This window comes from Triturus cristatus, chromosome 7 (genome assembly GCF_964204655.1).
Source record: "Triturus cristatus chromosome 7, aTriCri1.1, whole genome shotgun sequence".
Lineage (NCBI taxonomy): Eukaryota > Metazoa > Chordata > Amphibia > Caudata > Salamandridae > Triturus > Triturus cristatus.
The window spans coordinates 1,085,183,128-1,085,327,306 of record NC_140590.1 but is presented as its reverse complement, the minus strand read 5'-3'; positions in this window follow the sequence as shown (position 1 = coordinate 1,085,327,306).

Below are 144,179 nucleotides of genomic sequence, written 5' to 3'. Positions count from 1 at the left end.
TAGAATCCCTATGCTATCCAGTGCTTTCCCAACTGTTTTACTATCTGGAGTGGGAATAGTAATTTTTACCCCTACGCTATCCAGCGCTTTTCCTACTGTTGCACTCTCTGGAGTTGGAATAGTAATTTTTACCCCTACGCTATCCAGCCCTTTCCCTACTGTTTCACTTACTGGAGTGGGAATAGTAATTTGTACCCCTACGCTATTCAGCGTTTTCACTACTGTTGCACTCTCTGGAGTTGGAATAGTAATTTGTACCCCTACGCTATCCAACACTTTCCCTACTGTTGCACTCTCTGGAGTTGGAATAGTAATTTGTACCCCTACGCTATCCAACACTTTCCCTACTGTTGCACTCTCTGGAGTTGGAATAGTAATTTTTACCCTTACGCTATCCAACACTTTCCCTACTGTTGCACTCTTTGGAGTTGGAATAGTAATTTTTACCCCTACGCTATCCAACGCTTTCCCTACTGTTGGACTCACTGGAGTGGGAATAGTAATTTTTACCCCTACGCTATCCAGCGTTTTCACTACTGTTGCACTCTCTGGAGTGGGAATAGTAATGTTTACCCCAACGCTATGCAACGCTTTCCCTACTATTGCACTCTCTGGAGTTGGAATAGTAATTTTTACCCCTACTCTATCGAACGCTTTCCCTACTGTTGCACTCTTTGGAGTTGGAATAGTAATTTGTACCCCTACGCTATCCAGCGTTTTCACTGCTGTTGCACTCTCTGGAGTGGGAATAGTAATTTTTACCCCTACGCTATCCAACGCTTTCCCTACAATTGCACTCTCTGGAGTTGGAATAGTAATTTTTACCCCTACGCTATCCAACGCTTTCCCTACTGTTGCACTCTTTGGAGTTGGAATAGTAATTTTTACCCCTACGCTATCCAGCGCTTTCCCTACTGTTTCACTTACTGGAGTGGGAATAGTAATTTGTACCCCTACGCTATCCAGCGTTTTCACTGCTGTTGCACTCTCTGGTGTGGGAATAGTAATTTTTACCCCTACGCTATGCAATGTTTTCCCTACTGTTGCACTCATTGGAGTGGGAATAGTAATTTTTACTCCTAAGCTATCCAGCGTTTTCACTACTGTTGCACTCTCTGGAGAGGGAATAGTAATTTTTACCCCTACGCTATCCAACGCTTTCCCTACTGTTGGACTCACTGGAGTGGGAATAGTAATTTTTACCACTATGCTATCCAGTGGTTTCCCTACTGTTGCATTCTCTGTAGTTGGAATAGTAATTTTTTTCCCTACGCTATCCAACACTTTCCCTACTGTTGCACTCTCTGGAGTTGGAATAGTAATTTTTACCCCTACGCTATCCAACGCTTTCCCTACTAATGCACTCTCTGGAGTTGGAATAGTATTTTTTACCCTTACGCTATCCAACGCTTTCCCTACTATTGCACTCTCTGGAGTTGGAATAGTAATTTTTACCCCTACGCTATCCAACGCTTTCCCTACTGTTGCACTCTTTGGAGTTGGAATAGTAATTTTTACCCCTACGCTATCCAACGTTTTCCCTACTGTTGCACTCTCTGGAGTGGGAATAGTAATTTTTACCCTTACGCTATCCAACACTTTCCCTACTATTGCACTCTCTGGAGTTGGAATAGTAATTTTAATCCTACGCTATCCAACGCTTTCCCTACTGTTGCACTCTTTGGAGTTGGAATAGTAATTTTTACCCCTACGCTATCCAACATTTTCCTTACTGTTGTTTTTGTTGGAGTTGGACTAGTAGTTTTATTGTGTCGGATATTTAATATGTTTTGTATTATTTTAGCTATTGTAATATATCATTAATAATAAAAATTATTCACATTAAAAATATTGATTATTATTTGCTATATGTAATTATTAAATATTTATTAATGTTATTGTTTTATGTATATAGATGTATTGGTAATTTTTTAAAACATTTAATAATTTATACGTTACAGAAATTATTATTAAAATTAATTATTAGGTAAGTATATATATTATATATTATATGTACATGTTTAATTAAAATTGTATTACATTATATATATTAATTATACATTTTAAATACTATACAATATATTTAATTATTTTTATTTAATTTCTAAGTATAATTTGGTTTATTTTACATATAGTTTTAAAGTAAAAGAAAAACGATATTTTTAATAACGATATTTTTGACATCGATATTTAATTTTCGATATTTTTGTACTTACCATGTTGTAGATAGGATGTCGATATTCTTGACATCGATATTTTTGTTGCGATATATTTGTAGGTCGATTTTCTGTCTGTCGAAATTATGTCATACAACCATTGCACTACCTACTCTAGTGTGGCCTACTAAACTCTCTTGAGTCGTAGAAAGGGTGTGCTAGCCCTTAACACACAACTCGTAAGTTCAGTCAAAATTAGTGTATTCTAAAGCTTGTATTATATGTACCCAGGGTACCTTTAGTGGTTTTCACTTAGTTACTCAATTGAGATTATCTGGTAAAACAATAGCAAGCTGGAATCCCACACGCTGCACACCAATGTGAGAAGTTGGCCTGATATATGCTGTCTACTAGTTATAGTGGGCACCTTGTATCAGTCCAAACAACGCCTTATTGGTTATAGGTTAAAGACAACCTTTATTGAAAGCTATCCTAGTGGTAGCTATGGAGAGCAGCCTTCAGACTAAGTCTTGAAGGAATGTAAATCAGCTTGTTGTACCAGTCTATAATCTAATGAGTTCCTAAATGAAAGATATCCACACCAGGTATATATAAAATATATTTATGTATTACTAAACACACCCTCCTAGTCTCTTCATGAGACTAGAGGTCAAAACACATAAGTTACACTTCAATAATCACAGTAAAATAGCACAAATACACATCAGGCCCTAGGGGCGAGCCAAACCATATACTAAAATAGTGGTATAAGAACCACGACTTAACTAGACACAAGGCCGAGAGCCTGTTGAATTGCTGGAACCCCAAGGAACCACCCAAGGTAGTGACACAGGGGACCCACAGGCGCCTTGTGCAGTGTGTGAACACAGCCGCAAGCTCCCGTTAGCTTCTATGGGGAAAGATTAGGGACACTTAGAAATGAGTCAGGACCAAACGCTTTTGGACTTAGGAAGTTCTAGGGCTAGCACCCACGGGAGCATTGGAGTACTCGTGTTACCTCACCCAGGGAAGCCGGGTGCATAGGTGCCTTTTGGTGTTGGGTCGCATCATCGATTTAAATGGGAACTGGCAAAGAAGTGCTGCTGCCATGAAGATGCGAAGTGTCCTAAGAGATCCAAGCCTGGATCAAAGATGAGAAGAACCTGAAAGCAGAGAGGACAGAGTCTGGGTCACTAGCCAGTGACCAGGAAGGCTATGAGCAGATGCCCACCTATATCGGGTGATTTCAGGTGAAAGAGGTGAAGCTTAACTCTTCAGCCACGAGGACCAGGAGGTGTTGAGGACAACCAGGAGCTGGATTCTAGCTGTCCCACAAAAAATGTCGAGTGCTGCAGTGTCGGTGCCCAGATTGGACAAAACAAGCCTTGGCAACAGCAAACCATGCAGAAACAGGAAAGATGCTTCGGTGCAGTTCAGCAAGGTCTGTGGGACTCACCACTTGGTAGAGCGTCAGGGCACATCTGAAGCAACTAGAGAAGCCAAAGAAAATTCAAAGTTACCCCCTCAGGGACCCACCAGTCAACAGACCAGGGACCGCAAAGGGACCTCAAGACAAAACACAAAATGGCAGCCCACGGGTCACTCGGAATGACCAGGCAGACAATCTTCAGTGGATTCAGTGCAGGAGGTAGGGGCTACAAGTCAGCCAAAGCACAACTTCAAGAGATGTCGAGAAGTTAATGTACTTGCAGAAATGCATGGTGACCAGGAGTTCCAGTTCCACGCTACTCACAAGGGCTGTGGGTCTCAGCTTTGCTGGGGACTCGGGTCGGCCTCTGAGCTGTCTGGAAATTCTCTTCCTGGGATTCAAATACTTCGGAGTCCAGGAAGAGCTTCAATATTGCAGACTGGCAAATTGCTTTGTTGGTGCCTGCCAAGCAGGGGAGTCACTACTTGACCCCAAGTGAGATTTCTTCTGTCCTCTGGTCTTGAGCAGAGCGTCAAAGGTCCAGGATTTGGCTTCAGAATTTCATCCAGGGTAATCTAAAGTTCTGGTTACAGAGGTTCCTTACTTATACCTAAGGAAGGGGTTGGACTAGTTCTGGGGACCCACCTATGGGAGGGTTTGGAAAGAGGGGTGGCTACACCCATTTCCTTTGTCCAGTTTCACACCAGAGCAGGGGCTGGAAGCCCCTGAACCGATCTGAGCTGGACTATGCACAGGGACACCAAATGTGCCCCCAGTGTAGGACTTCAAAATACTCAGAGAGTGCTCCCACCCAGCCCCAATACACATAAGAGTGTCTGTGATGTGGTTACACCTCCATATGACAGGAAACCTATTGTCCAGGTCTCCCCTGCCGGAGTTTCGGTCAGCAGCAGGAGACCAGACCCGTGTCTGTGGCTGCAGCATCCATTTTGTGATGCCAGGGCTCTATTAAGTTTCTACCGGGTATACCAGTTGTTAGAAATGGGGGTCTCTAGTTGGCAATGGTTGGCCACTGTCCAAGTAGGAAACCTTCTTCCTATGTCAGAGTAAGCGGGCTACACCCTTTGATAACCCTTGCTCAACCCTGTGGTAACGTAGCACAAGCAGCCAAGCTTATCTCAGAGGCAGTGTGTGAAGCATTTATGACCATACACAGTAACACAGTGAGGAACACTACAAAGGGACACCACACAAGGAGTCATAAAAATAAGTATCTTTATATATAGACTTAACACAAGACCAATAACAGTAAAAATTGACAATACTAGGAAAATAGGGTTACTCTTAAAAAGCTTCAAAAATAGTTCAAAGTGTGCAAAGAGGAGTTCAGTTCAAGGCAGTGGTCTCTGCGACCCTTTTACTCACAAACTACCTGGATTCTGTAGCAAAGCAACCAAAATGTCGCTAATGAGTTGTAGTGATAATTTTCCTCACGCGTGACCAGCGATGCGTTGAATCCTTGCCGCAAGGGAGGATGATGCGCCGAGCCTGTTGCGTGTGCGATCTTGTTGCGATGAAAAGAAATTGCGCCCCGCGAGGGAGCTACGATCCTGATGCGATGCGATGCGATGAAAATGGGGAAATGTCGTGAAGTGATGAACTTGATGCGATGATCTTTGGTTAGCGAGCACTTGGAAGCCCGCAAACATGCGATGCGATAATCTTCGGGTTAGCGAGCATTTGACAGCCCGCAAACGTGTGATGCGATGGTCTCCGGCAGCGAGCACTCAGCGGCAGCAGCGCGATGATTTTCCTTATGCTCTTCAGCTGCTGCGGCTCACTAATGGGTGTTAGGGATGATTTTGCCCTAGAACTCACAGGAGCCTCACCTGCAGATAGAAATCCTCACTGGGGGGAAACAGGAGGCTGGTGGTGGAGTCTGATGTGCCTGAGACTCCAGCAGGAGGCTAGCTCTCTTCTAGCCCTTGGGTGATTGCTGTAGCAAGATAAAATAAAAGTTCCTTCAAAGTCCTTTTCCTCTTCTTCCAAGTCCAGTAGTAACCACTGCAGGCCAGTCCAAGAAACAGCACACAAGCACAAGGACAGTCCTCTCCTGCAGATTCCTTCAGTTACACGCACAGAGGTTCTTCTTGTTGTCCAGGAGCAATACAAATTGTAGGGGTTTCAGCACAGATATTTACACACCAAAAGTCTTTGTTCTAAAGAGTCACAAGTCACTGAATCCAGCCAGAACCAGTTCTGCCCAGCCCTGGAGCACTTTGTTTACCAGGCTGCATCCTTCCTTTCAGAAAGAGGGGGTCTGCCATCAGACGCACAGTGGGAGGTTGAGCCAGCATTCACCTTGCCAGGCACAGCCCTATTCAGGTCCAGGAGCAACCCCTCCCCATACTCCAATGCAGATCTCTCTATTCAACTCAGGTCTGACTCAGCCTGCCCTGTCCCTCCAAAACCAGACAGCCAATACACATAACAGCAGAGCACACTTGAAGGCTTAGGCAAGGAAATACCTAGTTTCTAAAAGTGGTATTTTCAAACACAGAATATAAAAATAAACTTCACTAAAAGATGTATTTTAATATTCTGAGCTCAGACATACTAAATTCGTTTTTCTACCAAGTTCTTTGGGTCAGTTAGGACTATAGAATTGCCGCTATGCTTCATAGCGTGGGGCTTGATGATAGGAGAAATGTCACTTAGCGACATTTCTCCAGTCATGTCAGGTCAGGAACGCCCACTTTGCATCTCATTAGAGATGCAAAGCTGGGCGTTAAGAATCTGGGCGCTAATGCAAGGTTTCACATGATAGTGCGACCTTGCTAATTAGGCAATAAAATTATCGCCGCTTTTTGCCTGAAAACGGACACAAAAGCGGCGATAATAATATATCGCCCCATTGCTGATATGCCCCTAAATCTATCTAAATAGGAGCTGTAATGCTTCTAGAAATAACTTCTTTACAATTACATTTAGATCATCTCGTAGGGTTGACACCTAAACATTTACCTTTACTATGTTCAAGCTTTCAATGCTGATCCAGGAGGATCCTTGTGAACGCGATTGTTGAGCCGCTGACATTCCGGCCTCCATTCGAGCAACATTGAAGGTTTTTTACACTAATTCCTTTCTTGGTTTGATGACTGAAGGATCGGGGAACTTTTTCTTTTCTCCGGTCTTCTCTGCTTCTCCTCTGTTTTCACTGATCTTTACTTTACATGCCTTTTTCACGTTTATTCTTCCTTTAGTGCACCTCTGTATGATTCATTGTGCAAGTTTGCTTTCATTGTCATTTGTCACATTTGATATATTGTGGGTTTAGACCTGGGCAGTATTTTCTTTTATTTTTCACTGGGTGACAACACGTTTTTTAATCATGGAATATCTGGTTTTTATCTTTTACCACCACACTGTCTGTATGTATATAGAAATGTTGTGGTCTAACAAATGCTGATAAATATACCTTTTTGATTCATGATTACTTTTACAGCCTTGAGAAAGTCACGGTGTTGACAAAACGCGCGCTGGCTGTTTTCGATGTTCTTCACAACAAGGACTGGGCCATCATGCATACCATAGAAAAATCAGTTGTATGAATGTACCAACAAATGATTATGTGTCAGTCCTTGCGATTCTGTGTTACTATAAAATAAATCAATTGATGAACGATTAACTGAACTCTTCTTCGGTGTTTCCTGAAATAGGAGGAATCTCTTTTCATCTTTGTGTTTCTTTGCTTGATGGACAGTTTACTATATTTAATTGAATGTGAAACTTTGGGAGTGCCGTTTTTTTTTTAATAAAACTACCATATTTTCATCAGCAACAGCACAGTTTGGGGCATATTAGCAAAGGCTGGCGATATAATTATCGCCGTTTTAGCGTCGATTTTTGGCCGATAAGCGCCGATAATTATATTGCAATACCATCAAGGACACGCAAGCACGTGTTTCTTTGATGTAGAGCCCGTTTTTTCACAGCCTCGCATCGCTAATGAGATGCAAAGAAGGCGTGGCTGTGAAAACAACACATGAAAATATCGCGAAGGCAGCTTCGCGATATTAACAAGGAGGTGCAGCGATAAAAAAAATCACGTTACCTCGTCCTTAACGCTGTAATTTAATGTCTGTTAAATTCCAGACTAAGGCATACTAATAATGGTAGGTGGATTATGCTGATACGACCACAGGGTTGTATCCGCAATGTTATCGCTGTTTTTCATGGAACGTCGCTGGAAAATCAGCGATGTTCCATGGTAAACACCGCTATCGCTGAAATATTATCGCCATAGCGCTATGTATATAGTGTTATCATGGCGATAATTTTCAGCGATAATATTTCCACCCCTATGTGGGGCCAGCGATAATAATTGCTGGCCCTTGTTAATATGCCCCTTTGTTCGCTTGCTACACACATCTCACAGGTTCCAATCGCTCAACACATAAAATGAGGCCGGTTTAAAGCTTCCTACCGCAAAATGATAGAAAAACAATTTGTAGATTGTTTGAGCACTACTTCAATAAGTAGATTGATTTTGGACTGTGGCGCCATGCAATCTTTCTTTCACTGTTAATATTTCAACGCCGTTTTAGCAGAGAAAGCATTGCGTATTTCCACTCAATCAGGCTTGGTAATTGCAGAGAGTGCCTGGTGCATACTCCAGGAGGTAAATGAGGCAAGGTGTCTAAGCGTCACAATATTCATGAAACAGTCACATCTGCGGTTCAAAACCAGTCTATCTCACTTTCGAGCAAGGTCTGTTTATTTATTAAACTTCCCCTTAAACAAAGCAATCTGGAGAGACTGTGCATGCCATCCAATGCTCAATGCCCTAAAACATATTTTCGCTCATTGCACGCTATGCAGAAACGCGGAAGGTGCACTGTGTTCTCACGTCAGATTGCTCACTTCTGACACCATGGACGGGTGTCCCCCTAAGCCAAACCTGTCAACACCGGGCGCACTGGTCTAATTATCAGTTACGGGCGCTCTCCGGTAATGGGCCACACTGAAGCCTTTGGAATTTTTGTAGTAAAGCAAGGACAGGAGCATAGGGAAAAATAAAACTTATCTTTGTGCTTTGCAACAGTTTCTCTGTTCAAACGTTGCCTTAGTTACTGTTGCCAAAACTGCTTCTGAGGTGCCCAAGGAAGAAAAAAAGTGGGCAGCCGGTTGTATTGCTGGCTCAAGAGACACGCACACGTCACTGTTTACTAGTAAAAATAATTTTCAAAAATAATGTTCAGAAAAGCTTCGAGCATCAGGTATATTTACTCTTATGTTGTTATGAAAAATGTTATTAAAAGAAAATCGTAGGTAGGAATACTTTACGCAAATGACTTGACAACTCACCAGTCTACTGGGTATTCACATATAAACACTCCATATTGTGTAAATGAAATTGTCCTAACGACTGAATTAGTATGCGCCGATCAGTATAATAACAAGCATTAAAAATGCAATAGGTCTCCCATTTGTTGCATTTGGAGTTATTGACATTATAAATGCTAACGTTTTTTACCTACCCATGTTGCACGGTGCGGTACCATATGTGACCCTGCAGCCTGCAAAGTCGGAGTTAATGACATAAGAAATGCCAGTGTTTTGAAGTTAAGCCCGGGCAGCGCAAGCGCTGCTCTACGAGGCATGCTGTATTCAGGTAGGGACTTGAAGCTCCGCACACTCTCCACCCATATTTTTCATTGGCTTGTGTTATTGTCCACTGTAAATTGTGGCTGTTCATTGGTCAATATTCTTAGTAGTCCCTCCTTAGCACTGCCTTGTCTCATTTTGTAACCACCCACGGCGACAGCCCCTGTTACATGTGTTGTTACTTGGTAGGCTTTAATTACAGCCTCTGAGCAGCAGGTAGGACAAGCTCTCTCCTAACGCTTTAAAAAATGTATAGCACAATGCATTTGCAATGCAATAGGTCTCGCATTTGCGAGAGTTTAAGGAATTGTCATTGTAAATGACAATGCCTTTTATTTATCTGTCTTAAAAACAACACATAAATAAAAGGCAATGCCATTTGCAATACCAATAGCTCAAACTCTCGTAAATGTGAGACCCATTGCATTGCAAATGCTTGTTTGCTTTTTAAGAGGGAGTGATAATGGTATTTTTATGAGAATGGGATGAGAAGTGGCTCTTTTTTTATATTGGGGCTGGCTTGGAAAGGGTATTTTAGACGGTATTGTGTAGGGGTGGCAGGATGCCAAGCATATTGAGTGAATGGGAGGAGGGAATTAATACGAGGTCAGTGGGGATGGGAAGCAGACGGCAGACAGGGCTGAAGTAGGTGAAGCATTCTTGTATATGACTTTACTATGAATCCTCCTGCCTGGCTGAGCTCATTCACAGGTTCAGCTACATGGGGGGGAGAGAATTATGGTTCATACATAACAGATGACTCTCAATAAAGTAGGGGTGTTTTCTATCTGACATCCCCTGGAAATATTCTGTGGAAAACAATCCTATTACTGACATTTACTTATCTCTATTTCAATACATACAAGTGGCACTGTGACGTTATCAGAATCTGAATGTTCAAAATGTTACAGGACCCCTTGCTAATATAGTGGAAGGCCACAAACTGTCCATTGTATCACACGCTGACGATACTCAGCTTATCGTCATACTATCGCAAAACCCAGAACATAATGCACATCAATGTTCCCAATGTATGGAGGAAGTAACAGCATGGATGGCAGACCACTGCTTAAAACTTAATGGCAGTAAGACATTCAGTTTGGTGGCCGGAAGCACTTGGCCAGCTCCCAACCCCTAAAACCAAAGTAAAAAAACTTGGAGTATGGCTTGACCTCAACTTGACATATGAAAATCAAATCCGAAAAATAACAGACAAATGTTTTGGAACACTGAAAACCCTACGGAAAGTAATTGACCTACTACCAGTTCAAGCCAGAAAAACTATAATACATGCAGTGGTCACCTCTCAGATTGACTACGGCAATGTTCTATACCTAGGCGTAGCTAAAAAAAGGCTGATGAAGCTGCAATCAGTCTAAAACGCCGCTGTCCGGCTAGTGCTGAATCTACCTAGGAGATCGTCCATCACAAAGGCCCTGACCAAATTGCATTGGTTGCCTCTGGGCAAGAGGATACTGTTCAAGGGAATTTGCTTCTGCCATCGTATCCTAGCAAATAAAGGCCCAAGTTATCTACAAGACATGATTACACCTTGCACCCCCAGTAGAAGCCTAACATCTGAAGGAAAATCAGTGGTAATAGTACCCAGATTTAGGAAGGCCAGGCTAGGAGTCTGCTCTTTCAAACACCAGGCTGCATAACATTGGAATTCACTACCAATGGATTTGAGGAAAGAGCCATGGGAAGCTGCCTTTAGGAAAAGGCTGAAAACATGGCTTTTTCCCACCTTCAAACCAGAATAGACCTTGAAACATGACAGCTAGGGCTCACCTACCGATCTCGTTTCATTTCTGAGATTCTGCTCAGCGCGGGGACAGGCCATTGGTGTAACCAGGCGTTCTACAAATGCTGATGATAATGATGATGAGAATGTTTGCCAACTCAGAAGAAGTGAGTTGAATGCAATAATCAGCATTATAGTTGAAGGAACTTCTTCCTCCGGCCCAATCCAGCTCCCCGCTCCCACCTCCCAAGTGTCCAGCCCTCCACGACCCCTAATTAATAGCGGTTACTGTGTGGCCGCGCAGTGACTGCGTGGCCGGCGTGCCAAAGGCAAGCCCGTCTGTGCCCGTCCACCACCCGACTGAGACAAGCACCAGGAACCCTGGATCTCTGCACCGCCAACGCTATGACCCAGCGGCACTCCACGCTCTCAACCCAGGCTGCAACAACAACTGCATGCTAGCATCACAAGACGACACCCATGGACCCTTCAGCTGTCACCGCTGCCAGCACACCTGCAGCACCAACAAGACCACGGACCCAGCGCAACCCGCCCGCAAGAACACAATCCAACCGAAGACCTTGCAATGCATCCTCCTCAACGTCCAATCCCTCCACAAACACGCCATCGAAATCTGGGACCTCCTCGACAGCACCACCCCGGACGTAGCATTCTTTACCGAAACCTGCACCAACACCACCTCGGGACTGGACATCGCCATCGCCAAGGATACAAGATCTACAGGAAGGAAGTCCCCCCCGCCGATGAGGAGGAACCGCCATCGTCCACAAATCCACCCTCCGTCTGAGCACACTCCCCGACGAGCCCACAGACCTGATGAAACACCTTCACTTCAAGATGCTGGCGAGCCCTACCTCCACCCTCCGAGGAACCCTCATCTACCGACCCCCTGGACCCCTCAGACTTTTCACCAACTCCATTACGGACATCATCTCCCCGCATGCCATCGTGTCTACCAACTATACCCTAGTGGGAGACCTCAAATTCCACCTCGACAACCAACTGGACCCCAGCACCACATTCCTCCTGGACAACCTCCACAACATTTGACTCCGCCAGATCATGACCGAACCCACATACTCAGCAGGACACACACTCGACACCCTCTTCACAACAGGAAACTCCATCACCTTCAGCCACACCACCGAACTACCATGGACTGACCATCGATGCGTCCACTTCACCTTTAGAACACACACCATCCACAGACACCAGCACCTGCTCCCACAAAGAAACTGGACCAGAATCACCGATGACCAGCTAACCTCATCACTCAGCAACTCCACCCCAACCTTCGCGGAAAACGACGACCCTAACACCGCAGACTGAACCCTGCACAGATTGATCTCCGACAGCGCCATCACCATAGCCCCCCTCAAGAAAAACAAAAACACCCACGCCAAGAAAGCTAGATTGTTCACCACCAAACTTTGAGAGTCCAGACGCACTTGCCGCCGCCTCGAAAAGGTCTGCAGGAACACCAAATCCACAGAAGCCCACGACAGCTTCAGAGCTGCCACCAATGCCCATCACCAACTCATCAGAAAAACGAGGAAAAAAGCGATTGAAGACAGAATCTCCACTCATACGATATGTGAATTAGTCACCCCGATTGGCAAGGCCTTTAACCCCCTTATAAATCCCTGGTAAGTGTAAGTAAGTAAGTAAGTAAAGATTTATTGTTTTTGATTATTTAAAACCATTACAAAAATACACACAGATAAAAAAAATTGATTGGTTAAGCCTTTTCAACAAGCACTCGAATAAAAGTCTTGTGTGTTTAGAAATACAAATATGTTTCTAAAAATTGAAGATTGAAGAGTTCCGATGTTTACTTCGTATGCTAGGTCTCCAGAGTCTGTACGAATGTTACAACTGTGAGGAGTCTTTTGTTGTTTTTACATTTCCTCATAGTGCCACTGGGCCTTGCTTAGATGTTACTAATAACAGGAACTTAACTAGCTTTCCGTTTAGTTGCGGGTCCTTTATATTGAAGCAGGCAAGTACTGCCTGTCTCTGTGTTCGTATGCCTTGTTCGTTAAAATGGGTTTTTAAGAGACCAACCCTTTCCTCTTTTAGTTTTGTGCAGGAACAAATTAGGTGTTCTATGTCCTCAGTCCCCGCCCCGCAAAGCCTGCAAGATTTCCCACATTTCTCTCTCAGCCAATGTGGAAGGTGCGTATGGCTGGGAGAATCCCTAACCTATATTTTAAAAACAATTCTTTGGACTTCCTTGAGTACCCCAGATTAAAATATACCTGCGGCCCAGGTGATTTGTAGCTGCTCAGTGTCATCCATGCATGGCTCCTACGTGCAAAGGAAGCTTTGTCTTCTGTAAGAGAACGTTTCTTAATGACCTTATTTACAATATGTTTAAAGTGCGAGTGTGTTGGAGTTTTCCATAGGTCCGCTGGTAAGTGGTTCCAGTGGTATCCAGGACATGGGAGTTAAATGGGTCACCAGGGCTGGAAGCACTGATTGTGCCATCCTGAGTGACCCAAGTAAACAGATATCAGCGGTCCTGCCATTGCAGAATGCATAAGCAGTGAAAACTGCTCAAGCTCAACTTTTCCCTCACCATGAGTGGCAAAGTATAATAATTATTTTAATATATGTAAGAAAATGGGTCATTAGTTGTGTGGACTCCATATCTCTCTCAGGTAACCGAAGCAGAGCAGTCCAACGCCTTCTCAAGGGTGTGGGCTAGTAATCACCATTCGCTGGCACCCAGTATTAACACTCAATAAATGATTGTCCAGTCTGTGCTTTTTCTTTTTAAAAAGGCAAAGTACATTTAATAACAACCCATCCCACACAATACTACACAGTCATTTAAAAATACACATAAGACTGATGAAAATACTTTTTGATGACTTTGTGTAATCACCTCTGGCCACCTAATGGGGTCCAGCCCAACAAACCACAAGTCAGAAAATCATCAATTTAGGAGAAATTGCAATAATCAAAAATAATCATGTGTAAATGCACTTATCACTGTTAATAAAGCATATATCTTTTGATCAATAATCACTCACAACATTATTCTTTCCATAAAGCGTTTAAAAGTGATAATAAAATGTATACCTTTTGATCAGTAATTACTGTCCACATGATTATTTCAATAAAGCATCTACATAAAAAATAGATAAGCATTTATCATTGGTCTGTGTGCTTTTTATGTACTTGAAACATTGAAAACACAAATAGTACCTAAAGTGCATCACATTTTGGTAACAATCGCATGTAACCCTAAACTTCACCCCAGAGAGCGCAATACCGCATGAACATTTCTTTCACCACCTTTCGACCATAGTAATTTCACCCCTAGAGGGTGCTGCACTCCCAGCTAAAGAGCACCTGCTCCAGCTTTGAAAGTGCTTGAAACTTGAATGAAATCCTGAGGTAGTCATCCTTTCTGTGACCCTTCCAACGCAGGGTTGGTACTTTTAAAAACACTTCCTTGGGCCCATGTGGAGAGCTGCAACGCCTCTGCAGCTCCACTGCACTCTTTTTGGTTTTATTGATGCTGGACCAGCCATCTTGGGACCACCACAAGTGGAATAATGGTGCTAAATGAACAAGACCCACAGAGCATTATAGGGTGCTCCTCCTGGACCAGTGAATAATTGATGGCTGGGTCTCCCGCTACTTTGGGGAGAGCAGTTGCCTTTCTTTCTTTTTCTTTTTTAGTTTCGAGGCTTCGCGCCAGGCAGCTAATTTCCTTTTTAAAGGCGTGCCCACTCCAACCTGGGCACCCCCAACTCTTCTTATGTTGGGGACAACCCTGGGAGCCCACCCCTGGTAGACCCCGCTGGCTCCTCCTGTGCAGCACTCCTTTGTGCTGCCCTGGGTCCAGGCAGGTTTCTTCTGTCCTGCCCACTTCTGTGGGCAAGGCGCTGTGACTCGTGCCAGGCTCTCACTTCCCCTAGTTACGGAGAGTGGAGAGTGCCAGCAACATCTGTGGGAGAGTGGTGGCATTCCCACTGCCTTCTTTTTATCCTAGGGATGGGGCTCTTTGCCCCACCCTTCACTCTCCATATGCGGGAGAAGCATGACTTTGCTTCCCCATGTTTGCCTGGGCCACCCGAACATGAAACAGGCCTGCGTGATCGGGTCCCCAGGCCTACGGGAATGCTGGGGTGGGGGTCTCACGCTTCACCCCTCCCAGCATCAAAGTCGGGCATCCTCCTTTCAACAACCCCCAGCCCCTGGCCCACCCTGGGGGATTAAATCAGCTAGGCAGCAGATCTTCACACACACTGGGATGACGCAGGGTGGTCAAAGGTCAAAATCTTTCTCAGACTGATATCCTGGGCCCCATTGGGCCATTTTGAGTAGTCTTAGCCACCTGGAGCACTTCTTTAGGCATCATGGCCACAAAGTTGGCAAACTTTGCAGGGAGCTGGTTTCAACTTTCCCCCAACTAGTCCACAGCAGGTGAAAGGGGACTAGCTTCCCTGGTCCTGGGGAATGCCCCACTGGTCTGGGGTCAATTGAAGTTAGAGTCCTTTATCCAGAGGGCATCAAGGGGTTCTTCCTTCCAATTGTCCATAGCTGCAGCCTCCAGTCCCAGTGTCCAGCAGAAAGTTCCAACCTAGAGAAAGCTCTCCCCCTTCCGTAAAACCTTTTAAATGAGGGTGGGGGTTTCAGCAGGGAGGCACCTCTGGCCTATCCTGGGCTGCCACATTACCTCTCTGCCCCTGACCCAACCTTCCTGCTAGGACATTTTAAAATGGTGTCACCTAGGATTCACTTGCCACATCTGCTCTTGGGGCCTCAGCTCTACCCCTTACTGTCATCAATGCAAGGGCCTTCCCCAGAAAATCTTCAAAGGAAGCCCACTCCTTAGTTGGATGCAGAGGTCTGGGCTCCTTCCTTTGTTTGGTGGGCTTGGGCACACCCATTCCAGGCACAGTGTGACAGCTAGTTAATTGATGCAGAGTATTCAGCCCCTCCCCTTTCCTCCTCAGGAGCTGAGTAAAGCATTGTTAATTGCTCCCTTTGTGTGGAGAGGTCTTTGCTCCGGCCACCAGAGAGAAATGTAATTAGCTTAGCACAGCTGGATGACAAAATGTCTGTGCTCTGATCCTAAGCTGAGCCAGAGAAATTTGACTTTCCTGGATGACCCATAAACTGTACAGATATCACTGTGGAACTTGCAGAATTGATTTTACCATACAGGTTACACCTTAATTTGATATGTCTCTGGTCTCTATAGGCCAAAGGTAAGTGAAGCCGCACTCTGATGGTAGTCCTCCTCATAGATGTATAATGGAGTGCCACTGCAGAAAAAATTGTAAACAACACTGAATTTCACTATGAGTGTACACTAACATTATGAGGCCTACCCCAGCTCAATACCCAAATTATGCAGAGTTCCTTCTGTGCCAGGCTACCCACATGTGCATGCCTGTTCATGTATCACCAACCAATTCTCTCTTAACTTTGCTGCATCGCAGTGCCCTTATCTTAAAAGTTGGACACTGGCAGTAAACTTGCGCAGTTCAGTTACAAGGAAAAAACTATGGGTGAGTCTCAGGTAATGAGGCTCCCGCACAATAAAATATTGAAAACCAGGTGATGAAAGAGCAAAACATTCAGGTGGATTAGGTGGGCCGAACTCACCGTCTTACATGATATGTCAGGAGCAAACAACAAATTGGTACAAAAGGAAGAGATAAGAAAATAACTTTGGTCAAGAGCACGCTAATTGACTCTATATCTAGTTTATTAATCTAGACAGATTTTGTCAAAATATTTGGACTTTCCTGCATCAAAAATGACCACGGACCTTGATGGAAGCAACAAAGCAAAAAATACAACAATACAATCTCACTTCCTCTCACCCATGGCTAAAAACCCGTCAGCAAACATGAAAGCTAAATGCTATTACTACGTGTCTCTCAGGAGTAAACAAACATATGGCACTCACAGTGGTAGGGTGGCCCGATGGACGCTCCTACGTGCGGGTCATCCGGGTCCCCAGATACCCAACCCTGACGGGTTTTTAGCCATGGGTGAGAGAAAGTGAGATTGGGTTTCCTCGAGGTTCTTGCACTCTTTGTGGTGTGGGCACCAACTGCTATGGTGGACTGTGCACTGGGTCTGTGTTGTGACATTATTTCCGCCAGTCTGAGAGATTGACACGCTGGTGGTCATATAATTATAGTCCCTTTGGTAAGAATATACAGATTTTCCTTGTATATCTTTTTCTGGTGTAAGTCCCCGGTTCACCCCTGTGCCCCTTGGTGACGGTCACCGACTACAGGCTCCCCGCTGGGCGGCATGGTGAACTGCTACGACTATGCTTGTGATTAAGTTCATGTGTAGGCAAGATGATTTATGTTGATATTTGTATATTTATACGTGTATATACTTCTTTTTTGTAGTGTGTGTACATTCCTTGTATTAACCCTGTCCTGAGGAGGCCGAGGAAAATATATGGCCGAAACGCAATTGCGTAGACCCGGTTTTGAAGGAGGAGTCCTTGAAAATAAGTACAGTGTGGTTACTCACTGTTGAGTGTGCTGAGAAAGTCCGACAATAATTTGTTGAGTCGCAGCGCGCTCTGTGGACTTCCTTCCAGTGGTCCGTCCTGAAATTATTAGGAGGACACTAACAGAAAATTATATGTTTGTTTAGGGGTTAACTCTTTTGTGTGTATTAGTCTTTCCATGTTTGTGACGTTCTGCACATGTTCAATTTATGTATATTTGTATTGTTGTATTTTTTGCTTTGTTGCTTCCATCAAGGTCCGTGGTCATTTTTGATGCAGGAAAGTCCAAATATTTTGACAAAATCTGTCTAGATTAATAAACTAGATATAGAGTCAATTAGCGTGCTCTTGACCAAAGTTATTTTCTTATCTCTTCCTTTTGTACCAATTTGTTGTTTGCTCTTTATTGTTCCTTACCCAGGTATTAAAAGGGTCAATTGGGTATTACCCTGTTGTTTACATGATATGTCAGTCACCTCTAAGGTAGGCCTCCAAATCCCAGGAGGCAGGGTTCATTATATTAAAGATAATATAAGTGCAAGCTTATATGTCCGTATAGAAGCCTCTTTCCATTGAGGGCTACTATAAGTGTTCACAGGGCCAAAGGAAAACATGGGCTTGTACTTAAGCACCCATTGAGCCAGCTCCAATATAGTCCCACTGAAAACAGTCGTATTTACTACCAAACAATTTGTCTCATTAAATCCGACTTTTTCCCAAAGATAGGTTTAATGTGACATGCACCCAGGTGGATACCTTAGAGGCTGCCCACCTGGTTGCCGCAGCCTTTCCTGTGCCTTGGCCTACAGCTGCTGCCACCAGGACAGGAATCTGACCCCCAGCTAGCTTCCATGAGTCAGAAACAGAGGCCTGCCTGGGAAGGAGGTGACACCTCCCTCCCTGACAAGATGTCTAGTGAAGTGGCACATCAAGGCAGTGACCTTCAAAGCTTATTTACCTCCGACAGGCAGCCAGGCTGCCTCGGAGAGGAGGAAATAGCCAACCCCTTCCCCGAGGCACATGTGACTGGGCAGGTGGTAAAATTACGTAGTCAGGAGGTGGACACTCCAGAAGGCTATACACTTCTCTAGGGTGGGCTGCCTGGTCAGGACAGCCAAAGAAGGGTACTGCTATTTTTAAAAATCGCAGTGTACAGGGTTCTGGGATGAAAAGGTGGCACGCACCCCCAGATGTGGTCACCTCAGGGGCAGAGTCGCTGTTGGGGCCAGCAGCCCCTTGGATACGTGCACCCACACGCCTAACTCCACTAAATCTAGGATGGATTTCAGGGGTACGCCGGGTAACAGTCCCTTGGATCTGAATTGACTTGCAGCCAAGGACAAAGAAAGAGAGTCGAGTCTGCAAATTCAGGACCTGCACAAAGCAAAGGAGTGATACTCTGCACTTATGGCAAAAACTCTGCAGCTGCAAGGTTAAAACTTAGCCCAGACCAGAGAACGGTTCCACAGGAAAGAAGAACCCCTCTGAGAGACAAAACCAACTCCCTTGAACTAGAGATACTAGTCCCCTGCAGCCCATTGCCAATCGCAGACCAAGAACCAAAGAATCACTGTTCATCGGGCCTACCAAGGGATCGCCCAAAAGTAAATGGTCTAGTGCATTTTGGGAAATGTAGTCCTGAACTCCAGCAAGTTTTCAGACTCCAGTACAACGAAGTAACCTAATGCTATGTTTGCTACTACCAATGCTTGTTGGTGACCAATCCGGATACTACTACCTTTATTCAACACTGCACCTCGAGGGAACTCTGTAAAACCTTCAACCCAATGCCCTAATGACCCTTTATTGAGTTCGTGTTTGCACCCTCTTTCCTCCAGCACCGGCCAAGCAGCAAAATCAGCACTCACGGCTCCTGCATTCATCACCAGAGACAGCCATCACAACTCTGCACCTGGGCCCTATGTGCCAGGTAAAATTCAGCCGACTACTGTGCCCTGGTCCTGGGACTTGCATCACCTCACCCCACCATCCCCAGTAGTTTCCACTGGACTCAAACTACAAGTGACCAATTGTCACTAGTGCTTTTCCCCATTGACTGCAATGTTAAAGTTTTGCGGTAGTGAATTGCACTAATTTATTTTTCCTTTTAAAATCCAGGACTCTCATTGTTCTCATTTGATTGTCTCTGTTTTGGTGTTTAAATTTATATAAAACCTGCTTTATTTTTATAAATTGGTGTCAGATTTCTTTCCAGTCGTGCCAATTGCTTATCATCCATGTTGATATTCTGAAATGCTTAACATATATTTCTCTAGTACAGCCTGACTGCTCTGTGCCACACTACCAGGACTCAGCTGAGGATTTATTAGTGTGAATCCAAAAGGACCTATTTGGGGCATTGTGAGAGTATTGCACAGTGAACCATAATCAGCCCCACTACAAAATACTCCACTTTCCGAACCACAACACACAATGGTCAGGTGATTTGCCTATCTTGGGAATTAAAATTATTTGTGTTCTTCTGTAGAGTAAATAACCGTTCAAGTCTCAAAGAATGACTTGAACAATGTAGTTGGTGAACCTGCTAGTAAACCTGGGTATTTTTTTTTTTTTTTTAACTTTTGATTGATTTTTCACTTCCATGCGACCCCGCAGTTTTTGTAAAAGGATTTCATGAGGTCATTAGGCCTCCGAGCTGTGCTAGAATTGGGGCCACATGTAGTTGAAGTAGTGCCCCTACATAAATACGTATAACATCCATTTTAGTGTTTGGGCCTCAGGGAGCTAATGTGACCTCCCAATCCTCCTGTTCTCTTGAATGCCTTTTTGCTCTACCGCATAAAACAGAGTGAACTTTTCAAATTCTTTTCCTTTCTCCCTCTCTGTCTGGGCTGTCACACTTGAGGCAGACTTAATTTTAGCAATAAATCCATTCACCCTCTTGGATCTAAATCTGTAAGCCTGTAGCATGTTAGAACTATTTGCCTTTTCACAAGAGTTGTTTCAACTGGATTAATGCTCCCCTAGAGCCTTCAGGTAGTAGAATGTCTAGTTAGTCTGTTAGTAGAATCCCTAGTTAGTCTGTCACTGTGCTGTTTTGCCTTCAAGACTGCAATGACTCTGATTGTTCATGGCTGGATATCGTTGCTCTTAGGACCCTTTCAAGTCTAGTATTAGCTGAAGTCAGATTCAGCAGTCAATAACTGAAAAAGCCAAGTATCACATTTGTATCACTCCTTTGGTCCATCCATCTACCAGTTCCCCTTCATCAGTAATATGAAAGTATGTTTCAACCTATTCCCCGATTTCCCTTTTAAGCACCTTGGGCCTTATGTATAAAGGCATTTTGCATTTCCTAATGTTGCGAATCGCAAATGCAGGCCATTAGGAGATGCAGAATGCCATTTCGGAATGTATGAAAGGCATTTTCGGTAGTGCAAAATGCAATTTATTTCCAGTAGAAATCACATTTTGTATATCGCTAATTAGGAAATCCCAAATAGGGATTTTCAAAGAGCGATTCGCAGACACCATGTACAAAGGATTTCCTATTTGTGAATAGTCGCAAAATGACCATTTAGGAAATATTTTTACCATCAATCTGTATCAGGTGATAAGCAGGTACAAATGATAAAATTGAATTATTCCGCCCTAAGAAATAGTCAAGCACTTCTCACTATGGGCACCATACCTTTAAAGTAATAGGAATAATATGTTTAATAAATATTGCTACACCTTTATGGCTAATAACAACAGTTAATGGAATATATTTATTGGAAAATGTAAATATTTTAGCAGGCTCCTGTGCTTTTCTTGAAATGCACCTACACTTCCTAACTTTGCTGTCATACCTTTAATTCTACTCTGCCAACACTTTCCTGCAGTCAGCCATAATTTTCATGGGAAAAGTTATCCGGAACAATGACTTTTTCGTTTACATTGGGCAGCACTAATGCTCCTCAATAGGGGTGACCATTAATTTTCTGGGCCATCTTGGACTATCACTTCACAGCTGCTCACAGACAGCATTAGTGTGAATCTCTGGTTCTAAATCTGGATATTCATTGCTATGATATAGCAGGAGTTTTCCAGTGTCACCAATAGAAGCACTTGATTTCTCTGTATTTCTCTATTCGGCCGAGGTCATCAGACTCTCACGGAAAGCAGCAGCAGGGCGGGGGATGATATGTCTCACCAGCCTAATCTCCGCCCATATTTCTCATTGGCTTGTGTCCTTGTCCACTGTAAACTGTGGCTGTTCATTGGTGATAAGGCTTAGTAGTCCCTCCTTCGTACCGCCTTGTCTCATTTTGTAACCACCCATGGCCACACCCCCTGTTACATGTGTTGTTACTTGGTAGGCCTTAATTACAGCCTCTGAGCAGCAGGCAGGGCAAGCTCTCTCCTAATGCTTTTTTTAAATGTTTATTGTACGAATGCATTTGCAATGCAATAGGTCTCACATTTTAAGTTATAGTTTAAGCTATTGTCATTGTGAATGACAATGCCTTTTATTTATCTGTTTTCAAAACAACACATAAATAAAAGGCAATGCCATTTACAACGCCAGTAGCTCAAACTCTCGTAAATGTGAGACCTATTTCATTGCAAATGCTTGTTTACTTTTTGAGAGTGAGTGAAAATGGTATTTTTATGAGAATGGGATGAGAAGTGGCCCTTTTTCTATATTGGGGCTGGCTTGGAAAGGGTATTTTAGACAATATTGTGTAGGGGTGGCAGGATGCCAAGCATATTCAGTGTCTGGGAGGAGGTAATTAATACGAGGTCAGTGGGATGGGAAGCAGACGGCAGACAGGGCTGAAGTAGGTGAATCAATCTTGTGTATGACTTTACTATGAATCCTCCTGCCTGGCAGAGCTCATTCACAAGGTTCAGCTACATGGAGGGGGAGAATTATGGGTCAAACATAACAGGTTGCTCTCAATAAAGTGGGGGTGTTTTCTATTTGACATCTCCTGTCAAATACACTGTGGAAAACAATCCTATTATTGACGTTTACTTATCTCTATTTCAATACATACAAGGGGCAAAGTGACATTATCAGAATCTGAATGTTCATAATGTTTTCACAACCACCCCCCAAACACATACAAGGAGATGCAAGAAGGACATTTCCAAAATCTTCACCTCGAGTCCTACTGCGAAGAGCCAAAAGTGCACACTCTATCAATATTATGCTATATTTTTAACATGATATTTGAATGTAGAACATTTCCTAACTCAGAAGAGGTGAGTTGAATGCAATAATCAGTATTATTGCCCCCCTGTTTTCTTCAAGGTTAGTATACTCTACTACACAACTCCTTACCCTACGCCCAATCAGAAGTGTGGATTGCATTCAATTGGCTGTTGACAATGCAGCTACTCATACCTGCTCGGGCGTTAACTGTTCTTTTGCTCTGCCCCAGTCTTACTTGTCTTTGGATAATGAACGTAGACCTATTACGATGTTAGAGAATTCCCCCCTTCTAAGTTTCATTTTTTTAGTTTAAATTGTCGTTCACTTCCTCAGCACAAAAGATTTATTTTTGATCTCCTCCTTGATGAGTTACCGGATGCTTTCTTTCTCACCGAGACCTGACTTCATGAAAGTTCTGGCCCGATATTGCTACTGCCCTTCCATCTAATTATGCCATTGTCCGAATGGATAGAGCCATTGGGAAAGGTGGGGGGATTGCTATTATTTTTAACAACATTTTCAGTGCAAATTGGACTCTGTAAACCTTCCAAATTGCGAAGCTGCGCTTTTTAAACTTACACTTACCCCTAAATTTACTTTCTCTGGCTTACTGGTTTATAGTCCTCCAGGCCCTTCTTCTTCGTGGTCTGCCACCTTGCCTGGTTTGCTATCCCCTTTACTTTTGAGTTCCACTAATTTTTCATTAATTGGTGATCTGAATTTACATTTGGAGGACGTTTCAAATCCTACATGTACTAATTTCATTGCAGATCTTTTGGCCATGAATATTACTCTTTGCAACTCTGACACCTTCTTGATCCTATCTTTTCTAACCTTTCCTCCATTCAATGTGAACCAGCAACACCTATTCTTTGGTCGGATCATTTCTTATTGAAGTTTATAATTTCTGTTCCTGTAAGTCTGACATCTGTATTTCCTCTGTCCATGTTTTTTAAAAGGGACTCAAAATAAATTGACATTACTATCCTGAACAATTTGCTTAACGAAAATACTACCACCGTTGATTCTCAGGTCAATGTATTTGCTAAAAACATTCAAAACTGGCTGTCCCATGCTGTTGAAGAATGCCTTCCTCTGACTAAGAAAAAATTGTTTCACCATCGCCCCCCAGCTCCATGGTACAATGATACCCTTAAAACCGAAAAATCTAAATGCAAAGCACTAGAAAGGAAATGGTGTAGAAACTATGCCCCTGATTTGAAAGCAGTCTATAAAAAATCCCCAAAAATTTATCATGATTTATATAAATCCACAAGAGCTGCGTACATCTTTAAAACTATCACTACTGCTACAAACTGTCCCTAGACACTCTTTAGTTTAGTAAAAAATCTTACTGGTTCTGAAACTATAGCTAAGTCACTGCCATTAGATAAGAACCAGTGTGAGGATCTTGCTCTTTTTTTTCATGTAAAATAGATAAAATTCACTCTGAAATAATTAACTCCTCTCTATTTTGTTCTTCTCAACAACAATTGTCCACCATGACTTGCATGATGTCGTCTTCAATTTCTGCTAGCATTGCTATGGAACATCTTAATGACCCTTCTTTGTTAGCCTCCTGGCCTCTTTTGGATCTGGCCTCGCTAAGTCCAATTCTTGATACTATTAAATCTGGTTCCCCCAACGATCCCCTGCCCATTTCCATTATAAAGCAACACGATCCCCTTCATCTTCAGGTTATTCTGAAAGCCCTTAATTCTTCTCTACAAGAGTCCTGAGTTCCGTCTGCCTGGAAACACTCAATGGTTGTCCCGTTGCTAAAGAAGCCTACTGCGGACCCTAAAGTTCTTGCTAACTTTCGTCCCATTTCCCTTCTTCCTATTTTTTCTAAGATTTTGGAAAGACATATTCACTTATACCTTTCCAAGTTTGTTGAAACAAACAAAATACTTCATTCCTCACAATCTGGTTTTCGAGCTGGTTTCTCGACTGAGACCACTCTCTTAGGGGTCACAGAAAGATTACGTCTTCATTTCGATGCTGGAGACACAGTCGTGCTCATATTATTGGATTTGAGCGCGGCGTTTGACACTATCTCCCACCCTATATTAATTAATACACTGAAATCTTTTGGCATCTGCGGTTCTGCTCTGGATTGGTTGACTTCTTTCCTAGCTGACCGCACTTTTCAGGTCTTTTCTGCCTCTGACAGCTCTAATGTTTTTCCATCGCCTTTTGGAGTTCCTCAGGGCTCTATTTTGAGTCCTTTGCTTTTTAATCTTTATGTCAGGCCTCTAGCAGACATTGCTGACAATGTCGGACTGACCCTTTTTACATATGCTGATGATTCCCAGATCCTCTTCTCGCTTTCCAATTCTGACCCTTGCTCCATCGCTGGCCTCCAGTTGGGCTTACGCCAAATTGCTATTTGGATGAGCCAAAACTATTTGAAACTCAATGCCAATAAAACCGAGGTCCTTATTTTATGTAAACAGAAAGATCTTTGGGGCTTCTCTCATTGGCCGGATGAGATGGGTGCTCTTCTGCGGCCAGTTGATCATGTCCGCAACCTGAGTTTTTATATTGATGTCTCTTTGAAAATGCATCACCAAGCAGTTAAGGTTGCTGCTACATGTTTTACTATTTTAAAATGGCTGCACAAAATCCTCTGGATTTTGCCCAACGCTACCCAGAAAACCGTAGTCCATGCTCCTATTACATCACGGCTGGACTACGGGAATGTTCTTTTTCTGGGTGCAAATAAGGCTGTGTCCCGCAGATTGCAACTTGTCCAAAACTCCACTGCAAGACTCCTCTGTGGGGCACCCAGATTTTCTTCTGTCTCTGGACATCTTCGGGATCTACATTTATGTTTAAAATCAAATGGGGTTTAGCAACTGACTATTTACATACCCTTGCCTGCCCCTATGTTCCCACCCGTCATCTTTGCTCTGCTTCACTTGAAAAATTTCTAGTTCCTAGATTTAAACTATCCAGAATGGGTGGTAGATCTTTTTCGGTTCTAGGACCCATTCTTTGGAACTCCATTCCTCTTGCCTTACGCAAGGAAACTTTGTACTCCCAGTTTCGTCGTTCACTAAAAACCTGGCTATTTAACCAATAATTTTTCATAATCCAGCACTGTCCAGGCACCGGGAAACCCTAGTTGGGTAGCTGTTGCTCCTTATAAATTAAATAAATAAATAATAAATAAAATAAATTATAGATGAAGGAACTTCCTTCTACTCAATACTTTCAACATTAACTAAATTACACTACTCAGAGACATATTAACCATTATTTCACTTTCATGTCACATTGAGTAATGGTCTTAAAATTCTAACACATGCTGAGTGGAGCACATAACATTAAAATGACATCTAACTCTAATTAGGGTAGCAAGGAAAGTGAATTTATTTTCTCTGTTGTTGTGACAGTCAGGGTAATGCCTAACCTCAGTTCCCATGTCCACCACACCAGCCATACATTATGCCCTCATAGGTATTAACCTATCAAATACCTCCTATATTTTCAGGTGGGACACTCCTATTTAACACAAACATAATTCCACCCACTGTACTCATTTCCTTTTTATTTTATTTTCCAGGACCCTGAGTCTACAGTTTTTTTCCATATACAATCTACTAAGTACACACTAAAACAATAATATGGTCTTTGGAGTTCTACATTTTAAAACAATACAATGGTTTCCAGACCAGCTAGTTTCAGAATATCTGTATTTGGGCCCATGATTACAAGGCTTTTGTTTTTATTAAAGATTTAACAGTAAAGAATTCCACCGAATGTGTCCTAAACATAACACTGAAACTGTGTTACTATCAGTCATTGACGACCTTGGGAAGGAAGACTTAAATTTGGACCATGTCTCGGCCTTAATCCTACTCGATTTGTCTGCAGCCTTTGACCCGGTGGACCATAATATCTTTCTCCACAGTGCAAGAGCTGATTGCATTTCTGAGATGTCTCATGAATGGTTAGCTTCCTTTTTAGGTCTCGCCTGGCGTAAGACTGCGCAGACATGCGCAGTCTCGCTGGCGAGATTCAATGATTTAAAGTAGATTTCTCTAGTAGGCTTTAAGCCCCGCCCCTCTTTTCCATTGGCTGGCGTCACCGTTTATGCAAAACGGTGGCCAGCCATTGGAAAAGATCGTCTAGTGATGTACACTTATCTCTTTTAGAGCCGTCCCAGTTGGACTGGCTCGGTTCCTTTACGTTTGTCGTGAAAGCTTTTCTTATCTTTATTGGTCCATGTGTTTCAAACATATGGCCCCATAAAGACAAGAAAGCCTTGCGAAGGATGAAAGTGAAAGCCGACCGTGACTTAGCTCAGCCAGGCGTGGTGAGATTCCACCCCTCTGCCATGCCAATCCCGCACACACGTTCGCGGCTCCTGACATGCTCTCCGAGGGAGCCATGGTGTGCTGCACATTTCTGTGAGTTTTGTGCTGTTTTGCTGTACACTTGTTTTATATATTGAGGTGTTTTCCTTCCCATGTCACAATTAAAAGTTCTGCATTAGAAGTTGTCTTATTTTAACTGCTGCTAAATCCGCTTTCGTAAACATCCCCGGATTGCGCTTCTCTTTTCTCGCAAGAGGTCCTCTGAGCTATGTGAATTCTCTGGGTGGAAGTTCTTTGTCTTTCCGGCCGTGGATCTTCATCCCTGCTTCTTCACACTCTGTATCCCAATTCCTAGGTACGCTGCGGCGAACCAAGGACTACCCGGCATGGCGAGCACCCTGCCCCAACGGATCCGCGGCAGACACGGACAAGGCAGCCCTCCCCGGAGCCCCCATGTGAGTCGCTATTGTGTGCTCGTGGGCGGAGGAGGGATGGGGAGGCGCCAAGACCCATTTCTTTACACCAAGGGTCTGTGGACCCCAGGACAACGAAGACATCCTACCTGCCAGAGAGAGAGGGAGGGTGCACAGTGGCCACTTCCCCTTTATTACAGTGGCCTGCGGAGGCCGGGGCACCGGTGCCTGTACAGGGGTGCACAGCCCACTTTAGGGGTCTCAAACTCCTAATCAGTGCAGGGCTCAAAGGAGCCAAGGACGTCCACATCAGCTGGGGGTAGAGATCCCAGTGCCCCCTCCACTCCCTCCACAGGTGTGAGAAGATGGAGGCGTCCATACTGGCAAGGAGAGGGTGTGCAACGCCACAGCCCTCCACTCCTTCCCCAGGCGTGAGAAGATGGAGGCGTCCATATTGGCCAAGTAGAGGGTGGGCTACTCAACAGCCCTCTCACATCAAAGGTCTGAGCTGCTCAGAGCACCCCAACTTCTTGTGGGGCCTGAGGGGCAGGGCTCCTCCATTTTTAGTAAAACGGCCCGAGGAGCCGAGGGTGCCCACACCTCATCAGGAAGGGAACAACATACCCTTCTCTGCCTCACTCCATCGGTAAAAGGAGTTCAGGGCTCTCTAACCTGCTGGGGAGAGAGGAGAGCCCCACCCTGCATTACAGGGGCCTGCTGTTCCTAGGGCACCCACAAGCCACAACTGAGGGGGTACAGGATGAGATGCCCCTTTCGCTTATTCCAAGGGGGGAAGAGTGCCCGCAGTGTCCGCCATCCCACACAGCAGAACTGCCCAGAGATCGCGTGCAATGCCACTCATCCCAGACGACTGATGTGCCTAGGGCATCTGGGACTGCCCATTGAGTTAGGCGTGCCCTGCCTAGGTATGTTACTTCCATGTAGCACTGGCTCCCCAGCAGTGCCCTCTTTCATACATTCATAGCTGCTCTGATATGTGGAAACCTGAAAAGAGCAGCCTGTGCCAAGTGCGGCGAACACTCTGCCCCTTCACTGCGGTCCAGCAGGCACAGCACCGAACAACCTGCCTGGAACGATAGCCCGAAGCTGTCTATATTGTACGTGCTGCCACCCCCGGGACGCATGGAATTGGCCCGGATGTCGCACATGAGTTGCACCAGTACTTCTGCAGACAACAACAGCCCATTGTCATCTGTGTCTGATAATTAAAGGAAGACAGGCTGGCGAGCACAAGAGCACACCTGCCCCCTAAAACCCACCAGCACTGCAGAGGCACCTCCGAGAACAAGAGCCCTATTCTCATCCACCCCTGTGCCTGCCAGACCCCAGTAGTGCCACAAAAGCCTGGCACAAACCCTGGATTCCAGTCTTCCTGCCAGGAGACATGGTGTGGAAACGGCAAAGAGGGCGGCAGGCATGGCACAAGCAAAGTGGGGGGTAACGAGTGTGGCACAGGGAGCTGCGAAGCGCAGTGAATTTGCTGGAGCCTGCAGGCAGACCCTGCCATTTTGGGTCAGATAAAGCGCCACAGTAAACAGGCCTGGAAAGAAGGGCCCAGCCAGCAGGCACACCTATGGAGAGGGACACAGTCCGCAAATCTCGCGAGAGTGGAGCACACCAGACTGGCTGAGCGGTGGAAGTGGCACAGCAGTGAGCAGGCACAGAAGAAAGGCCGAGCAAGCATGGCACGAGTGTTTCATAGGGCCAATAAATGTTGACCGGTAGAAAAGCAGAACCTGCGAGAGTAGCAAAGCAGGCAGACCTAGAGAGCGGGGCTCCTCCACTGGCAGGTATATTGAATGTGCCAAGGTGAGGAACAGTGAGCATGGCACACTTAAGAGGGGCACACCTAGTGAGTGTAGCACAGTGGGAGAAGATGCAGTAAATAACAAGCATTGAAAATGTAATAGGCCTCGCCTTTGATTAAGTTAAAGCCATTTGCTTTGCTATATAATACCATTAGCAAAGCAAATGGCTTAAACTTAATCAAAGGCGAGGCCTATTGCATTTTCAATGCTTGTTAAATACTAGAACCCAGGCAGTCCTTTTGACCTCATTTAGAGCAGCAGAAGTTAACATAGATTATGGGATTCTACTAGGCTTGGCCCTCTTGCCCCATCTGTTCAGTAATTACATTCAACCTCTAGTAAAGGAACTGAATAATTGAGTGTGTCTGATTTTTCATTATGCTGATCACTGTCAGATTTGAATATGCCTGCTTGGCCAAGCTGCGTCCCAGTCCCTATTTCAAGATATCAGTGGCTGGATGAGGAGTTATTATTTAAAGTTAAATGTGCAGAAAAGCAAAGTAATGGATTTTAAGGACAACCCCACCTCTTGATCCACACTTTACTGTCCCAGTGAAATGGGCCCATTACCCAAGCCAGCAGCAGGGAGCTTGGAAATAGTAGTTTAGTAGTTGACCAACAGCTTTCTGTTAGGCCACAAGTTAGTGTTGTAGTCTCAAATTGTGTTTTTCTTTCTACTCACCATCAAGAAACTACAACCGTTTTTTCTGTTGTAGATTAGATTGGGTAAATAACCTTTAACTTTCACTTCCCATACTGCAATATTTTAAGGTCACAACTGCTTCAGAATGAAGCGGCAAGACTGGTATTCAAGGCCCCTTCTTACCTCTTCTGCAATTGCACCATTGGTAACCTGTTCAGTTTAAAACTTGTGGCTTAATTTTAATGCTTTGCATAGGTTGGGACAGGTTTCTTTTTTGTTTTTTACTTTTTTTTATTGAAACCAAGCTTATCACAGACATGTTTCCATCAGGACATGACGAATATCTCAGTACAAACATGGCGTGTGGATAATGGAAACATCTCCAAGCAGAACATTAATCACTATTGTGGCCCTGATTTCTTAACCACTCGAGTGGTAAGACACACTCCGTAGAGGGAACTCTGCTCTTCTCCTGCTAATATCCTGTTGGTGTAGAGATTCTGCAAATCAAGAGTCTGAGGTCGCAGGGTCTTGGTGCTAGCCCCAACAACATGGAACAACCTCTAAACTGTACATTCCATCTCTTACTGTATAGGAAACATTCAGAACTGCTTTAAAAACCTGCCTCTTTAAGAAAGCTTGAAACTGCAGAGCACACACGCTGCGGGCCACCAAGCCATTGCTGATAATGCCTACTACATAAAAGTCTTCGGAAATTTGGACTTTCTGATATTTGGTTGAAATCTACAACGTCCTTTTGAATACGCATTTTTGACATTCTACAAAGCCCTGAAGAAGTCTCTTTGTGAGACGAAACGCGTCGGCTATGGTCTTCTGTTTTTACGAAAAATAACGCAATAAAGAGAAATCCTTTTAAGAAATCAACACCTGGATCTGGACATCTTCTTGTGTGTTCACTGCCTCCTGAATACTGATATTGGATGATACAATTTGTTGAATAGTGCTGAACCCTTTTGTGTATAATGTTGTCATATGATTCTGTTCCTAGTTAAGGGGCATAGAGGGGAGTGCTCCTTGGTTCTTTGCACTACTGTGATACATTAAGTCACTTTTCATTGTCATGTGTGGACTCCTATAGCCTCTACCCTCAAATCAATTGTATTTACCTCTTTAAGAAAGTATTTGAGTTGCATTCCTAAGGTTGGCCTCACTCTCTAGTATATTTATCTCTCCCATATTAGCATCAGGATGTCTTCAAGGGAACAAGAGCTTTATAAATATTGGATAAGCTAACCTAACCTAACATAACATAACATAACATAACACGGGGACGCTTAGAAGGCTCTTATATTGCCTTGCCTTTTGGATAGAGAAGGCGTTGTCCCACTTTCAATTCTAGTTTCTGAATAACTAGAAGGCCAATCCCAAAACGGCTGGAGGACAGATAAACGCAGACCATTTAGCAGCTCTTGTCTCAAGTGGTGGGATAATATGATTCAGTCATTGGCTGAATGGAAGCATCGAGACCCATTCTACAGTCCTTGCTATATCCTAACAAGGTGCTTGCAGGCTGGCGTTTACGTTGAAAGGAGACAGCGTATGAAAAAGAGTTTATTAGTCTAAGTAGAAAGAACACTTTTTTACTGTGTCCCCTAGCCCGAGAAACGTGAATAGTACATCATCAAACAGAACCCAAAATTCTTTTTTTTTTTAACTTGTATTTACAAAATGAAATAAGGCACTAGGGGGCCATATGTAATAACATTAGTGTTTGCGATTATGAAATAGCAAATTGTTGCGAATCACTATTTGGTAATCGCAAACACTAATGTACTAAAGTGTGTTTTACAAATTTTGCGGGTCCCAGTGGGTCGCCAATAGACCTACCCCATGAATATGAATGAGGTCTCAGTTTGCGGCCACTGGGTATCACAAAAAATCACAGTGATGGTGGCTGCTGGGGTCAGCAGACCACCATTTCAGTGATTGCTTTTAAGTAAGGAAGGAGTGCTGAAACCTTTCACTCAACTCAAGTCACAGATCGGGATCAGTTCAGACCCAGCCATATGCAAATCAGTCTTGACCCTGGTCCTCATGGGAACAGTCTAGCTGAACTGCCAAGCAAGGTCTTCCCTGGACCATAAATACGAATTCTGGGACCGGTTTCAGGGTAACACCCCTCATCGCATGAAGTATTGTTAACTCCCACTGAATGAATATATTGGTATTTACACGCAGTTCATTACTAGACTCTGTCCAGGTCGGTTTTCGCTCTTATTATGGTAAATAAAATGCATTTGTTGCAGTTTTAAATAACTTACCTTGGATACCGGATCAAGGTGGAGCTGCTGACGTTTGTGCAGTTTTTCACACTGTATGTTACAAGAGGCTATTAACTAAACCTGCTGGAATGGGTATTACTGTTAGAAATAGAGGTCTCTAGCTGGTAGAGGTAGGTGCCTTGTCCAAGTAGGGACCCATCCTTCTAGTCAGGATAAGGAAGTTGCAGTCCTAAAATAATGCCTGCTCACTCCATTGGTAGCTTGGCACGAGCAGTCAGGCTTATCTTAGAGGCAGTGTGTAAAGCATTTGCACATAACCAACAGTTACACAGTGTAAGCACTGCAAAAGGACACCACACCAGTTTAGAAAAATATTCAATACTTTTATATACTTAAGACAAGACCAAAAATGATACAAATCCACAATACAGTACTTAGAAATCTTCAGTTATCAAAATAACCTTGAAATACAGTTCCTTGAAGTCAATAGCTCCATGCGGGGCTATCACGGCGTTGTGAACAAAAAAATTCAACCAGTGCTGGCTGACCGCGGCGTCACAGGCCAGCTATGGTGTCGAGAAGACCCGCAAAACAGTATCTTTAGAAAGGCACTCCCTCGTTGAGCTCCAAAAGCTCAGCATTTGCAGGCGTCGGTTCCGGAGGTCGGTGCGGAGTCTTCAGGCCCTTGAAGTCACATGCGTTGCATATCAAACTCATCGTGGTTCAAGTCAGGAGCGTTGGTGTAGGCAGGCATCGGGTGCTGCGGTGTGAAGTGCAGAGGTGCAGCATACGATGCCCTCAAGTCATGGTGCGAGCAGCGGCTCGGTGGCGATGTCAGATGGCATTGTCGGTGAGACCAGGGTCGCGGTGCGAAGTGATGCTGTACTCGCCATGGTGCTGGCAGGTCACGGTGCAAGCAGAGGCGTCGTCGTTGCTGAAGCGCTGTCGTCGGCTGACGAACTGGAGTCAATGGCGCCGGCGTCGGTAGGCGTAGGCTGCAATGCGGGAGGAAGGCGGTGCGTCGTGTAACTTTAAGAGCGGTGCCCTCGAACCACGGTGCAAGCAGCAGCGTCAATTTCGGCGTGGTGAGGCATCGTCAGGAATACCAAGGCGGCATCATAAAGCAAGGCAAAGTGAAGTGCAGTGCCCACAGGTCGCGGTGCGAGCAGCGGCTCAGTGGCGGCATCAGATGGCGTAGTCGGTGAAACCAGGGTCATGGTGCGACGTTGTGGCGGTGCCCGCTGCGGTGTCTTCAGGACACGGAGTCGGTAACAGCGTTGTAGATGGCATTGGGTTGCTCTTCTTCTGTTGCAGCACCAAACACGCAGTGCCCACTGCTGATGGCAGAAGAGCTTGAAGTCTTTGTTGTTCCTCAAACTTTTTGAACAGGGGGAAAGCTTTATCACAAGCCCTTGGAGATACTCAAAGAAAGAAGTTGCAGAAAGTTCAGTCCAGTCCTTTCACTGCCCAAGACAGAAGCAGCCACTGCAGGCCAACACAGCAAAGCACACAGCAAAGTGGTAGTTCTTCCTCACAGCTTCTCCAGCTCTTCTTCTTGGCAGTCTATTTGGTACAAAAGAGTTCTAAAGTTCAAGGGTTTGGTGACCACTTTTTATAGCCCAAAATCCTTTGTCCTTTCAGGCAGAGAGTGTCTGTGCCTAACCAGAACTAGTTCTGTCCTCTCTGGTGTAGCTTCCTGGCAGGAGGTGGAGACAGCATTGTTAGAGGCACACCATGGCCATTCAGGTGAAAGGAAATCTCGTCTCCCTACTCTAAATGCAGCCCAGGTCTATTCAGCCCTTTGCTGACCCATCTAGACTCTCTGGAGCCACTGCTCCTCTCCAGCTCCTGTCATCCAAAACCCAGACAGTCAATCCACAAACCCAGCAGAGGCCTACTGGATGACTGAGCAATAAAATACCTACTTTCTAGAAGTGGCATTTTCCTTCACTAAAAGATGCATATTTAAATTCTGAGTTCAGGCATACTAAACGTTATTTTTCTACCTTGTTCCCAATGACAGTTATGTTTATAAGATGTTATAAGCAAACTCCCCATTCCGTCCTATGGGAACATGTAGCCTTGCAATAGTGAAAAACTAAATTGCCAGTAATTCACTATCAGGATATGCCACACACACCGGGGCATGTCCTACCTTTCACATACACTACACCCTGCCTCTGCCTTGGGCCTACCTTAGGGGTAACTGACATGTAAGAAAAGGGAAGGTTAGGGCCTGGCAAGTGGGTAAACTTGCCAAGTCGACATGGCAGTCCCAGACTGCACACAGGCTCTGCAATTGGCAGACCAGAGTTACATTTACAGGCTGCTTGTGTGGTTGGCACCATCCAGTGTCACAGCCCACTAGCAGCATTTGATTTACAGGTTCAGGCACACTCAGTGCACTTTCACTGACAAGTAAATCAAACATGCCAATCATGGAAACACCAATCCATAATAACAATTTACAATAGGAGTACTTGCACTTTAGCACTGATCAGCAGTGAGAAAGTGAGCAGAGACACTAAACCAGCAAAAAGAGAGTCAAAACGAGGAGGTCAGAAAACAAAAACTCAGGGAAAACAAACCAAAAGATGCCAAGTCTAACAATCATTTAGCAGGGACTATCCTGGTTCCATTTTTCGTATTGCAGCCAGCTGGTTTTCAAATTCCCTTTTTGTTCATCTTGTTATGTTATTTTATTTTATGTTATGTGAGTTTATAAAGTGCATCATCGCGCACCAGGGTATTCTGGGGCTGATCAGATGTGTTTCTAGCCTTGCATATGGTAGAGTGGTTAATTGAAAATCCAGGTCTTCACTTCTTGCGGAATTCAATAAAAGAGGAGGAAGCTCTGATGTGGAGTGGGAGGTTGTTCCTCACATTAGGAGCTATCTAAGAGCATGCCTGTCCTTCTGATCTGGTTCTTTGTATGGGCAAATTATTCTCACCAGCTTTATTCTAGAGTTCCTCCGGGCTCCTCCCTCAGCTCCATTTTATATAATCATTAATTGACTCAATTAGCAGTGCTAATTAAGAGGTGCCGTTTTTTATGCATGTGTTATATGGACAATATCCAAATCATCCTAAAATTGAACGATGCAGCAGGGTTGACTGAGTATGAGTTTCATTCAGGATTAAAAGCGGCTTCAGATTGGTGGTCTCATTTGTAAGCCCTTGCTACACTTTTGCGCCCCAGTGCGCCACCTTTTGTGACCCTCTGGTGGTGTGAAAAATATGCCATCTAGGCAGATGCGTCACTTTGTAAACCCTGTGCTATATTATACCAACGTCAGGTATAATATATGCAGGGTGGGCTTTCCCCCGCATCCCAGCCTCATAGAGGTGGCACAGTAAAATCTATCAGATTTCACTGCGCCACTTCAAGGAGACTACTGCATCAATATCTTATGCCTGCCTTACAGCAGGTGTAAGACTGATGCAGGCCCTTTCACATTGGGTTTTCCCATGTGAAAGGACACATTGCTGGATTTGCATCTGTTTTTAGACACCCCCCAGCAATGTGTCAGTTTTGCGTCGACAGATACATCAGTAATACTGATGTATCTGTCATTCCTTGCGACATGATGCGTCATACAGTAAATATGACGCATCCATCATGTCACAAGGAGGGTGCACTGAGAAGTGACACACCTATGTTTTCACGCAGAGATGTGTCACTTCTCATAAATAAGGCCCTGGATGACTTGCGGCTGCTTGAAACTAAGCACTCATAAAACTGAGGTATTCATCCTTCCAAATTCTACCTCATCCTAGTCTTGAGTTTGGTGGCTAAAATCCCTGGGTCCACCACCTGTTCTAGTCAAGACTAGGCCTGGGCGAAGCACTACGCTACGCTCGCGTAGTTTGCGAAGTTCGCGCTACTTCGCACTACGCGAACTGCACGTAGCACAGTGCGAACACGCGTAGCGTAGTGTTGCGTAGTGCTGCGGTCATTTTTTGCTTGCTCGCGGTCCTCAACGTCAAGTTGGCGACCGCGAGCAAGCAAAATGACATCCTGGCGAGACTTTTTCCTTGTTCGCGATCGCGAGCATGGAAAATAAACCTCCCGGCGAGATTCCCAACGCGAGAAGGTCAGGTTTCTCATTGCGAGGGGTCGCGTATGCTCGCGACCGCTCGCGATGAGAAACTACCAGTTCGCGTTGAGAAAGCTGCAGCTCGAGGAAAAATCTACTCGAGCAGCAGAAAACTACAGCTCGCACTGTGCAAGATGCCATTTTCAATGATTGCACAGTGCCGGTTGCTTGTCCGCACTGTGCAATCATTGAAAAAAACATCTTGCACAGTGCGAACATGTTACTTCGCAGTTCGCGAAGTGCTACGCGTAGCTCGCGTAGTGCGAACTTCACTTTGCGTAGCTTCGCGAAGTGCTACTTCGCGAACTACGCCCACCCTTAGTCATGACGGTGAGAAATGTTGGGGTCATTATTAATATCTCTCTCTTTTCAAACTCACGTCAGCAGACTTACTTCTTCTTGTTTCCAACAGCTTAAGCTCTTAACTTTTCGATCATAAAAACTGTAATCCAGGCTTGTCTGTATTATTGTAATTCCCCACATTTTGGTCTTCCTGCCTACGATATGCAGCGTTTCCAAACATTACTAAATGTGCTGCTATGGTGAGGAAATGTTGAGGAGAAACATAAAGCTTATAACGAGAAGAAGTGAGTTTTCGAAGATTTATGAAACTGCATGACATTGGATTCTATATGAAAGTAAGGCTGTTCCAGGCCTGAGCCATGCAGATGATAATGGAGATGCTCATATACCAAACCTGCCCAGAGGCCACCTTTGACCTCATATAAGGCCATTTTTGAAGAATGAGAAAAGTGTCCCAAGATCTCCAAGAAGTGCTTCAATTTGCAGATGGAAAAAGCCTTATGAAAAGATCAGGTTATATAGTGTAAAGTTGATAGACAGTAATGCTGAATGAAAAACAGTAGTCTCCTGCCTAAACTGGTAGGGCATTGTGCTGCTGTTAGGGGGTTAAGATTAGTGCAGGCTGTTTTAGGTTATATTACACTTAAGGTACACAATCCCAGTTTGCACCATAGAAATTCTGTAATGAGTTGCGTCAGGATTAGACAGGGACCCTGCTGCATATACTGTGCTACCCTCACAGCAGCCACAAACTCATGGATTCCCAGAGGACTAAGCATTAGTGAAGATGGTGTGCACTGCATTAGAGAAGATGGAGTGCCATGCATTAGAGAGGATGGAGCACCTGTTTGACCCAGCTGCTCCCTCTGTCAAAGTGCAGGGGGCACCCGACCTGCGAATAGAAGAGGGGATAGAGATACCCCTAGAGGTGGGTGCAGTGAGGGACTTCCCTCACCTAAAGGGGAGTGTCTGGGGGTTCTGAGGGTTCCCTGTATGGTGTACTGACATTGTGCCATCTCATTTGCTTGAACAGTCAGTGCGCCTCATGATGGTCCCTTTGCCGCTGCACCCATGTCAATAATATGGCACGCGTGCAGAGGAAAAGTGTTTCCCTCATTAGCATGGGGCCTCATGTAGCTCTCCATGCTAATGAGTTAGCACCTGTCAAATATAGCACCATCTCTATCTGTATCACAGAAGGCTCAACACAAGTGTCTGCAGCCCACTTCTGCAATTCTTCAGCCCAAGATCTCATTGATCGCTACTTTAATTCTATGTCAATCATCATGGATACCATAGCCTCTAAACAGGTAAAAAGAATCCCGTACAATCGATTCAACTTTTGGTTCAATGAAAGAGCATGATGGCACCCTCCCTCCTTGGCTTACCTCATACTAAGCCATGACTACAATCGGCAGATTAGGAACTCTATAGCAGGGATCTTTCAAAATCAAATTGACACTGCTGCTAATAGACCTAACAAACTGTTTGAAATCATCCGAAATCAATACACCTTCAAAAGTGATCCTACTTCCTCAAATAACAAGCACCCCCAAGGTTAAAACTTCTTCCTACTTTTTCGTGGAGAAAATGTCATTCACCAACAACTTCAAGACCGCCATTAGTCTTCTACCTCCGCAACCCCTCCAGCTCACCACCACAATGGATCAGAAAGCTCCCCCATGTAACCGCCTCTCTAAGCCCAAAAATGATGCCTCCTGGTCTATCTTCATAACCCTTTATGAGATTGGCATTCTGAATCTTCTGACCTCCTTCAAATATTCTAAACACTTCATTGATCTCCTCCCCTCTAACTCCTAAATGAGTCAATTCACCTCCTACTCCCACTGTGGACTAAGACAATCAATGCCTCTCTCTCCCAGGAATATCTACCCAACTCCCTCAGGATGCCCCAATCCCAAAAAAACAAACTCCGATCAGTCCAACCCCAACACCCCTACTCTGGCCAAACTACTACAACAATGTGTGCACTTACAGATACACAATCACACTGAACAATTCCAACTCTTTTACCAGTGGCAATCTGGCATCCGATCTGGTCACAGCACTGGAACAACCATGCTCCATATTGCCAACGGTTCTCTACCCTCGCTTGACCAGAATGAATCTTGCCTCCTGATCCTATTGGATCTGTCAGCAGCCTTTGACACCATCAACCATGCTATCCTGCTCGACAATCTAGAACTGAGGATGGACCTTCCTGGTAATGTGCTAAACTGGTTCACCTCTTTTCTACAAAATAAATCACAGCACTTCCTGATTAATCACACCTTATCCAAGCAGGCCCCACTATCGCTGGGCGTCCTCCATGGGCCTATCCTCTCCCCGACACTGTTCAACATCTACATGGAGCCCCTAACTGATATCCTCAAATGCTCCAGCATCTCCTACCATATGTATTCTGATGACATCCAACTCTATGTAAGAACAATTTCCATTGAGAACATCCACACCCTCAATAACACCCTAAAATTAACACAACAATGGTTGACTCGCAATCACCTCCCTTAAAACGGAATTCTTACTGATCGCCCACCCACTTCAACCTCTAACGTCAAAGAATTGTTGCCCCTGCTCGCTGACTTAAACTACACCACACACATCGTTGACTCATGCAAATCCCTAAGTACCACCCTAGATGAAGACCTCTCTATGCATAAACACATCAGTGCCATCACCAAAGGAGCCAATCATCTGTTGCATATCCATAGGAAACTAAAACTTTCCTCCCTATGGCTGACCTCATTCCTGCGAATAATGCACTTGTGCGTCTGAAATTGGACTACGGTAGCACTACCCTTGTGGACCTCCTGAAAACCTCACTTGGTCCTTTTAAGGCTATTCTTAATGCAGCATCCAGGTCCAACACAGGATCTAATAAAAGTGTTCACATCACTCCTGACCTTCGTGCGCTGAATTGGCTGCCACTTTAGGCCAGGATGCATCTCAAAATTGCTTGCATAACTTATAAAACTTTCCACCACAACATCCCTTCCTATCTGGTCCAGAAACTGACCGCTTTGGGTGGGAACAGACCCTGTAGAAGTACAAGCTCCTTACTGCTCAAGCTACAGAAATTCAAGAAAAAGAAACCTCTTCCGTTCATTCTCTGGAATGGATCCTAATATCTGGAACTATCTTCCCACGTAATCAGATGTAAATCATCCACATCCTTTTTCAAGAAAGAAGCAGCAAAAGTTCCTGTCCACTAAATTTCTCTCTCGCGGAAGATTTGGCCACACCCCACTCCCATTTTGACCTCGCCCTCTATTTTGCCCACTGCCTTCCCTCATTCTGTAACTTGCCCTAGTCTTGGACCTATGTCTCACTTCACTCCCCTCGCATCACTACTTCAGGGATAACTGTGCCTCTAGTCCCTCATCCTGCATCCTCCCTCCTTAACTACCCCAGTACTTTACGTGACTATACGGAGGTTTGACCATTGTCACCATTTATAAAACAGGTTTCTGAATACGGACTGTCGGAATTTGGAACTGAGTTGGGGAGTTCCAAGTCCATATGCAGTTAATTGGATCCACAAGTTGCCCTGATGAAGTTCCCCATTGGGGATGGAACGCGTTGGCTGATGTTTTCGTGTTGTTAATTTATGTTTTTGTAATAAAGCATTGTTTTTCCACTTCTGTTGACTACTGGACTTCGTGACCTGGCGCACACCCATTTCAGTAACTACAATCTTGCATCTGTCTGAAGAACAGAGGCGCCAGGCAACGGCTGAGGTTGGGGTTGGTTTCGCAGGAACACTACGAATTGGGACTAGCGTGTGGTGCAGGTACAGGGGGCTGACATTGCTTTGGTGGACATGCATCCAAGACATGTGTGAGGAAGTTTGATAGGGCTTGCTGCGAGACTCCTCCGGCTCTGGCAGTTGTTGGTTGGAAGGTACCAGAGGCCAACAAGTGCAGCACAGCCAGCAGCTTTGTCTGCGAAGGAATGTTGGTTGTCCGCTGTTTTGGCACCATCAGCCTGTGGGCAATGTGGGTCAGGATGCAACCGAAGGTCCGCTGTCTTGTTCTGCGCTGCCTTGGTGGTAGTCCGGGGGGGGGGGGTCCTGGGGTGGGGGTGGCCCTGGGGGTGGTGGCGGTGGGTGTTGGGGACCTCTTGGGTCTCCGAGATACATGATCAGTGTCTCCATGACATGTGTTGGTCTTCAGATGTTGCTCTGGGCTGGGCTCCCTTTCATACTGTAGGTAGTCATCCTGCTTTACACCAACAAAAGGTAGGTGTTAAATCCCTGCTGCTAATGCGCCTTATCGTCTGTTTTTGCATTGCATCGCAGATCTGGCTGGTCGTTGAGAATATCGCAAAATGGTGTTTTCGTGTGTTTTTGCACGGGAACGCCTACTCTGCATATCATTAGCGTTAGCTGTCGCTCTCCTCCGTGGCAATGTTTTTTGCGGAAGCTATTGCTGGAAAACTGGCGATATCGGCAGTTTGCACCAGCTTGAGAATGGGGCGATAATTCTTTCGCCACTTTTGCTGTGCTAAAGTGTTGATAACGCGGCGATAAGTCCTTGAGAATATGCCCCTATATATTTGTATTTTCTGCCTCTGTGTCTCGTGTTATTGATATTGTTCCTACTTTGTAAAGCACTATGTTGCTTTGAACACTAGTGCTAAGATGCCATGTGCCTTCACTACCACGGGTGAATCTATACATCTACTCTCTTTTCCCTGGCAGCTCCCTTTCATATTTACCTCAGGACTTTCTGCGCTCATGTATACTACTGTCTTTCTGACTCTTATTTTATACAATTGTTGCTGTGTATTTTTATTGGTACCGTTTTAATTTTTACCATTACGATATATATTTTCATGTACCCTTTATGTACCACATGTTATTATTGTTGTGCTTCTTTTTTCCATGACTATATATATCTAATGTTATTGTTGTGTTCACTATGTAAAGCGCGCGGATGCCTTCGGGTCAAGTTTGCACTATATAAAACTCACAAATAAATAAAGTACCCCAGGGGTTGCAAAATACATGGACATGCCCATTTTGCCCCAGGACCATATATATTATAACACCTGGTGTGTATGTATGTTGTGCATGGCTATAAAATCTCAGTAAGTTGGCGAGCAGCCGTGGTGAATGAGATTGCCGGATATGTATTCCAAGAGAAAGACTGCTGTCTACTGACTCAAAGTATGAGCTTTGTGGGGATCTCTTTATCCCTTTCCCAACCAATCTAAGAATATTACTACTTATTATACATGACCGAAAATCTACTTGGAATGGACAGTATGACAAAATGAAAGTAGGTGGAAAGTGAAAATTAAGAAAGATGCTCTTACATCTTTTGTGAAGAAACCAGGATATGTCAAATTCTGCTCTTAGAATATTTGTTTTTGGTGTAAAACGGAGGACTTTTTAGTCAATTTGGCTTAGTGTTGCCACCTGTCTTTACGACGTTTTTTAATGGGGGATCTCCCAATAAAATTGGGCATTCAAGAGGATTGGACTCTCAAGCATGTGATCAAAGAGTATGACAAAAGAGTACTTTATGAACAAGGTGGCAAATTTTCAGGTCGGAGCCAGAGAAAACCTTTTGTCTTTACTAAAATTATATGTGCATATTATGCTTACTTAAAGGAGCTTTCAGCCACCTCTCTTCATCTACTGGTTACTGCAAACTGCCATTTCACAAGGTACACAAGAAAGCTGTCCCCTTCAGTGCCAGGGAGTACTTTGGTAATGTGTGCTTTTCAGAGAAATTAGATTACCTTTAGTCAATGTTTTTTTGAATTGACAAGTGCCTGGCAGCTTCCCGAACGATAAGGTTTTGCAAAACCCACAATAAAACTAAACAAGAAATGTCAAAAGGCTGGCAGCCAACGTCAGACCTAGTAGGTTTGTTATTGCTTGGAAGAAATTGTCTCCTACTTGACTTCAGAGAGCGTAAGAGTTGTTGTTTTGGTCTACCCCTCCAGTAATATGTCAGTTCAAACTATATAAAACCCCCTTGGGTTGTGTGTTCCTTACCGATACGTTAAAAGCAAAAAATAATTAAACTACCGAGCAGTGAACCAATGCAGAGCTAGTTTGATCGTTAAAAACAATTAGAAATGATCAATTTGTAAGAATGCTGCTCTCTGGTGGCCAGTAACAGAACATGTCCCAAGTCGTTTTAGAAAGCCTAGGGCCAATATTGGGTTAATTTTATTAGGTCTCGCCTCCGCAGCGCCAATGCGTTGCATAGGAGGAGACCTTTAGTAATCTATTCCCTTTTTCTGCCAAAAACGTGCAAGCTTTGAATTGCTTTCAATGGCAATGCGTGCACGTTTGGCAATTCCCTTGCGGGAGCGAGCTTTGAATCCATCTGTTTGTAATTAACAGATAGTTCCTGCTCGCTCCTGCAAGGGAAACAGGCGCAGGCCTCCTCCTCTCTCCCCTCCAACTGCTGCAAGTTCCAGCTCAGCGCATCTCGGACGCACTCAAACTAGCTGAAGACTCCTCTTTAATCCACACTGCCCTGCATTGGGGCCACAATCGCAATGTCTGGGGGAACTGGGGGCGTCTGTCTGGATCTTGTTGCTTGTTTTCCGGCTACAGATGCACACTGCCAGACTGCGAAGAGGAGGGCAGGTTGCGCAAGGCAGGGTAAAGTTGGTTTTGGGTATTTAGTAGCCTGCCGATTCCACAAGCAGGTTGGTATTGCGAGGGATAGCCACGCTAATGTTCTGGCGGCAGTGATGGCTGCTGCTGCGCATAAGATGTATGTGTCGTGCCCATGCTACCTTGCATGAAGAGAGTTGCTTGTTTATCCCCAGGTGCTGACGCAGTCGCGAAACGCTTTGTAATGGATGGTTTTGTGCGGGCCACAATACCTGCTCTCAAATGAGGCCGGCTACTTGACCGAGCATTGGTTTAATCTCAAGCACGTGGGAAATCAAGCGGTTACAGTGTGGCACTCTATGTTTATTACTCACTGATCATGTGCAAACCGTTTCATCCATTTGCTTGCATACGCAGAAATAACTTAGTTTCTACGACGCAGATGGTGTTGGATAACCAACGGCAGGCGAATGTAATATTTTAAGTGCGTATTTCATTATACGAAGGATGATTGCCATCTTATGTATGTCTATTGCTCGCTGAGTTTGATTTCACACAGATTTAGTAGTGTTGTTTCCTGAATGTGTTTGGTTACAGTATGGCACAAGAAACACTAGCGTATAGGGCGATCCACAAGCGAGGACAGTTATGGCCGCCTAGCATAGTAGGGCGCGCGTGGCCAACTGCGAAGGTTCCCGCACATCGGAGCACCTTTCAGTAAAGTGTGCACTTCGTTTAAGGGGCATTCATTTTGGAATTATTTGGCCACCAGGTGGCACTGCTACACTGTTACTAGTAAGGAACGATGCATTACAATGTACCACAGCTTCAGAGAAAAGAGCAGCTTGTGCTCTCTCTTGCTCTCACAGCGTAGGCCGTCTGTGGAGTGGTCTCCGCCTCAGCTGTTTTTGCTCTCCAGGTTCAAACAGTCCCTGAAGCTATGTCTCCACTGTATACCCCGTCCAAGACGAGGAATTGTCTCCTCCATCCCAGCTGCAGGAAGGTCTTCAGTACTCTTTCTCTCGGCTCAACCGGTGTAGACGTCTCTGGAACTTTCTCCGGGTCAGGGATGTCTCTCTGCTGTTCTGGCTGAATAGATCTCTGAAGCGCTCTGTTTCTCTTTCTCCGTGTCCACGCTGCCCGGATCAGCACTTCAGCGGCTCTTTCTACCTGAGATGCCTCTGGTCTCCAAGCTCTGACTGGGCACTCTGCCTTTCATCTCTCTCCTTTTTCCCAGCTGAAACAGTCTCTTGCGCTATCTCTCACAGTAATGTCTGTCAGATCTCTCAGCTGAAGCTGTTTTCCGAGATCTCCAAAACAGATGGTTCGGCTCATTGGTTGATAGTCACTTGAACTATGTCTTTCACTTATCTATAGGTTTAGTGTTATCCTCTCTCTCTCTGGCCAGTTGCCTCTGCTCTCAGCTGAGGTACTGACTTGGACTCTCGCATGCAACTGCTTGGCACACCTGATGAAGCAGTCCCTCAAGCTCTCTTATCTCTTTTCATTTTCTAAGCTTAAACTGTCTCTTGAGCTATGACTTTGCCTCAGCTGTCTCTGCTGTCCCACTTGAAGCAGTCTTCAACTATACCGTTTACGTGGACTCTTGAGCTCTCTCTCTTGCTTTCTCTTTGGCCTGGCTGTCTCTATTCTCTCGGCTGAAGCAGTTTTTTGAGCTCCTTCTCTGGCACAGCTGTCTCTCCTTCCCTGTTGAATCAGCCTCTCGAGTACTCTCCTGCGGCTGGAGCTTCCCTTCAGGCACACGGTGCTCGGGACAAGGGCAACCCTCCCTGCGCCTCAGCCCTCCACCCTTCACGCCCCTCCCACTCCCACACCGCTACCATATCTTGTCCTCATCTCTGAGAGCCAAGTCCCTTGAGAAGGCAGAAATGAGACTGCAGGCAGACCTCTGCAGTGTCAGAGCAGCCCCCATGACTCTACAGATGTAGTAAGCGCTATATAAATGCAATTACAATTCAATTTGAAAAATGTTTGGTTATGGTGATTTATTTAAAAAATACACTCTTGGTAGTAAGGTAGGATTAACTTTTATGAGCATTCATTTTATTTCAAAAATAGATTTCAGAGCAGCAATTTCACAAGCACAGTAGTTTTTAGCTCGCCTTTCGAACAGCACAAAAGCAGAAACACAAAAGATTTTCATTTACACACTATTGTTTGTGGCCTCTTGGTTCGATTCAATCAACGTAAGTGAACCGGAACTGTCCGCAGTTCCCAGAATGCACAATGTTATTCAAAGAAAATCCAGGACTGAAGAACTGCAGCCTTCGTGACACAGAGCTATCTGGGAACCATATAATATTGGCAAAGCTACTGCATACTGGGGGGGAAACGGCCATTACAAAGCAGATGTTACCACACATAGCCTGTACCAGTGGCAAGTAACTTACTTATATATATTTCTAAATCAGACTACTTGAACTAGTGTGTAGCAGTTGTATAGCTCTTCAATTCCTGGCTGCACAACACCCAGGAAAATGTGCTGTATGGCTAAACACTTATAAGGTCCCAAAGGCGAGACCTATTGGCTATGCCAATGCTTGTTGTTCTTTGTTCTGAATTTGTAGTAGAGGGGAGACAATGTAATCTCGGAGCACCACTCAACGCATTTCAATGAAGGTGCTATTCAAGTAATCTAGTCCTCTTGCAGTATAGATCATTTGCTGTCCATTTCCTGCTCATTTAAATTAAGGTGACTTTCTTCCAACTTCAACGTTTACATCTTGGATGTCCATTTATTAACTCTAGCTGCATTAATAGAGTTACCTTCACTCCCTCACCCCAGCATGTGCTGTGGCTTATTTATGACATCACCCCTTACGATATTTATTATATTTCAGATTCATAGAGACACAAGACCGGGCATAATGTGTGTGAACAGAAGATTTTATAACGTTCTTGTTTCCACTAAAATGTTGTCTGTTTTTACAGAGGGTGCATTCAAGGATAGGTACTTCAAAAGAACATGCATGGAGCAAAGTTAATGTAAGGAACGGTATTAAGAATACTGTAGGATGAATCTATAAAGAATATACCCTCACTCTTATAAATGCGAAAAGAAACGCAGCAAGGATATTTGGTTTACTTTATAACAGTGTCAATTATTTTATTGTTCAGTGTCTAGCTTTGGTATCAGAGGACTAGGGCGCCTGATTCAAGTGCAAGTTAAATGGCAAACACATAAAACATTCCTTTTCCTAGTAAATATACATAGGCCCAGACTTATTCATGACATTTACATCTTATTATGGCATCTGGCCAGACGTCATAAAGTCCTCTTCTCTGTCATATGTGTGTGTGTATGTGTGTGTATATATATATATATATGTATGCATGAATGAAATGTACGTATGTGTGTGTATATATATAGATATATATGTGAAGTCTAAATAGTAGCACCTCTATATATGCAGTTCATGAACATAACCACTGTTACCTTGCTTGAAGGTGGAACTGGGTTGAGGGCTACAGGATTTAGATGCCTGGAATACCCGGGCAATCTTTGGATGTTATCCATATTTAATTCTGGAGTCGGATGCAAGTCTAAGTGGTTGTGGTGCACTCCTGGATGTACAGTAATCTGGTGGATTGTGGTCAAACACAGAGAGGTTACATCATATAAAATATTTGGATTTAACAGCGGGTCTTTATGCTCTCATGAGTTTCAAGCATTGCTTAGAAGGCAGAGCAGTATTATTGAAAATGGACAATGTTTCGGCGGTGGGCTATATAAATCACTTAGGAGGAACAAGATCCTTGATCTATCACATTTAGGCAAGAAGCTTTGGTTATTGTTTTGCTTAGAACACATATCCAGTTTCAGGGTGGAGTATTTGCCTGGAAGAGAAAATTCAACTATGGACTGGAATTTAAGGTAATTAAACTATTTTAGCGACTGAAGAAGTTTTGCAGTTGGATGCCGAATCTGAGACCCCAGCTGGGAATGCATTTCTTCAGGGTTGGAAGCAAGTGAAGGTGATTGAAGGCTTGCACATTTCCCTCCCCCTTTGCAATCATTCAGAGGATTCTTCATAAAGTGAGGCAGAGGTGGTCTCTTGTACTGATAAACCCATTCTGAGTCTCACAAACGGGGTTGCCAATGATTTTGGAACTCGCTTGCGAAATTCTTTTTTATCGTCCTGCTATTGAGTGTCTACTGAGAGACATAGATAGATAGGAACATCCTCTGGTACGGATAGGGACTTTGAAGCTTCTTGTATGGAAAGTATCAGGAGATCTTCAGACATGTCAAGCTTTTCAGGAAGGGCTAAAAAATTGCTAAAGTAATCTTGGGTTCCAAGAAGCCGGTTCAGGTATTAGGGAATTTGGAAAACGTTTGTGCATTGGTGCAAGGGAAGGAATATGGATCCTGTGGAGGCTCCTATAGTTGAGGTGGCTAACTTCCTGGTGAAATAGTTCAATAGGAGCCATAATTATAGAACTATTGACTGCTGAAGATCAGCAGTCTCTGTGAGTCACCACCTGATCAATGGCAAGAATGTTGGTAAAAACAATTTGGTTTGCAGAGTTCTTAAAAGCATCAGACTAAGGAGGCCTTCAGGACCAAGATAGGAAACCTTGTGGAATGCCAATTTGGTACTTACTGTTTTCTACATGGCCAGGTAATAGATATTAAGATATGAAAAGTCTAACTATGAAAAACTAGCCTCCTTAATGTGCCTAATGTCTTGTCATAGATCGTTGGACATTAAGGTATTGGAGGTAAGTAACAGGTTCTATGACCACTTTGGGGTAAAATTTGATATTTACTAAGAGAACTAAGACAATGTACACAGAAGATTTGATGCGTGCAAGAAATTGTATGTAGTAGATTGCATGAGAGAATATGATTGCCCAATGAATTTCATCCTAATGGAGTTAATTAATTATTGATTTATTTTGTAAAACCCTTTAAAGCGGTTACCACAGTCTCTATTGCAAGATGGGTGAAATGTTCAGTGCAACAGGTTGGTGTCAATTCGCAAAAATTGCATGCACACTCTATGAGAGGTGCTATGGCTAGTCAAGCCTTTTGGAAAGTTGGGAAATTGGAAGATATTATGAGAGAAGCAAATTTGTCAAATACTTCTGCCTTTGCTAAACATTATTGTAAAAAATTGAACACATGTTTCAAGTGGTACTAGAGGGCTACCAACATGCATAATGATAGCCTCCGGTCTTGTAATAAAATAGTGATTCTCCAAATTGAATGCAAAGAGAATCTGAATTTCATTTAAGACACTGACGCTAACATTAACCCACCCTCCCAACCCAGTCTTGTTGGATGTTTTCCTAATGATGCAACAAAAAAAAAAAAAAGAAAGAAAAATAATAAATAACGATATAAAAGGTTAAGAATAATATTAAGGTAGTAAATAGAGAATATAGAGGTTGATGTAATTATTTACTGATGTAGGTGATTGTCCTTTGTTCTCCAATTCCTGTTGAATTTGGTCTTTAATAAATTCTTATTCTTTTCAGATAATAATCAGTAGTTCAGTTCTTGTGGAGAGTTACACAGTTGTTGTTTCTTAAATCCTCATACATCCAAGAAAGGAGAGTTCAAGTTTCGCGTTTTAAAGAGGAAGAATATACTGTGCGAGGACTACTTATATATTGCCAATGTTCTATTCTAGATTGCTTTTTGTTTATGATGTAATTTTCTTTCAAGTACTGCGTGGAGTGCCATTAAAGAATAAATGCATAATATTAGCCTCCGTATCTTTAATGGAATTCAGATTCTCTTGCCCTTTAATTTGTAGTGTAGCTATTTATGATTAAAGCTTACAGTTTTCCTTTTTTACTGATTGTTACAGATTAATACAGACAAAATTACAATCTATTTCCTGTCTGTATTTATTTTTAAAAGCAGAAAAATACAGAATTCTGTGCTTCTTTTGAGTGACTCTTCTTCCTCGTGACCTTCATGAATTTCAGACCAACTGCTAAGCAGATAGACAGCATAGGGATTTGAAAAGAGATGAGATTCCCTTAAATACAGGCATATGTTAACATGTGCTTGTATATAATGCTGATATTTATCTGTCTGAGTTCTGTTCTAAGTGGCTGCTTAATTTGCTAAAATGCGACAGGCATCAAAGCATGATGATCAGTTAAAAAAATGTGGAAATATATTATTTTCCTTCTCATTTTATTCTCAAAGCATAAAATAAATATGGATAAATTCCAATAAAATGGCCCAAAAATAAATATGGATAAATACAGACGGAAATGTTTTAAAAATTAATACCATAAAACCTGGAGCCAAATTTATGATCCAAGGTTCTGAATTGCAGCACTTTCTAATCTCTACCTAACATACACATTTGTCAAAAAAATAAAACAAGCCCATTGAATGGTTGTTAGACTTGACTTTTTAGTCAGGTTTACCCCCAGACTTTTGGATTTATGGCCTCCTATTTTTCACCCTATTTTTTTGGTTTTAGGGCTCTGGCACATTACTACTGCTTATCAGTGCTAAAGTGCATATTCTCTCCATTTAAATTTTTATGGAGTGGTGTTTCCGTGATTGATTTACCTTTACGTCCCTAGTAAAGTGCACAGAGATGAAGTACTCCAATTTTTGAGACTCCAGAGGTGCTAGGGGTAGCACCCTATGACTTTGAGTACTTCCTGATGTGGTATTATAAAATTCTGCATATCTTGATAATATCACAAAGAACTTGGCAACAGAAGCTGAAATATGAAAAGACATCTTTATTATACTCAAATGAGTGAGACTACGTCGCACAGAAGCCTTAGCAACTGAATGAGGCAGTCTCCAGAACAAAAACCAGTGTTCTCTTTTATAATGCATATTACGCTCTGGGCAACACCGCCCTTCTCTTGCAGTTGGTCATTCACATATTTTACTTCAAAGAACAAGCAGAGTCATGATTGCAATCTCACATTTCAGTTCAGCCAGCCCGCAATTATTTACCCAGCAAGGCTCAGATCCCACATCTGACCCCAATAAACATGAGCATCTCCTGTTTTGAGAAACAGGCCATAAAGCAGGAACAAGCAGGTGCGAAAGTGATTAGCCGGAGGCTTGTGTGCGATGAAAGGACTTTATTGTGTGTCAAGCCCTGATGCTAATCACAGGTGGCGGGAGGAAGGGGAGCTCGTGAGACCGGACTGACCTGGGGCAGCGGAGACCAGCTGCCCAGGTCATGGAGAAGTCAAGCAGAAAGTACATGTATTCTAAAGGCCCGTACTTGCTTATAATGTGTTTGTCTATGTGAGGGCAACTTATAAGATGGCCACCACTCCAAGATGGAACCCACGGAGTCAATGTATAATAACGTATACATAGTGCATTTGGCAATGGGACGTTATGCAAAGCGCTTGTAAATACCGCATTGACCAATCGCGGTTTGCTAATACATGAATAAACAGGGGTAGGGCCCTGTCTCCTACGGGGTCCCAAATACCAAAGTACGACAGACCCTCCTTTTGCCCTTACATAGGCAATCACTATACTCATACTGATCTTAGTCCAGGTCTATATTCACCAGATCATCAAGATGTTGCTGATGGAGCAAAATCCTAGTACTTGGACTCTCTCTCTGGACAGGTCTCCTTGAACACGAAGAAGCACAAAGGCCACATATGGCAGGACAAAATAAGGAATACCTCTATCTAGGTGGCATAAGATCACACCCCAACAATTAGTGATGTTCACTACTAACTAGTGTCGATGCAGGAGCTGTATAGAAGAATCGCTTACGAATTCTAATCTTTTAACCTGCTCATGTTCAGGAAAAGGGTGAAAAGAGTGAAAAAAGACATAGGTTGGGAAGCAGGTGCAGAAGTCAATTGGGTAGAGAAAAACAATCCCACCCATAAATGACAAAGTCATGTTTAAAACCCACTAGAAAACACGTTATTAAGAATATTTAAACAACGGGAGAAAGTAGCGACCACTATTACAAATGAAATATTTAGTAACATTTTAGGGCTCCTATACATTTTTTTATGTTCAGGTGAAACAGTGGTGACCCTCATCAATGCTCTGAGGTGAAAAGGGGGCACCTTTCCACAGAAAATGGATTTTATTCTGCTTATACTAGACAATGCCAGCAAAACAAACAGTCTTCTGACACCTAGTCTATACAATCACACGGAAACCTCTTGTGAAACCACCTATGCTCAGAGTCCGTTCAAAAAGCCTCTCTGACAGGCTTCTATTGTCCATCAAATCTTCTTCTGTTGTTTTCTTTTGCATGGGCCTCTTCATTCAAGCCTCACATGAGAAAAGAAAGTACTGCTTAGTTGGAGTGCCCTCATAGCTCACTCGAGAGTCTCAATGTTTCAAGGCAGTGCGCCAGTATCTTTCCTTTGCGGCAGGCACTACAGGTAGTGTGCTCTCCATTGATCAAAGGCACAGGTCATCTCGTGCAGATTCGGGACCATTCTCAGACTCCAACACTCGTCATTCAGTGTCAGAGGACGCTCAGGCTGCTCTTCCATGGGCACTGGAATGTAGTGCCTTCTGTCAATCTTGGATCCGCCGGTGCAATGCACTTCCATTGAAGCAAAGGAAAAGAGGGGGTGTGTGTGGCCAAAAACTCAGGCCAAGGGGCTCAAGGGACTGCACACTGTCAGAGGTTACCAGCACATGACAGGCGCTCTTTTGTACTGAAATTCTGGTTCTTGGCAAAACCAGCTCCTTCTTCCTTTCTGATGTTGAACGCCTTCTGATGAAGCAAGTGCGATGCTTTAAACAGTTCGTTGTATAACAAGGGGACTGTAAACAGGTGGCCTGCGGTCCTTCAAGGGAGTGGCCACACGCCATGGGACAATTTTGGTCCAGAATACACTGTCTTTCTCAGGAAGCAGTACAAATATAAAAAAAAAAAGGCAGTAGGCAAAACAGTGCCTCTAAGCTTTTCAATTGGGTTTCCGTGTGAGAGCCTCCATCATCTAAGGGTAGATTACTACACGAGAATTCTATCTAAAATGGATGTCTTCACATATGGTGGCATTGTCTAATAGGGCAAACACATTTTTTTTTCCTGAATGATTACATATAAGTGTTTCTAAATTCCTTATCTAGGACATTTCAATAGAGAAATCACATGATACAGATTATCATAGGCATGTAGAAACCTTTCACATCAGGTGCACTAGGCAGTACACAGGCTAATAGTCAGATATAAAAACAAAAGACAAGAACTAGAGGGTCCTGATATTTGCATGATTAGAAACTTCTGATCCCACCGAAAATTAAAGCAGCAGGAACAAAAGGATAAAAGCTACATTAAAAATAGACATTGAAAATTCGTCATGTTCAAAAGGGTAAACGTAAGATATCTCTTATTGGTATGGAAAACTTGTCTTACTATAATATTGAGTCAGTTAGCCAGTCTATCGCTATCCTGACAGTCAGGCTGGAAAACATTGCAGCAGGCCTAAGGAAAATTCTTGGAAACCAGTCTGGTCATACAAAAGGGAATTGTACATAATATGGGGGTTCTTGGTGCATCACTGCAGTCTGGAAGTATGTACCTGAACAATACACCTACAATAATAAATGGGTTGACTGATGAAAGGAATACGGAAAAGGGAATTGGAACTAGACACAACTAAAATCCCCAATCACTAAGCATAATGCGACATTGGGCAGGGAAGAAACAAAAGCAATAAAAAATAAAAATCTATAGGAAGGACAAGAATTTACTTGGGTGGTAGTCAGGCATGTAACATCACCAAGAGTACGGGTGATACACAAAAGGCCAAAGTCACTTACGTTTTAACTCTACCGCTGGCGACTACACCATATACGGTAATCTTAGCTAATGTTCCAGTTCCTTCTGCAGGGAAAAATGAAAACCTAGTTTCCTTTTAAGAAGCAAAGGCCATATGCTACTTAGGAGACAGGACACCATTACCTAATGTAATATAGAAATTAAGCCACCTTGAGTCACAGATCTATAATTTCATCCTTAGGTCCAATCAAGGATACATAAATGTAGGGCTGCCTGTTCCTTTAAGGGAAGGGCAGTATAACGTGACAGGTGACAGGTGACAGGTGACACACTTTGATCCTGTAGATCTCTTTTAGTTTTCTGTAATACCATTATAGCCAATTTAGACATGCACTGGTGAAGTGTTGCCTCTCATGTTCACAGCATGAAATATCATTAGCTGTGGAATTTAGTAACCAGAACAAGTCCAACCAACTGTTGCGTAGCGATGGGCATCGTCATGACCATCCCCTTCACAACACAGGTAAACTTGTAATAGTATAAAAAGCAGCAACAAAAACAACGAAAACATGCAAAAAATAATAAAAACGCACAAAACATCAAGCCATCAGATATACTTGCTGTATATCAAGCACAAAAAGCATAGACAAAACAATAGCATATGTAATAAGCGGTGACACACAACACCATGTCATGTACTTTAGCCATCAGTACATCAAGCCATCAGATATACTTGCTGTATATCAAGCACAAAAAGCATAGACAAAACAATAGCATATGTAATAAGCGGTGACACACAACACCATGTCATGTACTTTATGCACTGTAAAACTGCAGCCCAAAACCCAATATTTGGGCCTGTTTAATTTGTCAGGTTTAAAATACTTACCCTCCTTTTTGACAGTAGATCACCAGGCAATGGAAATCTGCTGTCAAACATAACTCTACTGTTTCTCTTCTAACATACAGGACCAGCAAGAACAATTCATGATAGAACCAAATACACAAAAATAAATTGCATTACTTAACTGTTACCCTCTTGTCAGTCCTTTCAACATCCAGCCACTTAAGTTTTACATTTCTAGAAATAAAAAATCGTTACACTGACACTCCATAGTAATTTGGCACCTACAATTTCCACTGTGAAAAAGAAGTCTTAATTGGCAATGCATTCTCACGTAGGCATGTAGCCTTAAAATTCTTTAGTTTTAGTGATGCTATGGAGAAACCAGAAACCCCACCTTTAGAGGCCCGTGTAGCAAGGGCATTCTGCATTCCACAGAGGCAAGGCCCTAATTTAAAAGGTCATAAATGTCAACTCCATTGTTTACGGGAAAGATAGCATCTCAGCAGCGTGACCAAGCCAGCCTCTGCAGGTCTCCCATCCCCCAGCTTCTAGCACTCTGAATTCGTCAAAGCCAGAAGGCCTTCCTAATCCCTCCTAACTTGCAATAATTCGCTCTATGTTGAAAAATAATTTCTCCTTTTTAGGCGCTAAAAAATTATCCCTATTCCCAGATTGTTAAACTACATGTACTGTGAAAAATTCACAAGACTTAATAACACACATACCAGTTTTTAGAATAAATGCTTGTTGCAATCCTATGCAATGGTATACATTTCATCAACCTTAAGTGAATTGTATTCACAATGAGTTTTGATATTTTCTTCATCATTTAGTCATTTGCCTTTATTCAAGCTCTGTTCGTCCCTTTCATATTAGCATATGAAACTCAGTGCCTCCCGCCAGGTAATTACAATATTTTCACCCCTACTGCTAGAACTTGCAATCTCATCTTTCCCCTCCTACTTACTCAAACCGGTACCACATTCCTCTTTATTCCCTTCGTCAATACAACCTTCCTCACGCTACTCTTCATGTCTTTATTACTCCCCTTCATCATCTCTCTTTCCTCCACGGCATTGTATTTTCCCAATTGTTCCTCTCCTTCCTACGTATTACCCAGTTCCTATAACCGTAGTTCTACATTTCTCCATCCCTCTATCATTACTGACTTCATCACGTACCTGCTCACAAACATCCTCTTTTTCCTTCATCAAAAAACAATTCTCCATTTCTCTTTCTCTATGTGGGTGCTAACTCCATTAAGGCCGTTTTTTATTAACATCAAATAGTTGCGGGTTGCGACACCATATTTTATTTAATTTCCCCAAGTTTTTAAAAAGGTCTTGTTTGTCATAGCGTGTTCAGTAGTATCGTGACAGACACAGCTAAAGTTAGAACCTTCAACCCTGATATTGAAACAAGCCTTTGTACTGGCACATTGACTCATTGAATCATAAGAAGGCACAACCTGTAAATATATATCAAAACCTAAACGTATGCATTTACTGAAGCCTGGGACACTTTAAACAGTACTCTGAATGAAAGAAAATGCAATTGAAACAGTCTTTTTTACCCAAATTCGACTTTGATATTATAAGCATTAAAAAATGAATATCCTACAATTTTCTTGCGTAATATGCATTACCAGAATGTCTATTACATAACCCATGAGTCAGGCATTGGAAATAATAACTTATACTGTATAAAAATGAGCTTGTTTGCGCCTGCGCCAAGGGAAAATTGTATGCGCGAATGCTTGTCATTTTAGTGATGCAACACAAGTTAAATCAAATTTTAATGCTAGGAGGTCATAGTATGAGTATTAAGCTTTATAAATATCAAAAAACGATTTTGAAAAGCACTTATTTTTTTAAAATAATTTTTCCTATGATTAATAATTTTCTTTTAAAAAATCCCAATTATTCGTTTTTGTGATAATCCCATGTATAAAAAAAAACAAGCTGCATCCCTTGCCTATCATTTTGGACACATTTAACTCACAAGCCTAAGCGCATAAGCCCAATTTGAAACGCGTCACATTTTTGCGCCACTTTCATTTAAAAGGACGGTCCTGCAAAATTCCACCCGTGTTTAACTGGGAAAGTGCTGGCTGAATGTACATTCCTATCAAATATACTGCAGCTGAAAAGTTTGCCTGTGAACACCTAATATAATGCATCTAAGGAAAATGCTGTAAATTTATTTACTTTTGCAAAAATAGATAATTTCGTTTTTGGGGCCTGATTTATATCTATCAAATGTGTTTCTAATTTTATCCTTTAAGCATTTAACGGCAGTTTTGTATATGTGCACAATTGCTCATTCTATAAATTAAAGAGCACCATATAGCTATTGTAGCACATCACATTGTTCATTTCTGGATTTTTGTTTTAAGTTTCTACTTGATATTAATTAACCAGCAAACTACTTAACAGACTAGAAACATCAGAAGACCCACAAACACATATTGAGCTCATTTCAGACATAAACAGAAAGGGGTTAAACAGACAATATAGCGCGCTTTAGCCATTTTTCATAAATAGCGCCGTCGCAATTTACTTACAGAAGTTGCACTAATGATAAAAAACCACAGACATTTAAACACACAGTTGACTTACAAATCAATACGCATGACAGAAAGAAAGAACAGCTCACAGACTATACTTGAAACAAACCATTTGCAAATACTGTTGTAGGTCATATTTACAAGCAACGCTTTTCAATAGTGTTCCAAAAGGCTGCATGAACAGCCCCACAGACAGATGCATGTCCAAGAAGTAGTGAATGCGCTCAATTCACTAGCTCTGCCTAGCAGAACACCACACAAAATCGTTGTGCATATCTTCATTCGTGAAACTGCGCAGAACGAAGGATCCTTGTTTTGTATTATGTCATATTTTAATTCCCTGGGGATACAAAATCACCAAGGAAGAAATATGTTTTTAAATCTAACCTATTTAGATATTTCCCACACTATGGTACCTTTCAAAACAAAAAGCAACACATTTTTCCATGTGAGCTTACAAACAGGCATGTCAAAAATGCTGCGGAAAACGCAAGTATTATAATCAAAACCAAATGGAGAAATATCTCCTCATTACCTGCCTACGCAAATTGCAATTCGCATATCCAAACTTATACAAACCAAAAGCTACATTTCCAAATTTGCTAAGATCAGGCATCTTGTAGCTCACTAATCTAGCTTCAAACTTCAAGGGTTTATCTCTACCAATAAACTCGCAAATATGCGAAACCCTCGGTTTTGGTAATTGCAATGACCAAATCAGAAACCAAGAAACCAACCCCTCGGCTTTGGTAATTGCGATAACCAAATTAAAGACCCAAAGAACCAAAGGACTGGAAGCGACCCACTTATACTTAATTCTTATTCTTAATAATCAAAAGGTTATCCAAATTCTAATTGTCAAGTTCTACATGCCCAAACGTCTTTTATAATACTCACGCCAAAAGGGTTCTTTTTCTCACCTTTTGAGTGACATCATGTGGAGGATCAGAATCAGGAAGAGCAGAAATATACCGGACTACATAATCAAAGAATCTCCAGAATCCCTGTGCACAGAGTACCTTCTTGGTAGAATCCCGTTCTGTCCTTCCAGTAGATTTCAGTCTCCTGACCAGATCACTCCCACAGAAAGTCACTTCTTTGATGAGGTCCCACGTTGGGCGCCAAACTGAAGTACTCCAATTTTTGAGACTCCAGAGGTGCTAGGGGTAGCACCCTATGACTTCGAGTACTTCCTGATGTGGTACTATAAAATTCTGCATATCTTGATAATATCACAAAGAACTTGGCAACAGAAGCTGAAATATGAAAAGACATCTTTATTATACTCAAATGAGTGAGACTACGTCGCACAGAAGCCTTAGCAACTGAATGAGGCAGTCTCCAGAACAAAAACCAGTGTTCTCTTTTATAATGCATATTACGCTCTGGGCAACACCGCCCTTCTCTTGCAGTTGGTCATTCACATATTTTACTTCAAAGAACAAGCAGAGTCATGATTGCAATCTCACATTTCAGTTCAGCCAGCCCGCAATTATTTACCCAGCAAGGCTCAGATCCCACATCTGACCCCAATAAACATGAGCATCTCCTGTTTTGAGAAACAGGCCATAAAGCAGGAACAAGCAGGTGCGAAAGTGATTAGCCGGAGGCTTGTGTGCGATGAAAGGACTTTATGGTGTGTCAAGCCCTGATGCTAATCACAGGTGGCCGGAGGAAGGGGAGCTCGTGAGACCGGACTGACCTGGGGCAGCGGAGACCAGCTGCCCAGGTCATGGAGAAGTCAAGCAGAAAGTACATGTATTCTAAAGGCCTGTACTTGCTTATAATGTGTACTTATACGATGGCCACCACTCCAAGATGCAACCCATGGAGTCAATGTATAATAACGTATACATAGTGCATTTGGCAATGGGACGTTATGCAAAGCGCTTGTAAATACCGCATTGACCAATCGCGGTTTCCTAATACATGAATAAACAGGGGTAGGGCCCTGTCTCCTACGGGGTCCCAAATACCAAAGTACGACAGAGAGTGCCAAGGCCTGTACATCAAATGCTGCTAGTGGGCCTGAAGCACTAACTGTGCCACCCACACGTGTCACCTTTCAAAGGGTTCTCAGACCTGCTCCTGCAGTGTCTGCACACAGCTTTAAGTGCCACATCGACCTGGCAAGTGCATAACAAAACACTGAGTGAAAATCACATGATGGGAGAACAAAATCGCAACCCGTTCTTTAATAAAGTTGGAACTTTTTGAAATAAACTAGCTTAAAACTTTAAAAAACTACAATACCCATAATCCCTAACAATATAACGCAAACACATCCCGACAGCCCCGCAGTCCTCCGAGAAACGATGTGTGGAATAGGCGTAGCAGCGGTGGCGGTACCTTGACGAAGTAAGTCAGAACTGTATTCTATATTTGATCTCTAATGTAAATTAAGTCACGTACAAGATTGAACAAGGGGAATTGCAACGGGCGCTCGATGTGAGCACTGACGACTGGGTTTTGTAACAGTTTGGCGCGTTTACCGGAGTGATGGTGTCTGGGTGGCCCCATTAGCCTTGCAAAATGTACAGGGTTGAGATAGACAGAATAACATTGAATGTTGGAACAAACCTTGTAAATATATAGAATCAATTGCGCAATTATCGGATCTTCCGGGTATGGAAACATCCTGCGTTTAAACGTGAGACTGGGGTTTTTAAACAATCGAAAATAGAGCGGTAAGAGCATATATTCTACATTGGATGATGGTCAGTAGAACAGATGTGAACCTTTTTCCCCCTCCTCTCTCTCACCCCTTTGTTTACTGTAGAAGGGATTTTGGCAACACAACAGAACCACATCCGGGTTTTAAATAAACGAAATTACAGTCCTTAGACACACATATAAACAGGATGTATTAGATACGTCTCTGTTAGTAACAAAACAACTTTTGTCTCATCTAGTGTGTGACTACAGGACGCCACCTTTGACACACGTCTCCTGCATGATGCTTAGTAGCATCCACCAGTAGGTGAGAAAATTTACGAACTAGTGTGTCTACAAAATAAAGCTGTATTAACAAAAAAGTTAAAAGAGCACAAAGATCAGCGTTAGAGTGTTTGTTTAAGAGCACAAACATTTAGATAAAGAATTTTCCAGTTCTATATGAAGTCCAATTGGGTTTGATGTACATCGATTTTTATTGAAAGGGTGGACAATCGTCATGATTCCCAAACAACCAAGAAGCCCCCTTTAAGCACAAAGGAAATGGAGTTAAATATCACTGTAGGTGGTGAAAGTCATTTTTGAGTGGGCCAGCACAATTGAAATGGCATGTGTATATATAAAAAATACGAAAAAAATCGTCTCACAAGCAATTTAATAGTGAGCACTGAGTCGGGTGGCATTGAGACACTCAATAGCATTGTAATGATTAAGAGCACGTTATATGCACAGAAGATATGTAGCAGATAACTAGAGATTGGAGTGTATATTCTTGTTTTTTACTTCCTATAGAAATTCTACTGGAGCTCGAATACAAGAAGTACAGGTGAGTGCATTAGGCCTCACTTCTGGTGTGCATGAAATACATGTGTTAAGCCCCAGCAGGGACTCAAAAGTAGGCTTTAAAAACACCACGCCCTGACGAAGGCCCCAGACCCGATTGGGCTATTTAGGGAGGGCCGAAACATGTTGGCATCTAGCAGAGGGTAAATTTGAACACACTAATGTTCAAAAAAAAAACAACGTATGGCTTTTAATGATATCACAAGTGCCTCAGAATAAAGGATCAAGATGAGGTACACTTGTAGGTATTTTTAGTGTATATATCAATAATCTGGTTCGCCTGCTTAACCAGTGACCTACTTATATAAGAACTCCCAGCATATCAGTGGTCGAGTCCGCCCAGATAGTATCATCTCATATGGGTGTGGAGGTAACGCCTATGATGAAGCATGTCACTATTATGTGAGTGAGGCGTTTCCTTCAATATCTTTGATATTCCATCTGACAAAAAATACCGTAGGAACGTCTCGAAGAAGGAACTGTAACCCCTGAGGGGAACACAGTCACAGGCAACAGTTGCCTTTAGTGATAAAAAGTTGGTTTGGGAGAACGCAACTGTCCGATTCATTCTCTCACTCTCCTTACATGAAAAAGAGTATTGAGGGGCCTCCACAGCCCTGAGAGCCAAAAATACGATCCCGAAGAAAAGGGTAGGGTACCCGCGCAAAAAAATCTTTTGTCTATGGGAATCCCTGTAGTAATATCCTAGGCAGCCCCCATATATATATCCGCAAAAGGGTTTTGAATATGGCAGAAGGACTAGCCTACGATGAGGATGAAATATCATCTATTTTAGCGTTACCATCATTAATTTCTGACACCACACTCACACAGGTAATCCAAAACAATGGGGATTGGGATTCACTAACTGAATTAAAAAGGACCCAATTGAAAACCTTACTACACGGAGCGATTATGACCGAGTATTTGAGGGGCAATATAGCTCCAAATGGTCTAATCGTAGCAAACTCTCCACGCATCTTCCTAAATGACCCTGAATTTAGACGCAGTTGGGCATTGATCGCATTGAAATGTACCAGAGATTGGCTGGTTTTAATTATTAAAACAGCGAAGAGACTCTCTGACGCTCTTCTCATAGAAATAAAAACACTGGAAAATGGATTGAAAACTCAAATAACGATTGCACAATTCAAAAAGAAACTGGAAGAGAATAACAAAACTATTAATGAATACAAAGAATACCTAACCCAGGCAAAAATTACAAAATTTCAAAAAGATCTAAAAAGGTTCCAATTTGAGAAAACTTTTCCGTACTCTAAGGAAGACTATAATCCCACAGATAAAGATAGATCAGACTTCTCAGACACAGATAGCACAGGATCCGGAAAATATTCCAGTGATTCGTCCCTCGAAGATCGAAAAGGGAAAAATTGGAGAAGGGGAAATAAATCCAGAAGAAGTCGGGGAGTATACCAACAAATGGGCCCGTATCAACAACCACCTCCGTTCGGATGGAATCCATTCATGCAACCACCTTTCCAACCTCCACAATTTGGATACAATTGGCAACCCTACCAACAACCTTTTTTAGGGAGAGGCCGCGGACGAGGCGGAAACAACCGGAGAGGACCAAGGGTACAGTGGGAAACAAACAGGGACGACTCGACACTACAGGAACCCAGACCCAGCACGAGCAAGACCACTCGGGAGTATTAAATCTCAGTACCAGAGTGCTCACAAAAACCCAAGAGAATGTGTTAAATAAAGGACTTGGCTTTGTTCCAACCAATAGATCAAACATCTTCAATGTAAGGATTGAAGTGGCGGAATTTTTCCGAAGACTACGACTATCGGTCTTTTTTGAACAAACGGAAGAACTAAAAGAAAATGAGGTTGAAGAGAAAAATACGGGTCTGAAGAAAAAATCAAGATTTACTCCACCAAATCACACGATGCCACCCGCCTTACTAGCATTCGAAACAGCAGTGACACGGGAAATCGACCTGTTAAGAAACAACGATACAAGAGTATTTAACAACCTCTCATCCATGGAACGAAAAACTCTGTCTGAATTCGATAAGATGCAGGATGTGATTATAAAACCCGCGGACAAAGGGGGAGCAACGGTGATTTTACCCATTGAAGTTTATAGAGATGAATGTCTGAAACTCTTGAACGAACCCCGAAATTACTTAAGGTTGCAAAGAGACCCTACTGAGAACTTGAAAAAAGAAATACACGAGATGGTAACAAAAGCAGGCGAGGAGGGATGGATTACTAAAACAGAGGAAAACTTCTTAAAAGAAATAGATCCAAAGATTCCTTATTTTTATATCCTCCCAAAGGTTCATAAAAACAAAAATCCACCACCAGGAAGACCAATCGTCTCCGGCATTGGTTCTATTTTAGAACCACTCTCCAAGTTCACAGATTACTTTTTGAGACAGTTGGTACAAAAAATGCCATCCTACTTAAAAGACACCCAGGACATCCTTCGAAAACTTCAATCATTGAGGTTTGAACCAGCAACAGATCTCTTAATCACATTAGATGTGGAAGCGCTGTATACCAGCATTCCACAAGAGGCTTCCCTTAGAGTGATTGAGAAATTACTAAAACAGGAAACTTGGTCTGCAATAACACCAATCAAGTTCGTGGTGGACTGTGCAAGATTAGCCCTAACCAAAAACTATTTTGAATTTGAGGGTGAATATTTCCTACAAACCCACGGAACTTCCATGGGCATGACCTGTGCCCCCAGTATCGCCTGCCTGTATGTCCACGATTTTGAGACTACGTTCATTTACAATGAGACAAATCCATACCAGATGAATCTGAGCGTTTGGAAAAGATTCATAGACGACATCTTCATAATTTGGAGAGGAGATGAAAATGAAGCACAAGATTTCCTAACATGGCTGAACACCAGGGATGAATATCTGAAATTCACCATGACCCTGAAAAAAGACTCAATAACGTTTTTGGATTTAAAAATCTGGGCAAGCGAAGGGATATTGGAAACCGAAGTATTTTACAAACCAACGGATGTAAATAATTTACTAAGGTATGACAGTTTCCATCCTACGGCTCTCAAAGACAATCTGCCGGTGTGACAGTTTTTACGATTAAGGAGAAACTGCTCATACAAAGCTAGATATGAAATTCATGCAAAACAACTATCTGAGAAGTTAAAGACAAAAACATACCCTAAGAGACTCATAAAACAAGCCTACAAAAGGGCAAAAAACAACAACCGAGAAGGACTTTTGGAACCCTCAGAAAAACCTGAACAAAAAAGAATTGTGTGCGTTACCACGTTTGGAACAGAATCAAACAAAATAAAAAGAATTGTCTTACGACATTGGAAAACCTTGAACTCAGGAGGCCTAAAGTTGGAAAAACCGTTGTTTGCATTTAGAAGAGGGAAATCGATCAAAGACTCTGTTGTCCATACTCGCCCGAAGCAACTAACAAAGCGAGGACAACAAAATACATTATGGAATCTACCAGAGGTGGTAGGACATTTCCAATGCGGATCGTGTAATGTATGCCGGTTAACAAAAACCAGTAAGACGATCGATGTGGGTTTACAAACCCCCTGGGAACAACGCACCTTTAGTAATTGTAACAGCAAGAATGTGGTGTACTTGATGACCTGCATCTGTAATCAGATGTATATAGGAATGACCACTCGTAAGGTAAAAGTCCGAATTAATGAACATCGGAGCACATTCAGGTGCGGAAAAACAATCACGAAAATGATGCGTCACTTCCAAACAAACAACCACAGTGAAAATGATTTTACATGGACAGTGATTGAAAAACTACCAAATAATAGCACTGAAAAACAACTATTCAAATTGGAACAACGATGGATCTATCGCCTTTCTAGTACAACACAAGGGTTGAATGAAGAGATACCTTGGATAACTTTGACGTAGTTTCAAACTATCATAATCTAAAGTTAGACTCTTGTGGTCCAGTGGTTTTATAAACATAAAATTGTAAATAAAGCAACGAATAACATACTGTGGGCCCATATTCGAGTACTCTGAGTGAAACAAAAGTGGGGCGCATTGAGTTAGGCAAGTAGAGTGGAGTATAATTTATAACAACTCAACCAGTGGAGAATGAAATCTAACCTTTTTTATGCCAATGGGGTTTTAATTATAAAACTCGACGATGTAATGACACGATCCTTTTCGGTCACTAGTCAAATATAAAATCCGGATGATTTAATTAAAAAATGTAGGCGTATTGTAGCATGTCATGAAACATCAGAGTGAATTAAGAATGGCCAGTCATATCTACGGGGTCCTACATAACAAAACACTGAGTGAAAATCACATGATGGGAGAACAAAATCGCAACCCGTTCTTTAATAAAGTTGGAACTTTTTGAAATAAACTAGCTTAAAACTTTAAAAAACTACAATACCCATAATCCCTAACAATATAATGCAAACACATCCCGACAGCCCCGCAGTCCTCCGAGAAACGATAGAGGAAAGACGCGATGGGATAGATTTACCGAGCAACCAATCGGTAGACCAGTATTTAATACGCCTAGTAAAACCCTTCAGCATTCGACGGCAGGCGATGTGTGGAATAGGCGTAGCAGCGGTGGCGGTACCTTGACGAAGTAAGTCAGAACTGTATTCTATATTGGATCTCTAATGTAAATTAAGTCACGTACAAGATTGAACAAGGGGCATTGCAACGGGCGCTCGATGTGAGCACTGACGACTGGGTTTTGTAACGGTTTGGCGCGTTTACCGGAGTGATGGCGTCTGGGTGGCCCCATTAGCCTTGCAAAATGTACAGGGTTGAGATAGACAGAATAACATTGAATGTTGGAACAAACCTTGTAAATATATAGAATCAATTGCGCAATTATCGGATCTTCCGGGTATGGAAACATCCTGCGTTTAAACGTGAGACTGGGGTTTTTAAACAATCGAAAATAGAGCGGTAAGAGCATATATTCTACATTGGATGATGGTCAGTAGAACAGATGTGAACCTTTTTCCCCCTCCTCTCTCTCACCCCTTTGTTTACTGTAGAAGGGATTTTGGCAACACAACAGAACCACATCCGGGTTTTAAATAAACGAAATTACAGTCCTTAGACACACATATGAACAGGATGTATTAGATACGTCTCTGTTAGTAACAAAACAACTTTTGTCTCATCTAGTGTGTGACTACAGGACGCCACCTTTGACACACGTCTCCTGCATGATGCTTAGTAGCATCCACCAGTAGGTGAGAAAATTTACGAACTAGTGTGTCTACAAAATAAAGCTGTATTAACAAAAAAGTTAAAAGAGCACAAAGATCAGCGTTAGAGTGTTTGTATAAGAGCACAAACATTTAGATAAAGAATTTTCCAGTTCTATATGAAGTCCAATTGGGTTTGATGTACATCGATTTTTATTGAAAGGGTGGACAATCGTCATGATTCCCAAACAACCAAGAAGCCCCCTTTAAGCACAAAGGAAATGGAGTTAAATATCACTGTAGGTGGTGAAAGTCATTTTTGAGTGGGCCAGCACAATTGAAATGGCATGTGTATATATAAAAAATACGAAAAAAATCGTCTCACAAGCAATTTAATAGTGAGCACTGAGTCGGGTGGCATTGAGACACTCAATAGCATTGTAATGATTAAGAGCACGTTATATGCACAGAAGATATGTAGCAGATAACTAGAGAATGAAGTGTATATTCTTGTTTTTTACTTCCTATAGAAATTCTACTGGAGTTCGAATACAAGAAGTACAGGTGAGTGCATTAGGCCTCACTTCTGGTGTGCATGAAATACATGTGTTAAGCCCCAGCAGGGACTCAAAAGTAGGCTTTAAAAACACCACGCCCTGACGAAGGCCCCAGACCCGATTGGGCTATTTAGGGAGGGCCGAAACATGTTGGCATCTAGCAGAGGGTAAATTTGAACACACTAATGTTAAAAAAAAAACCAACATATGGCTTTTAATGATATCACAAGTGCCTCAGAATAAAGGATCAAGATGAGGTACACTTGTAGGTATTTTTAGTGTATAGATCAATAATCTGGTTCGCCTGCTTAACCAGTGACCCACTTATATAAGAACTCCCAGCATATCAGTGGTCGAGTCCGCCCAGATAGTATCATCTCATCTGGGTGTGGAGGTAACGCCTATGATGAAGCATGTCACTATTATGTGAGTGAGGCGTTTCCTTCAATATCTTTGATATTCCATCTGACAAAAAATACCGTAGGAACGTCTCGAAGAAGGAACTGTAGCCCCTGAGGGGAACACAGTCGCAGGCAACAGTTGCCTTTAGTGATAAAAAGTTGGTTTGGGAGAACGCAACTGTCCGATTCATTCTCTCACTCTCCTTACGTGAAAAAGAAAAAAGAAGTGCATCCACTTGCCAGGCCCTAACCTTCCCTTTTCTTACATGTAAGACACCCCTAAGGTAGGCCCAAGGTAGCCCCATGGGCAGGGTGCATTGTATGTGAAAGGTAGGACATGTACTGAGGTGTGTGACATGTCCTGATAGTGAAATACAGTGTATTTCTTTTTTCCCTGTCGAAAGGCAATCTGTCCCGTAGGATAGAATGGGAGTTTATTTAAAACATCTTATAAATATAACTTCCCATTGGGACAAATTAGAAAGATGGGGTTTTGTACGCCTGAACTCAGAATATAAAAATACATCTTTTAGTAAAGATTATTTTTATTTTGTGTGTTTGAAAATACCACTTTTAGAAAGTGGGTATTTTCTTGCTTAGCCATCCTGTGTGCCTCTGCTGGTTTGTGGATTGACTGTCTGGCTTTGGAGTGACAGGGGCTGGGGATGTGCATTCGCTTGTAGTGAGGACATGGGAATAACGGCGAACATTGCTAAGTTAGCATGAGTTAGTATATGCTTTGCCGCCATTCTGCCGCATTTTGCACATGACACTACATGGCTCTGTTCTCGTAAATACTCTTCATGCGCTTTTTCACATGAGAACTGTCTGCCTTTTACACATCTAGATGCACATTGTGTTCTTCGTCTGCACGGCGTGTTCAAGGTCGAAAAACAATGTATGCTGTTGATTCACTTTGGTCAGTCCCACGCCCATAGACATAACATGAAACACAGCTGCACTACTGAAACTCGGGTGTTTTTAATATGGCATTACATGCATGAGAGGTTACTTGGAGAAAACCTTTCCAACGAAGAAGAGCTGTGTTTATCCTGAGATGTAATTCATTGCATCTAACCTTGGAGGTATGGGGTCCCCCTGACAAAGCCTAGAGGTCTTCTATAATTATAATAAACTAGCTCTTAGCACGGGGTTGGTGGTAAGGCACTGTAGTCCTGTTTCCACTGTCATTATAATATGATTTCCCTGTTTGTGCTTTATGGAATTGTAACAATGCTGATTATATTGTTCTTAAGCATTTTGCTGCTAGTATTGGCTTGTGTACTGCATTATAGAGCACGTTAGTTAAAATAAACATTTTAAACTATACCATGTCTCTGTTTACTCAAGTTGTGGACAAGTCGCATGTTCTAGGTTGTCTAATCATTGGTAGCTTCACTGTAGTACAGAGGACGAATGAGACACTATTGCTAGTCGGATTGGGGTTCTAGGTACTGAGGTGGGTTTTTTGGTACACCACAATACACCGAGGTCCTGGTTTCCTGCGCATAGTTCTGTGTATGTGCAGAATCCCTGCAACATGGTGCACCTTACATTTGGTACTTGTGCTTGTCCACAATACCCTTGCTTCTGTTTTCCGGAAAACAGCTGAGACGGTATAACCTACCTATATTTACATTTTTTTAGGTTTTTCAAGCTTGATATTGTTGAAAGGTTTTAATATTCTTTTGAATTGCTACCCCTTTGCGCTGCCACGCATTAAATTGTTCTTAGTCCTTATGGCTAATGTCGATATTGCGGCTCATAGCCGTGCACCACTCCGTCGTCATTTGACCACAAATGGAGTGCCTGATGAGGGTATTGCTCTTATTTTTGTGGTTGGTGCTGATCCAGCTCACCACTTTGAGGTGTTTTACTCTTGGGTAACCCTTCCGGCAGTGAACGGAGATGATAACTTGTTCCATGTATAAACTCACACTGCAACACCTAACTTATATCAGCCTTATAGAACTCTTGAAGTTCCGATTTCGGCATGGCAACACTGTATTTGGTTTAATGGTGCCTTACCCCACACAGTGACTTGGTCCGTTTAGGCCCTTTATCGATTCCAGGGGCCGCCTGGACAGTTTTGGCCGGGTACACACCACATCCACGTTATCTAGCAGTCCCAGTAGACGAACTGCGTGTCTTGCACACCTCCTTAATCGAGGAGCATAGGGCTCTAGTACAGTACTTTTCCCGCAATCTTCAGATGGGAGCACCTGGGGTTGTGGCGCAACCAGCTGGACCTTGCGGACTGACTATTAGTCCTGTCATGGTTAATTTGGTTATGGGCAAGCGTCCACAGAATAAGGATGATTTACTTTACTGGCTTGCTGAGAAATGGGAAGCGGTATTTCCGAATACCACTCCTGTGGAAAAACACAGAATCTTGACAATTAGTTTGCAGAAAGACTTAATACCAGAAGTAACCGATTGTGAAAACTTTTGGTAAAGTTTTTGCGGCGGTATTTGTGAAGTGTTTTGGCACGCCCTCTATGACGGTGCTGCCCTCCGTGATTAAGTGTGTTCAGGATGAGCACGGCCAGGAGGCGGTGGTTGAGTTAGGAATGAGGCTAGTGGGAGTGTTCGACGTAGTTGCTGATCTCATCCTTGCGAACGTCAAGGGAGATGAAATTAACTTTCAAGTGTCTAATGCTTTGCGTCTTGTCCCAGAGGAAGAAAAATCCCGCAAATTACCTACAATTATTGAAGCATTACCAACAGTAATAAAGCAAAAATACAACACAAAAAAATTCCACACAAATTTAGAAAAATTGAGAACATTTTAATAAATTACTTAACACCAAATAAACTAAACAAACTAAATCCAGTCAGTAGAATCAGACTTATGACATTTGAGAACAAACATACTATTCCTACCTGTTCCCAATCAAAAGGTAGCACTTATTAAACGTAATAAGGCACCCCAATATTATGCTATGGGAGAGGTGGGCCTCACAGTAGTTAAAAACTAATTTGGGAGTTTTTCATTACCAGGACATACAACACTTAAAAGTACATGGCCGACTTTTTAAATACATTGCACCCTGCTCAATAGACTCTTTAGAGCTCATCTTAGTGGGGACAGAGATATAATAAAAAGCAGGGTTTAGACATGGCAAAAGGTTCACTTTGCTAGGTCGAATTGGCAGTTTAAAACTGCACACAAGGTGCTTAAAGGGCTACTTAAGTGGGTTCACAATAAGGGCTGCATGCCCATTTATAGGCCCTGGGTACACATCGTACCACTTTACTAAGGACTATTCAGGAAATTAAACGTACCAATAGGGTGTAGGCCAGTTTTCCCATGTTTTATGGAGTGAGCACAAGCACTTTAGCACTGTTTAGCAGATCTAAAGCCAACAAAAACGAATTTCAGTAACTGGAGAGGAGATGGCAAAACGTTTGGGGGAAGACCACACCAAAGGCTGTTAGCTCTAACAATGGGAGGTTCTCAGGTGTCCCCACACCCCAACCAATAGTTCTTGATGCTATGTCAAATATACAAATATTGCTAAGCCTGGCTTTGCGCAATACAATAATGCCTTCTTAAGGCTGGCGCAGTCAGAAAAATGTTTTAGTATAATCGAACATTTTACACGTTGCACATGTGCCGCACTGTACAGCACATATTTTGTGTGGGAAATGCTAAAATATGTAAAAGCATAAGCTTTAGTACAAGTGTAACATTCCATTGCAAAACCTATGCTAGACAGCGTGTAGACACGTGTGCACTATGGAGCAATGGTAGGTCCATGGCTCTAGGACGCTTTAAAGAGTAAGAAGCAGACTATATTTAGTAAATATGTCTCTGCGATGCTCTCCCCTAGTGCAAGACAGCATAGCAACTTTGATTGGAGCACTGCATTAAACTATTTCTTTGGAAATCCTATACGGTGTGTCTTCACTAAATATATTAAGGATATCACTGTACTCTGTTGAATACATGTATTCATACTTTTGATGGAATTTATAACCATGTTTGTGATTAAAAACTTCCTGCAAATTGTTGGATGATTATCATGTTTGATCGAGCTGACTTCCCCAGGAATGCCCACAAACCAGCTTCTAGTATATTCATACGAATTTAAGTGGGAGCAAATTCCTTTCATCTTACACTCTTTCCATCAAATCTCCTTCTTCTCTGTACTTATTGTTTATTTCCCCTATTGACTTCCAAGTGATAATGAGGCTGTATTAAGCCAGTCAATGGACTTCCATACCCGTTCTTAGCAAATTGATTGTAAACAAAAGTTATTGTGTTTTAGCAGACCTTTCCTCTCTATAAACATTATGTAATGTTCCAGTTGCTCCCGTTAGATATATATACTAGAGTGGCTTGGTAATCAACCCTTACTTCGGGGATGCTAGTGCGCATACCATTACTTCGCAAGCGTTACTACGCTTGTTATGTTACAATGCGTACCATTATTACGCAATATGCGCTATCCACATCGTTGTTTTGAAGGCGCTTCCGTTTCCAAACAACGACGTGCAGATCTGACGTCGCTGGAAGCCATAGAAGAGAGGAACCACACGGAGGAGAGAGGGGTAAGTGTAGTTTATTTGGGTCATGCAGGTGGGGGTCTTTAAGGGTGTAGCGTTGTGTTTGAGTAGTGTAGAGTAGTGTCTTTGAGTTTAGGGTAGGGTTGGGGGTCGTGAAAGGTAGTGTTGGAGAGTAGGGTCAGGACTAGGAGTTGGGGGAGGGATGTGCAGGGGTAGGGTTTTAGGATTTAGGGTAGTGTCGGGGGTGCGTGCAGGGTAGTGTTTGAGTGTAGGGAGTGGATTGTGGGCAGGGAGAGTCTTTAAGGTTGTAGGGTTGTGTTTGAGTAGTGTAGAGTAGTGTATTTGAGTTTAGGGTAGTGGCGGGAGTTGTGAAGGGTAGTGTTGGGGAGTAGGGATAGGACTAGGGTTCTGGGAGGGATGTGCAGGGGGCAGTGTTTTAGGCTAGTGTTGTAGTGTTTGTGTAGTGCATGGTAGTGCTTTAGCAGTTAGGGTAGTGTCAGGAGGTCGTGCAGGGTAGTGTTTCAGTGTAGAGACCATCTTGGGGGTAGGGGCAGGGTCGTGCTGGGGTAGTGTTTTAGGGTTTAGGGTAGTGTTGTGTTTTTTGTGTAGTGTTGGGTGGTGTTTTAGGGTTTAGGATAGTGTCGGGGGGTGTGCAGGGTGGTGTTTGGGAATAGGGACAGGAATTGGGGTAGAGTCGTGCTGGAGTAGTGATTTAGGGTAGTGTTGTGGTGTTTGTGTAGTGTAGGGTAGTGTTTTAGGGTTTAGGGTAGTGTCGGGGGTACGTGCAGGGTAGTGTTTGAGTGTAGGGAGTGGGCTGGGGGAGGGTCATCCAGGTGGTAGTGATTTAGGGTTTACGGTAGTGTAGTTGTGTTTGAGTAGTGTAGGGTAGTGTAGTGTTTGAGGGTTTGGGTAGTATTTTAGAGTTTGTGATGTGTAGGGTAGTGTATTCGTAATTAGTATTGTGTTGGGGTTTTATTACTAGGCTAGTTTTGAGTTCGCATACAAATACTTGCAATGTAAAAGTATGTGAAGTAAAAACTTGCGTAGTAACGGTATTCGCAAAGTAAAAATATCGCAGTAAAAAGCTGCGAAGTAATGGTATGCGAAATAACGAGTCATATTCGAGTGGCTTGCCAGTTTTTTTTCTTCCAGATAGCATAATTTTTTTCTTGCTTGCTGAGACAGGCAGCATAGCTTCATGTAAGCCGGTGTGCTATGTGAAATTATGAAATGTGTATGGTACCATGGGATTTCAAGCAAAATGTTTTACTGAACTATTGTGAACATTGAGATTATGAAACAGAGGAATAAGTGTTATTGTACTGAAAATGCTAAAACAGATGTGAAAAAAACGGTTTATTCTCTCACATTAAGAGCCAATAAAATACATGTGGAAAAAAGTTTTGGCTTCTTAATTTGGAATCCATCTGTCGTTTTGAATCTTCAAATCTATGGCATAAGGAGCCAAGCATGTGCACCTTGATTAAAAAATGCCTTGGCATCTACAGTTTATTTTGATAGACAAACAAAGAATGAAATCCCAAAATTCAGAACTGTAAATATTTAGGCAGAGTTTGCACAAGCGCATGAGAAACTATCAGGACTGAGATGATTCCCAGAGGAGGAGCAGGATTTCTGTTTGGGACACAGATGTTCTATCTGTCATTGGAGAAAACAGCGTCCCTGGGTGATATGGTTGGTACCTCATTGGTCACCCATCTTCTCACTACTGCAGATGCAAAGCACATATCTTGGTGTTTGTGTCACATACACGTAACCCAATTAATAACATCAAAATGGTGGTGTCAGCAGTCGAAGTGCATTCAAAAAAGATATGGAAACTCAATCAAACAATCAATCAATCAATCAATCAGGGGTTTTAGAGCACTACTCACCCATGAGGGTCTCAAGGCACTGAGGGGAGAGGGGTGCGAGAAGCTCCGTTGGTCACTCAAAGAGCCGGGGTCTTGAGGTCCTTTCTGAATTAGTGCAGTTTCGGGCCGTCGGATGTGGTGGGGGAGTTTGTTCCAGATCTTGGCCACGAGGTAGGAGAAGGATCTGCCACCTGCGGCACTGTGGATGCGAGGAACCATAGCAAGGGTCTGTGCTGCTACATGCAATGGGGGCGGGGTCAGTGTGCGTGGGGGTGGGGTAAAATGTGTGGCTAAAAAACAAAATATTATATATGGATTATATACTTTTTTTGGTCTTTCACCTTCAGGTAGCTACATATAAAGTAGTGCGCAGTTTAAATGAGAAATACATTTGTAAAAAGTTACGTTAATCAGAGGCAAATGCACTATACTACATTTTTAGACTTATATAAGTTAATGCACTGCAGAGATCTTTGTATAACCAGAGAGCCACCGAATTAAATTACACACATTATAAGATAGACTGTTACAAAAGGCGCAAAAGGTTTTAAGATAAACTGGTGCTTCCAAAATATAGATTTTTGTAACACACAGACTGTCTGTACTGCAGTTTTGGTTATATAACTGTCCCTTAAGAGCAAGCACTTCACAGCTTAGCTCGTAACTCCCTTGTAATACTACTCAAAAAGAGTTAATCTTTGTCATCACAAAGCTTCAAATGATTCTATCAATTAAAGCCACTACCCGCTTAGCTGTCTGTATCCCTTTGATATCACAGCGGTACAAAAGGGGGTGGTGATGGACGGAGCATCAGAACCAATCAAACACTCACACCCAGTCAACAGATCTGGGTTTAATCCATCACCGTTCTTTAGCCCACTCTGCCACCCCAGTTCAGACATGGCCATATGCAAATCAGTCTGACCCTGTGCCTCATGGGAACAGTCCAGCCCGAACTGCCAAGCCATGCCTTCCCTGGACCGGAAACAAGCTTCCTAGGACCGGTTTCTGGCATTTCAGCCGTCTTCAGCCAGTTTTGCTTGAATCCAGCGGCAAAGTGAGCAAGGGACTCACGTCTGAGCATACCCTGCCAACTTATGGCGAACAAAGCGGTACAAAAGGGGGTGGTGATGGAAGGAGCATCAGAACCAATCAAACACTCACACCCAGTCAACAGATCTGGGTTTAATCCATCACCGTTCTTTAGCCCATTCTGCCACTCCAGTTCAGACATGGCCATATGCAACTCAGTCTGACCCTGTGCCTCATGGGAAAAGTCCAGCCCGAACTGCCAAGCCATGCCTTCAGTGGACCGGAAACAAGCTTCCTAGGACCGGTTTCGGGCATTTCTGCCGTCTTCAGCCAGGCTTGCTTGAATCCAGTGGCAAAGTGAGCAAGACACTCACGTCTGAGCATACCCTGCCAACTTATGGCGAACAAAGCAGTACAAAAGGGGGTGGTGATGGACGGACCATCAGAACCAATCAAACACTCACACCCAGTCAACAGATCTGGGTTTAATCCATCACCGTTCTTTAGCCCACTCTGCCACCCCAGTTCAGACATGGCCATATGCAAATCAGTCTGACCCTGTGCCTCATGGGAACAGTCCAGCCCGAACTGCCAAGCCATGCCTTCCCAGGACCGGAAACAAGCTTCCTAGGACCGGTTCCTGGCATTTCAGCCGTCTTCAGCCAGGCTTGCTTGAATCCAGTGGCAAAGTGAGCAAGGGACTCACGTCTGAGCATACCCTGCCAACTTATGGCGAACAAAGCGGTAGAAAAGGGGGTGATGATGGACGGAGCATCAGAACCAATCAAACACTCACCCCAGTCAACAGATCTGGGTTTAATCCATCACCGTTCTTTAGCCCACTCTGCCACCCCAGGTCAGACATGGCCATATGCAAATCAGTCTGACCCTGTGCCTCATGGGAACAGTCCAGCCCGAACTGCCAAGCCATACCTTCCCTGGACCGGAAACAAGCTTCCTAGGACCGGTTTCTGGCATTTCAGCCGTCTTCAGCCAGTCTTGCTTGAATCCAGCGGCAAAGTGAGCAAGGGACTCACGTCTGAGCATACCCTGCCAACTTATGGCGAACAAAGCGGTACAAAAGGGGGTGGTGATGGACGGAGCATCAGAACCAATCAAACACTCACACCCAGTCAACAGATCTGGGTTTAATCCATCACCGTTCTTTAGCCCACTCTGCCACCCCAGTTCAGACATGGCCATATGCAAATCAGTCTGACCCTGTGCCTCATGGGAACAGTCCAGCCCGAACTGCCAAGCCATGCCTTCCCTGGACCGGAAACAAGCTTCCTAGGACCGGTTTCTGGCATTTCAGCTGTCTTCAGCCAGGCTTGCTTGAATCCAGTGGCAAAGTGATCAAGGGACTCACGTAGGAGCATACCCTGCCAACTTATGGTGAACAAAGCGGTACAAAAGGGGGTGGTGATGGACGGAGCATCAGAACCAATCAAACACTCACACCCAGTCAACAGATCTGGGTTTAATCCATCACCATTCTTTCACAGGGTCAAGACTGATTTGCATATGGCTGGGTCCAAACTGGAATGGCATGGTGAGCGAAAAACGATGGATTTAGGCCCAGATCTCTGTACTGGGGTGAATGTGTGACATTGTTCTGCATTCTGTCCATCAATAATTCTTTTTGCATTTGTCACCCCGAGTGGGACGGGTATAGTCAGACGGAGAGTCCCGTTCTCTCCATGCCACTGGAATCAAGCTATCCTGGCTGAAGAGGGGTGAAACCCCGAAACCGGTTCTAGGATGCTTGTTTCCAGTCCAGGGAGGAACTGGCCTGGCAGTTCGGGCTGGACTGTTGCATTAGGCACAGGGTCAAGACTGATTTGCATATGGCTGGGTCCAAACTGGAATGGCATGGTGAGCAAAAAAACGATGGATTTAGGCCCAGATCTCTGTACTGGGGTGAATGTGTGACATTGTTCTGCATTCTGTCCATCAATAGTTCTTTTTGCATTTGTCACGCCGAGTGGGACGGGTATGCTCAGACGTGAGTCCCGTGCTCTCCATGCCACTGGAATCAAGCTATCCTGGCTGAAGAGGGGTGAAACCCCGAAACCGATCCTAGGATGCTTGTTTCCAGTCCAGGGAGGAACTGGCCTGGCAGTTCGGGTTGGACTGTTGCATTGGCACAGGGTCAAGACTGATTTGCATATGGCTGGGTCCAAACTGGAATGGCATGGTGAGCAAAAAAACGATGGATTTAGGCCCAGATCTCTGAACTGGGGTGAATGTGTGACATTGTTCTGCATTCTGTCCATCAATAGTTCTTTTTGCATTTGTCACCCTTAGTGGGACGGGTATGCTCAAACGTGAGTCCCGCGCTCTCCATGCCACTGGAATCAAGCTATCCTGGCTGAAGAGAGGTGAAACCCCGAAACCGGTCCTAGGATGCTAGTTTCCAGTCCAGGGAGGAACTGGCCTGGCAGTTCGGGCTGGACTGTTCCCATGAGGCACAGGGTCAAGACTGATTTGCATATGGCTGGGTTCAAAGTGGAATGGCATGGTGAGCAAAAAAACGATGGATTTAGGCCCAGATCTCTGTACTGGGGTGAATGTATGACATTGTTCTGCATTCTGTTCATCAACTGTTGTTTTTGCATTTGTCACCCCGAGTGGGACGGGTATGCTCAGACGTGAGTCCTGTGCTCTCCATGCCACTGGAATCAAGCTATCCTGGCTGAAGAGGGGTGAAACCCCGAAACCGGTCCTAGGATGCTTGTTTCCAGTCCAGGGAGGAACTGGCCTGGCAGTTCGGGTTGGACTGTTGCATTGGGCACAGGGTCAAGATTGATTTGCATATGGCTGGGTCCAAACTGGAATGGCATGGTGAGCAAAAAAACGATAGATTTAGGCCCAGATCTCTGCACTGGGGTGAATGTGTGACATTGTTCTGCATTCTGTCCATCAATAGTTCTTTTTGCATTTGTCACCCGAGTGGGACGGGTATGCTCAGACGTGAGTCCCGTGCTCTCCATGCCACTGGAATCAAGCTATCCTGGCTGAAGAGGGGTAAAATCCCGAAACCGATCCTAGGATGCTTGTTTCCAGTCCAGGGAGGAACTGGCCTGGCAGTTCGGGTTGGACTGTTGCATTGGCACAGGGTCAAGACTGATTTGCATATGGCTGGGTCCAAACTGGAATGGCATGGTGAGCAAAAAAACGATGGATTTAGGCCCAGATCTCTGTACTGGGGTGAATGTGTGACATTGTTCTGCATTCTGTCCATCAATAGTTCTTTTTGCATTTGTCACCCCGAGTGGGACGGGTATGCTCAGACGTGAGTCCTGTGCTCTTCATGCCACTGGAATCAAGCTATCCTGGCTGAAGAGGGGTGAAACCCCGAAACCGGTCCTAGGATGCTTGTTTCCAGTCCAGGGAGGAACTGGCCTGGCAGTTCGGGCTGGACTGTTGCATTGGGCACAGGGTAAAGACTGATTTGCATATGGCTGGGTCCAAACTGGAATGGCATGGTGAGCAAAAAAACGATGGATTTAGGCCCAGATCTCTGAACTGGGGTGAATGTGTGACATTGTTCTGCATTCTGTCCATCAATAGTTCTTTTTGCATTTGTCACCCCGAGTGGGACGGGTATGCTCAGACGTGAGTCCTGTGCTCTCCATGCCACTGGAATCAAGCTATCCTGGGTGAAGAGGGGTGAAACCCCGAAACCGATCCTAGGATGCTTGTTTCCAGTCCAGGGAGGAACTGGCCTGGCAGTTCGGGCTGGACTGTTGCATTGGGCACATGGTCAAAACTGATTTGCATATGGCTGGGTCCAAACTGGAATGGCATGGTGAGCAAAAAAACAATGGACTTAGGCCCAGATCTCTGTACTGGGGTGAATGTGTGACATTGTTCTGCATTCTGTCCATCAATAGTTCTTTTTGCATTTGTCACCCTTAGTGGGACGGGTATGCTCAGACGTGAGTCCCGCGCTCTCCATGCCACTGGAATCAAGCTATCCTGGCTGAAGAGAGGTGAAACCCCGAAACCGGTCCTAGGATGCTAGTTTCCAGTCCAGGGAGGAACTGGCCTGGCAGTTCGGGCTGGACTGTTCCCATGAGGCACAGGGTCAAGACTGATTTGCATATGGCTGGGTTCAAAGTGGAATGGCATGGTGAGCAAAAAAACGATGGATTTAGGCCCAGATCTCTGTACTGGGGTGAATGTATGACATTGTTCTGCATTCTGTTCATCAACTGTTGTTTTTGCATTTGTCACCCCGAGTGGGACGGGTATGATCAGACGTGAGTCCTGTGCTCTCCATGCCACTGGAATCAAGCTATCCTGGCTGAAGAGGGGTGAAACCCCGAAACCGGTCCTAGGATGCTTGTTTCCAGTCCAGGGAGGAACTGGCCTGGCAGTTCGGGTTGGACTGTTGCATTGGGCACAGGGTCAAGACTGATTTGCATATGGCTGGGTCCAAACTGGAATGGCATGGTGAGCAAAAAAACGATGGATTTAGGCCCAGATCTCTGCACTGGGGTGAATGTGTGACATTGTTCTGCATTCTGTCCATCAATAGTTCTTTTTGCATTTGTCACCCGAGTGGGACGGGTATGCTCAGACGTGAGTCCCGTGCTCTCCATGCCACTGGAATCAAGCTATCCTGGCTGAAGAGGGGTGAAACCCCGAAACCGGTCCTAGGATGCTTGTTTCCAGTCCAGGGAGGAACTGGCCTGGCAGTTCGGGCTGGACTGTTGCATTGGGCACAGGGTCAAGACTGATTTGCATATGGCTGGGTCCAAACTGGAATGGCATGATGAGCAAAAAAACGATGGATTTAGGCCCAGATCTCTGTACTGGCGTGAATGTGTGACATTGTTCTGCATTCTGTCCATCAATAGTTGTTTTTGCATTTGTCACCCCGAGTGGGACGGGTATGCTCAGATGTGAGTCCCTTGCTCTCCATGCCACTGGAATCAAGCTATCCTGGCTGAAGAGGGGTGAAACCCCGAAACCGGTCCTAGGATGCTTGTTTCCAGTCCAGGGAGGAACTGGCCTGGCAGTTCGGGCTGGACTGTTGCATTGGGCACAGGGTCAAGACTGATTTGCATATGGCTGGGTCCAAACTGGAATGGCATGGTGAGCAAAAAAACTATGGATTTAGGCCCAGTTCTCCTTACTGGGGTGAATGTGTGACATTGTTCTGCATTCTGTCCATCAATAGTTCTTTTCCCTTTGATATCACAGCACAGGAGACTTCCTGAATGACACTTCAGCTCAAGTATTTAAACTATTGGACTAAGCTATCCAGAGATGGTTTTCTTTTTACAAAAAGGAGGGGAACCGTTTTTCATAAATTAAAAAAGTAATGGCACGTCGTGCCCCTCTGATTCACTTCGACTTCTAGGTAGAGTGAGCTTTGACATTAATTCATACCGAATCTGTGGCACAAATAGTATAATGTAGTGAGAATTAAAAAAAAAAATACAATTTGTTTGAAACATTTTGAAATCTATTGAATTATTCCACCCTAAGAAATAGTCAAGCACTTCTCACTATGGGCACCATACCTTTAAAGTAATAGGAATAATATGTTTTATAAATATTGCTACACCTTTATGGCTAATAACAACAGTTAATGGAATATATTTATTGTAAAATGTAAATAGTTTAGCAAGGCTTTTCTTGAAATGCACCTACACTTCCTAACTTTGCTGTCATACCTTTAATTCTACTCTGCCAACACTTTCCTGCAGTCCGCCATAATTTTCATGGGAAAAGCTATCCGGAACAATGACTTTTTTGTTTAAATTGGGTAGCACTAATGCTCCTCAATAGGGGTGACCATTCATTTTCTGGGCCATCTTGGACTATCACTTTACAGCTGCTCACAGACAGCATTAGTGTGAATCTCTGGTTCTAAATCTGGATATACATTACTATGACATTGTAGGAGTTTTCCAGTGTCACAAATAGAAGCACTTGAATTCTCTGTATTTCACTGTGCGGCCGAGGTCATCAGCCTCTCCGGAAAGCAGCAGAATGGCGGGGGATGATATGTCTCACCAGCCTACTCTTGCCAGTCATAGGTCCCCACAGATGAAACAGTTCAGGAGATTCCCAATCAATCACCCCTTGTCAGGGTGAATCTGTGCCATACCTCCTGGCACAAGATTGCAGACATGCTGACAGCTGTTCTCCCACTGAACAGTGCTGGCTCTTTGCTCTGTCAGAGCAGAGAGTATTACTCCAGGACTGGCAGAGAGGGAAGCTATGAAGGATGTGTGATAGAGAGGCGATGCAGTGTGCTTTTTTAGATCGAGCCTGAGCCAGCACGCAAGCGTTGCTCTGGCGATCTGCTGTAGGTGCTGCTCTGAGGAGAATTCACCAAAACTGGGTTTGGGCTTAGATCAGTAAGGACAAGCCACCAATCAGATAAGAACCAACAGAAATGCCAATACTGATATTTATCATTATATGCGCCACTAATTGCGAGGTAGCATATTGAATGAAAACAACATGAAGATATTGACCACTTTTTCCGTCAATTTAATCAATCAATTTTTGATTCTTTTTCTATATACACCATGATTTTTTTTTTTTTTTTCAAAATTCCAAACTTATGTACAAACATGTATGACTGCATGTAAAAATTACATTCTCATTCGTCCCATAATACAATTATTCTTGTCATTCCTTTCATACCTGCACTCATTTACCATTCACACCAAACTGTACAGTCTTCAGACAAACATACTCTCATCAATCAAAAATTGCGTTTGAACCATTCTAAAAAACTTATTTTTCCATAGAGACCATAGAATATATATTGCACAAAGTCGTCACTGTGTATAATATTCTCAAAACAATTTCTAATTCTTCTGGTCTAGAGACAAGGTCTATGCGTTTCGAACCCTTTCCAATATCGGGGCTCTCATCAGGACCTGTAGACTGAAAAACAAACAAAAAACTTATTTCAGTATAACTAGATGCCACAACTCTCTCCTTACCACAAGCCGTCAGTAGTCTGTATTTATTTACCTCTATCACATGAAGGGTAGATCAGCCGATCTAAAAACCCAGTGGTTCTCTAAATCTGTAAAGACACAACCAAAAAGCCAAGAGGGGAATCAGCGTCGTCAAATGCTAAATCCTACTGCTAGCTCTCATTCGCACAAAAACCTTTTTCGCACAAAAACCTTTAATCGCTTACTTTATTGATGTCTTCTGAGGGGTAGAACGTATCTTTTTTATTTCAGTCGCTATTCTGAGAAAGATTCCGTTTCAGAGATGGAAAATGCAGTCTTGCTTCCAACTGTTGCCACAAGTATGAAAGAAAATGCAAAAAGAAAGTTTGACCTCGTTTCAATATTGTATTGAGTTAAACGGTATGACGTCGGCCGACTCGAAGGGAAAAAACCTTAATGTTGTTGATTTTGCTCCTCTTACTTTGAGCTGTAATCGTGCTCGTATTTCAACACATCGTTGCCAACTGAGAAAAGAAGTAAATACGGGTCTCGTTTTAGTAAAATTACTCTCCAGTCAAAGGTGAGCCTTAGTAAATATTAAGCTGCAGGCTTTTAACGTACCTTAATTCTCTCGACTATTCCTGTTCTTTCCGGAAGTATCAAAACATCGCGGTAAGCACGTCTCAGTACGCGCGTTTTTTAAACGGTGCGTGATTGCCTCAACTTTGGCCTCATGGGAATTGTAGTTCATTATGTCCCGTAACGACGAGTGTGACAAACATCGCAAAATTTAGAGTTTTCAGATTCGTCTCAAAACTGAATTCTCTCGTTCTGGATGGTTGAGTTTGAATTCGCCACATGTACCGTTTCTTGAAAATATCCGAAAAAACTTTATTGTTCCATTTAAATTGTGGACAATATCGATATCCATATAAAAAGGTGGCAATCTAATAGCGAGAAGGCGAGTACAGGTTCTATTCTCATGGGATGTAGAAATCTTCTCAGATTGTACAGTTCTGAGAGCTCGTTCAATCTATTGGTAGCTGTATTGAATTTGCATGTATCGTATCAGAACTGAATTCTCTCGTTCTTATTGAGGGTCTACTCGTGGACGGTTGAGTTTCAATTCGCCACATGTACCGTTTCTTGCAAACATCCGAAAAACTTTATTGTTCCATTTGAATTGTGAACAATATCGATATCCATATAAAAGCTGACAATCTAATAGCGGGAAGGCGAGTCCAGGTTCTATTCTCATAGGATGTAGAAATCATCTCAGATTGTACGGTTCTGAGAGCTCGTTCAACCCATTGGTAGCTGTATTAAATTTGACTATTAACAGAGCCTCCTCTTGGATCTTGTTCAACTTTTGATATTACGGTCCACTTTAGATCTTTTATTAGATGTTGGTGAATTCGCCTATGATTAACCAATGGTGCAGTTTGGACATTTTTATTAATCCGCAATTTATGTTGTGAGATCCTTATTCTTACTTCTTGGCTCGTTTTTCCCATATACAATTGGTCACAGGGACAGTGAATCCCATAAATCACATTTTTACTTTTACAGTTGGTGAATGATTCATGTTTCCAAAAGATGGAGTTATGGACAAACAATGATCCTTCCTCGGTAAACTCGCAGCAGATGCAAGTTCCACATTTATGATGACCTTGTATTGGTGGTAGTCCTACATAGTCTCGTACGGTATTTTGTTTGATTGCTGGCATCGCTGCTCTTACAACTTGATTTGCAATGCTGCGGTCTTTCTTAAAAGCGAAAAGTGGATTCGATTTTGGTGAGTCGTCTAGATTTTTTATCAAGTGCCAATTTTGTAGGATCACTTTCTTCAAGGAGTTTGAATTTGGGCAAAATGTCGAAACACAGACTATCCTTTCCAGGGGAAATTTTTCTTTCTTTTCAAGTAGAGAGTATCGTGGAGTCCACCAAGCTCTTTTCATTGCTCTTTTTAGCAATTTTTTGGGGTATCCTCTTTTCTTCAAATTGTCAAGCAGTTTTGTTGCATTTAATAGATATTCGTCTTTGTAGAAGCAGTTACGTCTCACTCTTAGAAACTGCCCGTAAGGCAAGTTTTCTTTTAAATTTCTAGGATGATTACTTGTGAAATGTAACGCTTTATTGCGATCAGTTGATTTTTTGAAGAGAGTAGTGACCAGTCCATTTTCAGCTGGATATATCTCTACATCCAGGAAAGATATCTTTATCTTGGAGTGGTTCAGACTGAATTTTATATCTTCTGTCCGGTTGTTTAGCCAGTGATGGAAGTTATTTAGATTTTCTTCAGTGCTGTTCCAAATCATAAAAATGTCATCTATATAACGGGTCCATTTTCCAACATATTGGTAAAATGGATTCTCGTTGTAGATGAATTTCTCCTCGTATTTTGCCATGAAGAGTACTGCAAACTCAGGAGCGAAGGGACAACCCATTGCAACTCCTTTAGTTTGGTAGTAGAAGTCTCCATTGAAATTGAAGTAGTTTTGCTTTAGGGCAAAGCTTGCCAAGTCCTTGATGAACTCAGTGGGAACTTTTATGGGTCTAGGTCTACTTTCCAAATACGCCTTGATAACTGCCAGGCCTTCATCCTAAGGGATTTGTGTATACAATGATACTACGTCTAATGTGACTAGATGGTGTATGTCTTGTTCAAAACTCAGTGAATCCAATTTGTGGATAAAGTCAGTTGTATCTCGTAAAAACGATGGGACATCTTCAACGAATGGTTTTAAAAAATGGTCGACAAACTTTGAGATTGGTTCCAACAATGACTCGCATTCCTGGCTGTCTTTGCTAGCGCTGGGGCTCGTTTGTGCTGGGGGCTTGCTGGCTTTGCCCGTGTCTCCAGTCTCGCTGTTTCCTGCACGCTGTGTGTCTCTCCTAGCTGCCGCCACCTTCCATCGTGCGGTCAGCGCAGGGGGAGACTACAGCTCCCAGCCTGCCCTGCGACTTTTTTCCACACCTGAGGACCATCATCGCGCCCGGAGGCGCTGAAAACACAGAGGCTCCCTCCGCGTCGCGGGACGCGCGCGGACGGCGCCAGGCTAAGCCCGGGACAAGGGCGGGACCGTCTGTGGCCGTCCGGGGCCGGAAGAGGCCGGGCTGGGCCACCCCTCCTGGACGTATTTGTATTCGTTTAGCCGCAAGGAGCGGTACAGCGCTATAAGGTGACTTAACAGCATGCCCTGTGACTGTGCCCTGTTGTATGTCATATTTTAAGTTCGTGTGGCTAAATGGGCAAGAGGAAGCTAGGTGAGAACTCGGGGGGCCTAGGGGGTTGTGGTTCCTTGCCCAAGGTACGGAAATTTAAGAATTCTCGCCGTGCTCCCAAATTCCCCGACCCGTCAGGAACTCTTTCGCGTATTGACGATTTGGTGGAGGAGTGCGAGGCAATTTTGGGGTGTGATCAGTTATTGGCAGCCGATAGTCCGGCCGTTGTCTCTCCTTCTCCTATTGACCTTGGGCATGTAAAACCTACGCCTACACCTACGCCAGTTCTCATTGTGCCTGAAATGTTCCGCTCTAAGCCCGCACCAGGTGCTTCGAAGGGGGCTAAGAAAACGACTGTTCCTGAGGTCCTGGATGTTGAGGATAACTCATTATTGTCTCCTGTAGTTGCTTCAGGGGGTTGTGTACCTACTGTGCCTTGTCATAATAGGTTTTCCCCTCTGCTGTACGAACAGGAAGTTAACAATGTGGCCATACCTGAACCCTTGCCATGCTCTCCCAATGACCTTTTTGGTAACTTTCCCGAGCCACCCAATAATGCTGTTCACGACCTTATCAAGATGGTTAAGTTGCTGAGGGACGAAATTAGTTTATTGAAATCAGTGGTAGAGTCTCTGACCAGCAAAGTTGGGTTGTGTTTGGCTGTTCCACCTCTTGCCCCTGAACCCACGTCAAGTCCTATTTTACCTGCTCCAGCAGACTCACTAGGCTCACATGCTGCTCGCCTAGGCCTTTCCAACTCTTGCCATAAAGGTATTAACTCATATAGCAATGCTGCTAAGACTGGAATGAACAAACCTTTAGGTGGCCCGTCAGTTAGCGGTAGTAGTACGTTGCAAGTTCGAATGAACTGTACTAGGAGGCTGGGGGCGGGTAATGACCCTGTTAAAATCGACCAGCGATCCTTGGCTGGCCGGGGTGCGTATACTATTCAACCTAATGTCCAGTCCAAGGGTATTGCTATGGATTGTTCCACCAAAGTTTTTATGACCAACGTCCCCAAATTGACCTCATCTAGTGCCATCGAGTCTCCTGAGTCATTGACTAACAAAGCGATCCATTGGTTGAGACATGTTAGGGGTTGTCGCTCAGTCATCAGGGAAGACATTTCCAGAGCCATTAGACTTTCTTCACCTAGGGTCCCCGTGGATTGCATTGAATTAACTCTTAATAATACCTATCTTGCTGAAAACCTTCTACTCATGGAGTTTAGATCCTGCCCGCCGGAAGGCTCTACCATTCAACTGCGTAGTTACCCCCCGCACGATCTAGGGGGGTCCAAGAGGGGACATTGTAACACCAGGGGGGTGGCTGGTTCTTCCTTGGATAATATTGACTGACTTGATGACGAGGGGGACGCTGCCCAGTGGATCAGAGGTGCTCGGGCTGGGACCAATGACCATGCATCTAGCACGGTCTGTCTTTGTATCAATCCCAATTCTTATTCTGTGAACCCTGTTCCTATAGCCCATAATATCCTTCATCTTACTTCTGATACAGATTTAAGCCAGGGTCCAGTCCAACCCCTCAGTGGTCGTTTATTAGATGTGCAACCTATTACTTCTGATTTAGTTGGTCTTGCTTCGTTTTGTGGCTCCCTATGCTCGTGGAATATTGCTGGTTTAAACTCTTTTTTTTTTTTTTTAATTTTTTTATTCAATTCAGTGAGGCAAGAATGTTACACAGAATTCATAATATACAGAAAAACAGCCTTAAATTAAGCACATATACAAACATACAATCAGATACAACAAAAATAATCCCTGACTTTACAAACAGATCCGAAGCTGATCATCAAAAATACATTTCTATAGCCAATTTGCGATCGGCTCCCATATTGCTACCCCGAGCTTCTTTCTTACCCTACCTTTCAATTTATACAGGGCCATTTCCAAGTTATACAATGAAATAAGCTTAGCCCTCCAATTATCAAATGAGGGGGGTTCTGAGTCTAACCACTGAGATGTTATACATAGCCTCAACACCGACATACATATGAACTTAAATCCTCTGTATGATACCGTTTTACTCCCCGCCTCCGTACCATGTTCTATTCCAAACAGAACCAAATGTGCAGTCAAAGTAATAGAGATACCCAAAGATCCTGAGATAAAACGTTCAATATCCATTACAAGTTGGGAGAGCGATGGACAGGAAAAAAACATATGTATTGAGTCTGCAGCATGTAACCCACATCTAGCACAGCTCGTCCCCCTACCCACCTTCCACTTTGTAATCTTTGCTGGCGTATAATATAAATTAAATGCGGCCATATATGCTTGACTTCTTAAACTGCCAGAAAGCAAGATAGCATTAGCAGTCCTCCAAGCCAGCTGAATATCAATATTGGTCAAGGTTAGTTTCCCCTCCCACATTACCTCAAATTTGTGAATATCATCAGGCTCCTTCAGCATAAATTCTTCATATAATTGTCCAATTTTAGATTTACACTTTATCAACTCCAAGATCCGAATCTGGGACACTTGACAATTCCCCCTCACAACTTCAGCTTGAAGATAGCTTCTAAGTTGCAAATATTTAAAAAAATCCGCCCTACCAACCCCAAATTTCTCTTGTAATGATAAGAAAGTAAGAATATTGCCAATTTCAAAAAGATCCCCTATTACTCTTATACCTTGCTGTAACCACCTCCTCATAACTGAATCATGACATATAGTGGAAGGCAACACATACGAGTCGAAAGGTGTACACCATAAGATAGTGGGCATATCTAATTGTTTCCTGACCCTCCTCCATACTGCATATGCTGCCTGTAAAATCTTAAACCTAGTCTTTTTATAGTAGCTAGGCTCTAGTACTTTAACCAACAATCCTCGAGCCGAGTCGCCAAGACACCATTCATAGATTGAAGGAGAAAAGGCAGCCTCCAATACCTCGGTATTTCCACATACCAGGACCCCCATATATTGAAACAATGAAACACAATAATAAGCATAAAAATTAGGAATAGCGAGACCTCCCCGCTCTACAGGTAAATATAACCATTTCATCGCCCTTCTAGAGCGCCTATACCCCCAAACAAACCGTGAGCACAAACGCTCCATTCTCTTAAAAAAGATGTTAGGAAACATAATTGGAATCGCCCGAAACAAGTATAAAAACTTCGGGAAGATTGACATTTTTAATACATTCCCCCTTCCATATATAGATAGATGGAGCCTATTTATGCGCTCCAAGGTATTAGTGACTGATGTGATCAGTGGATCAACATTGATCCTTGGTATCTCTTGGATCTTAACAGAGATAAGCACCCCTAAATATATTGCCTCCTTGGATATATCGATCCCTAATGGTAACCCGACCTCCGTGTGTAACACCTGTGTCTTGTCCAAATTCAGTTTATAACCTGATACTACACCGAAATCTCTAGTAACTACCACAATTCTTTCCATGGCTTTCCCCATATCCGCAGACAATACCGCCAGATCATCTGCATAGGCCAACACTTTCACTGAATACAAGTGTGCTTTAACCGGACAGATTTCAGAATCAGCCTCCAATCTGTTTATAAGAGGATCTATATATAGAGCAAACAGAAGTGGAGAACAGGGGCACCCCTGCCTCCTGCCCCTGCTAACCATAAACCTCTGAGACTCTTCTCCCTCTAAGCGTACTATACATAGACTGTGTTGCTCTTATAAAGTTCTCGGGAAAGGACTTCCACCTCATCACTGCCCACAGAAACTCCCAGGAGACCCTGTCGAATGCCTTTTCGGCATCCAACAGGGCCGCCCCCACAGGAGCCCCCGTTGCCTGTGCCCAATCGAAAACCGAGATAAGCCGCCTAATGTGGTCCGTAGTACCTCTCCCAGCAATAAATCCATGTTGACGCAGTGAGACTAAGGGGGTAATAACCGACCCCAGTCTCCTTGCTAGGCATTTAGAATATATTTTATTATCGGCATTTATGAGGGAAATTGGACGATATGAAGAGTGCTCACAGGGATCCTTTCCCTTCTTCTTGAAAATTATTATTACTGTTTCTGACCATGAGGCTGGGGGGAACCCCCTAAATGCAGCCTCAACCACCAAAGTAAATAACCCAGCTAACCTCTTCCTGAACTTAGTATAAAACTCCAACGGGATTGAATCCGACCCCATCGCCTTCCCTGAGGCTAATGAAAGCATAGCAATCTCGATCTCCTCCCAGGATATCCCATCTACCAATTCCTCTTTATCCCCCTGTTCTAACTCAAGGGGGCTCATTTCCTCCAAATATTGCTGTATTCCTCTAACCGGTTCTGCTGTATATAGGTTCTCATAATACTTTTTAAACGAATCAAGAATTAGGGAGGGAGTCTCTAACACGTTCCCGTCTCTATCCTTAATCTTTAATATCCTGGAATAGACCTCCTTTTGTCTAAGCCTTTTGGCCAAGACACTCCCAACCTTTTCCCCATATTCATAAAACTCCCTTCTGTGAACCTGATATTTAGCAGCTGCCTCATCAGCATATCCTTGATATACAATTGAGCGAAACGCAGCTACTTCCGCTTGAGCCTCGGTTACTCTCCCAGCTAGTTTTATCTCAGCAACTAGTTTCTGCTCCAACAGCGAAAGGGCCGCCAAGTCGTTTAAACATTTCACACGGTCCTCCTTCCGCTTCCTTGCTGCAAATCTTATTGTCTCGCCTCTTATACCCGCTTTAAAAGCATCCCACAGAATCTCGGGCCTAGCAGATCCAGTATTTAGCTGAATAAAATCCGGGATCCATTGTTCCATCCAGCTACAATAATCATGATTCATCAATAACTTCCTATCAAAAGTCCATTTCCTTCCTTTAGCTTTTAACCCGCCACATTCAAACTCCAGTACCACTGGGCTATGATCTGAGATTATCTTGGGGGGAACATTTATAGAGGCACTCGATAATATAACATCTGAAACCAAAAATAAATCAAGTCTTGCCATCATCTTGTGTGGGGCAGAAAAATACGTAAACCCATCTTGCCCTGTTTTTAGTTCCTCCCAAACATCATATAAACCTTGATCTTGAACCAGAGCCTGCAGGCTCTTAAATGCTCTATGCTTCCTGCCCTTATAGACTTTGGCTGTCCTTATATTATATTCAATTGTGGATACATATGTATATTTAAATCCCCACAAACCAGCATGGGGTGAAGATAACTAGACAGCTCCGTATTAATTACCTGAAAAAAGTCTGGGTCATCTTCATTTGGTGCATATATTGAACACAGCGTCATTACTTGCCGTGAAATTACTACCTCCATTAGCACCCACCTCCCGAATTTATCCGCCTTACATTTTTTAACCTCCAACAGTCCCCTTTTAGCCAAGATTGCGACCCCCCTTTGGTTAACTGCCTGCGATGTGCATGCCAACACTTCAAGCCCCAAAGAGCCAAGCCAAGACCTATTAGACCATGCTATATGTGTTTCTTGTAAAAACAGCAGATCCCATGAGCTTTTATACACTATTCTGGCCAATACTCGTCTTTTCTTAACATCGTTTAGACCACAGATATTTAATGAGCAGCAAATTAACTTCATCATTCAAACAAAAGAAGAAATTCTTACGATAAAAAGACACACTTATATCAGATAGCTTACTCCGCTTGTATTTAATACTATCACCATTTTCCAAAGACATTGTGCTGTTTTTTACCTCAAGCCCCTCTGAATTGATTTCCACCCAGCCCCTACCCCCCTTACCACACCCCCCACCACCAACACCCACCCCCCCCACCCTGAACCTCCCACAACAGGCGTTGGGAACAAGTCCCTGTTGATGGTAAGCCCATGCTTGACCCCACCTCTTTCACCCCCCCCCGTACTCAAATAACAAAGAAGAATAATAAGGCAAACTATACATAGGCATTTAGCATAGTTAGACACATACCTTTAACTGCATGGCTACCTCGCTTCATACTACATCACTATAAGCATTGATACCGATAATCCTCAGGTTGCCTAACTCATCGCATTGACTGAAGATATTCATTTGCCTTAACTTCTGACGTGAAAAACTGACTATAACCACCCTTTATGACTTTAAGTTTAGCTGGATTCTGCAAAAACGCCTGGGCCCCCTTTGCTTGAAAACCCGGTATCAGCTGCCTTAGCCTCCAGCGACACTCCACCGTGTCATGACAATAATCTGGCTGAACAAAAAACTCACACCCCCCAGCATTTCTTCTTTTATTCGGGCGGGCCAGATCATATAGCTCTTCCCTCGCCCTGAAATTATTCAGACATATCAAAATAGCCCTAGGGAATTCTACCTGACCCTTCTTCTGGACAAAAGGAAATCTGTGAGCCCTTTGAACCTCTTTTTGCCACTCCCAATGCCCCAGCTCCGGGAAAGCCTCTGTTAGTAACCCCACCATAAACTTTAACGTGTCTGAACCCTCCTTTCCCTCTGGTATCCCAAGCACCCTCAGATTATTACGCCTAGACCTATTTTCAAGGTCAGAGATCTTCCAGCGTACGTCCTCTCGCTGTGCCTTAAGAGACTCCGTTAGTTCTTTCTGGGCTGATAGTTCATCCTCAAGTGTAGAGATCCTTGCCTCTGCCTCGGTCACCCTTGTAGATACATCCACACATGTCTTTGCGATTCGTCTTACAGCATTTTGCAGCTTTTTACACGCGCTCTGAGTGCGTAACAAACCGGTCTGAGTCTCAGCCCTATGAGTCATAATTAAATCATAAATAGTCGCTAAAGTAATCTCTCCAGGGGTTGACTCCTCCATCCTTTGTTGGCCTTGTGAAGGCGCGACTGGATTACCAGGTAGACATGACAAAATAGAACTCGGGGAGCTCTGATCATCCCACATGAATGAAGCCTCAGATACTCTCAAGACCCCTCCACTGTTAGTCTCCTCACTGCTCCTCAGGGGCTCTGCCAGGTCTCCTCCGACCTCTTCTTCTCCCCCCAAACTGGCCCCTTCCAGCCACTCTTGGACCGCGCTGTCCACTGAGGATCTATCGGACAAGGAGAAAAAATCCTCTGTAGTAGATACTTTATCCGGTGCTTCCCCTATGCCCGCTGGTGGCTCAAGAAGGTTAGCTCTTAATGACTTTGCTACGTTTGCACTCTCCACGGATAATACTGCTGGGATTTTCTCCTTCTCCTTCCCCTTCTGACTATGCAGTTGCTGCGCCTGATGTAACGCCTGACGCATTTCAGAACTCTGAATTTGACCTAGCCCTTCTTGGACTACATCTCCCAGAGTCCCTCTGTCCAAAGAGCTTTGATTCTGATCCGGATTCAAACTCAATTGCTGCTGCTGCTGAGTTCCGTGCTGTCCCTCCTCGGTAAACTCAGTGGACTCAATAAGCTCAGGGGTTACAGGGATACCCACTTTCTGTTTAACCTTAAACATTGCGGGGATTTGCGAAGAAGAAGTCAGCTGAGACTCTGTCTGTGTCTCTCCCCCCTCCTTTTGTGCATATGGCGCTTTCCCAATCTTACCGGCCCCATTCGGCTTGATGGACGTCTGCCGTGTTCTTACCGGTGTCCCGGCCATATTCCCAGCACCTCTCTGCCGACTCTTTCCCACCATAGCTCCAGCAGTGCTAAGTACCTGCCAACGCCAGTAGCTGCACCAATAGCCGGTGACCCCCAAGTCTAGGCGTGAACTCGTCAAAATCCTCCAAAGCATTCACCCCCGGACAAGTTCCAACTCAAAACGGCACACCTCCTCTGCGGAAGCTCCGTGGCTCCGAAGCTCCGAAGCTCCGAATCGCCGCGGGCAAACTGAGGAGGAGGCAGAATCAAAAGGGCGTGAGCCGGGAAACAGGAGACGGGATTCGGAGGTCAGGAGGCTCCGCTTCTCCGATTTCGGCGCCTTGAACCACACCGCCACACACCGGTACCAGATACCGGCTCGTATTAACTTCCAGGCTCCAAAAATTTAAATATCTCACTCGTCGTGGTCATAGCCCGAGACAGGGCACGGGAGAGTGTAGAGGTGGGAAGCACTCGCCTAACCGGCCACAGCAGCGGCCGCCATCTTGCCTAGCTCTTCTGCTGGTTTAAACTCTAAGCTAGGTATCGCTGATTGGGTCTCATTTATTAATACAATGGATATATGCTTATTTCAGGAGACATGGCTTTTCGAGCCACGCTTTTGTGTAGGCTACCTCAATTTTCATATCCCGGCAATCAAGGGCTCCCATGGGCGGCCCTCGGGGGGCCTAACTATTTGGTTAAGAAGTCATCTGTGCCTGACCACTGAGCTCCTTTCCACGGGTAATCGTGATATCCAATTGATAAGACTTGAGTTAGGACCCATGGGTAAAATTGACATTTATAATGTGTGTGTAAGAAGCTGCAGGGGTGCTAAATCGTTGGTCATTGATGATCTTTTAAGCCTCCTGGACCTTTATTCAGTCGACACCTTTGTTATCATAGCTGGCGATTTTAATATAACGTTTGAACCTCTTCTGGAAAACAAATGGGATAAGCAGGATATTGAAGAATTAGGTTGGGGCATCCCTCCTCTGGAGTTATCCCCTTTATCAAGGTGGCCGGAAGTGGACATTCAGCTTAATTCCCTCTGTATGGATAGGTGTTTGAGGGCTCTGAATGGCAGGATGCCTAGCGACCGTGAGGGTGCCTGCACTTTTAACAATGGTGTATCCAGGAGTAGAATTGATTATATTCTATCAGATATGAAATTATGGCACACCCTTATTGATATGAAAATTGTTTCTCTTCCGGAGAGTGATCATAACCCTCTCTGCTAATGGCATAGATGGTGGAAGGACGATAGTGGCCCCGATAAGGATGGGGAGTTGAGCCCCCCTGAGGTGGTCCCTTCTAACGATATGCGCCGGTTGAAATGGTCTGGTCTTTTGGGTAACCCTGCTATTTTAGCCCAAATTCAAGAAGAGGTGGATGGTTCCATTATTACTATGGAGTCAGTTCTTGCCTCTAATGGTAAATTATGGGACGTAACATCTGTACATGACAGTCTATTTACCAGTTTGAAGTCCCACTTTCTTATTAAAGGTAGACCAGGATCAAGAGGTGCTACCCATCAAGCTTCCTGGTACAATAAGGAATGCAGGGAAGCTAGACTTCTTTTTGGGAATGCACTGAAGGGTGGGGATGTCTCCCTGGTGCGCCATAGAAGAACCATCTATAAGAACTGTGTGGCTAGAGCTAAACGCCTCTGGGATGGGAAAAAGTGGGAGGGCCTCCTTGAAGCAAGCCTTCAAAATAACAGTAAATTGTTTTGGAGTATTGTAAAGTGGGGTTCCGGTGGGCAGCCAGAGGGCCCCCAAAATAATGTTTCCCAAGTGAAATGGGTTGAGTATTTCAAACCCCAATATGCTGCACCCGTTGATCCTTCTGAAAGTCTGGAGTTCTGCCAGTTGTTTAAACCAGATGACGATTTTACCAGTTCTGAGGTGAATTTAGCATTGTTGGGGGTGGCATCAGGTAAAGCACCTGGCCCGGACGGTGTTCCTGCAGACATCTTTCTGTATGACAAGCTTAGATGGGGGAGATATATCCAGCTGATTGCTAACGCGCTGGCTCATGGTGCCCCTATCCCTAGTTCATGGAAAGCCGCAGAAATAATCCCGGTGTATAAAAAGGGGGACCGCTCACTCCCAGAGAATTACCGGCCTATTAGCTTGATTGACGCTATCCAGAAGATCACTGATAGGCTGATCCTTAACCGTGTTCATTTCTGGATAGCGTCAAACAATATTTTATCAACTTTTCAGGCAGGTTTTCGCCAATACACCAGTAACATTGATCAAGTATTCCACTTCATACTCCTCTATTGGAAGACGGTTGTCCTGGGCAAGGGGAGTTTGTACGCGGTGTTTGTGGATCTTAGGGCCGCATTCGATCTGGTACCCCGTCCCAAACTTTGGCTGACATTGAAAGAACTAGGGCTGCATGGTGGCTTGTTGTCCCTGATCCAGAGGCTGCACGCAGATAATTCCGCTAGAATAAGATGGGGAGGGCAGGGCTTAACGACAGAAGACTTTCCTGTCCAAAGAGGCGTCAGGCAAGGCTGTGCAATGGCCCCAACGTTATTTTCTTTATATATTAACAACATAGCGGATCGTCTTTTGAATGCCCAAGTAGACGCACCCATTCTTGGCAACACAAAGGTCCCTATTTTAATGTTCGCTGACGATACGCTTTTAATTGCCAAAACACCTTGCGGTCTTCAGCGTTCATTGGACATTTTCGAGACCTTTTGTGTTGACCGTGGCCTTGAGGTGAACATTAAAAAAACAAAGCTTATGGTATTTAGGCCACACAAATCTTTTAAAAATACTTTTGTTTTATTTAAAAATCCGCTCGAACAAGTACAGGCTTTTAATTATCTAGGTGTTAACATCCAAAACAATTTTTTGTGGAAACTACAGCGTGATATGTCCTCCTTAAAACATAGGCAACTTGCTGGAGCTCTTGCTGGTGAATTTAAAAAGTCTCCCTCGAAGCCTATTAGACCTGTGCTTCAGGTGTATAGTGCAAAAGCGGTGAGCTCGGCTCTATATGGTGCTGAACTGTGGGGCTACGAGAACCTGTCTCCTTTAATTATTTCGGAAAACAGGTTCTTGCGTAGCATTACTTCTCTCCCCCAGAGCACGCCCATTGTCCCTTTAAGATATGATCTAGGCAAGAATTCAATAGACGATGTAGCCAGGCTTCGTCCAATTTTATACTGGTGTCGCCTGTGGACTACCCCGGATTTAGCCCAGTATGCGGAGGGCTTTCTGGATATAATGTCTTTGACAGGCTCCCGGAAGATTGTTTGGCTCAACGAGACCAGAAAATCCCTTGTGGCGCTTGGGATGAGTGATCTCTGGGAGAACCCCATGGCTGCTACCTTTCCATCTAAAGCGCACATGAAAGTAAAATATTGGGAGTGGGTAAATGCCAAGGTATTTCAGGAAACCAAATCTCTCTCACTAACTGATGAGTTTTTGAATATTAAACCAGCCCCAAGGCTAGAACACTTCTGGGATCTTGTCACCAAAGTGCTCGATAGGAAATTATTTTTCCAGATGCGGGTGGGAGTATTGCCTTTAAAATCCTTCTCTGCTAGATGGAAATCTACGAGCAGCAACTTATGTTTTTACTGCAAATCTCAGGTAGAAACCCTAGCTCACATGTTTTTTGCGTGCCCTGCCTACGCGGCCCCGAGGCGTGTATGGTTGAGACCTGTTTGCAAACTTTTGGGTACAAGACAGAGTGTAGAAGCTTTAAGACTCCTTCGTACCTGCACAGACCCGGTAATTGTGGTGGCCGTGGCCAAATTTTTGGGGTGGGCATGGGTAATTAGATCTAAGAGACTTAGCGAGTAGGTTTAGTGATTTTGGATGTTACCCTTAATGATTTTTGTGCATGTCAAATGTTTTTAAAAAAATGTAAATATTTTAAATAGCAACATTTTTAGATTGTATATTTGTGTATTTTGTACCTGTGCTGTTTTGTATCGCTTTTATGACTTCTGTCGAATAAAGCTGTTTGGATTGGATTGACTCGCATCCAGAGACAATAGGTCTCCCGGGTGGCGCTGTTTCATTTTTATGTATCTTTGGAAGAACATAAAATAGGGGTGTCCTCGGGTTTTTATTCTGTAAGAACTCATATTCTTTTTTATTCAAAAATCCTTGTTGGAATCCATTTTCAAGTATAGGAAACAATATGTTTTGTAGCTCCAAAGTTGGGTCTTTGTTGATCTTTCTATAACAATTGCTGTCATCCAATTGTCTCGTAACTTCGGAAGTGTAATCTTTTGTATCCCAAACAACTATCGCACCGCCTTTGTCGGCTTGTTTGATTATAATGGAATTATCTTTTTGAAGATTTGTCAGTGCTTCCATTTGAGATCTCGAGGTGTTGAATTTGACCCTTCTTTTTTTCTTTTCCATTTCTGTTATTGCTGATAAAATTGTTTTTTCGAAGATTACTACTTCTTTCGGAATTTTGTAGGTTGGAGGACAAAATGAAGATTTTTTCTTTAGGCCTGTATTTGCAGTTATTTCTGTATATGGATTTTCTGCAAAGAAAGTTGTTAGCCTGATTTTTCTGCAGAATTCGATAGCTTCCATTTTGAGTCTCACAAAATTTGTATTTTTAGTGGGGACAAATGATAGCCCTTTTTCCAATATACTCAGCTCGTCTTTTGTCAAGGTTTTTTTTGAAAGGTTATAAACTAGAGATGTCTCTAGTTTTCGTAGTTCTGTCGACGAGTGGACATCTCCCATGGTTGAGTGTTGAATCTGACCCTCCCTCGTTGTTTCTGTTGACCTCTCCCTAAAAAAGGGGTTTGTTGTTGTTGTTGTTGGAAATTCCCTCTTTTATTGGTATTTCTATAGCCTTCGTTTGTTTCTCCCTCACTGCCACTTGAGGATGATGATGTTTCCGAAAAGGTGATGAAATTTTTTGAAGCTCTCCCTTGGTATTCAGGGAGGTATCTACGTGAATCAACTCGTAGGTAAAAATCCGGCTGTAAATATGGATATACTTTTTCCAAGGAAAAATTTCTTTTATCCTTTTCAAATTTATTCCCTTTTTGGTTTACTGTGTAGTCTTTGAACTCCGCTATTTCTTTTTCGACTTTTTCTAATAGTGCTTTGGAATCTGTAATGATCTGATTTGTTTTAATTTCTGATTCTAATGTTTCGATTTCCTCACGTTGTTGTTTTGAAATTCGTTGTGCTGTTTCTACTGTTAGAACCATTAGATCTCTACTGCACTTTGTCTCGATTAGGCTGTATCCTTTCTTGTATAGCGGGTCCTCTGTAAATATTACTGGGATGTTTTTTACTTGTAATCCTCCTGGGATGGTGCCTGCCTTTAAATGTTGGATCAAAAAATGGCCATGTAAGTCCGTTCTTATTTGTTTTTTCTTTAGTCTTTTAAGTTTATCAGACTCGTTTTGGTTTTTTGCTGACGCACTTAATGTTGCAGATGCAAAAAGAGGGGGGGCATCTAGTAGTTTTTTTATATGTTCTTCGCTATATGCAAAGGTGTCTCTTTCTGACATACTTCCAGTCACACTCAAAAATAATAAATCGCTCAACAAATACACCTTTGAGATAAACTCAATTCCCTTCGCTCCTGAGTTTGCAGTACTCTTCATGGCAAAATACGAGGAGAAATTCATCTACAACGAGAATCCATTTTACCAATATGTTGGAAAATGGACCCGTTATATAGATGACATTTTTATGATTTGGACCAGCACTGAAGAAAATCTAAATAACTTCCATCACTGGCTAACCAACCGGACAGAAGATATAAAATTCAATCTGAACCACTCCAAGATAAAGATATCTTTCCTGGATGTAGAGATATATCCAGCTTAAAATGGACTGGTCACTACTCTTGCCTTACGGGCAGTTTCTAAGAGTGAGACGTAACTGCTTCTACAAAGACGAATATCTATTACATGCAACAAAACTGCTTGACAATTTGAAGAAAAGAGGATACCCCAAAAAATTGCTAAAAAGAGCAATGAAAAGAGCTTGGCGGACTCCACGAGACTCTCTACTTGAAAAGAAAGAAAAATTTCCCGTGGAAAGGATAGTCTGTGTTTCGACATTATGCCCGAATTCAAACTCCTTGAAGAAAGTGATCCTACAAAATTGGCACTTGATAAAAAATCTAGACCACTCACTAAAATCGAATCCACTTTTCGCTTTCAAGAAAGACCGCAGCATTGCAAATCAAGTTGTAAGAGCAGCGATGCCAGCAATCAAACAAAGTACCGTACGAGACTATGTAGGACTACCACCAATACAAGGTCATCATAAATGTGGAACTTGCATCTGCTGCGAGTCTACCGAGGAAGGATCATTGTTTGTCCATAACTCCATCTTTTGGAAACATGAATCATTCACCAACTGTAAAAGTAAAAATGTGATTTATGGGATTCGCTGTCCCTGTAACCAATTGTATATGGGAAAAACGAGCCAAGAAGTAAGAATAAGGATCTCACAACATAAATTGCGGATTAATAAAAATGTCCAAACTGCACCATTGGTTAATCATTTGCGAATTCACCAACATCTAATAAAAGATCTAAAGTGGACCGTAATATCAAAAGTTGAACAAGATCCAAGAGGAGGAGATCTTGAGACCAAGCTATCAAGAAGAGAGGCTATGTTAATAGTCAAATTTAATACAGCTACCAATGGATTGAACGAGCTCTCAGAACTGTACAATCTGAGATGACTTCTACATCCTATGAGAATAGAACCTGGACTCGCCTTCCCGCTATTAGATTGTCACCTTTTATATGGATATCGATATTGTTCACAATTCAAATGGAACAATAACGTTTTTCAGATGTTTGCAAGAAACGGTACATGTGGCGAATTGAAACTCAACCGTCCACGAGTAGACCCTCAATAAGAACGAGAGAATTCAGTTCTGATACGATACATGCAAATTCAATACAGCTACCAATAGATTGAACGAGCTCTCAGAACTGTACAATCTGAGAAGATTTCTACATCCCATGAGAATAGAACCTGTACTCACCTTCTCGCTATTAGATTGCCACCTTTTTATATGGATATCGATATTGTCCACAATTTAAATGGAACAATAAAGTTGTTTCGGATATTTTCAAGAAACGGTACATGTGGCGAATTCAAACTCAACCATCCAGAACGAGAGAATTCAGTTTTGAGACGAATCTGAAAACTCTAAATTTTGCGATGTTTGTCACACTCGTCGTTACGGGACATAATGAACTACAATTTCCATGAGGCCAAGGTTGAGGCAATCACGCACCGTTTAAAAAACGCACGTACTGAGACGTGCTTACCGCGATGTTTTGATACTTCCGGAAAGAACAGGAATAGTCGAGAGAATTAAGGTACGTTAAAAGCCTGCAGCTTAATATTTACTAAGGCTCACCTTTGACTGGAGAGTAATTTTACTAAAACGAGACCCGTATTTACTTCTTTTCTCAGTTGGCAACGATGTGTTGAAATACGAGCACGATTACAGCTCAAAGTAAGAGGAGCAAAATCAACAACATTAAGGTTTTTTCCCTTCGAGTCGGCCGACGTCATACCGTTTAACTCAATACAATATTGAAACGAGGTCAAACTTTCTTTTTGCATTTTCTTTCATACTTGTGGCAACAGTTGGAAGCAAGACTGCATTTTCCATCTCTGAAACGGAATCTTTCTCAGAATAGCGACTGAAATAAAAAAGATACGTTCTACCCCTCAGAAGACATCGATAAAGTTTTTTGTGCGAAAAAGGTTTTTGTGCGAATGAGAGCTAGCAGTAGGATTTAGCATTTGACGACGCTGATTCCCTTCTTGGCTTTTTGGTTGTGTCTTCACAGATTTAGAGAACCACTGGGTTTTTAGATCGGCTGTTCTACCCTTCATGTGATAGAGGTAAATAAATACAGACTACTGACGGCTTGCGGTAAGGAGAGAGTTGTGGCATCTAGTTATACTGAAATAAGTTTTTTGTTTGTTTTTCAGTCTACAGGTCCTGATGAGAGCCCCAATATTGGAAAGGGTTCGAAACGCGTAGACCTTGTCTCTAGACCATAAGAGTTAGAAATTGTTTTGAGAATATTATACACAGTGACGACTTTGTGCAATATATATTCTATGGTCTCTATGGAAAAATACCTTTTTTAGAATGGTTCAAACGCAATTTTTGATAAATGAGAGTATGTTTGTCTGAAGACTGTACAGTTTGGTGTGAATGGTAAATGAGTGCAGGTATGAAAGGAATGACAAGAATAATTGTATTATGGGACGAATGAGAATGTAATTTTTACATGCAGTCATACATGTTTGTACATATGTTTGGAATTTTGAAAAAAACAAAAAACAAAAATTCATGGTGTATATAGAAAAAGAATCAAAAATTGATTGATTAAATTGACGGAAAAAGTGGTCAATAGGTTCATGTTGCTTTCATTCTCTATGCTCTGAGGAGAAGGCCCACCCACTTTTTTCATTGGCTTCTGTCTTTGTCCTTTGTATATTCTGCTTCTGATTCCTTCATAGGCTTGTTACTCCCTCCTTAGTACAGCCATGTCGTCATTTGTATCCTAGCGCTGCTCTGGCGATATGCTGTAGGTGCTGTAATGAGGAGAAGCCCGTCCACATTTTTAATTGGCTTGTGTCTTTGTCCTTCGTAAATGCTGTCTTCTGATTCCTTCATAGGCTTGTTAGTCCCTCCTTAGTACGACCATGTCATTATTTGTATCCTCACATGTCTAATAGCCCTTTTACTTCTGTTCTTACATGGTAAGCACTATTTTCTTTAATGAGTTGGTCCTACTTAGACACTACCTATTTTAATTACATTCAACACCCTGTGCGCGCTTTCACTTTCTAAGCTGCCAGGGCAATTGCGACCACTTGTCTCCTATTGCAGGCAGTACATGCTTTCCTGCAGGGGACTGCTTTTCAACTCTCTGCTGTGTCTACTCCTCATCACCCGGGTGCCGTGCTTAATATTTCAGCCTGTGTAGTATCTTCCTTCTCCAATACCACAGCCCGGTTTTATAACAACACGAGCGCAATAAAAACAAAGTCGACCATGCCTTTTTTTTCTTCTTCAGATTAGCCGGCCACTTTTATAGAGCACTGATGCACGCCATTTGTAATTAGCAAAATAGCAGCTGCAGCTTTTTTTCATAGCCCACACCCCCATGGTGGAAGCCTAAGTAATAAAACTACCATGTTTTCATCAGCAACAGCACAGTTTGTTTGCTTGCCACACACATCTCACAGGATCCAATCTCTTAACACATAAAATGAGACGGGTTTAAAGCTTCCTACTGCAAAATGATAGAAAAACAAATTGCAGATTGTTCGAGCACTACTTCAATAAGTTGATTGATTTTGGACTGTTGAAGCCATACAATCTTTCTTTCACTCTTAATATTTCAACACCATTTTAGCAGAGAAAGCATTGCATATTTCCGCTCAATCAGGCTTGGTAATTACAGAGAGTGCCTGGTGCATACTCCAGGAGGTAAATGAGGCAATGTTCCTAAGCTGTCACAATATTTATGAAACAGTCACATTTGCGGTTCAAAACCAGTCTTTCTCACTTGCGAGTAAAGGCTGATTATTTAGCCCCTAAACAAAGCAATCTGGAGAGACTGCGCATGCCATCCAATGCTCAACGGCCTAAAACATATTTTCACTCATTGCACGCTATTCAGAAACGCGGAAGGCGCACTGTGTTCTCACGTTAGATTGCTCACTTCTGGCACCATGGACAGGTCTCCTCCTAAGCCAAAACTGGGAAAACTGTGCACACTGGGTTAATTATCAGTTATGGGCGCTCCCCGGTAATGGGCCACACTCAGGCCTTTGGAATTTTTGTAGCAAAGCAAGGACAGGAGCATTGGGAAAAATAAACCTTCTCTTTGTGCTTTGCAACAGGTTCTCTGTTCAAATGTTGCCTTAGTTACTGTTGCCAAAACTGTGCTTCTGAGGTACCCGAGGGAGGAAAAAGTGGGCAGCCGATTGTATTGCTGGCACAGGAGACACGCACACGTCACTGTTTACTAGTAAAAAAAAAAAATTCAAAACTAATGTTCAGAAAAGCTTGGAGCATCAGGTATATTTACTAAAATTGTATTAAAAAACAAATACTTTATGTAGGAATACTTTACGCAAATGACTTGAAAACTCACCAGTACTGGGTATTCACATTTACACACTCCATATTGTTTAGATGAAATTGTCCTAACTAGTGAATTAGTATGCGCCGATCAGTATAATAACAAACATAAAAAATGCAATAGGTCTCACATTTTTTGGAGTTGGAGTTATTGGCATTATAAATGCTGACGTTTTTTACCTACCCATGTTGCAGGGTGCGGTACCATATGTGACTCTGCAGCATGCAAAGTTGGAGTTATTGGCATAAGAAATGTTAAGTTGACCCTGGCCAGCGCATGCGTTGCTCTGCGAGGAAGCTTTATTCAGGTAGGGACTTGAAGCTCTGCCCACTCTCCGCCCATATTTCTCATTGGCTTGTGTCATTGTCCACTGTAAACTGTGACTGTTCATTGGTCAATAGACTAAGTAGTCACTCCTTCGTACCTCCTTGTCTCATTTTGTAACCACCCATGGCCACAACCCCTGTTACATGTGTTGTTACTTGGTAGGCCTTAATTACAGCCTCTGAGCAGCAGGCAGGGCAAGCTCTCTCCTTTTTTTTATTTTTTTTTATTTTATTTATTAGTTTTTGAAAGATATAGTACAGAGGTAAGACATTCAAGACGCCCAGCCCTCCCCCCACCCCCCACTCTGTGAACAACGGAATCAATGGCATTAAAAGAAGAATAAACATAGTTATATGACGCTGTAAGAGTCAGAAGAGAAGAAGAGAAAAAAGAGGAAGAAATGATAAAGAAAGAGAAAAAACTAAGAGATAGTCCGGGCATCAGAAAAAGAAGAGTGAAAAAAAAAAACAGAAAACAGAAGAAAGAGTAGGGAAAGAGAAAACAGACAAGGTAGAAGGCACAGGTCGGGTTAACCCGGATGCTCTAGCCAAGATGTTAGCTTTCCCCACACATCCAGGCCCTTCTTCCGACTTTTGAGCCCTTTCCTAGCATAAACAGCTTTTTCTAGATAGTATGTAGCGACTAGTCTGGCCAGCCACTGAGAGAATGGTGGAGGATCAGCATCCAGCCATGCGGAAGCAACGCAGATCCTCCAGACTGCCATTGCGATGAATATTAGTCCCCCACTTTTGATCTTAATAGTTTCAGATTGAGTCCCCAACAGGATGATTGTGGGGGTTAGTACAATAGTCTGGGTGGTGACTTCCCCTAAAAATTCCTGTACCTTGAGGAGGGTGGAGGCGAGTTTAGGACAGATTGCAAAGATGTGGATTGGGTCTGCCCCAAACTCAGAACACCGGGGGCATAATGTCCCTTTGCCAGCTCCCCACTTGGCGATCTTATTGGGGGTAATATACAAAGAAAAAATAGTTTTAAAATGTTGTGCCTGTAGTTTGGCTGAAAGCAAAATATTTTGAGACAATGCTATTGAATTAAAAAATATACTAGGTGAAGATTCGAGTTTGGTGTGCCATTTTTCGGCTACCTTTTGTAAGTCGTCTGGGGTTTGTCTATTTAATATGTTGTACAAAAGACTTATCCGAGGGGCCGTGGTGTCACGTAGTTTGTTGAGAAGTTCTACTTCCGTGAATCCAGCATTGCCCCCAACCTTTCTGGAAAGAAAGTTGGATATAGATAGATATTTGAAAAAGTCTTGATTTTCCAGACTGTATTTAAGTTGTAGGTTTGCAAATGATTGGACTCCCTCGCTAGTAATGAGATCCCCCAATTTCGTGATGCCAGCCCTGTGCCAATCTGAGAAGTAGGACCTACCAAAAATAGCGGGAAGATTACAATTTGTCATGATGGGAGAGTAATAGTTGAATCTTCCCAACCCGAATATTCTACGGATATTACGAAAGACCTTATATGAGTTCATTAGGGTCTTGAATCTCACACGTTTGTAATATCCGAAAGAGGTCTCTCGGAGGAGGCAGCCCCAGTGGTCTTCACCGAGTAGAAGTTGAAATGGCGAGGAAGGGCCAAGTGTGGGTGCGAGGGGGGGTTCCCTCACCAGCTCAGAGCTATATTGCATAACTGCGGCCCAGTAGTAAAGCATAATGTTAGGGAAGGCCCACCCACCCCGCTCTCTAGGAAGGGATAATAGCCTTAAAGCCCTCCTGGGTTGTGAGTAGCCCCAGATAAACTGCGTGAAAATTTGCTGGAATTTCTGCAGATTGGCTTTACTGAATTCCAGGGGTACAGTACGAAAGAAATAAAGAAGTTTGGGAAAATATGTCATCTTAATCACGTTACATCTACCAACGAGGGTCAGATGTAGATTATCAATCTGTTTAAGGGCCTTCTTGGTATCTGCAGCAAGAGGAGCTAAGTTATCTGTTATGATTTCATCAATATTGGCAGATATGAAAACCCCCAGATATTTAGCTTTTGACACTACTCTGGCATCAATCCAGGTGATTTCCTTGTTTACAATTATCTGGGTCTTATTTTTGTTCAAGGCATAGCCTGAAATTCTCCCAAATTTTTGTGCCTCTAGCTCCAATGCGGTTATGGCGTTCTCGGGGTCAGGGGAAGTTATGGCCAGGTCGTCCGCATAAGCCATAATTTTGGTGTTGGTGCCCTGGGTGCTGATTGCTAAGATGGCGGGATTCCTTTCAATTTGCTTGATGAATGGGTCTAGGTAAAGGGCAAATAACAGCGGGGAGCAAGGACAGCCCTGTCTGGTGCCCCGTGAAATGTTAAATTGATCAGTAAGTCGCCCATTAATGGAGACACAAGCCGTTGGTTGTATATATAGAGCCTGTACCGCCAGCGTGAGTCTAGTCCCAAAACCCATCCTGCCCATGACAGCCCACAGAAATCGCCAGGAGACCCGATCAAATGCTTTTTCAGCATCTAGTAGTGTTAATGACATCGGGTCTCCTGCGGCCTGTGCTGCGTCAAACAGGGTGATGGCCCGTCTGACATGTTCCGTGGTGCCTTTTTTGGGAATAAAACCATGTTGCCATTCTGAAACTAAGGACTCGATCACAGAGGATATTCTGGATGCCAGTACTTTAGAGAAGACTTTAGAGTCGCAGTTGATGAGAGTGATGGGTCTGTATGAGCTCATCTCTAGTGGGGACTTACCCTTTTTGAGGAATATAGAGATTCTAGCATTGGACCAGGAAGCAGGAGGGGAAGCCCCATTAAAGATAGATGTTACCACGTTGGTGAAAATAGATTTAATTTGGGGGGCGAAGATCTTATAGAACTCTACAGGAATACCATCCATTCCTGCGGCTTTCCCGTCTGGTAAACTAGATAGAGCTTCCATAATTTCATCCCAAGTTGGAATGAGTTCTAGTAGCTCGATGTTATCAGAGGTAAGCTGTCTGAGATCTATCTCGCTTAGATAACTGGCTATCTCGCTTTCGAGTGGGCCAGCTGCACTGCGGTTCTCCTCAGTGTATAGCTTGGAGTAGAATTCCTGAAATCCCTTCTGTATTAAATTAGGATCATTGGTCTCATTCCCTGTAATTAGTTTGATTGCATGTATTTCACTGCTTGTGGTTTGTTGCCTGGTTTTGACGGCTAAGTGGTGCCCAATGCAATCACTGCACTCGTAATTCTTTTCCCGCTGTGCTGCCCACTTGGCTGCGGTTTTTTCCGCAAATACAGCTCCTATTTCTGCTTTAGTAAGGACTACCTCTTTATGGGCATTTTCAATATCTTGTCCTGCCTTAACCAATAGGACCAAGTTTGTTTCTGCTCTCCTTAATTTCTCCTGAATAGCATTAATTACCAACTTCTCCTTCCTGTTTTTCCTTATTGAGAACCTCAAGGTTTCGCCCCTAACCCCCGCCTTTAGTGTGTCCCAGACAGTCGTTGTTGAGGCGGTTCCGATGTTTATTTCTAGGAATTCCTGGATCCAACCTTGCATATGTACCCTGTAGTCTGCGTTTTGTAGAAGGGCTTTCTCAAAACTCCATCTAGGTGCCTCCTTCCACTTCCCTAATCCATTGATGTTTACTATAAGAGGGTTATGATCTGACATAAAGCGGGGTGCATTGTCTATGGTACAATTGTTAAGAAGTTAAGATGAGACAAAAAAGTAGTCTAATCTAACAAGAGTGTTGTGTGGAGCCGAAAAAAATGTGTAACCAGGTTGTGAAGGATTTAAACTGGCCCAAATGTCGCTTAACCCGTGGATCTGAATGAGGTTCACTAGTGCTTGAAATACTCGGGGTTTTCTGCCTTTGTATCTCCATTTATTGTCAATTTTCCAGTCGGAGGGCAAATGTATATTAAGGTCGCCACATAGGATAATGGGAGTGGGCCAATGGGCCAGCTCCCCTGAAACTATATTAATAATCCCTGGGTCGTCGACATTGCTGCCATACAGAGAGCAGAGGGTAAAAGGAGGGTTAGAGAAAAGGTGGCATTCAGTTATTACCCATCGGCCGAGTGGATCTGATTTAACCCGGGGATTAGTAAGAGATAGTCTTCTATCTGCCAAAATTCCTACCCCTTTTGTCTTGGCGCCCTGCGTAGTGGCCCCCACGACTTTAAAGCCTAGTGTATCTAATAGGTGCTTCTGTGAACACTCTATGTGGGTCTCCTGAAGGCAGATTATATTGCCCCCTAGAGATCGTAGACCTTGAGCAACATTTTGCCTTTTAGAAGCATCATTCAAACCGCAAATATTAGCAGAGACAAGCCTAAGTGAATCTATCTTAGCCATCTAGGTGTTGGAAAAAAACATTTCTCCTCTCCCAATATCTTAAAAAGTGAATACAAAAATGTATACGCGCCAAAAAGTGCCCTTGATTCTGTGCCATTACTGGTGCCCGTACCCATCCCCCCCCCCGCCCTGCCCACCCCCCCTTCTTCTGAGCAATCAGGAATGACCTGAATGATGAAAGTCAGTCATGAGGCCCGGCTGTCAGCCACGCCTAAAAACTAAATAAAGCTTTCATTCGGCTAGTGGCCCCCTTTTTTTATTCTCTCCCTTCTTCTTTCTCTCCTTTCCTCTTTTCTCTCTTTTCCCCTTCTCCCTAAGAAAAGACTAAACAAACAGCGGAGTCAGCAATCAAAAAAAAAAAAAGCCCAAAAAAAAAGGGCTGCCAACTATATTAGTTTTAAGATACACTTGAAACTGCTGTCATGCTGCCATGGTCACGGCCCATGGAAGCTTGCAAATTTATGGAAGCTGTAGAACGAGAGTAGGAATACAGAGAAGATAACAGGGGCAAGAGATTGAGCTTTTCATCTAAAGACCCTTTCTAGATTTCAGCTCGTTCAAATATTCACCAGCTTTTACTTCAGATAGGAAGACTTTGGTCCCCCCGTTGAAAATTACTTTAAGTCTGGCAGGATTCATTAAATATACTTCGGCCCCCAGTTGCTGGAACGGAGAGATCAATTGTCTCAGGCGCCATCTCCGCTCGACTGTCTGATGGCAGAAGTCAGGTTTAGCGAAGAATAGTATACCATTGGCCCCTTTCTTAGAGTTGGGGCGGGCCTGATCGTAGATTAGCTGTCTAAGAAGAAAGTTGCCAAAATAAACCAGGAATACCCTGGGCTGTCCCCCTGTGGTGTTGCCGCGGCCATGTTGCTGTCTCTGGTTGAAAGGAAAACGGTGCGCCCTCTGCACCTCGTGATCCCAGTCCCAACCCTGTTGGTCAGGGAAGGAGTCCTGCAAAAGTTTCACAATGAAGCGTCTGGGGTCATCCCCTTCCTTCCCCTCCGGAATACCAAGCAGGCGAAGATTGTTCCTGCGCTGGCGATTTTCCTGGTCCTCCATCTTCGCCATAAGGTCTACCAGGCAGGCAGTGTTGGATTCGCTCTTTTGCTTGACTGTCCCGGCTTCGGTTTACAAATGCTCGGTGCGCGCTTCCACCATGGAAACGCGGTCGCTAATATCAGTGCAGGTTTTGTTCAGCCTTCTTATGCTTCCCTGAAGTTTCTTAGAAGCACTTTTGGCCGCACGATTGTCGGCCCGGACCTCCTCCTGAAACTCTTTAATGGAAGCAAGGATAGAGGCGAGGGATGGTTCCGCTAGGTCTGCAGGCGGATTTTTAATGGATCCCCACTGAGTTGTACTGGGATCATCTTCGTCCAAAGGATAGGACATTTGAGAGTCTGAGTAGTCCCATTTCAGCTGGCTACGCCGCTTGTTCTTACTACTGGGTTTCTTTGATCGCTGGACCGTGCCAGTGTCCTGTTTTGAGGCCTCGCTGTCCCCTTCACTTGTGTTGGACCCGCCCTCGCCCGAAGAGGTGGGTGTACTATCGGAGACGGAGTAGAAATGGTCGGGTCCTGCTTCCGGGGTCCAGGGAGCTTGTGCGCCAGGGGGAGCCTCTAAGTGCTGTATAAAGTTGGCTGTACCCGACATCTGAATTTCAGGCGCTGTGGAATGGGTACCAGGGCTCACAGCATTAAGACCACTGCTAAGCTCCTGGGCTATGAAGGCAGGAGTTGGTGGGGTTTGTTGTATGGTTGCCCCTTTCGGGGGATTGATAGGAGGTAAGCAGAGAGAGATACCTAAGTTTATAGCCGGATCTGGGAGCTCCGCAAGGGTGCCATGGGTGCCATAGGTGCCAGTGCCGGTGCCGGCGTCAGTGCATGGCATTTCCCTAGATTTGGTTTCTGCCAGGACTGTCTCTAGGTTAACCGCTAAACAAGCCTCTTGTAGCGGACCAGGTACAGGTGCTAGTGCATTCAGCATGGTTGGTGAGGCCGTGGTGATACTCTCAGTGGGGGGCGCAAGGGTCTTAACATTAGCAATAGCGCCTGTGGATTGAGTTCTGGTTCCCAAAAACAATTTAGCTAGGGGGGGCTGCATAGATGTTAAGTCTTTTGTGTCTTTTGTATCTTTTACATCCTTTAAATCTTTAGGCGGCCTGCCCACCCCAGCTCTGCCCAACAGTTTTTTGTTGCCACTAACCTCTGCTGTCTTGGTTTTGCCGCCTTTCCTGGCCCCCCGGGCGCTCATGTCGAAGTTGTAGATTTTGCTGAAAGCTGAAGCCAGAGGTGCTGTGAGCGGCAAGGTCCAGATCACGGCCGCACTAAGGCACCGATTTAGCAGAGGCAGAGGCAGGGAATCCGATATGCAGGTAAATATGAAAAAAGTGGCCTTGATTCTTCCCTCGTTAGTAATACCAAGTCCGCGCTGTAGATGCCGTGATTCACAACCTCTCGGTGGCAGCCTCAGCGTTCTCTGTGCTCTGAGAGCTGGCATCGCATCGCGGGACGCAGGGCGGCTAGCCGATCATCCACGCGTCTAGCGTGAGCAGCCGAGCAGCGCGAGCGCTCACGGTGACTTCATCTTGCTCTGTCAGCCCGTGTTACATGTGTTGTTACTTGGTAGGCTTTAATTACAGCCTCTGAGCAGCAGGTAGGACAAGCTCTCTCCTAATGCTTTTTAAAAAATGTTTTAGCATAAATGGATTTGGATTTTAGCTACTGTCATTGTGAATGACAATGCCATTTATTTATCTGTTTTTAAAACAACACATAAATAAAAGGCAATGCCATTTACAATGCCAATAGCTCAAACTCTCGTAAATGTGAGACCTATTGCATTGCAAATGCTTGTTTACTTTTTGAGAGTGAGTGAAAATGGTATTTTTATGATAATGGAATGAGAAGTGGCCCTTTTTCTATATTGGGGCTGGCTTGGAAAGGGTATTTTAGACAATATTGTGTAGGGGTGGCAGGATGCCAAGCATATTGAGTGTATGGGAGGAGGCAATTAATACGAGTTCAGTGGGAATGGGAAGTAGACGGCAGACAGGGCTGAAGTAGGTGAATCAATCTTGTGTATGACATTACTATGAATCCTCCTGCGTGGCAGAGCTCATTCGCAAGGTTCAGCTACATGGGGGAGAGAATTATGGGTCATAAGTAACAGATGGCTCTCAATAAAGTGGGGCTGTTTTCAAACTGACATCTCCTGGAAATACACTGTGGAAAACAATCCTATTATTGACGTTTACTCATCTTTATTTCATTACATACAAGTGGCAATGTGACATTATCAGAATTTGAATGTTCAAAATGTTTTCACAACCACCCCTCAAACACATACAAGGAGATGAAAGAAGGACATTTCCAAAATTTTCAACTCCAGTCCTACTGCGAAGTGCCAAAAGTGCACACTCTATCAATATTGTGCTATATTTTTAACATGACATTTGAATGAAGAATGTTTCCAAATTCAGAAGCGGTGAGTTGAATGCAACAATCAGCACTATAGATGAAGGAACTTATTCCTCTTCAATACTTTCAACATTAACTAAATTACACTACTCAGAGACATATCAACCATTATTTTACTTTCATGCCATATTGAGTAAGGGTCCTAAGATTCTAACACATGCTGAGTGAAGCGCATAACATTAAAATGACATCCAACTCTAGTTAGGGTAGCAAGGAAAGTGAATTTATTTTCACTGTTGTTGTGACAGTCAGGGTAATGCCTAACCTCAGTTCCCATGTCCACCACACCAGCCATACATTATGCCCTCGTAGGTATTAACCTATCAAAATACCTCCTATATTTTCAGGTGGGACACTCCTATTTAACAGAAACATAATTCCACCCACTGTACTCATTTCCTTTTTTTTTTACTTTCCAGAACCCTGAGTCTATAGTTTTTTCCATATACAATCTACTAAGTACACACTAAAACAATAATATGGTCTTTGGAGCTTTACAATTTATAACAATACAATGGTTTCCAGACCAGCTAGTTTCAGAATATCTGTATTTGGGCCCATGATTACAAGCCTTTTGTTTTTATTAAAGATTTAACAGTAAAGAATTCCACCGAATGTGTCCTAAACATAACACTGAAACTGTGATACTATCAGTCATTGATGACCTTGGGAAGAAAGACTTAAATTTGTGGACCATAATATCTTTCTCCACACTGCAAGAGCTGACTGCATTTCTGAGATGTCTCATGAATGGTTAGCTTCCTTTTTAAATACTAGAACCCAGGTAATCCATTTGACCTCATTTAGAGCAGCAGAAGTTAAAGTTGATTATGGGGTTCCACTAGGCTTGGCCCTCTTGCCCCATCTGTTCAGTAATTACATTCAACCCCAGGTAAAGGAACTGAATAATTGAGTGTGTCTGATTTTTCATTATGCTTATCACTCTCAGATTTTAATATGCCTGCTTGGCCAAGCTACGTCCCAGTCCCTATTTCAAGATATGATGCACTTTATCAGTGGATGGATGAGGAGTTATTATTTAAAGTTAAATGTACAGAAAACCAAAGTAATGGATTTTAAGGACAACCCCACCTCTTGATCCACACTTTACTGGCCCAGTGAAATGGGCCCATTACCCAAGCCAGCAGCAAGGAGCTTGGAAATAGTAGTTTAGTAGTTGACAAAAAGCTTTCTGTTAGGCCACAAGTTAGCGCTGTAGTCTCAAATTGTGTGTTTCTTTCTACTCACCATCAAGAAACTACAACCGGTTTTTTCTGTTGATGCGAAGAGGACTATTATGGCAGCTGTCATCAGTGGAAGATTAGATTGGATAAATAACCTTTAACTTTCACTTCCCATCCTGCAATATTTTAAGGTCACAACTGCTTCAGAATGAAGCGGTAAGACTGGTATTTAAGGCCCCTCCTTACCTCTTCTGCAATTGCACCATTGGCAACCTGTTCAGTTTAAAACTTGTGGCTTAATTTTAATGCTTTGCATAGGTTGGGACAGGTTTCTCTTTTTTTTTACTTTTTTTTTATTGAAACCAAGCTTATCACAGAAATGTTTACATCAGGACATGACGAATATCTCAGTACAAACATGGTGTGTGGAAAATGGCAACACCTCCAAGCAGGACATTAATCATTATTGTGGCCCTGATTTCTTAACAGACACACTCCGAAGAGGGAACTCGGCTCTTCTCCTGCTAATATCCTGTTGGTGTAGAGATTCTGCAAATCAAGTGTCTGAGGTCGCAGGGTCTCGGTGCTAGCCCCAACAACATGGAACAACCTCTAAACTGTACATTCCATCTCTTACTGTATAGAAAACATTCAGGACTGCTTTAAAAACCAGTTTTTTTAAGAAAGCTTGAAACTGACGAGCACACACGCTGCGGGCCACCAAGCCATTGCTGATAATGCCTACTACATAAAAGTCTTCGGAAATTTTGACTTTCTGATATTTGGTTGAAATCTACAACGTCCTTTTGAATACGCCTTTTTGACATTCTACAAAGCCCTGAAGAAGTCTCTTTGTGAGACGAAACGCATCGGTTATGGTCTTCTATTTTTACGAAAAATAACGCAATAAAGAAAAATCCTTTTAAGAAATCAACACCTGGATCTGGACGTCTTCTTGTGTGCTCACTGCCTCCTGAATACTGATATTGGATGATACAATTTGTTGAATAGTGCTGAACCCTTTTGTGTATAATGTTGTCATAGGATTCTGTTCCTAGTTAAGGGGCATAGAGGGGAGTGCTCCTTGGTTCTTTGCACCACGGTGATACATTAAGACAATTTTTATTGTCATGTGCGGACTCCTATAGGCTCTACCCTCAAATCAATTGCATTTACCTCTTCAAGAAAGTATTTGAGTTGCATTCCTAAGGTTGGCCTCACTCTTTAGTATATTTACCTCTCCCATGTTAGCATCATGATGTCTTCAGGGGAACAAGAGCTTTATAAATATCGGATAGGCTAACCTAACACAACATAACATAACAGAACACAGGGGCGCTTAGAAGGCTGGTATATTGCATTGCCTTCTGGATAGAGAAGGTGTTGTCCCACTTTCAATTCTAGTTTCTGAATAACTAGGAGTCCAATCCCAAAACGGCTGGAGGACGGGTAAAGACAGACCATTTAGCAGCTCTTGTCTCAATTGGTGGGATAATATGATTCAGTCATAGGCTGAATGGAAGCATCGATACCCATTCTACAGTCCTTGCTATATCCTAACAAGGTGCTTGCAGGCTGGCGTTTACATGGAAAGGAGACAGAATATTTAAAAGAGTTTTTTAGTCTAAGTAGAAAGAATACCTTTTTACTGTGTCCCCTAGCCCGAGAAACATTAATAGTACATCATCAAACAGAACCCGAATATCTTTTCTTTTTTAACTTGTATTTACAAAATGAAATAAGGCACTAGGGGGCCATATGTAATAACATTAGTGTTTACGATTATGAAATAGCAAATTGTTGCGAATCACTATTTGATAATCGCAAACACTAATGTACTAAAGTGTGTTTTACACATTTTGCGGGTCCCAGTGGGTCGCCAATAGACCTACCTCAAGAATATGAATGAGTGATGTCTCAGTTTGCGGCCACTGGGTATCACAAAAAATCACAGGGATGGTGGCTGTTGGGGTCAGCAGACCACCATGTCAGTGACTGCTCTTAAGTAAAGCAAACACAAGGAGATGATGGAAGGAGGGCTGAAAGCTTTCATTCCCCCCAGTCACAGATCGGGGTTAAATTCATCATTGTTCTTTAGCTCACTTCGCCACCCCTGTTCAAACCCAGACATATGCAAATCAGTCTTGACCCTGGTCCTCATGGGAACAGTCTAGCTGAACTGCCAAGCCAGGTCTTCCCTGGACCATAAATAAGAATTCTGGGACCTGTTTTGGGCTAACACCCCTCATCAGCCAAGCTACCATGAATCCAGTGGAAATGTGAGCAAGGGACCCACGTCTCGGCACATCCTGTCAACGTAGGGTGAACAAAGCAAACACAAGGAGATGATGGACGAAGCGCTGAAACTTTTCAGACACTCATCCCCAGTCACATATCTGGGTTGAATCCATCATCGTTCTTTAGCTCACTTTGCCACCCCAGTTCAGACCCAGCCATATGCAAATCAGTCTTGACCCTGTTCCTCATGGAAACAGACCAGTCCAACAGCATTTCAGTTGCAAAACATTTGTACATATCATTCAGATTTGGAATTAGGATGGCATGCTCTAAACACGCCCCTTCCAAATATCAAATAGAGCAATGGAAAAGTACAATCGAAAAGCATTTTTGCGGTTGTAAATGGTGCGATCGGCCGTTTTAACCACAACAATGATTTGTACAGGTGGCCCTAGGATTTTTACTAGTGGGACATATTTCTGGGCATAGCCCAACTAATTCAATCTCGGTGTTTTAAGTTTAATTTTGTGAGGTTGCTAAGCACATGGAGGTCACAACCAAATACCATGGATTCTTCAACAGACCCATGGCTTTCAAAGATGTTGCTTTCACAGTTGAGAGAGGTATAGTTGTTTTTTATCAGGCAGTGTAATCACATGCCAATTTCATCAATAAGGATTAGCAAAGCCATTAGGTCTAATCACAAGCGTGCGCAATAGTTACATTTTAATTATTTTTAGTGCAAGCATACACCACATCGTTTTTTTTTTTAATTGAAGCATACTTTTTTATTTTATTTGTGTTGGCCATATGCTAGCAACAAAACTGTCAAATGAAAAAATAGCATTAGTATTAATTTGAATATTGCAGTATGGGTGCTTCCTACCAGGCAGATGCATTCATACTAGGTATAGAAACCCCTTTTCATTTTAATGCACATCACAGGAATATATAATTCTTACTGGTGCAAAGAAGAGCTACAACAGTCTTTAAATTACTGTAAACTGTAGGCATAATTTAAACTCACAAAGACTACTACAAAATAAAAAGGTTAAGGAATGTAAAGAACACAAGCGCGAGCAAAGTGAAATGTTGCCCATCAGCGCTGGAACTGACGTGCACCTCTTTTTAGGTGGATGTGCACACATGATCACTACTAACGCAATCATTCACAATGAAAATCAGCAATTGCTGAAATGGGATGACCCATTTACCAATGCAACATTCTGTAATGCGCTAAAATAAAATGGCAGTTTAGCAGGCCAATCTGGCTGACCCAAAGCTACTTGATTTATGTATTATGTATTTTTGATTTATTATTTTTTAATACATGAGGCTTGCAAGACAGTCAAAGCTATCTCTTTAACAAACCTCTAAAAATAAGGCTGCTGGGGTCAATTGATGTATTCCGGAAACCTGTTTCATCCCATTGATGTTTTCATCACCAACATTAATCCCAATAAATGGATTTCTTCCTGGACTACAATTCATAACAAAACCTTCTGGAGCCCTGGAATAAAAATAGGGAGAGTGCTCCCCCTGAGCATGTGGGTTGACTACTTGTACAACAGCAGTCACACTCAGGTGCCGATCACGATCCGGTAAAAAATTCCCCCGTGCGACTCGTATCGGGTCTTTTTACCGTACGAATCGTACAAGTGCCGTACGAACTGGCAATCACGATTCGCATGGTAAAAAGTCCATACGACCCGCACCGGGAATCATTCCCCACACGTCCTCGGGTCGGAAAATGTGTCCGACACGTCCTCGGACGATTTACCTTACAAACGTAAAAATCCAAGTCCGACCGAGGAATCACGATCCATCCCGTGCGTCCGAGCCTACAACCGTATGGAAAAAACACCGTCCGCACCGAACACCAATATCAACCATGGAGACATGTGCCCGCATACGCGCCCAACACTCCCCCCAGCCCCCGTACGTCCGACACGTACCCCCCGTATATGTATACCCCCACCCGTCTATGTACACCCCAGTACGTTCCAGTCGTACCCCCACCCCAGTACGTGTCGTACCACCGTCAATGTAAACCCCCCCACCCCTGTACGTGTCGTACCACCGTCTATGTACACCCCAGTACGTTCCAGTCGCACCCCCACCCCAGTACGTGTCGTACCCCCCGTGTACCTACACCCCAGTACGTTCGAGCCACACCCCCACCCCAGTACGTGTCACAGCCCCGTCTACCTACACCCCAGTACGTTCCAGTCGTACCCCCACCCCAGTACGTGTCGTACCACCGTCAATGTACACCCCCCCACCCCTGTACGTGTCGTACCACCGTCAATGTACACCCCCCCACCCCTGTACGTGTCGTACCACCGTCTATGTACACCCCAGTACGTTCCAGTCGTACCCCCACCCCAGTACGTGTCGTACCACCGTCAATGTACACCCCCCCACCCCTGTACGTGTCGTACCACCGTCTATGTACACCCCAGTACGTTCCAGTCGTACCCCCACCCCAGTACGTGTCGTACCACCGTCAATGTACACCCCCCCACCCCTGTACGTGTCGTACCACCGTCAATGTACACCCCCCACCCCTGTACGTGTCGTACCACCGTCTATGTACACCCCAGTACGTTCCAGTCGTACCCCCACCCCAGTACGTGTCGTACCACCGTCAATGTACACCCCCCCACCCCTGTACGTGTCGTACCACCGTCAATGTACACCCCCCACCCCTGTACGTGTCGTACCACCGTCAATGTACACCCCCCACCCCTGTACGTGTCGTACCACCGTCTATGTACACCCCCCACCCCTGTACGTGTCGTACCACCGTCCATGTACACCCCAGTACGTTCCAGTCGTACCCCCACCCCAGTACGTGTCGTACCACCGTCAATGTACACCCCCCCACCCCTGTACGTGTCGTACCACCGTCAATGTACACCCCCCCACCCCTGTACGTGTCGTACCACCGTCTATGTACACCCCAGTACGTTCCAGTCGTACCCCCACCCCAGTACGTGTCGTACCACCGTCAATGTACACCCCCCACCCCTGTACGTGTCGTACCACCGTCTATGTACATCCCCCCACCCCTGTACGTGTCGTACCACCGTCCATGTACACCCCAGTACGTTCCAGTCGTACCCCCACCCCAGTACGTGTCGTACCACCGTCAATGTACACCCCCCCACCCCTGTACGTGTCGTACCACCGTCAATGTACACCCCCCCACCCCTGTACGTGTCGTACCACCGTCAATGTACACCCCCCACCCCTGTACGTGTCGTACCACCGTCTATGTACACCCCAGTACGTTCCAGTCGTACCCCCACCCCAGTACGTGTCGTACCACCGTCAATGTACACCCCCCCACCCCTGTACGTGTCGTACCACCGTCAATGTACACCCCCCCACCCCTGTACGTGTCGTACCACCGTCTATGTACACCCCAGTACGTTCCAGTCGTACCCCCACCCCAGTACGTGTCGTACCACCGTCAAGGTACACCCCCCCACCCCTGTACGTGTCGTACCACCGTCTATGTACACCCCAGTACGTTCCAGTCGTACCCCCACCCCAGTACGTTCCTGGCGCACCCCCAACACAACCTCCTAAGTACGGAGCGCACCCCATGCCCCACCATCACAACCGCATGTACGAGTCGTACAAAGCCACACACAAGGACATAATCGTACAACCAAATGGCCCATGTACACACCGTACACACGCTCAAAACGCACGTACACAACAAGGACAAAACAAAACAACTCAACAATACACCATTCGAAAGGCACACAGCCACTAAACATGGCCAACAACCACTAAAATAACACAATCACTGACCTGCAACTGTCAAAAACAAACAGAGGCCCAATACACCACCACTCCTTATAACACACCCACCCAAAATTCAAACACTGCCACACCCACCCATGGACCAATAAAAAGGGCCCACACACACAAACCATGAGCCTTTGCAACAGACCCACTGCTGCCAGACACCACAGAACCAGACTACAAGCGACACCACATCTTACACTTGCACACCTTCACACGACCACCCTCACAAACACCCTCTCATCACATTCACACACACACACAACCATCCACACCCCCCCCCAACATCCACACACCCCCCACACCCACACCATCCCCACCCACACCCCTCACCATGCCCACTACCAAGAATCCAAAGTTCAGTCACCGAGAGTTGGAGGTCCTTGTTGATCAAATCCTCAGAGTCGAGCCACAGATCTTTGGAACATTGGTCAGAAGCACCAGCCAGGCAGCCAAAACAGCCATGTGGCAGACCATCGTCGATGCTGTGAATGCTGTTGCGGACACCAGGAGGACCAAGCAGGATTGCCAGAACAGGTGGTACGATCTGCGGAGGAGGGTCAGAGCCAAGAGACAGGAGGAACACGACCAGGCCAACGCCACCGGAGGAGGGCCCTCCCGCAGACCCGTACAGTACCATCCCTGGGAGGAGAGGGTGATGGCCATACTGCCGGTGGAGGCAGTTGAAGGAGTAGAAGGACTCCGAGACCCGGGTGAGTACACAAACAACGCACCTCACATGGGGGGAACTGCAACCACAACCAAAATTAATAACAGGCACGCAACCACCACAAGCCATCGCATTACTCAACCACACTCCATGAGCAGGCACATGCCACTGCTGCCACCATGCCCCATGCACCCAGCTGGACAATGTCAAGTCACAGGCCACAGAAGACAACAACACATGACACGGTAACCCGGATGGCGGGAGTGTGGGCACCAAGAATCACATAGTGCGACTCCAAAGCAGACAACAATGCCCTCTGCCCATATGGCCTAGGTCACAGCCAGACAAACACTGTGTCCCAACACAGGAATGACTTGCCAGCAAATGGCGGATGCCTTGCATCAACACATGGGGGTGAAGGCACTGTTTTGCACATGCCAGCAGCTAATGAACAGCCAACAGTGTGAAAGAGTGGCAGCACACACCACCACAGCAGCAGCGCACAGACACACAGCAGACAAAATGGGTGCCTGGAGATCAGAAACAAACTCACATCAACAGGCCAAGGGCCACTCAAAGATCTGCTAACAGTGTGTGCCCAGGAAGCTGGGCCAAGGTGACAGAGGGTGACACACGGAGGGAGGGAGAGGGGGACACAGAGGGAGGGAGAGGGGGACTGAGAGGGAGGGAGACACAGGAAGATGGACAGAGGGAGGAGGCTGACACACAGAGGGAGGGAGAGGGGGACAGAGAGGGAGGGAGAGGGGGACAGAGAGGGAGGGGGACACAGGAAGATGGACAGAGGGAGGAGGCTGACACACAGAGGGAGGGAGAGGGGGACACAGAGGGAGGGAGACACAGGAAGATGGACAGAGGGAGGAGGCTGACACACAGAGGGAGGGAGAGGGGGACACAGAGGGAGGGAGAGGGGGACACAGAGGGAGGGAGAGGGGGAGACAGAGGGAGGGAGAGGGGGACAGAGAGGGAGGGAGAGGGGGACAGAGAAGGAGGGAGACACAGGGAGAGCAAATCAGTCCTTTGGTGTGTGGGAATGTCTGCTCGTCAGCAGGTGGACTGCGTGCATGTAGACAAGGGTGCCCAGTGCCAGAACCCCCCCTCTTCATCATGGCAAAACGCAGGGCCATGTTACAACCTGTACACGAGCACAAGGACAGCCACCTGCATCATATGAGTGTGTGGATCCACTCCATGTGCACATGTACAGTGCTACAAGGAAGGCGCAAACGCATAGCTCGGCACACATGCACACTCCACTGCTGACTGCAGTCACACTTGACGCATCAAGTAAGACTGTGCCACACATAGTTAAAGGGGCCAAATTGGTGCCCAAGGGACACACACATGCACAAGTGCACTGTGAGTGGAATGCAAGACAGATCCTAATTCCAAGAGGAAATGTGCCAACTTTGTAACGGATGAAACATGGATGTTGCATGGATCAAAAGTAACATTGTCTCTCTCACACACAGGTCAACGTCGTGCTGCACCCCCCAACACTGGGGGGGAACACTCACAGGACCCGGATCTGCAGGAGACCGATCCCACCGGCAGCGACCACTCTCACCACTCTGCGGACGACCCCGACCGACCTGGCCCCTCTGGTGTCCAACCACCTGCAGCACCTGCGTCAGGTACAACCGTGCCAACCACCACCCCCACTCCTGCCACATCCCAGGAGACACCCAGGATCCCTGCCCCAACACCACAATGCAGCCAGGCTCGCCAGGAGGGACACGGTGTCCCGGGCACCCAGGAGGAGGCAGGCGACAACGCCAATGCCACCCCTCAGGGGTCCCGGAGACCCCATGTGCCCACAAGGGCAGGCCAGACGCAAGTGGGCAGGGGTGGTGGGAGTGGAGAGCGGCGGAGGCGCGAGCCTGACCAGTTGGCTGGGGATCCGGTATTTTCCCATGTCCGTAACATCCTGGACTCATACCGGCAGGACACCACGGGCATGGCCCAGGTTGTGTCCGTCCTCAAGGGGATCAAGGTCCAGCAGGCCCAGCAACATGCGGAGCTAATAGCCTGTCTACAGCTACACCAACGGAGGATGGAGGACAGACAGGCTGAGCAAGTGACGGCGTCCCAGGGGATTCACGCTGAACTCCGTCGGATGGCCGACACCATGGCCGACCCTCCCTGTGCCAGAAGGCGGAGAACATCACCACCCACAGGGAGGGATCATGAGGAGGAGGAGGAAACATCCGACGGAGCATCCCAGACGTCGTCACGGCCTGCTGCTGAGGTTCCCCGCAGGAAGCCGGGTCGTCCACGGAAAGGACCGTGAGGGTGGCTGCTACATCACCATCTCCCAGGACACCTGGCCTGGCACCTGGCCCACTGGAGCAACAGCATCACAGCATCACAGCATCAAGAGACATTCTCTGCCACATGGCCCTGCTGGTCACTGGCTGACCAATGTTGACAAAGACTGTGGCATGGACTCTGAGGATTTCCAATGGCAAGGACACCAACTCCCCTACTGAACTTTGGATTCCCTAATCCCGGAAAGGCCCTCACTTGGCCCCCCCCCCCAATAATAAATCACACTATTAAGAGTAGATGCCTGCTGGTAGCATTATTACCTAACATGTGTCTTGTACAGTCTAAACATGCCTGAGTCATCTGTTCACTTCAACCATCCACACCCTGGGGCCTGAGTCTGGCACAGGACACATGGGTCACAGTTTTCTAGGCAAGACAGACATGGAGCACCATACACACCCGTGATGGTCAGAACCAGCTGAGGGGGTGGCCGAACAACCGTGCTGACAGACACATTGAGTACAGCAACAGTCATGCGCAGAGGTCAGGGATCCTGGCCCGTGTCCTGGGGGGCACCCAGGTACGTGTAGACAGGTGGCAGAACCATGTCCTGCAAGCTTGAGTCCGGTGGATGCAGAGAATGGGGTCATGGACAACGTTGGATGCATGGGGATGGCACATGTCACAATACCCACACAGTCATGGACATCATGCCCATTACACAGTCTCAGCACACACACACAGCTTGCATCTTGCCACTCGACACATTGACACATGGCCACAATCAGGGAATACCATGCCAGACATGCAGGATGCACCGTGCCAACACACCAGCATTGACTGAGAAGAGGCACCTTGGAGGCATAGGGACACCTTTAATAGTCATGTGTTTGGGATTGCAGAGGCAACTTGAAGTACACATGAACACATCATGTGGAGTAACATGTGGCTCCAACACTGGCACCCCCCTTCTGCAGCACAAATGCGTGATAGCCATGGAACTGGCACACAAGTGTCGGATAATAGCTAAATACCCACAGCTGCTCACGGAGAGCCTGCCATACACCATACATCCGCTGATGTGGAAGTCCCACGCCATGTCAAGACAATGTTAACCGTATGTGTCCGAGGGCAGTGTCACACACATTGATGCCTTCATCACAATCCACCATCCCATCACTGATGACTGACAACCAGGCAGCCCATCTATTCAGGTGTACCCAGCTGCATGTCGTGTCCCATGGGGATGCCACATGTCTGCAGAGGACCCAAACCCCGACCGGGGCAGTGTGCACACATCGTGAACAACTGCCACACCCAATACACCCCAGATGCATCCCTTACCCCATGGAGACTTCCAAACGTGTCCGTGCCTGTAACGCTGAGTCAGCCCACGATGCCATGTCCATGAGGAATAGCAGTGCCACAACAATGCAACCAGCAAACGGCATGCGCAGGTACCTGGGGAAGAGAGACACACAAGAAGTCAGCCACAAGAAGCACAGCCACTTGCATGTGCATGTACTCGACACATGTATGTATGACAACATGCTAGGTCACAATTATGTCTGGGGAAATACTACCATCACTGCCACCATCACTCCAGTGACACACCCACACACACCTCTGACCCACGTGCCATACATGCAGGTGGAGACACACATCACAACGCATGCCACACGGGGACCAATGCGTGCACACTCAGACCCTGGTACTCACCACTAAGCAAAGAAGTCGCGTATGAGCCGAGTCCGGATGTCCTCTTGCGGCTCCACATCCTCCACATCACTAGCCCCATTGCCAAGCCCTTCGTCCTCCACGGGTGGATGGTCCTCGTCATCTTGATCCAGGATGAGGGGCACAGCTCTTTCAACTGCCATGTTGTGCAGCATGCAGCAGACCATGAAGATCTTGCAGACCTTCGCCGGGGCATATGGGAGTGCTCCGCCGGTCTTGTGGAGGCACCGGAATCGGCTCTTCAGCATGCCAAACGTCCTCTCTATCACTCGCCTTGTCCGGCCATGGGCGGTGTTGTAGCGGAGCTGGGCCGGCGTGATGGGGTTGCGGAGAGGTGTCAGCAGCCAAGGCATGTTGGGATATCCAGCGTCCCCTAAATGGAAAGCACATGGATATCGTTAGAACAGGCGAAGCGGTAGTGCTGCTCGGCCAAACAGAATACAGGACAGACAGACTGTACCCACCAACAACACATGCACGTTCGTTGCGCAGCTGCATCATCATATCAGGCATCCCGCTACGCCTCATGATGTAGGCATCGTGTGCTGATCCTGGGAAACGAGCACAGACATGTGAAATCACCATGTTGGACAGACACACCACAAGGGCATTGATGGAGTGGTAGTGCTTCCGATTGCGGTACGCCACCTCCCGTGCGTGTGGTGGTACCAAACCTACATGTGTCCCATCTATGGACCCAATGACATGGGGCATCCCTCCCAGGGCATAGAAACCACGTTTGACCTCAGTCATCTGTTCAGGGGTTGGGAACTTGATGAAGTCATCCAGGTGAATCAACATGGCCTCCAAGAAATCATGCAGCACACCGCTGAACATGCTCTGGGACATGCCACCAACATGAGCTATGGTATATTGGAAGGTACCCGTGGCAAGGAAATGTAGGGCAGCCATTACCTTCAGCTGGGGTGTCAGTGCCGTAGGATACCTGTGCTGCGGTTGCAGGTGTGGTGCCAGTCTCGCCGTCAGCTCCAGAATCAACGGTTGGGTGAAGCGGTAGAGCCGGATCCTGTCATTCTCCTGCATGGTGGCCAAGTCTGGAATTCTTCGGGCAACAGGAGGCGCTCTGCAGTAATTTGGAAGTGACAAGGAAGAGTGAGTGCACTACGAGAACAACTCATGTCTACTGAGCACATGTAAATCTGCCAATACACACATGCCACATAGTGAGTCAGGCATGTGCTACATGCCCAGGACACGTATGGATGCAAGGTGACACTCCTTCCAAGACCCAGCTACACACGGTGATTGAGAACCTCCCCATGCCACGCCATGGGAATAGCTGTGTCCCAGTGCAAGTGAACAGCCCGACGCAAGACAGAAGTGACATACACCCACACATCAACAGAAGTAGGATGCCGATTGTAGAGACTGGTAGCGGAACACCGGAGCCACAGGTCACATGACATTACACTAGGCCTGCCCACACACCTTGCCATGAAGGTGCACATGTCATGACTCACCACACATTCCTTGTGAGGATGCTGACATGGCCTTGTCACGCTACTCCGTGTCCCATGCATACATGTGCACCTCACATCAGATACCACATGTGGCATGGTGTGCGGAACAGTGTGCAATGACAATCTACACACAGACACATGTTGGTTGCTGCAACGGCTGCAGCTTTTGAGGGTGCTACAACATCAACCTGATGTAAATCCCGGACACATAAATGACATAGTCACATTGTGCACTGTGGGTAGTGACAAGTCAGGTGTCATGACCCCTGTACCGGGCATCATGGGACACTTCCGTGTGTTGGTGTCCGTGCCATGCCAGTGACGCTCACCCCAAGTGCGCAGTACGACATGCACACATGTCAAAGGAGTCAAGGGCATGCCTGGCACACATTGCACCCTCACACAGTACACCTGTACACATCTCATCATACATCTGGTGCCTCCTCCACTCAGGAGGCATGTTCCACATCACAGCCTGTCACACCTGTGCCCCACACATGTAGTAATGCACAGACGATGCCTTGATGTCCATTCCTGGACAAGTATGTCCATCCATGGACAAGTATGTCCGCACTATTCCTACCTGTGTGTCGACTATCACCACAGTGATGTGTACAAACCGGCGTACTGCTGCTAAGAGGGCCTGTGTATGTTCCCCAATCACTGTGGGAGTGCTGCCGTATGTGTACCCATCGTGATGGCGAGCGTACAGGCATTTGTACGGTCCGTACCACTACGTGTACGCATACGCGTGCAGACCCATAGTGATAGTGAGCGTACATGCGAGTGTACGGCCCTCTCACTATGGGTCTGCACGCGTATGCGTACTCGTTGTGGTACGGACCGTACAAATGCCTGTACGCTCACTATCACTATGGTTCTGCACGCGTATGCGTACTCGTTGTGGTACGGACCGTACAAATGCCTGTACGCTCACTATCACTATGGGTCTGTGTACCCGTAGTGATAGTGAGCGTACATGCGAGTGTACGGTCCGTACCACTACGTGTACGCATACGCGTGCAGAACCATAGTGATAGTGAGCGTACAGGCATTTGTACGGTCCGTACCACTACGTGTACGCATACGCGTGCAGACCCATAGTGATAGTGAGCGTACATGCGAGTGTACGGCCCTCTCACTATGGGTCTGCACGCGTATGCGTACTCGTTGTGGTACGGACCGTACAAATGCCTGTACGCTCACTATCACTATGGTTCTGCACGCGTATGCGTACTCGTTGTGGTACGGACCGTACAAATGCCTGTACGCTCACTATCACTATGGGTCTGTGTACCCGTAGTGATAGTGAGCGTACATGCGAGTGTACGGTCCGTACCACTACGTGTACGCATACGCGTGCAGAACCATAGTGATAGTGAGCGTACAGGCATTTGTACGGTCCGTACCACTACGTGTACGCATACGCGTGCAGACCCATAGTGATAGTGAGCGTACATGCGAGTGTACGGCCCTCTCACTATGGGTCTGCACGCGTATGCGTACTCGTTGTGGTACGGACCGTACAAATGCCTGTACGCTCACTATCACTATGGGTCTGTGTACCCGTAGTGATAGTGAGCGTACATGCGAGTGTACGGTCCGTACCACTACGTGTACGCATACGCGTGCAGAACCATAGTGATAGTGAGCGTACAGGCATTTGTACGGTCCGTACCACTACGTGTACGCATACGCGTGCAGACCCATAGTGATAGTGAGCGTACATGCGAGTGTACGGCCCTCTCACTATGGGTCTGCACGCGTATGCGTACTCGTTGTGGTACGGACCGTACAAATGCCTGTACGCTCACTATCACTATGGTTCTGCACGCGTATGCGTACTCGTTGTGGTACGGACCGTACAAATGCCTGTACGCTCACTATCACTATGGTTCTGCACGCGTATGCGTACACGTAGTGGTACGGACCGTACACTCGCATGTACGCTCACTATCACTACGGGTACACAGACCCATAGTGATAGTGAGCGTACAGGCATTTGTACGGTCCGTACCACTACGTGTACGCATACGCGTGCAGACCCATAGTGATAGTGAGCGTACATGCGAGTGTACGGCCCTCTCACTATGGGTCTGCACGCGTATGCGTACTCGTTGTGGTACGGACCGTACAAATGCCTGTACGCTCACTATCACTATGGTTCTGCACGCGTATGCGTACTCGTTGTGGTACGGACCGTACAAATGCCTGTACGCTCACTATCACTATGGTTCTGCACGCGTATGCGTACACGTAGTGGTACGGACCGTACACTCGCATGTACGCTCACTATCACTACGGGTACACAGACCCATAGTGATAGTGAGCGTACAGGCATTTGTACGGTCCGTACCACAACGAGTACGCATACGCGTGCAGAACCATAGTGATAGTGAGCGTACAGGCATTTGTACGGTCCGTACCACTACGTGTACGCATACGCGTGCAGACCCATAGTGATAGTGAGCGTACATGCGTGTGGACGGTCCGTACCACTACGTGTACGCATACGCGTGCAGACCCATAGTGATTTTGAACGTAGGCATGCATGTACGGGCCGTTGCCATGCATTTGGGGTGCCCTAGGGCCCGGAAACGCACCGTACCTGTGTGTGATTCTCCTAATTACATAGGGGACAAGTATTAAGGCCTACATGCATGCTGGTTGTCATGGCGACCAGGTTCAAATTTCGATTTTGTTCTGGAAGGTGCACAGCAGAAGTCAGTTGGAATTCTTCTACTTTGTTGCAATGTGTTTGTGGGGCTGACATCATGCAGGAGAATGAAACCGATAGAGAACCCACAGACTGCTAGGTTTGAAGGGATTGGTGGAAACATAGGATGCAAATGTGAGTGACCAATCACTCTGTACTCCTGTGCATGAGACTGGGCAGAAGGCCACATATAAGGCAGCCAGGTCCCATGAGGGATTACTTGCCTGCACATCTTTGCATTTGTCGACCAAGCTGCTGCTACTGATTCCCTGGAACCATGTCAAGGGCTGTGGAGAGGACACAGCCATTCACCCTGGAGGAGAACATGGCTCTGCTGGATGTGATCCTCCCACAGTACCCCATGCTGTATGGGCGACCAGGGTATCAGGTGAGTGCATAGGCCACTGCCACAGACTGTCCCTATGTTGTGACTGTGTCTTCAGGCATTGTGACCCGGTGTGACACACATGCCATGTACTGTCGGGGGGGTACCAGGGGGGGGGTGCCTGATGTCTCCCAGCAGTGCCCTGAGACAGGAGGGGTGTGTGCAGAGTCCTCCCAGCAGTGCCCTGAGACAGGAGGTGTGTGTGCAGAGTCCTCCCAGCAGTGCCCTGAGACAGGAGGTGTGTGTGCAGAGTCCTCCCAGCAGTGCCCTGAGACAGGAGGTGTGGGTGTGATGCACAGTGTGAGCCTTGATCATTGATTGTGACATTGCCATCATTCCACCTGAGTACCCACTATGGCACGTACTGCCTTTTCCCTCACCAGAGGATGATGTCCCTATGACAGAGGTGCAATGCGTTGGCTGCATTACATGCCATGTAGTAACCAGCTATTATGTTCACATATGTCTCTCTGTGACATGTGGCTGGTGTATTGATGTGGTGTCACTTGTACTTCCTCACAGGTAGGCGCCACTGCCAAGGAGCAGATCTGGCTGACCGCCGTCAGTGCCGTGAGGCGTGTGGATGGTCGGAGGCGGAGCCTGTCCCAGGTGAGGAAACGCTGGCAGGATATCCGGTGCTGGACGCGGAGGATTGCACGGCTCCTGCTGGGGGACTCACCTGAGAGCCACAAGAACCGCGGCCGCCGCCGTCTGACCCACCTCCACAGGCGTGTGCTGCCGGTGGTCTTTCCAGACCTGGAGAGGCGCTTACAGGCGATGCAGCAGGCGGAAGGGGGTAGGTACATGTGCGTTTGTTGTGTGTCACCGGCATTTGTAAGGGCACAGTGGCATTAATTCACTGGCAGGGTTTAAAGGTGCTGTGCCCATCCAGTTTGCCCAAGTGTAGCGCTGTGCCCCTGCCACCCTTCCCCTCCTTGCAATGTGTTCCCTGGTCTGTGTGTAGTCACTCCTTCACAAGGTAATGTAGGCTGGCGCTTTGTCCACGAGAACAATGACTGTAGCATCATGGGTGGTGGTGGTGGGTAACAGGTTGTGGGACCTTGCCTGTGAACTGTCAAGTTCACTGCATGTGGGTTCCATGTCAGTTGGCACTGATGCTGGCTCCAGACATGGGAGTTGGTCTCTCATGTGTCATGCCTTACAGCGCGCATGTCCTATGTAGTGGCCTGTGACATGATGTGCATGAGTGTGCGCTACGCATAGTGCAGGGATGGTGACGTGTGTAGCAGTCATTCCCATTCAGTAGCATGTAGTTGCGTGCCCAATACTGTCCCCTGGGGCACCTTATCCTCAGTGTTGTTTGTGTCATCATCAACGTGGACACTCTCACTGTCTACAGCGTAGGTTGTGCTCTGTGCCATTGTCCCCTGTCACCATGTATATAGACGTGCTATTATGTACAGGTGTCCACTGTGCAGCCTGACCTGATTGTCCCTCTTCATACTCACAGTTGCCAGTGCCTGTGTGTCTTGTTATACTCATCTGAGGATGGGCACTGGTACCTCATTATTTGTACAGGCGCACCTTTGCTGTTTTGCGTCCAATCTTGCCTTTTGCCTGCCACTGTGTTTATCACCCAGACTATGAGATGTTGGTGCCACCTGTGTCTCAGCAATTAGCATCGTGTGGGGGTTGCTTGGGGCGGGCAATGCCTATGTGTCAAATCCTGATTCCTAATTGCTGGGTCTGGACAGTGTGTGATGTTACTGGACACACACGCAAGGTGCAGTGACCGAGTTATGTTGGGCATGTTTGCAGCATTACCTATGCAGCATGTGTCTCAAGTTCATGGATATTGTCCCTGGTCATAGGTATTTTCACAAACGCTGTGTGGTGCAGAGGCAGTGCAGGATTGTCCCCAGGGCCTGGGTGCTATGTCAGACTCCGTTTCCTGTCATCAGCTATTGTCTCATGCTCTCCATGGTATTTCAGTGGCATGGTGGCTCAACCAACTGTGTTTCATGCCCTACATCGGTACCTTGTTTTGCAGATGTTAGGGATCTGCCTCTTCAGGCTATGCAATGTTGACTATGTAGATTGGACTCATGTGACAGATGTGTACAGGTGTCTGATTAATTTCTGTCTCTCCACCCTGCCCACAGCATCGTCGGGGGACACAGAGGGAGACATGGACACGGACCAGGCGGAGGGACCGAGCACCAGTGGCAGCCGTGACATCGGGGCTGGCACATCGAGTGGGACAGAGGCGGAGGATAGTGTGGCCGAGGACCTGTCGACTGGCACATCAGACTACGAAGCTGACAGGTCCGAGGAGGATGTCTCAGGGTTGGCGGAGGCTGCACCAGCAGCTGACAGTGGAACAACACCTGCCACCGCCCCCTCAGTTCCCACCAACCGCCTCCCACTTGCTCGTGTCCCTTCCCAGCGTGCCCGGTCACCGCATGTCTCCTTCCTGCCAGGCACCGCACCCCCTGCCCCTGTCTCCACTGCTGCCGCCAATGCTGAGTCTATGGACATCCAGCGGCAAATGCAGGTTGGTCAGGCTGCGATCCTGAATGTCCTCCATTCCCACGGGAAAACCCTCACCAACATCGAGGCATTCTTGGAGGGCATTCATTCTTTGCAGGCTGACCAACGCAACTTGCTGAGGTCCCTAGACTCCACACTGACTGCAGCAGTGGGTCTCCTGCAGCGCGACCTCCCCCCACCTACCCCTGCCCCATCCACACTTCCCACTTCCATGCCTGTCCCACGTACACCCAGACGTCGGCATGCACCCACCACAACAGACACAGGCACCACACCAGCAGGGAAGGTCCACCGCACTCCTCCTGACACGCACACACAGGGTGAGATAGGCACACCCACTGGGTCGGGGGGCAAACGTGTGACACGCAGCCAGAGTGGGAGTCCGCATTCCACACAATCCACTCCCTCCAAATCCCCTCCCCTCAGCTCTCCTGGCCACATCTCCCCCAAGGACTCCTTCATGGCCGCTCTGTCCCTGAGCCCCACAGTTACGCCACCACGCAAGCGGTCAAGGAAGTCCTCGGTCAGGGTGGTTGAGTCTCCCCCCCTGTCTCCACCCTCCCCCGGTGGCGCTGCAACCCATCCCTCTGAACCCCCCCCCTCCTTGGGGCCTGAGGTCACTTCGGGTGCAGGGGACTCCCTGGAGGACCTTGCTAAGGTGTGTAGTGCCATCCTGGCCTCCGCCTTTGGCCATGACACACCCCCTGTGGTTGAGTCCTCCATCCCTGCACCCACAACGCCGCCCCTTTGCCCTGATGTCCCTGCGGTGCCTGTTGCTTCCCCCCCCCCTGATGCCCTCACCAGTATGGAAGACGATGGCATTTGACTGTGCAGGCAAGGTAGGGGACACACATCCCACTGTGTCCCCCATGCAGCTGGGAATAATTGACTGCCCTATGGCCTTTGTTGACTTTGAACTGCCTTTGATCCACGGACATTGTGCTCATGCTGAATAAAGCTTATTTTTTTTTTCATTATCACACTCCTGCTATGGTGGTATTGGTGTTGGTGGGGCTGCTACATTGTTTTGGGTGGTGTTTAAGGCTTTGGGTGTGTGGGATTTGTAGTAGTGTTCTGCTCTTTGGGGCCACCCTAGGATCTGTGTGCCATCACAAGGTGTTGGCTAACTTCCTTAGGTCATGTCAGCAGTTACTGCATGGTTCAATTGTCCCAGGGTGTATTCCTTCCTCTGTGTACCCAGTTTCTTCCCTGCAGGGTGTTCCCAATGTTTAGCGCAGAGCTGTGTGTACATGAGCTGTGTGTGTGACGGAGCCCTTCTACTTTGGCCATGCATGCATGGCCATGTCTCCACCTGCAACAATCGTGGCATCCTTGGTGATCACTGTACTTGTGTGTGGAGTCAGTTGACATGAGTTCATGGGGACATGTTCCCTTGTAGGCAGTATGGATGTGGGTAATTGTGGCATCACACACATGTGTTACACCCCTCCTGGGTGTGGACACTGCTGGGAGGACTCTGCACCCACCCCTCCTGTGTCAGGGCACTGCTGGGAGGACTCTGCACCCACCCCTCCTGTGTCAGGGCACTGCTGGGAGGACTCCACACCCACCCCTCCTGTCTCAGGACACTGCTGGGAGGTCTCTGCACCCACCCCTCCTGTCTCAGGGCACTGCTGGGAGGACTCCACACCCACCCCTCCTGTGTCTGGGCACTGCTGGGAGGACTCTGCACCCACCCCTCCTGTGTCAGGGCACTGCTGGGAGTGATGGGCACCCACCCCTCCTGTCTCAGGGCACTGCTGGGAGGACTCCACACCCACCACTCCTGTCTCAGGGCACTGCTGGGTGGACTCTGCACACACACCTCCGATTTCTGGATATGTGCGCTTGGCACATACACGGTGGGGTTACGCACACTGCATTAGAGGTGAGGGTACGTGTCTACTGACACTGGTGTGGTGGGGGTACGCTCTGTACGTCCGCGGGTGTGGGTACGGGTCGTACTTACACTGTTGGCATGGGGGGTACGCTCCATGCATACGCGGGTGGGGGTACGGGTCGTACTTACACTGGTGGGGGTGGGGGTACGGTCCGTACGTCCGCGGGTGAGGGTTCGAGTCGTACTTACACTGTTGGGGTGGGGGGTTCGCTCCATGCATTCGCGGGTGGGGGTACGGGTCGTACTTACACTGTTGGCATGGGGGGGACGCTCCATGCATACGCGGGTGGGGGTACGGGTCGTACTTACACTGTTGGCATGGGGGGTACGCTCCATGCATACGCGGGTGGGGGTACGGGTCGTACTTACACTGTTGGGCAGGGGGGTACGCTCCTTGCATTCGCGGGTGGGGGTACGGGTCGTACTTACACTGTTGGCATGGGGGGTACGCTCCATGCATACGCGGGTGGGGGTACGGGTCGTACTTACACTGTTGGGCAGGGGGGTACGCTCCTTGCATTCGCGGGTGGGGGTACGGGTCGTACTTACACTGTTGGGCTGGGGGTACGCTCCGTACGTCCGCGGGTGGGGGTACGGGTCGTACTTACACTGTTGGGCTGGGGGTACGCTCCGTGCGTCCGCGGGTGGGGGTACGGGTCGTACTTACACTGTTGGGGTGGGGGTTACGCTCCATGCATACGCGGGTGGGGGTACGGGTCGTACTTACACTGGTGGGGGTGGGGGTACGGTCCGTACGTCCGCGGGTGAGGGTTCGAGTCGTACTTACACTGTTGGGGTGGGGGGTTCGCTCCATGCATTCGCGGGTGGGGGTACGGGTCGTACTTACACTGTTGGCATGGGGGGGACGCTCCATGCATACGCGGGTGGGGGTACGGGTCGTACTTACACTGTTGGCATGGGGGGTACGCTCCATGCATACGCGGGTGGGGGTAGGGTCCGTACATATCCGTCCCCACGCTATGTGATGCTTGTGCGGGCCGTACCCAGGCCTTTGCCACGTGGGTACGATCCGTCCCGCCATTGTTGGGGTGACGTGTGTGTGGGCGTGGTACGACTCGTACCCACGCTCTTGAGGCGTGGGTACGGGACGTACCTGTCTGGTTGTGTTGCCGGTTCGCGTGGTGACGGACTTCCGTTGTGGCGGTCGCTGGATTATCAGGACACGCCCCCACCCCCTCGTGGTGACCAGGGCATGGGAGTCAGGTATGTCCAGGCCATGTGTAGTGTGTCACTCATGTGGTTGTTTTGTGGCCTGCCCTGGTCGTGCCACCCCCACCCCACCCCACTTTCCCCCCTCCCTTAGTTATTCTGACCTTCTGCGGCGTCTGCGTCGTAACCTGTAGAGGAGGTGTACTGCTATGAGGGCAGGGATGACTCGTAGGTTCGGGTCCATGTCTGTCCGTCGCGTACTGGTACTCCTTGCTCGCGTCGTCCTGTCGCGTACGGGTCCTCCTTGATCGCGTCGTCCTGTCGCGTACGGGTCCTCCTTGGTGGCGTCGTCCTGTGTGTCCGTCACGTACTGGTCCTCCTTGTTCGCGTCGCCGTCTGTCCGTCGCGTACTGGTGGTCCTTGTTCGCGTCGTCCTGATTTCCCGGCAGTTTTTGGCTGCCGCAAAATATTCACCGTGCGGGGTGACGTCGGTGCGAATCGTGATTCCTGGGTCGTGAATGGCTGGCTGCGTGCGTCCCGACGTCAGGTCGGCGCTTTCCCGGATCGCATTGGTAGGTGTTTTTTGTTCGGTCGGTCTTTTTTACGATTCGTACGGTAATGGTGTACCCGTGCGAATCGTAATTCCATGTTTGTATATTTTGACGACCGGGTACGCGTCGGACGGAGAATATGCTCCGTCCGACGGTTCGTACCCGGTTTTTACCGGATCGTGATCGGCACCTCAATGTTCCCTCACCCCTGGAGGAGTAGGATGTTGATCTGCCTTCTATATGCCTCTCTAGGGATGTGGAAAGCCCTCTAAGTGCCAAAGATGAAAGGACTGGCGGAGAGAGCACCAAGTACATGGTCTGACTCCCACCACCTCTGAAGGAGAAAGCAGGCTTCCTCATTCCCAAGGGGCAGCAGATTAGTATGCAGTAATCCCTACAATACAACATCTCCTAATAAGGGAAAAAGTCAAAGGACATCAGTGAGTAAAAATATAGGTAACACCTTTCCTGCACGTTTTTGTATTCCCACCATTTTAGCAGGCGCAATCAGGGCTTCTGTTCCTCTGGAGAGAGGTCACAATTGTGACCTTTTCTGACCTGAATGGCACAGGGCCCTGTCCTCTCACCTCCAACTTTGATTCCCCCATGTTATGGTATATGACTTTCAATCTACTCAGGACAATATACAAATCGGTCATTCATTTATATAGTATTTAGTCATCTTTTTCCGGATTCACCCAATGTTGTTGCATTCATCTTGGTTGATATCCGTACGCAGTAATAATTCCAGCCTCGCCATGAAGGGGCTCCAGATCTACTGCCTGTGACAAGCGTAACACTTTGTAAATGTTTCAAATATGGTTTTCTGATGATACATATCTCTAAAAAGGTTTCTCCTGTTGTGTCTATTCCCTGATATACCTGCTGATCTATTTTTCTGTGCCATGACCCAATGTTTAATCTGAAAATAACACAGCTTGCCAATATTATTAAATTTGGATGCCAGAGTTAGCCCAGTTTTATACAACAGCAGTGGCTTGACCACCTCACTTGCATATCCATTCGTAGGTCTGTCCTAGATGGCCAGACCTATATGATGCGGATCTGTCCGCCTGCAAACATCAAATCTGTATTAAACTGATTGGTTTCTGTCAATTGAAAAAAAGGTATAAATACCCCGCATAGTTGTGCAGCTCTGTAATAATTCCAAAATCTGGCAGTCCAAATCCCCTCTATTTTCTATGATTTGAAGACACATCTCAACAAACTGTCCTCCTTTCCATTCAAAACAAACCTTTATACAACCCCAGTCTCTTTCCCAGTAAGTTGGCAGACAGAAGGCTATCTTTGAAAATGTATACATACCTCAGGAGGATATTAATTTTCAATACCATCAGTCTGTCCAATGAGATTATGTATGGAGGTCTCCAGCGCACAAGATGTTCCTCAGTGTATTCATATCACTTGAACGATGACCATGCATACACATGGACAGTGGGGGTGAGCTGGAATGTTAGGTACCCATTTTTGTTAGTCAACGAAAGGGGATAATAGACCCATCCTTGCATGCAAGTCAGTGTTGCGAGCCAGATTCAACAGTTCAATTTTAGCTTAGTTTAGTTTGTTGCTTTAGCCCATAAAAAATGTGTAGACTATCAATCAAATGTATGGAATATATAATATTGGTCACATATAAATCCAGATTGAGCATGTTTTATCCAATGATATGGTTATTCAGGTTGTCGCAAAAAAATTGTAAAAACGTTATCAATGCCCAATAGTGAACCTGGGCAATACAACTGTAAGGAAACAGGATTTTGCAGGTCTCCGTCCCACTTTTTGCCCCATTTGGACTCCATTGCTAAAGGTTTTTGACTGAAAATGCATTGAAACCTACTAAACAGACCCCAGTGCTAGTGCTCTCTCCCTAAATAAGAGATATGTGAATTGGTCACCCCAATTGGCAAGGCTTTTAACCCCCTTATAAATCCCTGGTAAGTGGAAGTAAGTAAGTAAGTAAAGATTTTTTTTTTTTTTATTAATTATACCATTACAAAAATACACACAGATAAAAAAAAATGTGATTGGTGAAGCCTTTTCAACAAGCACTCGAATAAAAGACTTGTGTGTTAAGAAATACAAATATGTTTCTAAAAACTGAAGAGTTCCAATGTTTACTTCGTATGCTAGGCCTCCAGAGTCAGTACGCATATTACAATTGTGAGGAGTCTTTTGTTGTTTTTACGTTTCCTCATAGTGCCACTGGGTCTTGCTTAGATGTTACTAAATAACAGGAACTTAACTAGCTTTCCATTTAGTTGCGGGTCCTTTGGATTGAAGCAGGCAAGTACTACCTGTCTCTGTGTTCGTATGCCTCGTTCGTTATAATTGGTTTTTAAGAGGCCAACCCTTTCCTCTTTTAGTTTTATGCAGGAACAAATTAGGTGTTCTATGTCCTCAGTTCTCGCCCCGCAAAGCCTGCAAGATTTCCCACATTTCTCTCTCAGCCAAGGCGGAAGGTGCGGTATGGCTGGGAGAATCCCTAACCTGTATTTTAAAAACAATTCTTTGAACTTCCTTGAGTACCCCAGATTAAAATATGCCTGCGGCCCAGGTGATTTGTAGCTGCTCAGTGTCATCCATGCATGGCTCCTATGTGCAAATGAAGCTTTGTCTTCTGTAAGGAAAAGTTTCTTAATGACCTTATTTACAATATGTTTAAAGTGCGAGTGTGTTTGAGTTTTCCATAGCTCCACTGGTAAGTGGTACCAGTGGTATCCAGGTCATGGGAGTTAAATGGGTCACCAGGGTGGAAGCACTGATTGTGCCATCCTGAGTGACCCAAGTAAACAGATATCAGCGGTCCTGCCATTGCAGAATGCATAAGCAGTGAAAACTGCTCAAGCTCAACTTTGCCCTCACCATGAGTGGCAAAGTACAATAATTATTTTAATATATAGAAAATGGGTCATTCGTTGTGTGGACTGCATATCTCTCTCAGGTAACCGAAGCAGAGCAGTCCAAAGCCTTCTCAAGGGTGTGGGCTAGAAATCACCATTCCCTGGCACCCAGTATTAACACTCAATAAATGATTGTCCAGTCTGTGCTTTTTCTTTTTAAAAAGGCAAAGTACATTTAATAACAACCCATCCCACACAATACTACACAGTCATTTAAAAATATACATAAGACTGATGAAAATACTTTTTGATGACTTTGTGTAATCACCTCTGGCCACCTAATGGGGTCCAGCCCAACGAACCACATGTCAGAAAATCATCAATTTTGGAGAAATTGCAATAATCAAAAATAATCATGTGTAAATGCACTTATTACTGTTAATAAAGCATATATCTTTGATCAATAATCACTGACAGCATTAGTCTTTCCATAAAGCATTTAAAAGTGATAATAAAATGTATACCTTTTGATCAGTAATTACAGTCCACATCATTATTTGAATGAAGCATCTATATCAAAATTAGATAAGCATTTCTCATTGGTCTGTGTGCTTTTTATGTATGCAAAACATTGAAAACACAAATATAAAAATAGTACCTAAAGAACATCACATTTTGGTAACAATTGCATGTAACCATAAACTTCGCCCAAGAGAGCGCAATACCACATGTACGTTTCTTTCACCACCTTTCGACCATAGTAATTTTGCCCCTAGAGGGTGCTGCACTCCCAGCTAAAGAGCACCTGCTCCAGCCTTGGAAGTGCTTGAAACTTGAATGTAATCCTAAGGTAGTCATACTTTCTGTGACCCTTCCAACGCATGGTTGGTACTTTTAAAAACACTTCCATGGGCCCATGTGGGGAGCTGCAATGCCTCTACAGCTCCCCTGCACTCTTTTTGGTTTTATTGATGCTGGACCAGCCACCTTGGGGCCACCAAAAGTGGAATAATGGTGTAAAATGAATAAGACCCACAGAGCAATATAGGGTGCTCCTCCTGGACCAGTGAATAATTGATGGCTGGGTCTCCCGCTACTTTGGGGAGAGCAGTTGCCTTTCTTTCTTTTTCCTTTTAAGTTTCGAGGCTACGCACCAGGCAGCCAATTTCTTTTTTTAAGGCGTGCCCACTCCATCCCGGGCACCCTCAACTCTTCTTATGTTGGGGCAACCCTGGGAGCCCACCCCTGGTAGACCCCGCTGGATTCCCCTGGCAGCACTCCTTTGTGCTGCCCTGGGTCCAGGCAGGTTTCTACTGTCCTGCCCACTTCCGTGGGCAAGGGGCTGTGACTCGTGGCAGACTCTCACTTCCCCTAGTTACGGAGAGTGGGAAGTGCCAGCAACATCTGGGGAAGAGTGGTGGCATTCCCACTGCCTTCTTTTTATCCTAGGGATGGGGCTCTTTGCCCCTCCCTTCACTCTCCATATGCGGGAGAAGCATGACTTTGCTTCCCCATGTTTGCCTGGGCCACCCAAACATGAAACAGGCCTGGGTGATCAGGTCCCCAGGCCTACGGGAATTCTGGGGAGGGGGTCTCACGCTTCACCCCTCCCAGCATCAAAGTCGGCCATCCTCCTTCCAGCAACCATCAGCCCCTGGCCCACCCTGGGATAAATCAGCTGGGCAGCAGATCGCCACACACTCTGGGATGACACTGGGGGTCAAACTCTTTTTGAGACTGATATCCTGGGCCCCATTGGGCCATTTTGAGTGGTCTTAGCCACCTGGAGCACTTCTTTAGGCATCATGGCCACAAAGTTGGCAAACTTTGCAGGGAGCTGGTTTCCACTTTCCCCCAACTAGTCCACAGGAGGTGTAAGGGGTCCAGCCTCCCTGGTCCTGGGGAATGCCCCACTGGTCTGGGTCAATTGAATATAGAGTCCTTTATCCAGAGGGCATCAAGGGGTTCTTCCTTCCAATTGTCCATAGCTGCAGCCTCCAGTCCCAGTGTCCAGCAGAAAGTCCCAACCTTGAGAAAGCTCTCCCCCTTCTGTAAAACCTTTTAAATGGGGGGGGATGGGGGGGGTTCAGCAGTGAGTCACCTCTGGCCTATCCTGGGCTGCCACATTACCTCTCTGCCCCTGTCCCAACCTTCCTGCTAGGACATTTCAAAATGGGGTCACCTAGGATTCACTTGCCACATCTGCTCTTGGGGCCTCAGCTCTACCCCTTACTCTCATCAGTATAAGGGCCTTCCCCAGAAAATCTTCAAACGGAGCCCACTCCTTAGTTGGCTGCAGAGGCCTGGGCTCCTTCCTTTGTTTGGTGGGCTTGGGCACCCCCATTCCAGGCACAGTGTGACAACTAGTTAATTGAGGCAGAGTATTCAGCCCCTCCCCTTTCCTCCTCAGGAGCTGAGTGAAGCATTGTTAATTGCTCCCTTTGTGTGGAGAGGTCTTTGCTCCTGATGCCAGAGAGAAATGTAATTAACTTAGCACAGCAGGAAGACAAAATGTCTGCTCGCTGATCCTGAGCTGAGCCAGAGAAATTTGACTTTCCTGGATGACCCATAAACTGTACAGATATCACTGTGGAACTTGCATAATTGATTTTACCATAAAGGTTACACCCTAATTTGATATGTCTCTGGTCTCTATAGGCCAAAGATAAGTGAAGCCGCACTCTGATGGTAGTCCTCCTCATAGATGTATAATGGAGTGCCACTGCAGAAAAAATTGTAAACAACACTCAATTTCACTATGAGTGTACACTATCATTATGAGGCCTACCCCAGCTCAATACCCAAATTCTGCAGAGTTCCCTCTGTGCCAGGCTACCCACATGTGCATGTCTGTTCATGTATCACCGACAAATTCTCTCTTACCTTTGCTGCATCGCAGTGCCCTTATCTTAAAAGTTGGACACTGGCAGTAAACATGCGCAGTTCAGTTACAATGAATAAACTGTGGGTGAGTCTCAGGTAATGAGGCTCCCGCACAATAGAACCAGGTGATCAAAGAGTGATACATTCAGGTGGATTAGGTGGGCCGAACTCACCGTCTTACAGTATATGTCAGTCACCCCTAAGGTAGGCCTCCTGATCCCAGGAGGCAGGGTGCATTATATTAAAGATGTGGACATATAAGTGCAAGCTTATATGTCCGTATAGAAGCCTCTTTCCATTGAGGGCTACTATGAGTGTTCACGGGGCCAAAGGAAAACATGGGCTAATTCTTAAGCACCCATTGAGCCAGCTCCTATATAGTCCTACTGATAACTGTCGTATTTGCTATCAAACAACTTGTCTCATCAAATTCGACTTTTTCCCAAAGATAGGTTTAATGTGCCATGCACCCAGGTGGATACCTTAGAGGCTGCCCACCTGGTTGCCGCAGCCTTTCCTGTGCGTTGACCTACAGCTGCTGCCAAAAGGACAGGAATCTGACCCCCAGCTAGGAGGGACGAACACTTCCAGGAGTCAGAAACAAAGGCCTGCCTGGGAAGATGACACCTCCCTCCCTGACAAGCTGGCTAGTGAAGTGGCACATCAAGGCAGTGACCTTTAAATCTTATCCACCTCCGACAGGCAGCCAGGCTTCCTCAGAGAGGAGGAAATAGCCAACCCCCGAGCACATTTGACTGGGCAGGCGGTAAAATTAGGTAGTCAGGAGGTGGACACCCCAGAAGGCTATACACTCCTCTAGGGTGGGCTGCATGGTCAGGACAGGCAAGGAAGGGTTCTGCTATTTTTAAAAATCACAGTGTACAGGGTTCTGGGATGAAAAGGTGGCACGCACCCTCAGATGTGGACACCTCTTGGGCAGATTAGCTGTTGGGGTTAGCAGCCCCTTGTATATGTGCACCAACATGCCTAACTCCACTAAATCTAGGATGGATTTCAGGGGTACGCCCGGCAACAGACCCTCGGATCTGAATTGACTTGCAGCCAAGGACAAAGAAAGAGACACTTGTGGCAAAAACTCTGCAACTGCAAGATTAAAACTTATCCCAGACCAGAGACCGGTTCCACAGGAAAGAAGAACCACTCTGAGAGGCAAAACCAACTCCCTTGAACTAGAGATACTAGTCCCCTGCAGCCCAGTGCAATCGCACCCCAAGAACCAAAGAATCACTGGTCTTCGGGCCTACCGAGGGATCGCCCAAAAGTAAATGGTCTAGTGCATTGTGGGAAATGTAGTCCTGAACTCCAGCAAGTTTTCAGACTCCAGTACTCCAGTACATAGAAACAACCTAATGCTGTGTTTGCTACTACCAATGCTTGTTGGTGACCAATCCAGCTACTACTACCTTTATTCAACACTGCACCTCGAGGGAACTCTGCTAAACCTTCAACCCAATGCCCTAATGACCCTTTATTGAGTTCGTTTTTGCACCCTCTTTCCTCACCAGCACCGGCCAAGCAGCAAAATCAGCACTCACGGCTCCTGTGTTCATCACCAGGGACAGCCATCACAACTCTGCACCTGGGCCCTATGTGCCAGGTAAAATTCAGCTGACTACTGTGCCCTGGTTCTGGGACTTGCATCACCTTACCCCCTCCACCCCCAGTAGTTTCCACTGGACTCAAACTACAAGTGACCGATTGTCTCTAGTGCTTGCCCCCATTGACTGCAATGTTACATTTTTTCAGTAGTGAATTGCACTAATTTATTTTTCCTTTTAAAATCCAGGACTCTCATTGTACTCATTTGATTGTCTCTGTTTTGGTGTTTAAATTTATATAATAAAACCTGCTTTATTTTTATACATTTTTTGTCAGATTTCTTTCCAGTCGTGCCAATTACTTATCATCCATGTTGATATTCTGAAATGATTAATATATATTTCTCTAGTACAGCCTGACTGCTCTGTGCCACACTACCAGGACTCAGCTGAGGATTTATTAGTGTGAATGCAAAAGGACATATTTGGGGCATTGTGAGAGTATTGCACAGTGAAGCATAATCAGCCCCACTACAAAATACTCCACTTTCCGAACCACAACACACAATGGTCAGATGATTTGCCCATCTTGGGAATAAAAATTATTTTTGTTCTTCTGTAGAGTAAATAATCGTTCAAGTCTCAAAGAATGACTTGAACAATATAGATGGTGAACCTGCTAGGAAACCCGGGTATTTATTTATTATTTTAAAACTTTTTATTAATTTTCACTTCGATGCGACCCCGCAATTTTTGGAGAAGGATTTCATGAGGTCATTAGGCATCCGAGCTGTGCTAAAATTGGGGCCACATGTTTTTGAAGTAGTGCCCCTACATAAATACGTATAACATCCATTTTAGTGTTTGGGCCTCAGGGAGCTAATGTGACCTCCCAATCCTCCTGTTCTCTTGAATGCCTTTTTGCTCTACCGCATAAAACGGAGTGAACTTTACAAATTCTTTTCCTTTCTCCCTCTCTGTCTGGGCTGTCACACTTGAGGCAGACTTAATTTTAGCAATAAATGCATTCACCCTCTTGGATCTAAATCTGTAAGCCTGTAGCATGTTAGAACTATTTGCCTTTTCCCAAGAGTTGTTTCAACTGGATTAATGCTCCCCTAGAGCCTTCAGGTAGTGGAACGCCTAGTTAGTCTGTTAGTAGAATCCCTAGTTAGTCTGTCACTGTGCTGTTTTACCTTCAAGACTGCAATGACTCTGATTGTTCATGGCTGGATATCGTTGCTCTTAGTACCCTTTCAAATCTAGTATTAGCTGACCTCAGATTCAGCAGTCAATAACTGAAAAAGCCAAGTATTACATTTTTATCACTCCTTTGGTGCATCCATCTACCAGTTCCCCTCCATCAGTAATATTAAAGAATGTTTCAACCTATTCCCCGATTTCCCTTTTAAGCACCTTGGGCCTTATGTATAAAGGCACTTTGCATTTCCTAATGTTGCGAATCGCAAATGCAGGCCATTAGGAAATGCAGAATGCCATTTCGGAATGTATGAAAGGCATTTTCGGTAGTGCAAAATGCAATTTATTTCCAGTAGAAATCACATTTTGTATATCGCTAATTAGGAAATCTCAAATAGGGATTTTCAAAGAGCGATTCGCATACACCATGTACAAAGGATTTCCTATTTGTGAATAGTCGCAAAATGACCATTTAGATAATACAATTACCATCAATCTGTATTAGGTGATAAGCAGGTACAAATTATAAAAAGGCACCCAAAATGCATTAGGCTCTTTCAGAATGGCAGCTCTTTATTTCTTGGCAAGGAGGATGAGGATTTTGACTGGTAGGCAGAGAAGGAGGAGGAGATAGAAGATATTTAGGGGAAGTACCACCCTCTTTGAACAGACATAGGAGGAGATTTATGAGAAGTACGAACTCACTAGTGAGGTAATTCTGGAATGTATTGCTGAGTTACAACCTCTGCTTCAGACTCCAACACTCAGAAGCAATGCAATCCCACCAAATATGTAGTTATTGTGCTGTCTATATCTTCTCGCTTCTGTCAGTTACCAGGGGGTCATAGCAGTGGCATGCCAAAAGTGCTTTTTCCGGGTTCTTTCACAAGTTCCTGGACATCATGGTTAGCAAACTTAACCAATATATATCTGTTCCAAATACCCCCTCCAAACATTGCAACAGACCAAATTAATATTTTACCGGGTACCACAATTCCCTAATGCCATTGGCTGCGTTGATTACACACATATTGCCAATTGTCCCCCTCAAGAAAAAAATGACTTAATTTATAGTAATATAAAAAGCACACACTCACTCAATGGGCAGGTAGTATGTGATGCCTCATGCATAATAACAGGCATTGTAGCTAGATTCCCAGGTAGCTCCCATGATCCTTCATGTCCCGCCACATAGGACTACATAGCCAACTGTCTCAGGGTGAATTTGACAATGGCTTTTTACTTGTAAGAGAATTGCTGACGCAATCCATACAGTGGCCAGAACTGTTTGTGTTATTGGACCTAATGGTTTATCCTCTCATGCCCTTCAATGAGGCAATGCATATGCTCTGCGTCCTTAGTTACTGACACCATTCTTGAGTCTAAGAGCCAGAAGTGAAAGGCGCTACAACAGTGCACAGTAAGATTTGTTTGACATCACGTCATTTGTGTACCTTTCATGCAGTTGTTACTACATCAAGTGATTCCCATCAAATTTGAAATAACCTTCCAATGTATTTCTCCTTTCATCTTGTGCTCTATTGGTGTTGCTTGTCAATTCATTTTATTTATTTATTTTATTGATTTACTAATTTTTGTTGTTTTATATAGCACAAACTAGAATCGGTGTGCCAGAGCGCTTTACACTGACAACAGGAAAATAACAACGGAATGCAAAGAACAGGAAAAACACAGAGATTTAGAACAACAGGATTGTTTCTGGGCACATACAAAACACTAGGAAAATTACAACAAATGAAAAAATCAGGGATACTTCAGAACAAAGTTGCATAACAAAGATCTGCTGCAAAGAGAAAGATAAACTTAAAAGGTGATTTTGGATAGGCATTACTTTTAGGTTCTTCTTGAATCATTTGAAGGAAGGATTTGTGAGTATCACTGGAGAAATCATAATTACAGATTTTGGTGACACTTCCAGAGAAGGGTCAACAGATGGTCCTTTTTTTCTTGAATCTTGGGGGTTCAAAGATCATGAATTTTGAGCTATGCAGCAATTGGTTACCCGTAGATAGAGTGCACTTATTTGCCATTTACTTTGGTCTGCCACTGCTTAAGCTTTCAGAGATAATGTAGGCCATTTTGTAGATGCTTCTGGCCGCATTCGGGAGCCAGTTCAGTGAGATAATGACAGGAGTGATGTGTTCTGATCATCTCTCTCTTGTGGTAAGTTTCACAGCTTTATATTGGTTTTTCAGGACTTGCTGGAATAATTGCATAACTCCATTGATCCTTACTTTAAGCATGATAAACCTCCACTCATCGGTAGCCTTGAAATCATCCACTGGGATAACATGGATTTCTTTTTGAAATCCCACCAACGGACAGAAGAGTTTTGACTTCACCAACAAACAACAAACTTTTGGGTAAATCCTATAATTAAATAAACATCTATCCCTGTGCATGAGATGAGTCATTTTCGTCATCATCACGAGTCACCTGGGGGCACCATAGACTTGACTTTTTCCAAGATTTTGTATCACTTTTTCATGCTAACTATGTTACAACTTTTTGGATATCCCATGTTCAGAGCCAATCAGTGCTAGAAATCATAATACTACTCAAACTATGCTGATGTGACATGGCCCCCTACCCTCCAAACACTACCACTTAAGGGAACAAAACATTAATTAGAGTATCATCGTGAAGGTGGGGTATCAAGCCATCACAGGTATTTCAGGCAACAGGCTATAAATGCAGACAGCTATCCCCACCCACCTCAAATATTTTATTGGAATACCATCCACAACTAGCTGCATTCCAGGATTCAAATTAAGGCAAGCAGGGGCCACTGTGGGCCTTCATCCCTCTAAACATCTGAATTATATCTACACATTCATGTCCTACCAAATCAGAGTCTTGACACATGTCTCTCTATTGCTCTTCTTCTTCTTCCTTACCCTGTGCAAATTAGCTGTAGCACTCCTGTAATTTCCTGCCAGTGTGAGTGTGGCATACTCAATATGTCTTCAGGACACGGAGCCGGTAGCGGCGTTGAAGATGGCATTGAGTTGCTTTTCTTCAGTTGCAGCACAAAACAAGCAGTGCCCACTGCTGATGGCAGAAGAGCTTGAAGTCTTTGCTGTTCCTGAAACGTTTTGAACAGGGGGAAAGCTTTATCACAAGCCCTTGGAGATACTCAAAGAAAGAAGTTGCAGAAAGTTCAGTCCAGTCCTTTCACTGCCAAAGACAGAAGCAGCCACTGCAGGCCAACACAGCAAAGCACACAGCAAAGTGGTAGTTCTTCCTCACAGCTTCTCCAGCTCTTCTTCTTGGCAGTCTTCTTGGTCCAAAAGAGTTCTAAAGTTCAGGGGGTTGGGGCCCACTTTTTATAGCCCAAAATCCTTTGTCCTCTCAGGCAGAGAGTGTCTGTGCCTAACCAGAACCAGTTATGTCCTCTCTGGTGTAGCTTCCTGGCAAGAGGTGGAGACAGCATTGTCAGATGCAGACCAGGCCCATTCAGGTGAAATGAAATCTCGTCCTCCTACTCTAAATGCAGCCCAGGTCTATTCAGCCCTTCGCTGACCCATCTAGACTCTCTGGAGCAACTGCTCCTCTCCAGCCCCTGTCATCCAAACCCCAGACAGTCAATCCACAAACCCAGCGGAAGCCTACTGGATATCTGAGCAAGAAAATACCTACTTTCTAAAAGTGGCATTTTCAAACACAGAATGTAAAAATCACCTTCACTAAAAGATGCTTCTTTAAATTCTGAGTCCAGGCATACTAAACTTTATTTTTCCACCTTGTTCCCAGGGACAGTTATGTTTATAAGATGTTATAAGAAAACTCC